Consider the following 144,179-nt stretch of genomic DNA (forward strand, 5'->3'; position numbering starts at 1 on the left):
CATGTGGGAAGAAAGGAAGGAATGAGTGGTGTGAGCAGTGATTCTGGATTCTGGGAGTTTCACCAGAAGGGGGTTGATGTTGGACTATGTGCACCCTGCAGAAACCTGGGGGACAAAGCATGGAAAGAGCATATGGCGCAAGACCAGAAAGGAGGCGGTAGAAGACAGAGACCACCGACCTGTCTGCAATGGGAAAATGATTCACTCGGATTCATCATGGGAGATTCCAATAATCTTAAGGCCTTGGTTTCCACACCATCAAGCTGAGCATGGTGTAAGGCATGAGTTCCAGCCCAGAGGGGAGAGCAGTACTGAATCAAGCTGTGGGTGAAGGCCTTGGAGCAGGACAAGGGTTCAGATGTGCCAAGGAAGGACTTGGTCCGACGCAGGATGCCCAGTCGGCAACTGGCTTTGGAGGCCAGCTTGGAAATGTGGTTTCCCCAGGAAAGACGATGAAGCCAAGAAAGTGAGACCCAATAGTTTGAGTGACAACTTCCTCAAGAGGATTGTTAAGTAGGTAGATGGGAGGGTTTGCCAGATGGTCCTTTCGGAGAGGGAGAGTGTGAGATTCGTCTGGATTTGAAATATTCCAAGTGTTTGACCAGCCTGTGATTTTTTTCATGGTCTGAAGAAAAGGAAGTGACTGCTGCCTGTCTATCTGAAGGATGAGGGATCATGTCACAGCAGATGTTGGAATCATCAGCAAATGGATAAACGTGATTTAAATATATTGCTACGGTTTTGAGGTTTGCACAGTGAGTTCAATAAAGGTTAAAGTTTGCCCCCCATAGACAGTCACACAAGCAACATGTAGCCCCATTTGTAGTATAGTTATCTCTTAGTATGTGTGAGAATAGGCCATTTCCTATGTTAGTTCTGCGTTGTGTAAAGCCAGGAAAATAGGCCCTACTGCCACCGATCATCCTACGTCCGTAACCTCAATACAGTTTGTTAATGTTGGTTCATTTTGGGCGAGTTAACACGAGGGAGGCGGAGGAGGATCGGGGCAGAGTCGAGGCAGAGCGGCAGAAGCGATGACGGTAAGCATGAGCCGCCAATCAGAGCTCAGAGGTGGTGGCGTCAGAGGGCGTGGTGAGAAGAGTCTGGTGAGTTCCAGAAGGTTCGCGGGGTGTGCCTATAAAAACCCGATGCACAAAGCCCTCGAGAGGACTAGCGCTGGAGAACCCAAAGGACTTGCATCGGAGGGCTAAAGGACTTGCTGGGGGAGAAAAAGAGATTAAACGGGACTCGCAGAGGAACGCCGGATAAGCGTTATAAAGGACTAGTGCTGGAGAACCCAAAGGACTTGCTGGGAGGGAGGAAGACATTAAAGAGAACTTACAGCCAGAACGCGCGGTGCTTGATGAGCTTGATGCGCCTTGCCGCACTTGCATGAGAATGGCTGAGTAACTGCCCTTTTGCTGTAAAAGTCCGTCCTTTGCCGTAAAAGTCCGCCCCTTGCCGTTCCGCCCGATATATCGCCTTCGTTCAAGAGACGCGCTACGAGTCCCTGTCTTTGCCGATCGCCATCTTCGCGGGACGCACGTGGACCAAAGAGAGCCGGACGGGGCCGATCCTGGATGACCACATCGGCGTGTTAGTGAACATCGACATCTGCAATCCCCTGTGTGAGTGTGTGAGACGGGTCCGTTGTCCCAGGGATAAGTAAGACTGTTTAAGCTTGCTCTGTGTCCCTGCGTCCTTGAACTGTACATACGTGTAGGAATCATCAAACCCATCTGTTCTTCCTTTCTTCTTGATTCAATCGTTCCCGTGATTTCTCCAATTGAATAAGCGTGGCACGAATAGAACCACTTAAATCTGGGTCCATTAATTGAAACTGCGCGGATCACGTGTACGCAAACCGCTCGGCGTACTCCAACCTCACATGGTTCGTGCAAGGCTTGCTACCTCATTTCCGTGGCGGCGCGAGTACTTAGGTACGAACGAGAATTTGGTCCCGAAACCCTATTTTGTGCTCGCCCGGAAAGGACGTAATAAGTCTCGGTTCCGCCAGACCAGTAAAGACAAGGGGATTAATCCCCCCTTGATAAGGGGAGAAGGCCGGCGAGAGAACCGTAACTATTGGTAGTCAGGAGTTGGGATTTGGAACCTGGGACAAAAAATTTTAGACAAAATTTTGGACACCAATTGTACATATTGGGCGTAACAATTGGTGTCGGGGAGTGGGATTTGGAACCCAACTAAATTTTTTTGGACGAATTCGGTCCGAAATCACGAGCGACCGAAATTTAGTTTTAAAATCCAAAATTAAATTCTTGCCATGGCTAGCCAAAGCGGTCGAATGCCGGTGGGGGTAGAAAATGAGGTAGATGAGGTAGAATCAATAACCCAGGACCCCCGGGAAGAATTGAAAGAAGAGGAGGACATTGATGAGGGGCCGGCAGTAGGGGTAGAAAATGGCGGTACCTCGCACGTGGCGGTGGCAGCCGGGCCCACTGTGCAGACCGGGCTCGACATTGGGTCATACCTAGACCAAATTATGAGGGACATGAAAGAAATGAGGGACGAAGCAAGGTGTAATCAGGGCGAGCTGAAGAATGGCATAAATAAAATACATGGGAAAATGGACATCCAAGAGGAAAAGATGGATGCTCAAAAGAAGCATCTACATCCGTGCCCTTTTGTGGTTTGTTTTCAACGTATCCAATCACGTGACTTGTCACGAAGGGTGCACTAACCGGAAGTTACGTAGTTCCGCGGGCGGCTGTACAAACATTTCGTATTATTTTTCATAAAACTTTATATTGTTAGAAAGATAATTACTTCTAGCTTGTCGGAAAGTTAAAATCTTAAAGATCAGACAAGAATTAAGCGAGTTATGATCAAATAACCTACATCGTTTCCATAATTTCCGGCTGTAGCACGTGCCCTTTTGTGGTTTGTTTTCAACGTATCCAATCACGTGACTGTTGTCGCGAAGGGTGCACTAACCGGAAGTTACGTGGTTCCGCGGGCGGCGTTGGTTTATCTTTTCGTCCATCATAACAATAGGCATATGAGAATGATTTGAGAGGGTTGACGAAGTCATTATCTGCCGAAGCAGTTTCAGGGTTGCAATACTGGACGGACAGGAAGTCAAGGCTGGAATTTGTTCAGGGTGCCGGCGATAGTTCACCTCCTATTCACGAAGGACACCGTGGGATCTTTATTATAAAATCCACCAAACAGCACGCCCATTTTAACGTTCATCCGAGGGATGGCACACGCATCAATGAATGTGAAACACCAGGATGACAGTTTATAGCTGGGTCGGGATTCGAATTCAGGTGAGCCACCTCACGGTGTGCAGTAACGGTCATGACATTAGATTAACAGGGCCGGTCTCGACGATACCTGCCAGCCCGTTTTATGAAGTTGAAGCAGTTAAAAGTTATTTTATCACCTGATTTAATTGAGGGAATTAAAGACACGAGGGCAGGGGTTTTCCCAGTTGTCTGCCAGCTGAGGTGTTGGAGGGAGAATGAATGGAAACTTTGGTGTGGGGAACGTTTGGTGTATCCAAGCAATGGTGATTGGTGAATGAATAAAAAATTTAGGGGACGAAGAAAGGAGAGGTGTAGCAGAAAAATGCACACACGGTGGTATATAAACTAGCTCGTTAATCAGTAGGAATGAATGAAGTTCTTAATATATAACTTTCATTAAGAACATCTTTAAAAACGACAAAGTAAAATAAATTAGCGTGACGTTATGATAGATATTCAAGTTGCACTCTTTTAATAGCGTATCAAACGCAATATCCAAGGAACAACTTCTGCAAACTAACGCGTTGACGTCACGTCGAGCTTTTGCATGAGCACTTCTTCACGTGACAGGAGGTCGACGTCGTTGCAACTCTGAAGAAACATGGCGGCCACACTACGTCTTTCAAAGGTACAAGCACCGAATCGGACGCTTCGGCCAATCTCGTCTACTTTGTTTTCCATTTTCGATTCGTGTCTGTGAAAAAGCGAAATGAAAAATTTCGACCTTATTGTGTTTTTGTTGTCGCGGCGACCTTATTGAGAATACGCTGATACTTTCTATATTTCGTACTAGTTCGGCTGGGCCTCATGAACAGGGCTAGGTATATCCGGCTCGTTTTTTACGATGAAGTACCCATTTTATCGGCATTATCCTTCATGAATCTCAGTTATATGATTGCTGTTGAATTTAAATGCGGAATTATCTTAAAATTACCACACGATGTGTATGACGTAATTGTTTTGTCCGGTTGGATTTCCATGTCTGCGCGAGTTTATTTCGACTTCGACGTCTTCTTGTCTTCGCATGATTCTAAAGCTTCAGATATGTGTCCCTTTGGAGTTTGGTTTAAAAAAAACATGAAGCTGAAACTCGTTTGGTACCACGTGGGAGGTTATGTTTTCACCCCTGTCTGTCTCTGTGTCTGTCTGTCTGTCTGTCTGTCTGTGTCTCTCTCTCTCTCTCTCTCTGTCTGTCTGTCTGTCTGTCTGTCTGTCTGTCTGTCTGTCCATTTGTTTGTGAACAAGATATCAAAAAGTTGTGGACGGATTCTGACGAAATTTGGCAGAGATGTAGCGTATGTGACACTGACAAGGACGAAATGATTAGATTTTGGTGAAGATCCGGATTCGGATCCGGCTACTACAATTTTTTCATTGATTCTTCACCATCTGTAGATAGGGCCAAATGCTATGCATTGCAGGATATCTCAAAAAGTTATGGATGGATTTGGACGAAACTTGGTGGACAGGTTGTGTTCAATGTTGGTGAAGAACCAGATCCGAATCCAGCTCGTAGAATTTTAAAAAGTAATTCTTCACCATTGAGTGATATCTCCAACCAGGTAGAGGTATGCTCTCTACTACCGTTATCTACCTTTGGTAGGTGCCGGTGTACCTACGACAGCAGAGAACAGGGACAACGGAAGATCTTTGGGAGGGAGAGGGCTTGGGGGGAGGAGGCATGGGAAGTATAAAACACATGGACACTGCTGCAACTTCCAGGAAAGAAAAAAGACGGTATTTCAAAAAAAAAAAGTGGATTTTTGGTGAATTTACGGGGGTAGAAAAGATCAAGGTTTTGGATGAGGGAAGATAAGAGATGGTGGTGAACAGCTGTTTTAAAGACCTCGAGGGAGGAGTGGGATTGAAGAGAGTGAGGGAGTTTGTTCCAGAGGCGGGAGTAAAGAGGAATGCCATTCTAGTTCTTGTTTGTGTTGTTACCTCTGCCACAAAAGGTGGATGGAGGTTATGTTTTCACCCCTGTCTGTCTGTCAGTCTTTTTGTTTGTGAACAAGACATCTCACAAAGTTGTGCACGGATTCGGACGAAATTTGGCCGAGAGGTAACGAGGATGAAATGTTTAGATTTTGGTGAAGATCCGAATCCGGCCAGTAGAATTTCTTAATTATTCTTCACCATTGGGAGATAGGGACAAAAACGATACATAGCAGGATATCTAATAAAGTTGTGGATGGATGATTTTTTTTTTTTTTTTTTTTTTTTTTTTTTTTTTTTTTTAAAATAAGCATTCGGAGTAGTTTAATACAAAACTGTTCTGAAGTTTATCAGGGTAAACATATGAGAATATCTACAAAATACAGACTTTAATACATTTTTGATTCTCTGACAATTGAGTTACTGATGAAGTCGCATGCACAACGGTTTCCATTTTAAAATTCAAATCAAACCAGAACCGGAAACCTCAATGTCTTCTGTCTATGAGATGCAACTGTAAAGTAACCCTTCCCCTCGCGTCATTTTTCATGGTTAAGTGTTGATGAAAGTGACGTTTCATGACGTTAACCTTTCGTGACGTTGTGATTCATTTAATTACTTGCTATCGTCAATGTTTGTACGACACTGCAAGATTTTATTTATGACTAGAGCATTGACATGGATCTTGCGAGTTGCTTACGATGCTAAAGGCAAAGCTTAAAAACAGCCTTCCCTGTAGTGCGACAGGAGGGGAAGAGAGGGATCTCAAAGGGGCGATAACCTGGACCACCACAAGGGGCAGTGTGCAAACAAGTCACTTGGATCTTCCCGAGTTCACATGAACACGGGTCGTGGACGGTTGTTTTTGCCTCTGGCTTCAGCAGGACAGAACGATCCAGATTCTGACACCCCTAAGCTATTTTAGTTTCAACCACAAAGGCTGCTCCAATGAGGGTTTTTATGGGCGTAGCCCATCGGGCAGAGCCGTCGAGAACAGTGTTTGTCCGTATGTATGTATGTATGTATGTCCCCTCAAACTTATACCAATCAGAGCTGAGAATCTGGTCACATGACAGGTGATGTGATTACGTCTGATGTCATTACAGCGGTGCTGCAGCTGACTTCATGCACTGCCATTTTGATTTATAGGCCGTTCAGGCCGAACATATCGTCGAACCTGTCATGTATCACAATCGCCATGCTCTACCTTTACGTTTTTCATTCAGTGTGAAACGCAAACAAACTGATTGTTAAAAAGATCATCAAATATCGAAAGCATTTTTTTTTTTTTTCCATTTTTAAACATTTTCATTTTCATTTTTGTTGTCAGCTCACTTCGAGAGCGGCAGGAAAGGTCATTCCTCTTTGGGGTATATAGATTAGTCTCAAGAACATTGGGTGTGTGTTCTACCAAGTTTCTTGTGGAGAGATCGCCAAATGGTTAAAATTAAAGCATTCGAGCAAGCACTCCATTCAAAACCCTTAAGGAACGGCTTTCTTGGCAAGCGCTAGCTAGCTGCTTGGCAAATGAGCACACCTCCAACCCTTGTGGTGTATATAGATTACAGTAAATCTTCGCTCAGTTCTGTAAGTAAAACTTACCTCACGGATGTCGGGATTCCTCCAAATTTCTTTGTTTAATGTTACAAACAGCATTAGCGACTGTTTAAGAAGCTAATCATGTGTGTTTGTGGTTTATAATATTTTACAAGCCTGGCTACGCCACTGTTAGACTTTTGGTCTTGTTTTATTATAGGTCTACTACCTTTGACCTTGGAACTTTGGACTGAAATTGAAACGCCCACATTTTTTGCTCCAGTGTAGTTGTATAACACGATTTATTTTGATATCGTCCTCACCTGTGTTTTTGGTTCTTTCATATTTTCTCCCTCTGTGTTTCAGTGGACGGAGGTTATGTTTTCACCATGGTCTGTTTGTTTATGTGCAGGATATCTCAAAGTTGTGGACAGATTTGGATGGAATTTGGTGGACAAGTTGTGTGTGAGACATGGAGGAAATGATTAGATTTTGATGACTATCTGGATTCAAGTCTGTATACTAGAATTTTAAAGTGATTCGTCACTATTGAGAGATGGGGCTAATAAAGCATATATATTGTTGCGGATCTCAAACGTTGGCCTCCCCCTTATCAAGGGGGGATTAATCCCCTTGTCTTTTATCTAGACGACGCGATCCGGGGCTATGACGGGACGGCGTTAAATAGGGTTGTAAGCCGAATTCTTATTACCTAATTACTAACCGGCCATGAAGCAAGGAAATAACCCCGCCCGAACCACGGTTTTAATGGACACGCTGAGCGATAGCGAGCCCAGATTCGGGCCGTTAACAGGAACTAACCCGATTGGAGCGGTTCCTAATCGTGCCACGTTTACCCAATGGAGAAATCACTAAAACGGTCGAATCAAGAGGAAAAGGAAGAACAATTGATTTATTAATTATTTACACAGGAAGAAGGAGAAGTACAGAATACACAGTGCAGCCTTAATGACAGTCTTAACATATTCCTGGACATGGGCCCGTTCGCACTCAGACTCAGACTCACACGGGGGTTGTAGATGGTCAGGTTGAGGGCCCAACGATGGCGTCCACAGCTCGCTCCGGTCCCCGACTCGTACCACGAAGAAGATGGTAGACGGCAGGCAAGCTCTCCGCGTGTCGTTGGCGCGAATCGGACAATTATATGTGGGGATCGGTAAGCTGGGCTAGCGGTTACTTCGCGGCTCACGGCCGCGTACGTAATAGAATACTGGCGCTTTATATGCGCTCCCAGCCAGCCCAAGCCAAATTCTCAGAGTCCTTGCAATCAATCAGGATAACAGTGCCTCTGTCATGCGCCAATCAATCGTGCGAGTCCTCCTTGCAATGCAATGCGCTCCTAACAAGTCCTTGTACAACTCGTAACGCCAGCCAGTCCTTTACAGCAAAGCGCCTCTCCCAATAGTCCTTCACCATCCTTATCACGCGAGTCCTCCTGAAGGGCTTTGCGTGCGCCGTTATATAGCGCCGCCCAGCGAACCCTCTCAAATGTGCCAGACGTGCACTTACCACGCCCCTTAGGCCATGCCCACTGAGCCCTGGTTGTTTGTTGGGGTCTTACCAGCTCTGCCCTTGATGTCTGCTTGACGTGGCCACACCCCCACCCTTGCGCTCCGCCCCTTTTCCAGGCCCTACCTCGTGGCATTTGGCTGGTTTCAGCATCCTAATGCGAGGGGCAATGGGGCGCGCACCATCCAGTCTGCAACGAGGTCGATTGGAGGGTGGGCCGCAAAATGAACGGGGCCTACTCTTATTTCTTCCTTTACACAACACAGGTATCACTATTGGAAATGGCCTTATCTCACATATACTATGAAATAACTAACGTTCTAAGGTGACCTACGTGTTGCATGTGGACTAACTATGGGGGCAAAACCTTTAACCTTTTAAAATCAAATATGTACACTTCTCAGATCCGCAACACTGCACCCCTCCTTCGCCAGGCTCGTCCCCAAGCCGGACCCACACACCAGTGAGCCCGACCGGTTCTGATGCAAGGGTCAGGACTACTTTTTAATTAGTGTGACACTTAGGTGTAGTTTCCCCTCTACATTTAACCTAACACCCTGAGTGCGACAGTTTTAAACACTAGATATGTCCCACCTACTGCGTTGTGTACTGACTAACTGACCCCCCCCCCCCCCCCCCCCCCACATTTAACCGAATTCCCGAAAGAATTCCCAAACTATACATGAAGCCGGTGGGGAGCATGTTATTTACAAGTCTACTACTCATTTACAATGCTACAAACCAAGGACCTGTTATTTTTGTGGGAGAGAAAAGGAATTTTGAGAAGAGGAAACACAAATGCAATGCACTGCACCAATACACCATACCACCCATATGCACAAAACTAAAAAAAATGCACAAAAAGCACCAAAATGCACAATCATCAAAATGCACAATCATCACATTTCAAAATAATTAATGATGTCTTGTGCTTGCTTGGCTGCTGGGCCGCAACGTCTTCCTGCTTCGTCTTCGGTGTGCTATCGTCAAAACCTAGTCTTCTTGTCCTGACACCAAATATTAATAAAAAGGCGCAACCCGTGTCCGTTTTTATTTTGGCCAGCAGGGCCAACTTAGGTGGTCCGACTGCATGGCATCGAGGCCACTTAAAAACACAGTGGTCCACAGGAGCAAGATAACGCTTGCAGCGATTGTCTGCCCAAGCAAAGGTGCCAGGCCACAGAACGTGTGGTCCATATGGTGTACCGGTGCAGGCAACAGGCAGTAGGGTGCAGCGCAAGAGTGCAGCCGCACGGCTCAGGGCACCTGTACACTCCCCTCAACAAAAGGTATGGGTCCATGGGTGGGGAAGAAAGACAAAGCAGAGGTTAGTGGGGGCAAGGGCGCAAGGGTACACGTAATCACAAGGTAATACAACATGAGGGGCACGGGAGAGCGAGCGGAGAAAGCTCGTCCCTAGCCGTACGTGACCCCCCATGTCAACCTACTCTACCCTTGCCCCTCCCCGTATTTAAAATTTATAAATTCCGTCTCTACCGTCTTGTCTCCCATATCTCACCCTAAACCAAATTCGGCATCCAATCCCTCCCAAGAAGGAAGGGATGGAATAAACACAATGTCTCACCCATGTCATGATGCGTCTTTCATTCCAAACATTTGCAAAAACCCGGTGTGGCGTCATGTCACCTCGGTGAGTGGATGTGTATGGTGCGAAGAGACTTCATCCTAACTATCCTTCTAATTGACATTAACTCTTTAAACTACCCGGGGTCTTGACCTGCCAATCCAATTGGCCTCTTTAAACTATGTGGTTCTAAAAACAATTCCCATTGACCATCCTGTGGTGCCTCCCAAATTTGTGGTCTCACTCCCCCAATTTTTCCTCCTGTGCCCTCGCACAATTTCGGGGCTGGGTCGTGTGGCTCTACCAGCAGGTCCTACTTACCTGCGCACCTCCGCCACTGAAGTCGCCACCCGAGCTTGCCTAGCTCCTGCGACTACCCTAACCTGGGGAAGGCCCTCCTGGCTCTCTCACCCCACTAATGCCCTCTCTGGCATTGGGCTACCCGGGTCCTCTCCTCGGATCCTCGGGCCCCACTGAACACTACACAACTGGCTCGACCTGGCTCCCAGAGCCTACCTGCAGCCTCACCTGGCCGACAGACTACCAGTGGCGGAGTGCCCCAATAACTATACTTACCAATTAAGCCCACACGCCCAGCTATTCCACTCACTCATGCACCCCTCAAAGCAACAACTTGCTACTCCCTGCACCACAGATGTCAATATCCAACAAATTTACCTACTCACTCTACCTAACTTTAAACTACCCTCCCCAGGTATTCGTGAAGGGGTCCATCTTCCTCCATCCACTCCTTCACACCATGCACTCCACCCCACTCATTCCACAATACTCACTCCACACCATTTATTCCACACCGTTCAAGTCATTCGCTCAACACCATTACACACATCCTCTACACCATTCATACACTTTCTCCGTTCTTCCCAGACCATTGCCTCATTTGCTCACTCTCACCACAAAGATTCTCATTCTCAATTCCTCATTTGCGCCTAAAGCGCATCCTCATACTCACACACACAGCATCATCTAACTAACTACTTCCCTCTAATACTGATGCTTTCCCCGTCTTCCCTTATACTCAGCACATCCCTCGTCATTATCATCCATCTAATAGCTCTACGGCCCCTCTACCGGTACAAAAGTCACTACTTACATCTCGGTCTCCTAAAGTCACTTCTAAGTCCCTAACAATTATCCTAGCCCGCCCTCGGCGAGCTTTCACTGCCAAACCCCATAAACTACTGCTCCTTTGCCCCATAAAAACGATGTGAGGGATGGTAGAGCTACCATCCCTCTACACCGGATACCATTTGCCATCACCATTCCCATCAGTCCACTATACTCGAGCCTCTCGGTGCGCCGTAATACATTTTCGTCACAGCTCGGCTTCAAAAAGCCGAGCAATGCATACCGGTGGTCTGTCTCCTGTTGGTTGGGTCCGTCCAGCATTTTCGATTCTGGGAAGGAGGCATACTCGGGCCGAGGTTCCAGGCGCCATCCCGACACGGAGCCTTCCGGTCTCCGGCACGATGACCCAACCTCCCCCGGTCGGAGCACCGCGCTCGCCAGGGGGCGAAGGTCCGACCTGGCCTTCCTCCCCCGGAATCGTGCCGTCCGCCACTTGCGCCACGGCACGGCACCGACCATACAGGGCGGGGCCCGGCCCGGATCGTGCACGGCGCTCCTTGCGAGACCGCCGCGGCAACAATCCCCGCCGGCCCCCGCAGCACACAAAGCGCATCACGCCCCGAGAGCTCGCGTCGGCTGTACGTCGCCCTAAACGCTGCCCCGGTCTGCGTCGATGGTCGAATTGCATTCCCACACCACGCGACCCTTCCCATATTCACACATCCCATACATTCCGTGCATTCAATTACTGCACTCTCTCTCTCCGTGCACTCTTTTCTTACACACTCAGGCGCATACCACTCAGGCGCACTCACGCCGCTCACACACTCCTAGTACACATCCTCACGCACATTCTTGCGCACACTCCTCCGTTACGTACTCCGTAACACTCACAGGTGTGCACTCTATTGCACACCCAATCACCCGCTCTGGTGTGCATGCCCGCACATGCTCTACAACACGCTCCGATGTGCATCCTCACACACTCTCTCCGGCCAACTCACACTGTCGCACTCTTCACACATACACTCCGTTGTGCACTCAGTCACTCTCTGTTTCACAATCTGTTTCACACTCGCGCTTCGGCGCACACCTTTCCCTCACACGCGCGCCATTTACTTCCACACAGCTCACCACGGACCTTCCACAAGCACCCGGGTGACGTCGGGATCCCAAGCGTGCGAAAAATCCTTTCGCGCCAAACACTTTCGCGCCAAACCTTTTCGTGCCATACACAGCCCTACTCACCTTCGGGATTCTTTTCTCCTCTAACCGCATCTGCAAACTTTCATTTTGGTTAGGAAGCACGACATCACAATGTGAATGCAGACTTTGAGTACATTCCATCTTTTCCTCCCGCGATTGATTTTCTAAGTCTGCCGTCTCTTCAGCCCCAATTTCCACTATTTCTTTTATTTCAATTTCTTTTTCCTCGATGAACGCCGGTGCTAATAAAATAAAAATTTCTAATTCGGTGGCCGTCGGCTTTTCCACACCCCGTATCGCGATTTCTACCCCGGTCCACCCGGCTGTGCTTGGCTCAACCTCGCTTTCCCCGCGTTCCTCAAGCCGCGCTGCCTCGTCGCGTACCAATGTGCCCTCTTCGCTCAACTCGCGCCCAATGTCTTCCCCCAATTTTTCCATATCACACCTGGATTCCTCCCTAATTTTTTTCTATGTTCTTTTCTGACTCTGCTATCCGGGCATCCATTTTTTCCTCTTGGATGTCCATTTTTCCAAGTAATTTATTTATTTCATTCTTTTGGGCGTCAATTATTTCCCTGGTGGATTCGTCCCTGTAGGCCCTCATCTCAGCCATAAATTGTGCCTTGAAGGATTGCATATCTATCACCCCCATTTGCGCAGCGGGCACGGCCCTCGTCGCCATGTGCGAGGTGCCGCCATTTTGTTCTTCTGCTACCTGCCCCTCATCAATGTCCTCCATTGCCAACTGTTCCAATTCTTCCCGGGGGTCCTGGGTTGACTCTAATTCCTCCTCTATCTCCTCATTTACCCCCCACGGCATCCGACCGCCTTGGTTATCCATGGCACGATTTTAATTTGGATGTTAATACAATTTTGGCCGCTCATAATTTTGAGTGCGTTAGGCGCACTTCGGGTCAAATCTCACTCCCCGACACCAATTGTTGCGGCCAATATGCACAATTGGTGTCCAAAATTTGGTCTAAAAAATTTAGTCCCAGGTTCCAAATCCCCACTCCTGACTACCAGTTGTTGCGGATCTCAAACGTCGGCCTCCCCCTTATCAAGGGGGGATTAATCCCCTTGTCTTTTATCTAGCCGACGCGATCCGGGGCTATGACGTTACTTCCGGACGGCGTTAAATAGGGTTGTAAGCCGAATTCTTATTACCTAATAATTACTAACACCGGCCATGAAGCAAGGAAATAACCCCGCCCGAACCACGGTTTTAGTGGACACGCCGAGCGATAGCGAGTCGCGATTCGGGCCGTTAATAGGAACTAACCCGATTGGAGCGGTTCCTAATCGTGCCACGTTTACCCAATGGAGAAATCGCTAAAACGGTCGAATCAAGAGCAAAAGGAAGAACAATTGATTTATTAATTATTTACACAGGAAGAAGGAGAAGTACAGAATACACAGCGCAGCCTTAATGACAGTCTTAACTTATCCCTGGACACGGGTCGGTTCGCACTCAGATTCAGACTCACACGGGGGTTGGAGATGGTCGGGTTGAGGGTCCAACGATGGCGTCCACAGCTCGCTCCGGTCCCCGACTCGTACCACGAAGAAGATGGTAGACGGCAGGCAAGCTCTCCGCGTGTCGTTGGCGCGGATCGGACAATTATATGTGGGGATCGGTAAGCTGGGCTAGTGGTTACTTCGCGGCTCACGGCCGCGTACGTAATAGAATACTGGCGCTTTATATGCGCTCCCAGCCAGCCCAAGCCAAATTCTCAATGAGTCCTTGCAATCAATCAGGATAACAGCACCTCTGTCATGCGCCAATCATGCGAGTCCTCCTCGCAATGCAATGCGCTCCCAACAAGTCCTTGTTCAACTCGTAACGCCAGCCAGTCCTTTACAGCAAAGCGCCTCTCCCAATAGTCCTTCACCGTCCTTATCACGTGAGTCCTCCCAAAGGGATTTGCGTGCGCCGTTATATAGCGCCGCCCAGCGAACCCTCTCGAATGTGCCAGACGTGCAGATACCACGCCCCTTAGGCCATGCCCACTGAGCCCTGGTTGGTTGTTGGGGTCTTACCAGCTCTGCCCTTGATGTCTGTTTGATGTGGCCACACCCCCACCCTTGCGCTCCGCCCCTTTTCCAGGCCTTACCTCGTGGCATTTGGCTGGTTTCAGCATCCTAATGCGAGGGGCAATGGGGCGCAGACTGTATGGTGCGCAACGAGGTCGATTGGAGGGTGGGCCGCAAAATGAACGGGGCCTACTCTTATTTCTTCCTTTACACAACGCAGGTATTACTATTGGAAATGGCCTTTTCTCACATACACTATGAAATAACTAACGTTCTAAGGTTACCTACGTGTTGCATGTGGACTAACTATGGGGGCAAAACCTTTAACCTTTATTAATCAAATATGTGCACTTCTCAGAACTGCAACAATATGTATAGCACGATATCTCAAAACTATATCGATGGATTTGGACGAAATTTGCTGGACAGGTTTGGTGTTTGACGATGCCAAATTTATTAGATTTTGGTGAAGATCCAGATCTGGATACGAGATATTTTCAATTTGTAACGTGATTCGTCACCATTCAGAAATACTGACAAAAACGATACATAGCACAATATCTCAAAGTTGTGGACAAGTTATGACAACTTGATGGATGAGTTGGTTAGGTGACAAGAACAAGTTTAATTACATTTTGGTTGAGGAACAAGTTGATGGATAAGATTGTCATGGGGCCCGCAAGGCTAACCCCCGCTCGAGCAGGGAAAATGGCCTTAAAATGCCTGTTGCTGCTGCTGTTGTTGTTGTTGTTGTTGTTGTTGTTGTTGTAGTAGTAGTAGTTGTTGTAGTAGTAGTAGTCCAGATCCAGCCTATCGTTGGGATACAAAACGTAAACTAATCAGCCTGGCAGAGGCCAGAGGGATGCACTCTACCGACTGCTCTTCTAGTCTTTCCCTTTTTCTGCCATCTCCATTGCTGTGAACGTAGCTCGTCGCTCTTTACGAGAGTGTTTCCTCATTTGGGTTCCAATTATAATCTAATTTGAGGAATTATTGGTGTATAACTTCACGAGTTTTGACATCCATGTTTGAGGTTAATCCGATCGACAATACATCTCTGCGAGTTTGATTGTGTTACCTGTTCTAATGTTTTCTATCAGTGACATTTGCCTTCCTTTTCATTTCTTGCTCGCTGTTGGAATCTCATACAATATTTGGCTCTTCCGTCAAACAAAAATCATTTGCTACCAGCACTTGATGCTTTGAAGTGACTGAAAGTATACTTGGCTGACTGCTTTTGCAACTTGTTTTTGTATAATGCAAAGTTGCTGCAAAATGGCATTCCATATACTGCACTTGAACATTCATTTGATTTGAATAGAATATTTTATCAGAAGTCTAAATAATCTGCTTTTTTGTGATGCTGTGTGCCAGATGCTAAATCTTACAAAAGATGCAAATTGATGAATTTTTTTTTTTTTTTTTTGTATACCGAGTCGAGGCTCGTGAAAGAGCTAACATTTATCAAACAAACAAATCAAACAAACAAGCAAACGAAGTATATAAAAAGGGGAGCGGTCGACAAGATTGGGAGAGAAGGGGAGGAAGCACAAAAACACAACATTTGGGAGCAGGGACATCAGGAGATGTGTGGTAGGGAGAGGGCCTGGGGGGAGGCAGGATAGGTATAAAACGCCAGGACACCAAGGACTTCCAGGAAAGAAGTCAAAAGTCACCTCAAAAAAGTGGATTTGGGGTGAAATTAATGGGGGTAGAAAATATCAAGGTTTTGGATTGGGGAAGATAAGAGATGGTGGTGAACAGCCGTTTTAAAGACCTTTTTTTTTGTTTTTTTTGTTTTGTATACTGAATCGAGGCTCGTGAAAGAGCTAACATTTACTTCACAAACAAATCAACCAGACAAACAAAACACACAAAAAGAGGGAGCGGAAAACAAGATGGGGAGAGAAGAGGAAGCAAACAAACACAACATTTGAGAGCAGGGAGATGTGTGGGAAGGGGGGGGGGGGGGTGGAGGGAGAAGTATAAAACCCAAGGACTTCCAGGACAGAAGTTGGTATTTCAAAAAAGTGGAATTGGGGTGAAATTAGCGGGGGTAGAAAAGATCAAGGTTTTGGATGGGGAAGATAAGAGATGGTGGTGAACAGCTGTTTTAAAGACCTGGAGGGTGGAGTGGGATTGAAGAGAGTGAGGGAGTTTGTTCCAGAGGCGGGAGAAAAGAGGAATGAAGGAGTGAAGGTGAGCAGAGAGTCTTGATTTTGGCAGTTTGATCATAAGAGGGTTGCAGGCAGATCTTGTGCGACCTGTAGGAATATTTGCGGGACAGAGCCCAGAGAGAGCGTTTTTTGTTGTTTTTGTTGTTTTTGTTGTTTTTGTTGTTGTTGTTTTTGTTGTTGTTGTTGTTGTTTACTGAATCGAGGCTCGTGAAAGAGCTAACATTTATTTCACAAACAAATCAAACAAAATATACAAAAAGAGGGAGCGGAAGACAAGATGGGGAGAGAAGGGGAAGTGCACAACCACAACATTTGAGAGCAGGGAGAAGTGTGGGAGGGAGAGGGCTTGGGGGCAGGAGGCGTGGGAAGGGGAGGGGGGGGGTGGGGGGGGAGAGGTATAAAACACAAGGGGACCGAAATTAGCGGGGGTAGAAAAGATCAAGGTTTTGGATGGGGGAGGCTAAGAGATGGTGGTGAACAGCTGTTTTAAAGACCTGGAGGGTGGAGTAGGATTGAAGAGAGTGAGGGAGTTTGTTCCAGAGGTGGGAGAAAAGAGGAATGAAGGAGTGAAGGTGAGCAGAAAGTCTTGATTTTGGCAGTTTAACCATAAGAGGGTTGCAGGCAGATCTTGTGCGACCTGTAGGAATATTTGGGGGACAGAGCCCAGAGAGGGCTGGGGGGGCAAGGCCAGAGAGGAGTCTGTAGAAGATGGAAAGACCACCAACCTGCCTGCGGTGAGTGAGTGAGAGGCCCTTGGAGTTAGCCTCATCGCGGGAGATTCCAATGATTCTGAATGCTTTGGTTTCAACAGCGTGAAGACGAGCTAGGTGTGAGGCAGGAGCACCAGCCCAGAGGGGAGAGCAGTATTCCATTGAGCTGCGGATGAAAGCCTTGTATGTGGTGAGGAGCTCAAGTGTGCCAAGGAAGGACTTCGCACGACGGAGGATGCCCAGTCGGCGACTGGCTTTGGAGGCCAGATTTGAAATGTGGTTTTCCCAGGAAAGATCATGGCAGATAGTGAGACCCAAAAGCTTGAGTGACAGAACTTCTTGGAGAGGATTATTCAGAAAGTGGATGGGAGGGTTGTCCAGTCGGTCTTTTCGGAGAGACATCGTAAGAGTGTGAGATTTGTCAGGATTGAAAGACATGTTCCACTTGTTTGCCCGGTCTGTGATTTTGTCCAGGTCTGCAGAGAGTGAGGAGGCAGCAGACTGCCGATCTGAGGGATGAAGAATGGAGCGACAGAGAGTAGAGTCATCAGCAAAGAGATACAGAGGATTTTCAAGAGAGTCAGAGAGATCATTGATGAAGACCAGAAAAAGCACAGGGCCCAGAACACTGCCTTGTGGAACTCCAGCCTGAACAGGAAGAGGAGATGAGAGAAACCCATTCAGGGCCACACGTTGACTACGACTAGAGAGGAAGTCCGCCAGCCATGTGTGGAGATTTCCATGGATACCAAAAGAGGAGAGTTTGGTGAGCAGAGCGAGGTGCCAGACCGTATCGAAGGCACGTGATATGTCAAGGGAGACTGCTCTAATTTCCTGTTTGGCATTGAGGACCTCCATCCATTGTTGAGAAAGCAGAAGCAGCATGTCCAGAGTAGAGTGTCCAGGTCTGAAACCAAATTGATGATCAGAGATCAAGCCATTGGAGAAGAGGAAAGATTTCATATCTGAAGCAATGATGGATTCCATGACTTTGCTGATAATTGGGAGAAGGCTGATTGGTCTGTAGTTGCTGGGATCTGTTTTTGCACCTTTTTTGTGCAAAGTGGTGATGTTGGCAGATTTCCAAGCAGATGGAAGATGACCTTGAGCAAAAGAGAGGGTGAAGAGAGCAGAGAGAGGGAGTGAAAGAGCGGAAGAACAGGATTTTAGGACCCGTGGGCTGATGCCGTCAGGTCCAGTTGCAGAATCCGTGTCGAGGGTTGACAGAAACCTTTCCACCTTGTCAGGAGGAAAGGACACAGAGTCCAGGAGCAGCTGGGTACGACTGGGTACGGTGGGTACAGAGAGGGATGGGTTTGGGACACGAGATTTAGAGGCAAACACAGAGTTGAGGCATTCAGCTTTTTCACGTGCGGAGTCAGCCGTGTGGCCATTTGAGGTGAGGGAGGGAATGGAGGGGGAACAAACACCAGAAACAGATTTGACCAGACGCCACCAGGATTTGGAAGAGGGAGACAGATAAGAGAGTTCGGTCCTGAGAACGGAGAGATATTGTTTCCTGGCTCTCCTGAGGGTAGACACACACTTGTTTCGGGCTTTGTGAAAGGAAATGAGATTTCCTTCCGTTGGATTTGCTTTCCAGGAGACGAAAGCAAGTTGTTTCTCGGCAATAGCCTCACCACAAGATGCCGTGTACCATGGACGGGACGAAGGGTATGACAACAGAAGACGAGATGGGATAAATCTGTGCATGAGAGAGAGCAGTTTGCTTTGGAAGAATTCCCAGGAAGAATTGATGTCAGAGGCAGTAAAAATGGGAGACCAGTCCAGATGATTGATGGCTTCTTGAAGACCGTGCCAGTTGGCCTGAGTGAAATGCCAGACTCGTCGACGCTGAGGAGGCTCTCTGAGAATGGTCAGAGAATGAATGAATGAATTATAGTTTTAAGGCCATTTTCCCTGCTAGAGCGGGGGTTAGCCTTGCGGGCCCCATGACAATCATGGTTCCCTGTTTGAGGCAATGTTTTTATGGCCGGATGCCCTTCCTGACGCCAAAGATGTCCACTTTAACAAGTACATGATCAGAAGAGCCGATTGGAGCAGAAGAAGAGCAGCAGACATTTTCAGGGAAGTTAGTCATAACCAAGTCTAGAAGAGAAGATGCTCTGTTGACTGAAATCCGGGTTGGGAAATTGACAGATTGTGTCAGTCCCAGTGAGTCACAGAAGTCCTTTGCTGAAGAGCCATGGCTGGTGAGAGAGGTACCCACACCCAGCCAACTGGCATGGTGACAGTTGAAATCACCACATATGAGGAAGAGAGAGTTGGGATGGGTAGATATAAGTTGGTCCATATTCTCAGACAGCGAGATGTAGATGGAGTCATCACTGTTTGGTGGACGGTACAACACACATATGAACAAAAGGTGGGAGCGAAGGGGAAGCCGTAGCCAAAGGTATTCCTGGGGGTGAGGTGGAGAGAGGGCAGCGCAGCGCGAGTGAGGAAGAGTTTTTTTTATAAAGATAGCAACCCCACCTCCAGGACGAGGCTCAGGTCTATCATACCGGAGGAGGGAGTAACCTGGGAGAGATACCAAGGAATCGGAGACATCATGAAGGAGGAAAGTTTCTGTTAAGCAGATCACGTCTGGTTTGTCAGAAGCAACCTGTATGGAGAGATCAGACAAGTTTGAGCGAAGGCCCCGGATGTTTGAGGTCCATACTGTTAAGGAAGAGGAAGGGGGAGCATCGGATACAGAACAGGGGGGGGGAGCGGTAGGGTAAGATGTGGAAGAGGAGGAAGAGGTAGGGAGAGCTGTTGAAGGTGTGTCGGAGAATTACAGAATAGCTTGGAGAAAGGGAAGAATGGGGCAGACAAAAGATTTGATGGTGATTGGGAGAGGCGCAGTGAGGTGTTATTTGACGAGGGGGAAGAGCGAGGCAGAAGGTTGAGGGAGATGAAGGTGAAAGTTGGAAGGGGGAAGAAGCGCGGAGGACGCTTTGAGGGGGAGGGGTGAGAGGGGAGTCTAGGAGGGGAGCAGCGAGGGAGAGTCTCGGAGGGGAGGGGTGTGGGGGGAGATTTGAAAGGAATGGGTGATTGGGAAGATTTGGAGGGGTGGGGCAAGGGGGAAGATTTGAAAGAGATGGGTGATGGGGATGATTTGGAGGGGATGGGCAAGGGGGTAGATTTAGAGGGGAGGGGTGATGGGAAATGGGATTTTGGGGTGATGGGATTTTGAAAAATGTACGATTAATGGGAAACGAACATTTATTGCAAAATGAGTTTCTTGAGACATTCGAGTCAAAAATACGTTTGAGGACGCTGGAGGGAGGATGGAGTGCTGGAGAGTTTAGGGAAAGAATGAAAGCTGCACTATAAGAGATGGAATTATTTTTTGGAATGAATGGTTTTTTTTTTTGTTTGTTTTTTTTTTTGTATACAAGATCGAGGCTCGTGAAAGAGCGAACATTAATCACACAGAAAGACAAACAGACACACAAAACAAATAACATCGGGAGCGGTAGACAAGATGGGGAGAGAGAGGGGGAAGGACACAAACACAACATTTGAGAGCAGGGACCGAGAAACATGGAGACATCGAGAGAACTGTGGGAGGGAGAGGGCTTTGGAGGGAAGGCATGGGAAGGGGGGTGGGGGGGTGGGAGAGGTATAAAACGTATGGACACTGCCAAGACTTCCAGGAAAGAAGTTGGAATTTCAAACAAGGTGGATCTGGGGTGAATTAGTGGGGGTAGAAAAGATCAAGGTTTTGGATGGGGGAAGATAAGAGATGGTGGTGAACAGCTGTTTTGAAGACCTGGAGGGAGGAGTGTGATTGAAGTGAGTATGGGAGTTTGTTCCAGAGGCGGGAGAAAAGAGGAATGAAAGAGTGAAGGTGAGCAGAGAGCCGAGATTTCGGCAGTTTAACCATCAGAGGGTGGCTGGCAGATCTTGTGTGACCTGTAGGAATATTTGTGGGGACAGAGCACAGAGAGAGCTGGGGGAGCAAGGCCGGAGAGGAGTCGGTAGAAGACAGAAAGACCACCTACCTGCCTGCGGTGAGTGAGTGAAAGGCCCTCAGAGATAGCTTCATCGCGGGAGATTCCAATGATTCTGAAAGCTTTGGATTCAACAGCGTGACGCCGAGCCAGGTGTGAGGCAGGAGCACCAGCCCATAGGGGAGAACAGTATTCCATTGAGCTGCGGATGAAAGCCTTGTATGTGGTGAGGAGCTCAGGTGTGCCTAGGAAGGACTTCGCACGACGGAGGATGCCCATTCGGCGACTGGCTTTGGAGGCCAGCTTGGAAATGTGGTTTTCCCAAGAAAGATCATGGCAGATGGTGAGACCCAAAAGCTTGAGCGACAGAACTTCTTGGAGAGGATTGTTGAGAAAGTAGATGGGAGGGTTGTCCAGTCGATCTTTTCGGAGAGACATAGTAAGAGTGTGAGATTTGTCAGGATTGAAAGACATGTTCCACATGTTTGACCAGTCTGTGATTTTGTCCAGGTCTTCAGAGAGTGAGGAGGCTGCAGACTGCCGATCTGAGGGAAGAGGAATGGAGCGGCAGAGAGTGGAGTCATCAGCAAAGAGATACAGAGGATTTTCCAGAGAGTCGGAGAGATCATTGATAAAGACCAGAAAAAGCACAGGGCCCAGCACACTGCCTTGGGGAACTCCAGCCTGAACGGGAAGGGGAGATGAGAGAAATCCATTCAGGGCCACACGTTGACTACGACCAGAGAGGAAGTCCGCAAGCCATGCATGGAGATTTCCATGGATACCATAGTAGGAGAGTTTGGTGAGCAGAGCTGGGTGCCAGACCGTATCGAAGGCACGTGATATGTCAAGGGAGACAGCTCTGATTTCCTGTTTGGCATTGAGGACCTCCATCCATTGTTGAGACAGCAGAAGCAGCATGTCCAGAGTAGAGTGACCTGGTCTGAAACCAAATTGATGATCAGAGATCAAGCCATTGGAGAAGAGGAAAGATTTCATATCCGAAGCAATGATGGATTCCATGACTTTGCTGATAATTGGGAGCAGGCTGATTGGTCTGTAGTTGCAAGGATCTGTTTTTGCACCTTTTTTGTGTAAAGCGGTAATGTTTGCTGATTTCCAGGATGCTGGCAGATGACCTTGAGCAAAAGATAGGGTGAAAAGAACAGAGAGAGGGTGAGATAGAGCGGCAGAGCAGGATTTTAGGACCCGTGGGCTGATGCCATCTGGTCCAATTGCAGAATCAGAGTCGAGGTTTGACAAAAACTCCTCCACCTTGTCAGGAGAGAAGGTCACAGAGTCCAGGAGCAGTTTGGTTCGACTGGGAAAGGTGGGAACAGAGAGAGATGGGTTTGGGACTAAGGATTTTGAGGCAAACACAGAGTTGAGGCATTCGGCTTTGTCACGTGCGATGTCAACTGTGTGGCCATTTGAGGTAAGGGAGGGGATGGAGGGGGAACAAACACCAGAAACGGATTTGACCAGACGCCACCAGGATTTGGAGGAAGGAGACAGGTTTGAGAGTTCATTCTTGAGTGAGGAGAGATAGTGCTTCCTGGCACTCCTGAGGGTAGACACACACTTGTTCCGAGCTTGGTGGAAGGAACTGAGATTTCCTTCAGTTGGATTAGCCTTCCAAGAGGCAAAGGCAAGTTGTTTCAGGGCAACTGCCTCACCACAAGATTCAGTGTACCATGGACGGGAGGAAGGGTAAGACAACTGAAGGCGAGATGGGATAAATCTGTGCATGAGAGAGATCAGTTTGCTTTGGAAGAATTCCCAGGAAGAATTGATGTCAGAGGCAGTGGAGATGGGAGACCAATCCAGACGATTGATGGCTGCTTGAAGACCGTCCCAGTCGGCCTGAGTGAAATGCCAGACTCGTCGACGCTGAGGAGGCTCTCTGAGAATGGCCAGAGAGATGTCCACTTTGACAAGCACATGATCAGAAGAACCGATTGGAGCAGAAGAAGAGCAGCAGACATTAGCAGGGAAGTTAGTCATAACCAAGTCTAGAGGAGAAGATACTCCATTGGCTGAGATCCGGGTCGGGAAATTGACAGATTGTGTCAATCCCAGTGAGTCACAGAAGTCCTTTGCTGAGGTGCCATGACTGGTGAGAGAGGAACCCACACCCAACCAGGTGGCATGATGACAATTGAAGTCACCACATATGAGGAAGAGAGAGTTGGGATGAGTGGATAGAAGTTGGTCCATGTTGTCAGACAGTGAAATGTAGATGGAGTCATCACTGTTTGGGGGACGGTACAGAACACATATGAACAAAAGGTGGGAGCGGAGAGGAAGCCGTAGCCAGAGGTACTCCTGGGGGTGAGGAGGAGAGAGGGCAGTGCAAGGAGAGTGAGGAAGAGTTTTTGATAAAGATAGCCACCCCACCACCAGGCCGAGGCTCAGGTCTATCATACCGGAGGAGGGAGTAACCAGGAAGAGATATTAAGGAATCAGAGACATCTTGAAGGAGGAAAGTCTCTGTTAAGCAGATCAAGTCTGGATTGTCAGAAGCAACCTGTATGGAGAGATCAGTCAGGTTTGAGCGAAGGCCCCGGATGTTTGAGGTCCATACCGTTAATGAAGAGAGAGGGGGAGCATCGGGTACAGGACAGGGGAGGGGAGGAGTAGGGGAAGATGAAGGATGAGAGGGGGAGGTAGGGAGAGCAGTTGTTAGTGTGTCAGCGATTGCAGAAGAGTTCCAAGAAAGGGAAGGATGAGGAGGATGAAAGGTTTGAAGGTGAAGGGATGAGGCACAGTGAGGGGTTGTTTGAGGGGGGGGCAGAGGAAAGAAGAAGGTTGGGGGGGTGGAGGTATGAGATAGAAGGGAGACGAAGTGGGGAGGAGGCAGCTTTGAGGAGGAGGGGAGAGGAGGGAGAATTGGAGAGGAATGGTATGGGGGGAGATTTGAATGGGAGGGGTTGGGGGGGAGTTTTGAAGGGGAGGAGTGAGGGGGGAGTTTAGGAGGGGAAGGGCAAGGGGGGAGTTCAGGAGTGGAAGGGCAAGGGGGGAGTTTAGGAGTGTAGGTGCAAGGGGAGGAATTTGGATGGGAGGGGCAAGAGGGGAGTTTAGAAAGTGGATGATTAATGAAAGACGAACATTGAAAACAAATTGGGTTTGTTGTGATTTTCAAGTTAGCAATCCGGTTCAGAATGATGGAGGAGGGATGGAATGAATGTGAATTTAGACCATGTAGTGAGGGAGACGTATAAGATATTGAATTTCTTTTTTTTGAGGTGGAATGAGTTGGAGAGGAAATTGAGAAAAGCCTTTTAAATAGGAAGAAAAACAGCGTGTTGTAAAATACCACTGAGTAAAACACTGAAGGGGAAAGGTTATACATATTTAAATAATATTTAAACAGAACCGTTCGGGGAGAGCCGAGAGGGACCACCACGAGTCACGTGAAGGGCAAACGGTGGATGGCAAGGAGTTAATGGGGGCGGGGCGAACAGCACACCTGGACAGAAAATACAGGATGAGTCAACAGTACACGTGGAGAAAGGAAAATAAATGTTTTTGGTTTTTTTTTTGTTTGTTTGGTTTTTGGGGGTGGGGGGGGGGGGGAGGTGGGGATTTAGAACGTTAGACAGAGTATTATGTTCGGGGTAGAAGGGACAAAAACTAAGAGCAAAGCAAAACACGATTAAGATAACAAACACCGACGGGGGTACAACTACAAGGCCGCACACGAGGAGCAGAACACGATTAAATAATTACAAGTTACAGGAAATTCAAACCAAAACTAACTATAATCAAACAATATCGCATGGACGATAAAATAACGAGTTGAAATTTGACAATCTATCTGGGGAAATGGGGGAGAAACACGTGGTCGAAGAACGAACGCACGAATATGAATGAATAAACGAATGAGCACAGAGAAGGTAGTCTTTTTTTTTTCTTTTTCTTTTCTCTTACACGAACTTCTTTTTCTTTTTCTTTTCTTTTACATGATAAACATCCGTTTTATTTTGTTTTGTTATCCCCACGTTTTTCCAGAAAGTGTGGGGGGTGAGGAGGTGTCACCATCTGTCAGCTCCTTGTGTATCAGCTTAATCTGCTCTATTGTAATCGGCTCCATCTGTCCGTCTGGCTCTCTCCTCCCAAACAGTCATGTGCAGAAGTTCACCAAATTTTGTATGTATGATCACTACATGGCAAGTAGGTGCAAGGGAAGTATCATTTGTGCCCCACCCCCTGGGGCCCTGGAACGTGATCAAAATATCAAATACCAAAAATGCAATTATGGGCATATTTTAAAACATTTTTTAAATGAAATTTTGTATATATGCAATCACCATTGGGGGACAGACACATTAAATATGGAATATTTATTTGGATTTGACCAAATTTGCTTTGACTTTATTGTATATCGTTATTATTGATTTCATTCTCCGTTTATTTGTTCAGGATTAAACCCGTTTGGTTTTATTCAAAGCTTTATCCCGGTATGTACCCTCGTTAGAATAGGTACACCGTATCCCTGCGTGTTGTAAGAGGCGACTAAGTAGTAAGTAACATCTAATGCAAAGCAATTCGTACTGTTGTTGTTTATGATGTCGGCATATAATGCGATATTACATTGTTTGATGTTTTGGCAATTGCTTTGAAGGAGATAATAACTTGGGGGAAAAATGCCAGAGGCATAGAAAAGGCCCCTTTGTATGAGGGTATGTGCCATGTGGCAAAGTATACAAAAGAAGGGACATTCCATAGCTTGTAGAAAATGCCAAACAATACAAAATAAGAGGCATTCAAAAAAAATCTCATGTGCATGCTGGACTACCCTTGTGTTCTTAGGAGGAACCAAGCAATGCTCCAGAAAAGTTAATATAAAAGGGCGCCCTACATATATAGGTTAAAACCCGTCAGTATGTAAAGTTTTCTTTGGGGGGGGAGGGAGGGGCAGAGGTGGTTTGGGAGGGAGGGAAGGGGAGGAGGGGGCAAATTGTCCGAATAAAAACATTGTGTGACATATTATGTGGACTCGTTCAAAGTATGGAATGCCTGCTTAGTTTACACAAGTGGGTCAAACGCTACCGGTAAGTCAACTACCTCTTGTGTGATCGAGGTAACGGTTTCTTCTGTGTGCCAAGCCTCCAAAACACATCTTCTGTTTCTGTTGGGTGTGGAACCCAAAATATTAAACCTATCCCATAAAGGTGTGTGGCCTTCCTTAAGGCCGTGTTTGGCAATAGCAGATCTGCTGGGGTAATTACATTCAAATGCTTTTTGGTGTTCAGCAATACGTTGACCTAAGGTCCTCCCGGTTTCACCCACATACTCAGCTCCACAACCACAGGGCACTACGTCTCCCACCCCCTGACCTATCCTTCCTCAGAAGCTTGTCGTTGACCCTCATAAGAGCTTGGCGAATGGTGAAAACCGGTGTGAAACTAACCCTCACTCCTGCCGATTTCAAAATTCTGCCGACCCTCTGTGAAACCCCTGGTACAAAAGGCAGAACACACAAACCCTTTGGTTGTTCTCTCGGTCTCAGCCTGTTGTGTGGGGAAGCCCTTATCGTTTTCCTTTTGGGTAGCAAGCTATCAGGATAACCATTTGCCCTCAACACATTTTGAAGATGGTCCACCTCACTCATCTTGTCTTCAAAGGTAGATGGTAACTCATGTGCTCTTTTTTAGAGGGTGTGCACCACCGATCTTTTGTGTTCCATTGGATGGCAAGAATTGAAATCAAGGTAGCGATCAGTGTGTGTTGGTTTTCTGTACACCGTTACCTTTAAGGCTCCTTTGGGATCCCTTGTTACGAGTGTATCCAGGAAAGGAAGGGCTCCATTTTTCTCCTCTTCAGTGGTGAAATTAATGGAGGAAAAAGTTTTATATATGGCCTCATGTATGATGCCCACCTCATCAGAGTGACAGATGACAAATGTGTCATCCATGTACCGGAACCAAACACGTGGTTGCACTAACATGGCTGAAATTGTGCGTTCCTTCAAATCCTCCATCACCATGTTAGCAATCACAGCCGATACCAGGGAACCCATAGCGGTGCCATAAACCTGCTTGTAATATACCTCATTAAATACAAAGTCGGTGGAAGAGAGGCAAGTAGAAAGCATGTCACACACGTCCATCGGGCTTAAAGCTTCCGCAGTCTCTTTCCATCGATCATCATCCATCAAACGCCGGTTTGCCACCTCAATCGCCAGGGCTATGGGCACGTTGGTAAGTAAAGACACAACATCAAACGAAACCATGGTCTCGTGTGCTTCGATGGTGAGCTGTTTCACTCTTTCAGCAAATGCTGTGCTATTGTGCACGGTTCGCTCTGTTGTCCCCACCAAATGCTTCAAAATGTTTGCCAAAAACTTGGATAGAGCATATGATGGACCATTAATACAGGAAACGATTAACCGTAACGGAAATCCCTCTTTGTGCACTTTCGGTAGCCCATAGGCCCTGGGAGCCACTCCCTTACTGCTGTACAAACGTTTGTACGCCGCAGCTGATAGTCTTCCAGTCGCTTTTAATCTGGCAAGCATTGAGTTTATCCTTTGTTCCTCCTTCTTAGTTGGATCTGCGGTTAACCGTTCATAAGTACTTTGGTCCGCCAACATATCCTGCATTTTGTTCGTGTATACAAGACGATCCATGAGCACCGTTGCCCGTCCTTTGTCCGCTGGTAAGAACACCACATCATCCATGTTGCGTAACTCTCGTAAAGCTTGTTGTTCTTTCGGGTCCAAATTGAAATTGTCGCGTGAAAATTGCGGAGGGCAAAGTAAAACAGCAGCCACACGTGATCTGATTTCGTTCTTGGTGGTGTTATCAAGATTCATCATAGCAGATTCCACCCGTGATACAATGGTGTCTTTCGGAACAAATCGGGGAGTGATGGCAAAATTAAGGCCCTTCTGCAATAAGCTGGTTTGTGCCTCCGAGAGCTGCGTACTCGACCGGTTAACCACCCACCGGATCCGAAGAATGTTCACGTCAACGATGGGAGTCATGCGATGTGTGGTTTCATCAACCAATGCTGTGAACTTTCGTTGATGCCGTTTCCCCACCGATGTCCTTGTGTGCTCTGCGAAAGTGTGAGCTCTCCGTTGTACTCGATCCCATAACTCGCCAGGTAGTCTTGGCGCAATAGTACGAGCCAACCGTTGCACATGGTCATACCGTTTAGCGAGGCGATGGTGGCAGTTTGAAATGCGCAAACGAAGAAACCTCCGTCCTGTTGCCTGCATAATCTGCTTAGCTTTCAAACCCGGCATGGGAGGTCTGAAACGTAGAGGCTTCGGAAGAATGTTCTGTTCCAAACAGAGATGGTTAAACCGAAGATGCGCCTTCGTTACTTCGGTCCGCTCCACAAGGTTGGTGTAATGACGGTATCTCTTGGCAATGTCCTGCCCATGGCTTTCGCCAATAATTATAAGCAAAGATTTGCGGTTGGAATAAATCCAAATGACTCCATGGTAAGATCTCCAACCTTTAATTGAACAAACAATGACAACGTTTCGGTTAACAACATGTGACAAAGCCACACGCCTTCGTTAATGTTCCTCGAGAGTGATAAAATCATCTCGAAATCCCCTTATATGCAAAGTGGGTGGGGTATATACAAAGTGGGGTGGACAAAGCTGGACAGCCAATTAAACCGTATCACACCGCTCTCGTGAACTGAGACGTTACTGACCAAATTCAAAAATCAACCCATATTAACGGCTCAAAATAATCCTGCAAGCAATGCTTATAGTCTATATTATCTATACTAGGGCATGCCCGTACTATATCTATATCTAAAATTATATCCCCCCCCTCTATTTACATGAAATGGTTTGGTCCAAAGCGAACGGCTTGCGAGTGGTGACAATCCCCCCCCTCTATTTACATGCAATGGTTTGGTCCAAAGCGAACGGCTTCCGGAGTTTGGTAAAGAAATCGCCATCGCGTGCACAAACGCGCAGGAAAGCGAATGAATCGCAAATTCGTTTTTATTAGTTGTAAAACATAGTTTAACGCCAACATAGTTTGCAAACGTGAAATAAATGAATACGCTCTCAAATGTGCCATCCGAGGCAGAGTGTGCCCGCCACGTTCGGCACACGCGATCGTTCGCTGCTCTCTGATTGGTTGAATCGTTTTTTGGACATAGCTCGGTAAGTAATTGTCCGATTAATATGAAACCTTGAAAAGGCACATCCTCGGGTCCCCAGCAATATACCTGGCAAGTTAAAAGTATATCGGACCCGTGGTTGTCGAGAAACAGCGGTCACAGACAAACGTACAGACAGACAGAGATTACTGGAATTATAGATAGATATATATAAAACACAGTTTGTGTGTGTGTGTGTGTAATGTTACCGATAGACTCCGAAACGGAGAGGCTCACGTGCTTGATATTTGGCATAGACATGGCCATTGAGCCTGGGACGAACATGGCCGAGACCATATTTGACGAGATCCATATTTTTTATTCATATTTACCTCGGCGCATTTCAGCGAAGTACCCGCTAATCTCAGCCAGTGCCAGAGCAGCTCGCTGATTCGCTCAGAGCGATCACGTGATGTTCCATCCCGTCACACGTCACACGTTTGCATGTAATTCAGGGCGAAAAGCGATTGCGTTTTTTCACCTTTATGCGATAGTGTTTTGTGTCGATTTTGTGCGATATGAATTAAATTTTAATTCATATTTCGTGTTTACGAATTCGAATACGAAGGATTTCCCCTTTCTCCTTTCGATTTCGAATACGAATCGAATACGAGCTTGAGTCGAGAGGGCGAATGTACGGGTTGGGAATGTACGGGTCTCCCTTCCCCCCGCCCGGCAACGCCACGTGGGTCACAGGATCGGTGAGTCTCCAAATCCGCTTCGTGCTCTTGCGAAGATGCAGGACGATTTCGCGATTGTTGTGCTGCTCTCCGACCATGAGAACTGCAACGTCATTGTTGACTGGCCCTCCCCTTCCCTCCCCCTTCCCCCTCCCCCATCCGTCCTCCCCCTCCCTTCCCCCCCTCCCTTCCCCCCCCTCCCTTCCCCCTCCGTCCTCCCCCTCCCTCCCCCCTCCACCCTACCCCTTCCCCTTCTCCCCTCCTCCCTCCCCCTCCCCCTCCCCTCCCTTCTCCCCCTCCCCCTCCCTTCTCCCCCTCCCCCTCCCTTTCCCCTCCCCCTTCCCCTCCCCCTCCCCCTCCCCCTCCCTTTTCCCCTCCCCCCTCCCCTCCCCTTTCCCCCTCCCCCCTCCCCCTCCCCCTTCGCCTTGCCCCTCCCCCCTTCCCCCCTCCCTCCTCCCCCATCCCCCCTCCCTCCTCCCCCCGCCCCTCCACCCTACCCCTTCCCCTTCTCCCCTCCTCCCTCCCCCTCCCCCTCCCCTCCCCCTCCCCCTCCCTTTTCCCCCTCCCCCTCCCTTTTCCCCCTCCCCCTCCCTCATCCCCCTCCCCCTCACCCTCCCATCCCTCACTCCTCCCATACCTCACCCTCCCCCTCCCCTCCCCCCTTCCCCCCATCCCCCTCCCATCCCTCCCCCTCCCCCTCCCACCCCCCTTCCCTCCCCCCTCCCCCTCCCACCCCCCTTCCCTCCCCCCTCCCATCCCTCCCACCCCCCTCCCATCCCTCCCACCCCCTCCCCCTCCCCTCCCCCTCCCCATCCCCCCTCCCCCCTCTTCTCCCCTCTCCCCCACTTCTCCACCCCTCCCCCCCCATATTCTCCCCTCCCCCCTCTTCTCCCCTCTCCCCCACTTCTCCACCCCTCCCCCCCCATATTCTCCCCTCCCCCCATATTCTCCCCTCCCCCCCTCTTCTCCCCTCCCCCCCTCTTCTCCCCTCCCCCCCTCTTCTCCCCTCCCCCCCCCTCTTCTCCCCTCCCCCCCTCTTCCCCCCTCCCCCCCTCTTCCCCCCTCCCCCCCTCTTCCCCCCTCCCCCCCCCCCTCTTCTCCCCTCCCCCGCCCGGCAATGCCGGGTACTTCTGCTAGTAGTCTATATTATAGTCTATATTATTATCTATAGTCTATGCTATTATCTATACTATAGACCAGGGGTCGGCAATCTTTTTGACATGAAGTGCCAGTTTAAAATGTTCTTGTTAATTAGTGTGCCATATCAACATTAAGTTTAACATTAAGTTTAATTATGACACCACATCAAAAAAATGTTTACAACAGACATGGAATTTTATTCCATCCATATAGGCTGCATGCATAGCAACAACATTTTAAAGAAACATTTAGCTCTCATAATCAGGACATTGTAATGATCATTTTATCATTGTAAAATTTGTCCCCCATGAGGTTACAAATTATATGCATGGACCCCATTTCAAAACACTGCTTTCAGTAACTCATTTACAAAGTATTGCATTGGAAACAAATGTCAAAAATCTTTGATTTCATCTTTCGTCAATCATCGTTGATTATTATTCCAGTAAAATAATTTGGAATTGGAATGGTGACTCTGCTCTGATCCATCCACCTCATCACCCTGCACCATCACACCGGAATACTGTTATAGTGCAACACGCACAACAGCCAATGGCTGTTCAAGAGGTGATTTGGCATGCAGCGGAGAGGGCACTGCTTTCGCCAGTGTGCCAATGATTACGCTGCCGCGTGCAAATGGTGGCACGCGTGCCTAAGGTTGCCGACCCCTGCTATAGACTATATATATATATATATATATTGTTACAGATACGACTTTGATGGTATGGTGGGCCGAGCGGGATGGCCGCCGTATCCGTACAAGTTACCCGATTGTACTCGAACGTCGACGAAGCCGCGCTATGCTGGCTCAATAGGAAAGAGAAGACACCCGGCTGGGTTATAATGACACAATACGACACCAGGGGTTCAGTTCTCAAGTATATTCGTACGGAAAAAGGTTGGATTACAGGGACAAGAGGGAAACATAGGAAGGTGGGCACTTAGACACAACCTTATATTAACCCTAGACAGACCACAGATAAACGGGACAAGGCTCACTCACACGGGGTTTGATGGCCAGGAAAGCGGCAGTCGATGGCTCAGGTGCACCTGGCTCAGGGACAGAATCGCGTACGTTGGTGTCCAGCAGATGCGGGGAGGTCGCTCAGCGCTCGTGGGTCGCGACTTTGGTGGAGATGCCGGGGAGGTCGCTCAGCGCTCGGGAGGGTGGCGTCTTGTCCTTCCAAGCTCGGGGCGCATCTGACGTCACGTCCGGCGCGGGGCCGCGTATATCCGGCCGGGAGTCACGCCCTCGCTCGTTAGCTCCGCCCCATATGGCATCGGCCCATGGCTTCTCATTGGGTGCGGGGGTTACCGGCTCCGCCCTTGACGAGGGGCCGACAGGGAGCCCCCTTCTGGGTAACCCCGTCGAGCACATGTTCAATGGCGGCCAACCGAGCCGGAGTGAGGACGCAAAGCCGCTGTTGTTGTGGTTGTTGTTGGAGCTTGAGATGATGGGAAGAGATGCGGGGAAGTATGGGAAGGTCCTAAACTCCTACTGGTGCCATATCATCACATTCTGGTGCAACGAAGAGTCATAATTAATGGAAACAAGTCCTTAACTGACATAGATTAAGAATAACTAGCAAGATGTCCTATAATTGTCTACGTGTGGTGCGGGGGACCTGGGCACGACATTTAATGGGGGAATGAAGGGGAAGATCGGCTCTAATGGGTGTTGTTTACAGACAATGGGACTAGGGAATGGGGTAAGGGGAGAGTTGGGGAGTATCGGAGAAGATAGGGGAATATTTACAAGCGGATATGGAGGTCAAATTCCATATTCGCAACATTGCACCCTTCTCTACCCTCGGGGCGTCCCGACCCGATAAATTTTTACCTACTTTAGTGTGGCACGCAATGTAGTTCCCTCTACTATTAACTCTACCCTGAGTGCGACAGTTTTATAGATATTCACAAATGAGTAAATATGTCCCCCTGCGACGTTGCACCCTTCTCCTCTCAGAAACACACCCACAGGATAACCGAATCCGGAAAGAATCCTCAAACTAAACATACAGCCGGTAGGGAGCATTATTTACAAGACTACGCTGCTATTTACACTACGATCCAGGACCTGTTTTTGGAGGAACACATGCAGATGTTATGCATAGAGAGAGCGCGCTTGCCAACATCGATACACCAACCCACGAGTGCTCTGTGGCCGACGGCCTTTAATAACGTGCAGAGCACCCTTTCCCGAGCATCAACAGCACCACCCCACCACCAATCGGTGCAGTCACCATTGTTCAATGAAATAAAAATAACTTCAACAACCCCTAACCCTGCAGGTGTCTCTTGCTCTTCTTGTGGTGCACTTGGTGTTAATTATTAGTGGTTCACCTGTATGGCATAGGTGCCACGTTGACCCATAGGTCCATCCCCGGGTGGTGCTTGGCCGCAAAAGAGCTGCGGTCCATTGTGGGTGGCCACAAACATTGCGGTCCATATGGTGTATCGATCCAGGCAGCGAACAGCGAAAGTGCAGGCCCACAACTGCGTCGCCAGCACCTCTCTCTCCTCTCTCTCTACCCCAAAGCCAGATCCTCGGAGGTGGGAGACAACAGAAGAAACAAGTGAGTAAGGTGGTAAGGGCGCAAAAGTGCACGCAATGTAAGGTGATGCACACTGGGGGCACATGGGAACCAGGTGAGACAGGTACGTTCCTATCGTACGCCCCCCCCACCAGGTAACCTACATGGCCCCTCCCTTACCCCTTACTGTATCCACAAAACTCAACACTACCCATAAACATCTATTTTACAAATCAACAAACATCCCTACTGTCTTCCCCGTTCCTCCCATAAACCAAATTTGTCTTCTCTCCCTCCTAACCAATCAAATTTGCCATTTTCAACTCTCATCAAAATTTGCCATTTTCAACTCAACATCAAAATTTGCCATTACCAATTCATCATCAGTCCCTCCTAGGGAGGGAGAGATGGAATCACCCCAATGTCTCATCCACGTCGTGATGCGTCTCACAAATCCTCACAGCAATCTCATTTCCTGCAACAAACAAAGAAAACACAGGTGTGGAGTCATCATCATCACCACAGGCAAGTGGCTGCGTATGGTGCGACAGGTTCATCAATCCTAACTATCTCCTAAATGACTTTAACAACTTTACACTACCCGGGGTCTTTCTCCGGCCAAACCATTGGCCCTCTTACACTATGGGTTCTAAAAACCAATTCCCATTGGCCAAACTGTGGTGCTCTTCAATTTGGGGTCTCACTCCCCCGATTCATCTCCCGGTGCCCTCGTACAATTTCTGGGCTGCGACGTGCACCTCTCCCAGTGGGTCTACCCACCTGCACACCTCCACCACTGCAGTTGCCTCCGAGCTTACCTGCTCCTTACCCTAACCTAACTACCAGGGGAAGGCCCTCTGGCTCTCTCCCCACTCCGTGCCCTCTCTGGCACTGGGCTGCCCGATCCACACCCGGGATCCTCAGGCACCCACTCACAACTACCGGCTCCCAGAGCCCACCTGCGGCCTCACCTGGCCGACATCCTCACAGTGGTGGAGTGCCCAACCAACTACACACACTAACAGGCTACACGCCCAGCCATTTCCACAACACTAATGCACCCATTCACAACACCATTCTGCAACCGCACCACAAATGCCAATATCCAACCACAATTTACCTGTACCCTCTACCTAACACTTACACTACCCGCCCCGGGTACTCGTGAAAGGGGTCCACTCTTCCCCCATCCACACCTTCGCACCATGCACACCACTCCGTACCACTTACTCCAACTCTCTCCACACACCTGTACCTGCACACCTGTGCTCTCACACCTGGTGCCACCTGCACCCTTCTCTCCCCAAGCGCATTCGCGCTGATCCACAACACTCACTACTCATACACTGCTCCACACACCTGTCCAGTTGCACACCTGTGCAATCACACTTGTTCAATCCTCACACACACAGCATCATCTCAGCTAACTACTCCCTTCTGAAACTTGCGCTTCCCAGTCGTCCCTTTAACTATTGCGCTCCCACGTCATTATCATCCACACTAATCTACCTGCGTCCCCACTACAGGTATCAGTCACTAACTAAACTTAACGTTACCTAATGTCAATCTTCGCTAGATCCCTACACACCATATCCTAACCCACCCGGGCTAGTTTTCACTGCCATACACCCCATAATCTAGTGCTCCTTTGCCCCCCCATGGGAAGGATGGTGGATTTGCCATCCCACCACATCGGGGGTCTCTCACTACCAATTTTGCACATCGAATTTCAACAAATTAAAAATTTGCCAATCACTGCCCATCATCTGCCAATCACTACTGCCAATCCTTTGCCAATCATCAAATTTTGTTTTTCTCTAATTTGGGGTCCAAAACACTAACCTCATCACCCCGTCTACTCACTAATACCTCTCGGTGCGCCAATCCCTGTCCAAAGCCCGGCTTCGTAAAGCCAAGCAATGGATGCTGGTTGTTTTGTGCCGGCGGCTGGATGCGTCCGGCACTCGGTGCAGGGACGGGGGCTTACCCGTGCCGAGATCCCACACACCACCTCGGCGTGGAGCCATCCAATGTCCCGATCTCGACCTGCCGGCACGTCTCAACAAAACGTGGTCGCCATAACGACCCCTTCTATCGGGCTGCCAGCTCCGCCTAGTGGAGCCTGGACGCGGCCGTTCAAAGCGAGGCCCGGCACGCACCGAGGGCCTGCTTCGGCTAAAAGTCGCTCTAACCTCTAACCCGTGTAACGTCGATGCTTCACCTGGACGCTTACACCCCGCAGCCCGTTCCTTGCTCACACATCCAGCTGTGCCCATGCTCCCCGTACCCTTCCTTACACACCCAGGTACACCCATTCCACTCACAGCCTTGGTCACACACCTGACCACCGAACACTTTGGCACACATTCGTTGGTCGCACACCTCACCAATACACCGCTTCGCACCCCCTCCTCGGTCACCTCCTCTGTGACAATCACAGGTGTGCCCTCATTCGCACACCCAACCACGTGCCTCACCACCAACTCCAGCGTGCATTCCCACTCACGCTCTACCATTCCAGGTGTGCATCCTTCCATCCCAGGTGTACATCCTCGCTCACCTGTCACAACTAACTCACGCTCCATGTCACTCTCACTACTTCCACCTCCATTCCTGACAGCGCACTCACCCTTCCTCTTGACAGCACACTCTTTCCCCATGCACCTGTCCGTCACACACCTTTCTCGCGCACACTCTCCCGTTACACCCTCTGTAACACTCACCACAGGTGGACACTCTTCCTTACTTCTGACAGCGCACTCTTTCCTCATGCACCTGTCCGTCACACACCTTTCTCGCGCACACTCTCCCGTTACACCCTCTGTAACACTCACCACAGGTGTGCATTCTTCCTTACTTCTGACAGCGCACTCTTTCCTCATGCACCTGTCCGTCACACACCTTTCTCGCGCACACTCTCCCGTTACACCCTCTGTAACACTCACCACACCGCGCTTCCACGTGCTCCCTCGCACACGCGCTACGACCGACTCACTCTCGCCAGCACACTCACTCCTTGGCACGCACTTTTTCCTCACACACCCCAGAGTCGGATTTTCTCGCACACCTCCTTTTTCGCACACCAGACCTGTCGCACACTTCACCAACGGCCTCTCACGAACACCCGGGTCCATCTCGACCCCCAAGCTCCTTAAATCCCCTGGCGCATCATACGCACGACCATATTGGTCACCACTTACACCGGGTCCTCTTCCTCTTCGCTTCTCCTCCATCACCTGCGAATCCCTCATCCGGTTAATGAGCACATCATCACGATCCAAACACAGACTTTGGACCAATTCTTTTACTTCCTCCTTTATCTCTTTGTTATCCTCTCTCCGTCGCTTCTTAATTTCGCTCACCCCTTCTTCCACTTCTTCTAATTTCTGCTTCACCTCTTTTATTCCCCGGTACGTCTCCTCAAGCTCGTCCTCCAAGGCTACCTTGACCGTTTCCATGTGCGTCCTCACCTGCCGGTCCTTCGTCTCCATTACCTCTATCACCTCGTCCAACCTCGTTGTCAGTCCCTCACGTACCATCTGACATTCCCTCTTCGTCGCTACCAAGTCATCTTTGAGTTCTTTCTGTGTCGCCTTTAAACCTCCTAATACCGCAGTGTTCCTTTGAACCTGCTCCACTAACTCCGTTTGTCCCACCGTCAGCTGCTCCACCTCCTGCGTCAGGTCCTCTATGCCCCCTTGTAACTTTACAGTCCCCTTTCTCACCTCCTTCTCCATGTGCTCCTTACAGTGCCTCACCTCCTCGCGCACTCCTCCGACCTCCTCACTCACTCCTCTTCTGATCTCCTCTCCCATCTCTTGCATCTCCTGCCCAGATGCCACCCTCATCTGCTCCATTTCCTCCCTGTGAGCATCCAGTTTGGTTTCTACCCCCATTCTGACCCCCTCTATCTGCTGCTCCATTTGTTTAACTTCCCTTTCCGCTTGGTCCCTCATGTCCCTCAATTTGCCTTCCATACTGTTTTCTAACCCCTCTAACCCATTTTTCACTCCCTCTATTTGATTCTCTTGAGCGGCCATTCTGTTTTCTACCCCCGTTAACCCAGTTTTCACTCCCTCTATCTGATTCTCCTGGGCAGCCATTCTATTTTCTACCCCCATTAACCCATTTTTCACTTCTTTTATCCCGTTGTCTAACCCCTCAAAATTATTGTCTAACTTCCCAATTTTCTTGTCTAACTCCTCAAAATTATTGTCTAACTTCTCACCGGTACCCCTCGCTTCGTCCCTCATTACCCCCATTTGGTTTCCCATTACCCCCATTTGGCCCTCCAATCGCTCACCCTGAGCATCCATCCGGTTCCCCAATTGGTTACTCTGCAGTTTGAGGGACGCCTGCATTTGCGCCATAAATTGCTCCATGAGGACCTGCATCTGGGCCATCCCTCCCACTTGTGCAGCGGGTGCGGCCGCCGTAGCTATGTGCGAGGCGCCGTTTCGCGCGTCTGCTACCCCCGCTGTTTCGCTCTCCTCACGTGTCTCAATTTGGTCCTGGACCGACCCTGCTTCACTCTCCCCTACCGGACCCCAGCCGTCTTGATCCGCCATAGCGCGACTTGCAAAATTCGAGTTTCGTAAAACAAAACAAATTTCGGCCGCTCCAAATTTTGACCAAATTTTTTTTTTCCTCTATTCGTTTTTTTTTTCCCAAAATTTGGTCGGGCCTCGAATCTCACTCCCGACACCAATTGTTACAGATACGACTTTGATGGTATGGTGGGCCGAGCGGGATGGCCGCCGTATCCGTACAAGTTACCCGATTGTACTCGAACGTCGACGAAGCCGCGCTATGCTGGCTCAATAGGAAAGAGAAGACACCCGGCTGGGTTATAATGACACAATACGACACCAGGGGTTCAGTTCTCAAGTATATTCGTACGGAAAAAGGTTGGATTACAGGGACAAGAGGGAAACATAGGAAGGTGGGCACTTAGACACAACCTTATATTAACCCTAGACAGACCACAGATAAACGGGACAAGGCTCACTCACACGGGGTTTGATGGCCAGGAAAGCGGCAGTCGATGGCTCAGGTGCACCTGGCTCAGGGACAGAATCGCGTACGTTGGTGTCCAGCAGATGCGGGGAGGTCGCTCAGCGCTCGTGGGTCGCGACTTTGGTGGAGATGCCGGGGAGGTCGCTCAGCGCTCGGGAGGGTGGCGTCTTGTCCTTCCAAGCTCGGGGCGCATCTGACGTCACGTCCGGCGCGGGGCCGCGTATATCCGGCCGGGAGTCACGCCCTCGCTCGTTAGCTCCGCCCCATATGGCATCGGCCCATGGCTTCTCATTGGGTGCGGGGGTTACCGGCTCCGCCCTTGACGAGGGGCCGACAGGGAGCCCCCTTCTGGGTAACCCCGTCGAGCACATGTTCAATGGCGGCCAACCGAGCCGGAGTGAGGACGCAAAGCCGCTGTTGTTGTGGTTGTTGTTGGAGCTTGAGATGATGGGAAGAGATGCGGGGAAGTATGGGAAGGTCCTAAACTCCTACTGGTGCCATATCATCACATTCTGGTGCAACGAAGAGTCATAATTAATGGAAACAAGTCCTTAACTGACATAGATTAAGAATAACTAGCAAGATGTCCTATAATTGTCTACGTGTGGTGCGGGGGACCTGGGCACGACATTTAATGGGGGAATGAAGGGGAAGATCGGCTCTAATGGGTGTTGTTTACAGACAATGGGACTAGGGAATGGGGTAAGGGGAGAGTTGGGGAGTATCGGAGAAGATAGGGGAATATTTACAAGCGGATATGGAGGTCAAATTCCATATTCGCAACAATATATATATATATATATATATATATATATATATATATATATAGTCTATACCAGGGGTCGGCAACCTTTTTGACATGAAGTGCCAGTTTGAAATGTTCTTGTTAATTAGTGTGCCATATCAACATTAAGTTTAACATTAAGTTTAATTATGACACCACATCAAAAAAATACTTCCAACAGACATGGAATTTTATTCCATCCATACAGGCTACATGCATAGCAACAACATCCATACAGGCTACATGCATAGCAACAACATCCATACAGGCTACATGCATAGCAACAACATCCATACAGGCTACATGCATAGCAACAACATCCATACAGGCTACATGCATAGCAACAACATCCATACAGGCTACATGCATAGCAACAACATCCATACAGGCTACATGCATAGCAACAACATCCATACAGGCTACATGCATAGCAACAACATCCATACAGGCTACATGCATAGCAACAACATCCATACAGGCTACATGCATAGCAACAACATCCATACAGGCTACATGCATAGCAACAACATCCATACAGGCTACATGCATAGCAACAACATCCATACAGGCTACATGCATAGCAACAACATCCATACAGGCTACATGCATAGCAACAACATCCATACAGGCTACATGCATAGCAACAACATCCATACAGGCTACATGCATAGCAACAACATCCATACAGGCTACATGCATAGCAACAACATCCATACAGGCTACATGCACAGCAACAACATCCATACAGGCTACATGCATAGCAACAACATCCATACAGGCTACATGCATAGCAACAACATCCATACAGGCTACATGCATAGCAACAACATCCATACAGGCTACATGCATAGCAACAACATCCATACAGGCTACATGCATAGCAACAACATCCATACAGGCTACATGCATAGCAACAACATCCATACAGGCTACATGCATAGCAACAACATCCATACAGGCTACATGCATAGCAACAACATCCATACAGGCTACATGCATAGCAACAACATCCATACAGGCTACATGCACAGCAACAACATCCATACAGGCTACATGCATAGCAACAACATCCATACAGGCTACATGCATAGCAACAACATCCATACAGGCTACATGCATAGCAACAACATTTTAAAGAAACATTTATCTCTCATAATTAGGACATTGTAATGATCATTTTATCATTGTAAAATTTGTCCCCAATGAGGTTACAAATTATATGCACGGACCCCATTTCAAAACACTGCTTTCAGTAACTCATTTACAAAGTATTGCATTGGAAACAAATGTCAAAAAGTGAGAATAAACTGTATCAAATAGAAATACCAGTACTATACAAGAATGCTGCCATCCTCATGAAAACATCCACATCAGAGTTGGAAAAAAAGAGATGGACAAACAGCTACATATGCAAACCCATGTGTACTACAAATAAACAGATGCCTACCAGTCAGTGTGATCCCTGGCCCTGCTTTCCTTTGCTGAGCTCAATTATCTGGGGGTTGTCGTTAGTCACTTTAAGTTGCAAACATGCTTCGGAGTGGTCGGTTGTCAAACGACTACGGGAGGCGATTTCTTCAATGCGTCGCTCAACACTTCTAGCTGACATGGGAATATCTTTTATTCTTGATTTGATTGTCTCTTTGATGGTAAGCCTTCAAACAGAACCTCTGAGCTACAGAGAAAAGCCTCCTTAATATATTCGCCATCAGTGAATGGCTTTCCACGTTTCGCAATGCAATGAGCAATGCGATAGCTTGCTCCAGTCGCTTGGTTTTTAGCAGTGGCAAAGATTTTGAGGGTGTTGGCTTGCTTCCCATACCTGGACACGGCACGTTTGATGGATTCTGCCTCGTCTGCCTGATCTTTGAAAGTTTTCTCGTGCTTTGTCTCAAAATGGCGCTTAACACTCAACGTTCGACAAACAACATTTTCAAAACATAAAGTACACACAGCACGGTCCTTCTGAAAAACAAAACCCCACTCTTCTGTCCATGAGGGCTGGAATGCTCGAACCTTTACTTCAGCTTTCTTAGCTAGCGGGGTTGCCATCATCTACCGAACCTGAACCGCTTCACTGCACTGTGGGAAATGTGAGCGGGAGGCCGTACCGTCAATCAAACTAAATAAGACAGGCCGCGCAACAGCCAATGGCTGTTCAAGAAGTGATTTGTCATGCAACTGAGAGGGCACTGCTTTCGCCAGTGTGCCAATGATTACGCTGCCGCGTGCCAATGGTGGCACGCGTGCCTAAGGTTGCCGACCCCTGGTCTATACTATAGTCTATACCAGGGGTCGGCAACCTTAGGCACGCGTGCCATCATTGGCACGCGGCAGCGTAGTCATTGCCACACTGGCGAAACCAGTGCCCTCTCCGCTGCATGCCAAATCACCTATTGAACAGCCATTGGCTGTTGCACGTGTTGCACTATAACAGTATTCCGGTGTGATTGTGCAGGGTGATGAGGTAGATGGATCAGAGCAGAGTCACCATTCCAATTCCAAATTCTATTACTGGAATAATAATCAAAGATGCACAACATGCGATGCCGGCCTGGCGCATTCAAACACAATATTCGCGGCAACCGGATGTCCTGTAAGAACAGTGGTGTTGTTCACAGCAGATGGTCCGACGCTGCATCTCCACTCATTATTATTATTTGGACTGGTTTCTGAGTTTTAATATTACTAGGGCATGCCCGTACTATATATAAGCTAGGACGTGCCCGTACGTGGGTGCCCGTTCCTTGCCAAAAAAAAAAAAAAAAAAAAATTTGTGTAGGGGTGTGTGTGTGTAAACATCCTAGGGCGTGCCCGTACGTGGGTGCAAAAAAACATGCGTGCAAACAACAACAACAAAAAAAAACTTTGAAACCACGTGGCAGTAACGACCACAGAACCCCCCCCCCCTCTATTTACATGAATGGTTTGGTCCATTCGCAACGACCACAGAACCCCCCCCCTCTATTTACATGCAATGGTTTGGTCCATTCGCAACGCCAAAGCGAACGGCGAACGGCTAAATCGCCATAGCTCGGTAAGTACTTGTCCGATTAATTTCAAACCTTGAAAAGGCACATCCTCGGGTCCCCAGCAATATACCTGGCAAGTTTAAAGTATATCGGACCCGTGGTTGTCGAGAAACAGCGGTCACAGACAAACAAACAAACGTACAAACGTACAAACGTACAAACAAACACACAGAGATTACTGGAATTATAGATAGATTAATCATCATTATTCTGAATTGTATAATAATCGCAGATATAAAACAGGAGATGCAGGCTTGGTGCCTTCCGATATGCCGTCGCGGCAACCTGAGGTGCTGTAACTGGCTGTGCTGTTAACATCCGGTGGTCAGCGGTTGCATCTCCACTCTTTGTTATCATTCAGGCTGCCTTCTGCGTTTTAATATTGATCTCGTCATTATTTTGAGTTTTTATGGGGTGGTAGTAAGGAAAATGGGGGTAGTAGTTTTTCTCGTAACATGCGGCCTGTCTTATTAGTCCCCTACCGATGTACACCGTAGGGGACTATAGGTTTCTCCGTCCCTCCGTCTGTCAGTCTGTCGATCCGTCAGTCCGTCACGCAAAGAACAGCTTTCCAGACTTTTTTTTCCTAAACGCTTAACGCTAATGATTTCAAACTTGGTACATGGTTTCGTCATGACAAGTTACAGATCAAGTTCCGACTTCACGACGTTTCGATCATTTTTGACAAAGTTATGGCACTTTGAACTTTGGGAATTTCCCCAACAGTTTTCCGGACTATAATTTAGACCGGGGGGTGCAGGGGGACCTAGTCTACCTACTAGACTACTAGATGTTTTGTTTGATTGACGGTACGGCCTCCCGCTCACATTTCCCACAGGAATTGCAGTGAAGCGGTTCAGGTTCGGTAGATGTTCGGTAAATGTTTCTTTAAAATGTTGTTGCTATGCATGTAGCCGATATGGATGGAATAAAATTCCATGTCTGTTGGAAACATTTTTTTGATGTGGTGTCAAAATTAAACTTAATGTTAAACTTAATGTTGATATGGCACACTAATTAACAAGAACATTTCAAACTGGCACTTCATGTCAAAAAGGTTGCCGACCCCTGGTCTATACTATAGACTATAGACTCTATAGTCTATATTATATAGACGCGCGCTGTTGTTGGTACCGTTGGAAATTGGGAAAAAAATAATAATTGTTGACTCGCAGGGTCAAAATCGATGCGCGCGCTGACCAGAGACCGGAAATATATTTTTCTCGGCCTTATCGTGGCTGTGGTTGTTGTTGTTTCTTGCCTCCTGTGTAATTTTATATATTTTTCTATTGCTTCGCAAAATATCACCGCTGTATATATAATTTTGTTTGCTTGTTCCGTGTCCTTCGAAAAGGTTTCTACTGTCGTAGAATAATAATGTTTCGTTCAAACTGCTGTGTGAATAAAAACCATACATTAGCGCTTCTTCCTCTTCAAACTCGCAAAGAGGCTTTTATAACTGGCAAATACGTGATTAGGCCGAGAAAAATATATTTCCGGTCTCTGGTCAGCACGCGCATCGATTTTGACCCTGCGCGTCAACAATTTTTAATTTTTTTTCCCCAACGGTACCAACAACAGCACGTGCCGTCTATATAATATAGAGCACATCATAAATTATAGAGCACATTATAAATTATAGAGCACATTAAACATAAACAATGCCGCGCGCGCTTAAAAAATCGCGTTTACTTGAGGCGGCGCCGAGACGAGATAATTGCAATTAAGTGAGCCATGACGTCACGTTCTCACCGAAAACGTGATTTCGAGCGTGAGGAGCCATATAATGTATGCATGTTGCCGGGCCGGCGCGCTATCTCGGGTAATACGGGTCTGTGAGGGTCGCCATTGGTATCGACGTTCGCGCACAGTTCTCTCCGCCAAAACTATGTTTAGTTTGTCCAAATCCAACCAGCCGTTCCAAAGATATGAGTAGTTTTGTGTGCCGTGCCGTCGTGAATCCATTCGGCTGGATATTGCCATTTATTGAAACGAAGACTTTCTTTGTCGGGTTCGTGTGAAGCAACCAGAAGGCATAGAGAGCTGCGGGCTACACGATGACGTTTACAGCGTCAAAATCGATTCAGTGGTTCGGCAGATAAATGAATAAATGTGATCCGTTTATGCCGTGACGTCACCACGTGATTCTGAAATACGTGTCCTGCGTAAATACGAATCCATTTTTTTGAAAATAAACATCGTTTCGCGGTTCGTCCAGGATATCTCTACAACCACAAGGCCCACAAAGTCAAGAGTGTTCTTAAAATTTGTGCCTTTATTCACACGACACAAAGACCTTGAACGGCGTCAAAATCCGACCGGTGGTTCGGGAGATAAATGAAGAAATGTGATCCGTTTACGTTATGACGTCACCACGTGCATCGTGTCGTCCTGTGCACGAACAGCTTTCCAGCGGGTGTAGTCATTTGCGCATGCGTGGTTTTTTTTCAGCGTTGAAGTCATCCAGACCACTTGCGCATGCGCAGTGTTGACGCGATCGATGCATTGGAATGTTTGACCATCGATATATATGTCGATGTGTTTGATGGTACGGCGAGGCGATCCCGAGAACGAAATGGCAGTCTATCATATGCTTGAAGAACTTGACGATTTTCAGAATAAATACATTTTAAAATAAGTTAAGCTTGTGTTCATTATTTCCAAAAAGTTCGACCTGTCCCATTGGCTGTCTTTAATTTCTCTCTGGACGGTGCCACGGCAGATGAGGAGGACCGCAAGGAATAAGGACACAAAAAACAACACCTTTATATGTGCAATCCATGCTTTTCAAAAAAACAAAAAAAAAATGCATCGCTGCATCAATTTTGGAACTTTGGTCTGACCAGAGACCAGCAATATATATTTTTTGGCTTTAAACAAACTATTTTTTTTTTTTTGATGTTTGGTTCCTGTGCTTACTGCGTTTGTCTCTCGTATGTCTGCAAGTATGTCCCTCACATATTTATCTTACATTTTGGGTGAGTTTTTTATAGCCGACAATTGCGCTTCTGAAAGGTAGAATGTAATGCCATTTGGCTTTGCCAGTTATGTTTCTTTCAACACCCTTTAGGGAACGTTCAAATATCAAGTCATATACCTGGTTGGGGCAAATTCTCACACTTGATGATTGTGGGAACTGCAATTATGACAACAGTGTGATATATGACCGGGGAGGGGGTGGGAGGTGCATGCCCCCCAGATCATATGCAATTAAAACTTTGATTAAGGGCTCTTCAAACATTGAAGCATTTCTTATGAATTTCCATAAATCGATAGGAATTTTTCCATATACTCCCTTTATATACAGTGCATTCAGAAAGTATTGTTACAGACGCGGTTGTGGATGTTGGTTTACCGAGCGGTTTGGTATGACCGCGTCTGCACAGTTTACCCGATTATACTCGAACGTTGGCCGAGTCGCGCTACGCTAAATCAATTGAGGAAAGGACACAACGGCTGGGTTAAAATGACACGACACCAGGGGTACAGTTCTCAAGACCTCCGGAGGAGGTTATAATATTTCGGAACGTTAGATTACAAGGACAAGAGAGACAGCATAGGAAGGTAGGCACTTAATCACGGTCTTATAGTAACCCCGACAGACCACAGATAAACAGGACAAGACTGACTCACACGGGGATTGATGGCAAGGAAGGGCAGGTAGTCGAGGCTCAAGGTGCACCTTGGCTCAGGGGCAGAATCGACCCGGTCCGGTCCAGAGATGCGGGAGGTCTCTCAGCGCTCGGAGGTGGCGACTTCTCTTTCCAAGCTGGGGGCGCATCTGACGTCACGTCCGGTAAGTGGCTGCGTATATCCGGCGGGGAGTGACACGCCCTCGGCTCGTTAGCTCCGCCCCAGATGGAATCGGCCCGCCGCTTCTTATTGGGTGCTGGGGGTTACCGGGCTCCGCCCTTGACGAGGGGCCGACAGTCAGCCCCTTCGTGGTAACCCCGCCGGAGCACCTGGGCAATGGCGGCTAACCAAGCCGGAGTGAGGACGCACACTCCCCGCGTGCTGTTGTTGTAGTTGTTGTTGTTGTTGTTGTTGTTGTTGTTGTTGTTTCATGAGGAAGATGGGAGGAGGTATGGGGAGGTCCTAAACTCACTACTGGTGCCATACAATCACATTCTGGTGCAACGAAGAGTCAGAATTAATGGAAACGAGTCCTTAACTGACATAGACTAAGAATAACTAGCAAGATGTCCGAAAGTTGTCTACGTGAGATGCGGTGGACCTGGGCACGACATTTAATGGGGGAAAAAGGGGAAGGTCGGTTCTACAGAGTGTTGTTTACAGACAATGGGACTAGGGAATGGGGGATTGGGGATAGTTGGGGAGTATTGGGGGAAATAGGGGAATATTTACAAGCGGATATGGATGGAGGCCAAATCCCATATCCGCAACAGTATTCAGACCCCTTCACTTTTTTCACATTTTGTTATGTTGCAGCCTTTTGCTGAAATCGTTTAAATTCATTTTTTCCCTCATCAATCTACACTCGATACCCTGTAATGACAAAGCAAAAACAGGATTTTAGAAAGTTTTGCAAATTTATTAAAAAGAAAAAACTGAAATATCACTGACATACAGTCACGTGAGAAAGTAAGTAAGTACACCCCATGTAAAGTTTTGACTTTTTCAACATACAGCTATTTGATCTTCATTTCAACAATATTGATAGCTAAAGGTGATATAATATAACAAATATCATGAAACATTTACATTTTGTAGTCAATTGTATAATTTAAATAAACATAAATGCAAATTTCGCATGTGGAAAAAGTAAGTACACCCTTGGCTCTAATCGGTGGTATTTCCCCCTTTGGCAGAAACAACCTCAGGTAGGCGTTTCTTATAACTGTCTACCAGTCTTTCACATCGACTGGGAGAAATTTTTGCCCACTCCATGCAGAATTATTTCAGCTGTGTGATGTTTGAGGGGTTTCTTGCATGCACAGCTCGTTTCAAATCCCCCCACAACATCTCAATGGGATTTAGATCCGGGCTTTGACTTGGCCATTCCAGAACCCTCCATTTCTTTCTTTTCAACCATTCCTTGGTGAATTTACTGGTATGTTTAGGGTCATTGTCATGTTGCAAGGTCCACCTTCGGTTGAGTTTCAACTTTCTGACAGATGGCCTCACATTATCCTCAAGCACCCTCTGGTACAATGAAGAATTCATAGTGCATTCTATGATGGTGAGCTGCCCAGGCCCTGATGCAGCAAAGCTGCCCCAAACCATCATATTTCCACCACCATGCTTTACAGTTGGTATCAGGTTCTTGTGGTCAAATGCTGTCTTTTGATTTTGCCAAACGTGTCTTCTGGTACTGTGGCCAAATAGCTCTACCTTTGACTCATCTGTCCAGATCACATTGTTCCAAAAGTGCTTGTCTTTGCCTTGGTGTTCATTGGCAAACTTTATTCTTGCCCTGATGTTCTTTCTGGACATCAAAGGTTTCCTCCTGGCACACCTCCCATGTAGATCAAATTTGTGCAGCCTCTTTCTAATGGTAGACTCATGCACTTTGACATCAACAGTGGCAAGAGCTACCTGTAGGTCCCGTGATGACATTCTGGGGTTCTTGGAGACTTCTTTCAGCATATTGCGATCTGCTTTCGGGCTGAATTTGCTGGGGCGGCCTGGCCTGAACAAGTTGGCAGTTGTTTGGAATCTTCTCCACTTGTAGATGATCTTCTGGACAGTCGAATGATTGATTTCAAATTGTTTGGAGATCTTTTTAAATGCCTTCCCAGACTCGTAGGCATCTATAACCTTCTTTCTGAAGGCCTCAGAGAGCTCTTTTGATCTTGGCATCGTGACGCCACACACTTCAACAACAAAGAGCAAACCAAACGAAATGTCTGAGGTTTAAAAAAGACAGGTTCCTCCAAGATCCTCTCTAACAATGTTCTTATCATTTGCACCTGAGCTGGTGCACCTGATTCTAATTTTAGGTATTTTCAGTAGTGATAAATGCAGGGGTGTACTTACTTTTTCCACATGCAAAATTTGCATATTTATGTTTTTTGAAATTGTACAATGGACTACAAAATGTAAATGGTTCATGGTATTTGTTATATTATATCACCTTTATCTATCAATTGTGTTGAAATGAAAGTCAAATAGCTGCATGTTGAAATATGTTGAAAAAGTCAAAACTTTACATGGGGTGTACTTACTTTTACATGTGACTGTAAGTATTCAGACCCTTTGCTGTGACACTTGAAATTTAGGTCAGGTGCCTCCCGTTTCTCTTGATCCTCTTTGAGATGTTTCTACACCTTGATTGGAGTATGTAAATTGGTGTGGTGTGGTAAATTCAATTGATTGGACATGATTTGGAAAGGCCACACACCTGTCTGCATAAGGTCTCACAGCTGACAATGCATATCAGAGCAAAAACCAAGCCATGAGGTCGAAGGAACTGCCTGCAGAGCTCAGACAGGATTGTGTCGAGGCACAGATATGGGGAAGCCTACAAAATAAATTCTGCTACATTGAAGATTCCCAAGAGCACAGTGGCCTCCATAATTCTTAAATTGAAGAGGTTTGGAACAACCAGGACTCTTCCTAGAGCTGGCCGCCCGGCCAAACTGAGCAATTGGGGGAGACGGGCCTTGGTAAGAGAGGTGACCAAGACCCCGATGACAACTCTGGCTGAGTTCCAGAGATCCTGTGTGCAGATGGGAGAAACTTCCAGAAGGACAACCATCACTGCAACACTCCACCGATCTGGGCTTTATGGCAGAGTGGCCAGACAGAAGCCTCTCCTCAGTGAAAGACACATGAAGCCTGCTTGGAGTTTGCATAAAAACACCAAAAGGACTCTCAGACTGTGATAAACAAGATTCTGTGGTCTGATGAAACCAAGATTGAACTGCTTGGCCTCAATTCTAAGCGTCATGTCTGGAGGAAACCAGCCACCGCTCATCACCTGCCCAATACCATCCCAACGGTGAAGCATGGTGGTGGCAGCATCATGCTGTGGGGGTGTTTTTCAGCAGCAGGGACTGGGGGACTGGTCAGGGTTGAGGGAACATGAATGGAGCAAAGTACAGAGATACCCTTAATGAAAACCTGAAACATAGCGCTCAGGACCTCAGACGGCCGAAGGTTCACCTTCCAACAGGACAATGACCCGAAGGACACAGCCAAGACAATCCAGGAGTGGCTTTGGGACAACTCTGTGAAGGTCCATGAGTGGCCCAGCCAGAGCCCTGACTTGAATCCAATCGAACATCTCTGGAGAGACCTGAAAATGGCTGTCTACCAACGGTCCCCATCCAACCTGACAGAGCTTGAGAGGATCTGCAGAGAAGAATGGCAGAAAATCCCCAAATCCAGGTGTGCAAAGCTTGTCGCGTCATACCCAAGAAGACTTGAGGCTGTAATCGTTGCCAAAGGTGCTTCAACTAAGTACTGAGTTAAGGGTCTGAATACTTATGTCAATGTGATATTTCAGTTTTTTCTTTTTAATAAATTTGCAAAACTTTCTAAAATCCTGTTTTCTCTTTGTCATTATGGGGTATTGAGTGCACATTGATGAGGGAAAAAATGAATTTAAACGATTTCAGCATAAGGCTGCATCATAACAAAATGTGAAAAAAGTGAAGGGGTCTGAATACTTCCTGAATGCACTAAGTGGAGATAGGTTTCTGCAGACCAAAATCCTGACTCTCTGATATAACAAATGCACTTAATAAGGCAACAAACTTTATTACAATACTCTGTGCATTACTTTAAACTCTTAACTATCACTGTAATACTGTGTATGTATACTAAAATGGAGATCAGTACTGTACACTAATCTTATTGAGCTTGAGTTGTGCGAGTGTGAGAGCTTTGATTTGGCTTGCATTGTGCCACGTTGTGCTAGTGTGAGAGCTTTAATTGTGCCAGGATGAGCGCTGGGTGAGTGGTAATGCTGGGATTGAGCCATGGAAGTGTCGATGCTTCGATTGCACTGAGCGAGTGCGAGTTCTTCGGTTTTGCTGAGCGAATGTGATTTATTTACTCAGTGTATGGGCTCTCTTTGCACTCCCACTGCACTTGCCACTTTAAGATGGCTTTCCAGACATCTTGGGCAGTTGAAGGAGCAAGCAGAGCCAACCATGAAATGTCATGAAAACCGCAGTGAAATCCCAACCATGGAAGTTTCCTCCGGCAGCGAGCGGAAGGGGATGCGGGGTCTGACGATAGTGAGCAGGGGTGGTGAGGATCGTTATTACTTCAAAAATTCTCCAATATGGACCCAGATGGTGACAATTTGTTTAAGCATGAGTTCCAATAGTCGAATATTGTATCAAATGTCGAAAATCTGTATGGTAATATGAATATCGTACATACGAATGTACATCTTGCCTCCAAAGGTTTACACACAGTACTAACTTGTTGTAAAATATGACTTGTGGGCACCTATAACAAGCAAGTTCACATATACTTTTGCCCTAAGTTCGTGTGGTGCAAGTAAAACTTATGAAGAGAGGAAAGAAAAAAAGAAAAACGTTTTTTTTTTTTTCGACTTTCATTTCCATTGTGAATTTTGCTTTCCGTTGTTTTAATTATAGTCACCACTTCTTCATTTCCGTTATAGCAAATTTCCATAAGGTATGAATTTCCGTTATGTGGGGGATTCCCATAGTTATTTACATTCCTTTGCTATATTGGTTCACTGCGTGTGTATGGAGTCTGTAGATCACGATAAACTCGATCAGCATATGGGAATATTTCATCAGTTTATGAAGTGCCCTCAGGTCGATTATTGTTTGGTGGGTCATGGTGGCTTCTTTTGTCATATGCCCCAAGGGCAGTTTGCATTCTCGTACCGATCATCTCGCAGGAGCGAGCCAGAGATCCTTCACCGCATAGTCTTCCATATAAATGTTTTTGTTTTGCACAAACTGGCTAAATGTTCTGCTAAATAATTTAGCCTTTGAGAAAGTCTCTCGTAATTCTTTCACTCCAATGAAGCACACCAGAGCACATTCTGCCCATTATGAACATGACTCCTGCAACTGAAATGTTGAATATCTGGCAAGAATTGGCTATTACGGAGGAATAAACTGACGGAAGCAAGATGCCACTCCAATAACATTCAACGTAGGTGAGGCATCACACCACCAAATATCAAGAAGAAATTGATGTGGAAAACACAGCATCGCTGATGTGGTCATCCATGACATTGCAGGTCACCAACCTACCACCACAAAAATTGAAGGTTTATCCAAAATGGGTTATGCTGTATGTCACGTCCCACAGCATGCAGTGTGTCTTGCAGTTAGTGTTACCAAGTCGATCACTCTTTCTGCCTCCTTTCCAAATATTCAAATTATGAACAATTTTCAGAACTGTCGTATGGTGATCCTTCAAGAGAAATTTCTTCCAAGGCTCAAATTGATATGGTTATTTGCCAAATTCCAGTTTCTCTAGATTGGTGAATGTCGTCACAAAATTTGTTCGTGTTCCAACCTTAAGTTTTTGAATGTTGAAGTTTATGAATGCCCGCCGATCGATAGCTGGAGCCACAGCTTATAGGTTCTTGGGAAATGGGAACGCCACATCTTGCACGCAAACTCATTAACTTTTCAAGCCGAGTCAGAAAATCCTTTATTTCTCTATTTACCAACCTAGAGGGCACAGTTTAAAAAAAATTTTTTGTGTGTGATTATGTGATCTAATCTCCCCATGACGCTCCATTTCTGCAAAAAAAAATTCTTTATATATGCACTTGTATTTTGAGGATTTCTGATTGTATTGTTCCTCGTCTTTGTGCTTAGTTATTCGCTTCTTGTTTCATTTTCAGTCAGATTTGTATTGCATTTATCACTGCTGATTTGTTTTTGTAGAGGTGATGAACACAATTTTAACTTGCCTCCACCTACTCTTTGTGTATGCTTTGATATCTAAATTGTAACACCCGATACCCCTCCCTCCAACTCATTTAGCAATTTCTCTCTCAAGCTGTGAGTGGGTGAAATTTCTCATAAGCCTGGAATTTCCTGTGGCTTCTGATCTTAAACGCCATCACCACCAACATTCCGCTGGTATCCAGCAGTAAAGCAATGACTCTTCATCTGACTTGAGGGATTTGAATACCCTTTTTATGTTATGCTAGAGTGGGTAGTAAGAGTGAGCTGGTACATTATTATTTTTAACTTGTTAAAGTCTATCCATTTTAACAATGTCCTGACATCAAATAGTGGGGATTTTCCATGCTGTTCTTTATATATTTAATTTGCTGCCAAAGGTTTGATTCTGAAGTTAAGTTTTCACTTTAAGAAGCTTTGTGAAGATTTGTATAAGAAGTTGTGGCTCGTGGTAGAGGTAGAACACAGAACATAACCACTAGAATACAGTGCAAAATGGGGAAACACACCAAAAATGGAGTGTGGGGATGGGGAGCTCTTTGAGGAAGAATGAGAGATAAGGAGAGAGACTTTTAATACCCTCTGGTATCTGGTACCCAAGTCACAGTACCTTCTGGTACCCAAGTCACAGGGAGTGAATAAGTTGAATACAAGCTCAAGCACAAATAAGAGGCTGAAATAACACAAAGGGAAAACCAGGTATAAGAGAGCAATGGACCAAATCGACTGGGGTGGTAGGAGATAGAAGATGATAGTAACCTGAGAATGAAAGATAGGGGTGGATTTGGGGGGAGGGCTAATGATTGTAGAAAACATGTATGGATGGGGGGTGACTTAGGTAGGTGTGAACTGGCAACTTGAAGCCCTGGGGGAAGGATGAGATTGAACAGACTAAAGATGTTGATTCTTCAATGAAGAGAACAAAGAAACAAATGAGTGGAGGTGAGCAGTGAGCCTGGATTTTGAGAGTTTCACAAGATGTGGTTTTTTGGTAGAATTCATGCTGTTTGGGGAGGGAGGTTGGGGCACAAAGGGCATAGGGTAGGTATAATATCAGAAAGTATGTGTAGAAGACAAAGTCGACCAACGTGCCTGCAATGCAGGAGCAACAGGCCCAGAGATTTAGCTTGATTGTGGGAGATTCCAATGATTTTGAGTGCCTTGGACTCTACATCAAGACATGAAAGATGTGTGGCAAGGGCTCCAGCTCACAGGGGAAACCATTACTCAATCAATGAAGATGAAGGCCTTGCAGGTTGTTTGAGGTTCGGATTTTTACAGGAAAGGCAGTATGACGGAGGATGAACAGTCGGTAGCTAGTTTTGGAGGCCAACATAGATATGTATTTTGCTCAAGAGCGTGGCTGATGGTGATTTCCAAATGTATGAAGGACTGACCAGCTTTTAGAGCTTTGTCAAGAATGTAGATTAGGGTGTTCGCCGATTAGGGTGGACAGTCCTATTGGAGAGACGGAGAGAGAAACAGATTTTGAATGCCATAAGATGAGAGTTTGGAAAGTAAGGAGTGATCAGGTTGGAAAGCGGGCAAGTTTGACACAGTGCCAGATTGTGTGAAGCACTCAAGATATGTCCAGAGAGTTGTTAGCCCAGATGTCGTGTCTGAGATTGAGGTCCTCTATCCATCATGGTGCCACCATATCCAAGGTAGAGTGACCGTATCGACAATCAAACTGATAGTATGCAATCAGGCCCTTGGAGAAAAAGAGGGAGGATTTGATGGATTTTATGAATTTGGTTTAATTGGAAGTAAGCTACTATCCTGGGATTAAGAGGATATGTCTTTGCACTCTTTTTGTGTAATGCAGTTGCTTGCTGACTTTCAAGTAGATGGAAGGGGACCTAGCACAAAAAAAAAAGTTTGAGCAGAGCAGAAAGAGGATGTGCAAGAGTGGCCGAACAGGTGTGCAAGCACACAGGTGGTGATGCCACCATTTCCAGAAAAACTATCCTGAAGCAGTTGCATGTGAGTGATTGGATTGGGTAAGGAACAGGGAGTGACGGTTTGGGTATATGTGAAATGTGGAAGCAAACTAAGTTGAGATGTTAAACCTTCTCATGAGCAGAGACATTAAACATTAGATGCACATATTCAATGAATCACAAAAAGGCGTTCATGGGTCATATTGACCTGGGTTTGGTTCGGCAGGTTATTTTTCTAAAAAAACAAATGCTATTATCTCTATTGTTGTATTCTTTGAGGTTTTTTTTATTTTTTTATTTTTTTAAGTAAAAAAACCCCCAAAAACAACATTTCACCCCCCATAAATGCATAATCCGGGTCATTTAGACCCGGCCTGGGTTACGCATTCATGGTTGTATTACATTTTAAAATATTTTTTCCTGCGATCCTGAACACAAAAAAAAAACCACAGAAACATATATTTCCCTTTATTCGAAGCATATGTGAAAGGTCATGCATGAAACGGTTTTATAACAATGTTATCGTGAAACAAACAATCATGCCGGGTCAAATTGACCCATGAATGCGTTAATGTGACTTTTTTGTTAAAAAAGAAAGAAATTGAATTACCAAATATCCTGAAATATCCAGAAAAAACATACACAAAACAATTTCGTACACTTCATTTCAAAGTATTCATGAAAGATATGCATATAGACCTTGCATAGCAAAGTAATCTCAAAACAAAAATCATTCTGTGTCGATATGACCCATGAACACATAAGGGTTAAACATTTCAGTACCATTTCAGGTGAGTAGGAATGAAAGTGGCACGTACAGCAGACAGATTTGACCAGGTACCGCCAGAACATTGAGGAAGGAGGAAGGTTGGTTGGTTCAGCCTTGAGTTTGCCTGATGTTTGATGGTGGACACACATTTGTGGTGGAATAATACGGGATTGCCTCAGGTTGGATTGGCCTTCCATGAAGTGAAGGCAAGTTGTTTGAAGGCAAATGCTCAGGCATTTGCCTGAGCTACAGGATTTGGTAAACTTTTGGTAATCTGGCAGGATTTGGCAGGATTTGGCAGGATCTGGTAATCTGGCACTGTTTGGTAAATTTTTGGTAAAATAGGTAAACTACAGGATTTGGTGTACCAACTAAGAGATGCTCAGAGAGACGACCTGGGTGTATTTGTATTTGGGCTTTTGGTTCAGTTATCCTCAGTTATCCAATGAAGGCAACTTTTGGTCTGACGTCTTGCATAAATTTGTTTGGACAGTTTTAAACCATGATCACCAACTTAAAATTGCCACCAAGAAGAACAGATTTGTCATAAATTGGCAAGATTGGACCCCATGAACTTTACTTATTGGAAAAACGGAAAAAAAACACCAGCACACTCATCTCGTTTTTTCATTTCTGTTCCTCACAATTCTATCCCTCTTATACACACACACACACACACACACACACACACACACACACACACACACACACACACACACACACACACACACACACACACACACACTTGTACAGTATCTGTTGTTCCGAAACTTAAATATAAATAATTTAAAGGATTGTTGTAAATGATGTTAATTTCACAAACATCCCATATTCAACTTTATTTAAATTGTAAACCTCAAACATAGTTTCTCCACCTAAAGCAAGAACGTTAACCCGTAAGCAATTGACTCGTTTCCCGACTGCATGGATCATCAGCTGGGTACCGTTCTTCCTCGAGGTTTCAATCCTTTCAGCCCAGGACCTCCAAACGGCGGATCCACAACCTCGATCAAGGATCCACATCAATAGATGGTACATCAGTACATCCACAACCTCAGTTGCGTCCAGGCAGTCAGTCAACCCATCAATGCACCAACATATTGCATCGCACATTTGCTACAGGTCAATAGGTAAACTATATTTGAGGTTTTACATGTAATTAATTCTTTCGTTTCTTTTAACTTGTAACATCTAGCCGTTACTGTACAATTAATTATATTGTTTGTGGTTTTCATGCTTTGAAATGTAGTTGAACAAACATAAAATATCATATAAATGTAGTTTAACAAACACATTAAAATCACATCAACAAAGAATAAACATATAAATATATGAGAAACAGTATAGTGGATTTTCCACCAAAAGATAATGACAAATCAGCAGGAGAAGCCTCGCCAAAAGAAATGTCAATCACACACACACACACACACACACAGCACACACACGCACACGCACACGCACACACACACACACACACACACACACCTCTAGAGGTAGACTAAGGATCACCCAGAAAGTGAGACCATCTTCTATTAGTTTGAATCATGGTTTTCCTCTCGCACATTAAATTTACGAACGTCACTTTTTTCTGCCATCTTCGTTTTTGTCTTCTCTCTGTCCATCATGTTTGTTTTGGGGCACTGTCACTGTCCACACGCATTTCCATTATTCAGTTAGAAAATAGTCATCTGGACAAAAGCAAAATCAAAGGCAATATAAAATATATGTCCACACACTTTCAGCAGCACTGACAGATTTACTTGTGAATTAAATTTGGCTTGAATAGCTATATACATTCACATAATAAATGGGGGGGGGGGGGGGGGGGAGGGGGGGGGGAGGGCATGGGGAAGGGCAGGGTGAGGTGACTGCATGAAATCAGATTTTGTAATCAGTGACTTTCTGCGTTACCTTGTCTGAAGGTAGTTGCTAAAACTAAAAAAAAAAAAAACTACAGTTCATAGAGCACGATACCTCATGCAGTGTTCAACTGTATACTTCAATTTTAATAGAACTAGGGCATGCCCGTACTATATATATATCGAAAATTATATCCCCCCCCTCTATTTACATGAAATGGTTTGGTCCATTCGCAAAGCCAAAGCGAACGGCTTGCGAGTACGGTGACAATCCCCCCCTCTATTTACATGAAATGGTTTGGTCCATTCGCAAAGCCAAAGCGAACGGCTTGCGAGTACGGTGACAATCCCCCCCCCCTCTATTTACATGAAATGGTTTGGTCCATTCGCAAAGCCAAAGCGAACGGCTTGCGAGTACGGTGACAATCCCCCCCCCCTCTATTTACATGAAATGGTTTGGTCCAAAACGAACGGCTTGCGAGTACGGTGACAATCCCCCCCCCCCCCCCCCCCCTCTATTTACATGAAATGGTTTGGTCCAAAGCGAACGGCTTGCGGAGTTTGGTAAAGAAATCGCCATAGCTCGGTAACTACTTCTCCGATTAATATGAAACCTTGAAAAGGCACATCCTCGGGTCCCCAGCAATATACCTGGCAAGTTTCAAGTATATCGGACCCGTGGTTGTCGAGAAACAGCGGTCACAGACACACACACACACACACACACACACACACACACACACACACACACACACACACACACACACACACACACACACACACACACACATTACTGGAATTATAGATAGATGTTGATTTTAAAGATCGTTAAATAAAATCTTTAGGTTTAGCGCTACCGAAGCAGTCTTATACAACACAATAAGACAACGTTGAGTCTCAGTTTTGGAGATGGAGGCTTTATTGATCACCATAGAATGCAGTGTCAGTCGGAATCGTACATATCCATATCGGCGGCCTCTTCTTCAACCCAATACTGCACCCTCTCACATGCCATGCCTGCTCATGCTATATATCAATATATAGCATGGTTCTTGGAAGTATTATTTATGAAGGCGATTTGAGGTACTACAGTGTTCCAGTACACAATTCAATTTAAATAAAGGTTTGAAGACGTTTAAAGGCATATAAATCAATAAATTATGGGTTTTACCCAGTGTCTATTACATCACCCTATCTAACATGTTCCATTAATTGTTCATGCCTGTGGTTTGTCCTTTATAACGTCCTTAAAAACGGTGTTTCCTGGTTGGAATGATTTTTAGGTCAACTTTTCTCGATTCTAGAAGAGATGATCTTACAAAATGGGTTGTGATGTCTGGATGGGTAAAAAAAAGACAAGTATTGTTGGTAACAAATTAAAGTTACAGAAAAAATAAAAGATCAAATCGATATCACCTGTCAGGCGAACTATAATACAGAAAATGTATGTATGTATGTATGTATGTATGCATTCATGCATGTACGTACACACTTTATAGAATCAAACTGCTTGGCCAATTTCCCTCAAATTATGCATGTGTGCTCGGAGTCCCCAGGGTCGGGCCAAGTCATGGGCGAGAAATTAATAAAAAATACTCTCTCCTCCTTTCCCCCACTCCCCCTCTCAAGAGGGTGGAGAGACTACTTGCGATTGCCATCGAAACACATGGAATAGTGCAAGTGGCTTAACCACTGATAGTGGGGCAGATATGTAACAAAAATTGCACGAGATGTTCACATCCGGCAGAAAGTTAGAAATTTTGCATACAGGGGTATTTTGACATGCTGAGTTCAAAAATTGGCGGATCCAAGAGGTCTGACCAATGGACAGGCCGCCATCTTGAATTCCAATATGGCTGCCAAGACGAAATGTTGATAATCCCTATCTTGGGTTCTAAATGACCTGTGGTGCTCAAATTTTGTACACAAGGGTATGTTGACATGCTGAGTTCAATAAGGCAATAATTTGAAATGTCTGACAAATGGTATGGCCGCCATTTTGAATTCCAATATGGCCGCCAAGACAAAATGTTGAAAATCCCGGGTTCTTTGCAAAAGCAATACCAATTCAATGGATCCCTAGTTGACAAATCATATAACAAGTCAAAAAGCTCATTTCAAAGTATATTTCGTACCAGTTGGCAGCCGTAACGTGCTGCAAGCTTTTTTCCATCCGTTTTACTTCTCCTACTGCTCATCTCGGAAGCATTGTCCAGAGCAGAAACATAGTTCTGTGCATGGTAGATTAGCAGCAGCACATTTGCAATTTCCAGCACACCGTTTTTTACACTTGCACTTGATCAGCTCTCGGCACCCTTTTGACGCCTCTGGCATTACTGTCCAAAATGGATGCCAGACATCATCTGCATTTTTAGCCCATCCCCAATCTGCAGGTGAAGGCAGCTCTGGGTTAGCAATTTGGGACTGTCCCCAGATGTGACCGGCCTGAAAGACTGCCCTCTTCACATGTTGACGCAGTGCCTCTTTTGTCGGTGGAATATTTTCCGATTGCCGATTTCCCTGAGCAAACAGCTGCTTGCGTGCTTCGTTCACTTTCTTCAGAGGGGAAGTTCTACTGTACAGAACAACGAAGAACCTCTCTATGTTGTCCATGTCATCATCTGTTACTTCCGCTGGTGCATGTGAGAGATGATTGAAGACCTCCCCCAAGTTTGGCATGGAATTCCATATGCTCCACACAGTCTTTTTGCCAATCCCACATATGGCAGAAACAGTATCGCATCCGGAAACAGTATGCAGGAATAGAAGCCCCCATGAGCGTTCAGGGCCAATGTGAGTCGCAATAGTGTGAGCAGCAATGTGCCTGAAATAGTTTCCATGTCCAAATGCCAACCACATTGCACAACCGTCCATAATGCTTGCCATTGCGATAGCCAACACAACCACATCCGTGTCTGTTGCATGAATGACGATACTTCTGTACCCCTGCTGATATGCATGCCAAGCATGTAGCATCATTCGTGAATCAGCCTCTTCATGCGTACATGGTTGAATTTGAGAAACATCAGAAGGGGGCTTTGATTTAACCTCTTCTTCTAAGGTTGTAAGAAGTGTTTTTCCCTCTGGAATAGGCATCGTTTGCAGGGAATCAGCAAGGAAACTGAATAATGTCTTTTTGTTGGAATCTTCACGAAGGAAGCTGCTCCAGTTTCGTGGCACGGATGTCTGTTCAGTCACATGGAGTGGTATGCCAGTGCCACGACCAAGCCTGGTGCCTTCTTTGAGACTGTCCGTTCTGTAGGTGTCCCACACCACATCAACACGCATCACAGTCCCCTCATTTAACTTTCGGGCAATGTACGGAAGGACCTGTTTCTGTGCATGGTCACCAAATGTCCTGATCACACTGTTGCACTTCTTAGGCTCCAAATGATGGACTAAGGCAGCCCCATCGAAAATACGAACTTCTCCTTTGGGCGCATCATGAGGACGTTGTGCTAAAGCTTCCAAACAGGGCAAAAGATCAGCCTTGCCGGTTGGTGGCCGCATTGTATTGATACCTTCAGCCAATGCAGGTGGCCACCCATGACACTCATATTCATAAAATGTGTTAAGATCACCATCTCTAGTTTGGCAAGAAATGTACATTCGTGAGAAGAGCTCCACATTACTTTTCATACGTGTAATCTTCGCCTCAGACTTTCCAGGTGTTTTCTTGGGCTTCGATTTCAACAGTGGCAGATTTTTCTTTGAAATGCTATCATAGAAATTGTCAGAAGGATCCTTGATTCGCTGCCCCACAAATCCGTCAAATTGTGTTTTGCCAGTGTCCTCCATGGATCGCACTGCGGCTATCACTTCATCAGGCATGATGACCTTTGTGTCAAGCACATACAAGTCATTACTGTCTTCCGCAAACGGGTTTCCAAGTTTTTCAAAGGAACTGATTGCATTATTGAGATCTGATGCAAAGGATTTCTGGACACCAGGCAATTGTTCGTGGTGGCGGACATCAGTTTGCCTCTGTCTTTGAAACTGGTCCTCAAACTCATTCAGGATTCTGGCTATTTCTGCACCAGCTACCATCCACCGGCGAAGAGCCCCTTCATTCTCAGTAATTCCAATGACTCCACCATCACCTTTCACATAAGCGTTCTGCTGTTCGTGTATCTGATCGTGTGCCATAGCAGAGAACTTGTGTGATGACTTCTGAGTGACAAAGTTCCCCTTGACAAATTCACGATGGATATCCATGGAATCGTTTGAAAGTTCCTGAAGGTCTGTTACATGCACTGTCAACCATCTGGCGTAATGGTAATGGTCCATGGCAAACATCCACAGAATGATCGCCGTGAGAGTCTCCACATAGAGCGTGTAGTTGGCTTCCCGTTGTGATCTTATGAATGCCAAGAGAAGACACTCCAACTGCAGGACTTTATTCCAGTAGCAAAACTGGGGGTACTTTGTAGCCATCTTCTTGCTCCAAAGATCAAATGATTGTAAATCTTCAGTTTCACATGTTTTCCGGTAGTCATCGTATGCCTTTCGCTGTAGAGCGTACAACGCCGCTACTGTGACTTGGTGTGCCCATTGTGACCTCGATATTTGCGAACCTTTGTGAAGACTATCTGCTCTTCCCTCTGTTGTTACACCAGCACTGGTCATTACACTTGCCCAGCCACTCCCCTCCAGGAAGCTGCCGATCGCTTTCAACAAGGCCATCTCTACATGAAGTCCTCCCATCATCACAACAAACTTGTCTTCACCATATATACCTGGCCAAGTCCATTGAATCTTCTTTGCAATTGCATAGAGTGGTTGATCAACGGTCAGAACTGGAACTTGTCCGGGGTTTACTAGTTCTGTCGCCTGCTTGATTAAATTCATTCCATGCTTCACCATTGCCAATGTGTGAGCACTCTCGCGGAACAGAGGTAGCAGTCCTGTAATTGCAGGAGGCCGAGGAACTTCAACCTGCAGATTTGCCATGTATGCTGACCAGGAGATATTATCTTCACTCTCAAGACCTTCCTTCTCCTGCAGACTTTGTACAAACGAAAGCCACTGACTTTCTTTGTCCTGTATTCCGGAGGACACACTTGGAGTGGATGGACCTTTTGGTTTTCTTGGAATGGGATTATTAGTTGGAAATGTTTCAGGAGGCACATCACTGTAAGATGCAGGAAGGGCGGCTATGGTTTTGGAGCGCTGTTTGTTCTCATTCTCAGTGACATTCTCATGATTTCGAATGCTGCCACTTTTGTCATGTGAAACATGTTGTGTCAGTGATAACGCGGTTCCATGAAATGAACTTTGTGCTGATGCTGATGATGGGTTGTGATCTATGTTGTCTAGGTTGCCTGTTGTGAATATTCCACTTCGCAATTTTGTTGGACACACAACGCCGTCATGTTTGTATATTTCTATGACTCTGTTGGCCTCATCTGTGGATACCTCCAGTATGCGATCATAGGAAACACACAAACCATGTTGAAAAAGAACGTCAACGAGATCCCGTTTCCTTGTTTGTTTTGCTATGAATGAGAAGACCCAGGTAAAGTGGCAGTGATGTTTCACGTTTCAAATTGTGACGTACTGCTGTAGTTTCCAACCTTCCTCGTTTCATAGTGTTGAATGTTACAAGTTGAGTTAAGGATTGCACAGAGACGCCTCCCTTGTTGTTTGCGTTTTGTTTTTGTATGTTTGTACCAGCAAGAATCATTTCCATCAACGCTGCCAATGATGGTGGTGAGTTGTTATATGATTCGTTAACTAGGGATCCATTGAATTGGTATTGCTTTTGCAAAATATCTTTGCGCACAATCTGGGCAGCTCTCATGAGAATGACCGCGTCGTTGTCAGAGCTTTGTCTACAACAGGGGTCGGCAACCTTAGGCACGCGTGCCACCATTTGCACGCGGCAGCGTAATCATTGGCACACTGGCGAAAGCAGTGCCCTCTCCGCTGCATGCCAAATCACCTCTTGAACAGCCATTGGCTGTTGTGCATGTTGCACTATAACAGTATTCCGGTGTGATGGTGCAGGGTGATGAGGTGGATGGATCAGAGCAGAGTCACCATTCCAATTCCAAATTATTTTACTGGAATAATAATCAATGATGATTGATGAAAGATGAAATCAAAGATTTTTGACATTTGTTTCCAATGCAATACTTTGTAAATGAGTTACTGAAAGCAGTGTTTTGAAATGGGGTCCATGCATATAATTTGTAACCTCATGGGGGACAAATTTTACAATGATAAAATGATCATTACAATGTCCTGATTATGAGAGATAAATGTTTCTTTAAAATGTTGTTGCTATGCATGCAGCCTATATGGATGGAATAAAATTCCATGTCTGTTGGAAATATTTTTTTGATGTGGTGTCATAATTAAACTTAATGTTAAACTTAATGTTGATATGGCACACTAATTAACAAGAACATTTTAAACTGGCACTTCATGTCAAAAAGATTGCCGACCCCTGGTCTACAAGCATGCAATAAAGCTTCACCAATGTCCTCTTTGAATGACAGTGCCACTTCATGGTTGCTCTTATGTGCCTCAAGTTGCGGAAGGTGTCTGAGAAGCTTGTCCTTAAGGTGAGTTGAATTAATCCTCTTTGAGATATCACCTCCCAGTTGTGCCAGACGTTCTGTATAAAGCTTTGTGAGATCGGCTAACTTGAAAGTGTAACTGTCATCTGTACACTTCATTTCTTCCAAATAGGCTATCAATTCGGCCAAAGCTACTGATTCTGGTGGCATATTTTCACTTGAACTGGCTTCCTCATTCTTTCTTACAAATGATCTGTATCGAGTGTGGAGAACAGTCATGCACTTCTTGTGATAAACAGCATCTGATGCCGTCATATCACCTACAGACAATCTAGCCAGGAGTTTTGTATCCCTCAATTCTGTTGCCATCAATCGAACATTGGAATCTACATTTTTTGTTGCCGCTCTGTGGACTATTTCTTCATTACTGATAATGCTATCACAAAAGAAACATGTGCTAGCAGTACTCTGTTCAACGGATGGAGATTTGAAACTTGTTCTGAGTCTTTTCTTAACAGGCGAGTAAGTTTCTTCACCAAGTTTAAGGTCTGAACTTTGCTTTCTTTCCCTTGATTCAGCCCTGGCCACACGAGAGCTGCTGCACTGCACATAACAGTTTTTGTGCCATTTGGCAGCATGCGCAGCTAGGGTTTCTGCAATACCGCAACCATCATCTAGTCGGGAAATGTTTATCCCGCAAGGCAAGGCACCTAAATCATTCAATGCCTTGAGATTTTGAGCAAGATTCTCGTAGACGTCTAGACACGACTGATTGCTGCCCTTACGTGCATCTCTTAGTGGTTCATTTTCAGAACGTTTCTGGCAAAGAGCGCAAATGTTCCAGTCTGTTGGCATTGGAATTGTTGACGATGTTTTCTTTGATTTCGACATTGGATCTGAAAGAGAAAAAACATAAAAAAAATAAATTATTGGAATGTCATGTGAATGTTCAGTTCCGGCAGAAAGTGTTAAATTTCACATACAGGGGTATTTTGGGGCGCTGAATTTCCCAAATTTCTACTGCCTTCGACAAAATTACAAACCCATCAGTAGATTTGAGATACAACAATTTTCCAGTTATCATAATAATGCTCAAATGATTTAACATTATGACATTACCGTACACTGTGCTATTAAAGCAATGAAAACATCGATGTTTGTCTTGGTGGCCATATTGGAATTTAAAATGGCGGCCATACAGTTTGTCAGACATTTCAAATTATTGCATTATTGAACTCAGCATGTCAACATACCCTTGTGTACCAAATTTCAGCGCCACAGGTCATTTAGAACCCAAGATAGGGAATTTCAACATTTCGTCTTGGTGGCCATATTGGAATTCAAGATGGCGGCCGGTCCATTGGTTAGATCTCTTGGATCCGCCAATTTTTGAAATCAGCGCCCCAAAATACCCCTGTATGCGAAATTTCACACTTTCTGCCGGAAATGAACATCTTTTTCACATATCTGCCCCACTATGACCTCTGCTCTCAGGTGGGGAAATGATGATGCATGCTCATTCTGAAAAAAGATCCTCTAAGTTAGGTTTACTCTGCACTTGGAGAAAAATTATCTTGTGCCGTGATAATGGCACACACACACACACACACGCACACACATCATACAGATGCACTTGATGCCCATGGAGGTGCAGTATTGTGTAAATTGTTGTATTACTGTAATATGTTATTATTTCTCCTGTTATGTATTGATGTTATAACTGTAATATGATATTACTCCTGGGGCTTATGGCTCACCCTGGTAGTCAGGATAAACAAATTTTGTATAAGCAGCTGAAATTGTGACTGAAGACTTATGACTCGCCCTGTGTAGTTTCTCCGTAACGCTTTCCAATTTTCAAGAATAATAATTTTATCAGTGGCTGAGTTTCTCTGTAATGCTTTCTCATTTTAAAGAAGAAGATTAATTATTAGAAGTAGAGTTTCTTTGTAATGTTTTCCGAGTTTGAATAAAAAGTTCCTCGTCGAGTTTGAAGATCTGGGCATTGGAATTTGCCAAAAGGCAGGGAATAATAAAATGTTTTTTTGTTTTTTTTGCAACATGAAAAAACCCCCTATGGAGGTGTGAATTAAGACAACATTGCAGAAGGAGGCGAACAGCCTTGCGGGCATAAATACACCTACTTATAAGAATCGCTAATGTTAAATTTTTCAGATTTCGATACTTATTTAGTCTACATGATCCAATCCTCAAATCCGTATCCAGATTTTGATTATATGCTTTAATTAGTCCGTAAGAGCAGATAGTGTTTCCAAGCCAAAGCACGTTTCAATAGGCCAAAACAAAATGGCGGCTTAAGTACCAAGCAATGTCAGAGGGCGGACCACCATTTTGGTAAGGCTTATTTTGGTTTTTACGGCATAGCCCATAGGGCAAAGCCGTCTAGAACAGTGTACATGTATGTATGTATGTCCCCTCAAACGTACACCAATCAGAACTGAGGATATGGTCACATGACAGGGGGTGATGTGATCGCATTACGGCGGTACGACAGCTGACTCCACACACCACCAATTTGATTTCGCCACCCGTTGTTGCGGGTCTCGATGAGGCGGGATGGGAGGCGGAACAATCGTACAATGAGGCAAAATACATCGTTTCCGCCCTACGAGTGACAAACAATTTGGCGGAGAGAGGAGTTGCCCTCATGCAGTTCTTCAACTGAGCTCTGGTCCGAAATGAGGAGCAGAAGCAATTTGTTCTGCAAAATGTTCGAGTACCACTGAAAAAATTCCCAAAAGCAGTGAAGGGAATTGATCATTGAATGTTCTTCTTTTGCTTTTATGTCATTTTAAAAATGTTTTAGCGTTGTATTTGTTTGGATCGTTTGTTATTTGTACTCTCTGCTTTGAAAATTACAATATATCTCATTTTGCTCTATGTGGTAAAGCTCCCTGGGCTTTGCGCAAGTTCTAAATCGACTCCAATTTTCATCTAAGTTGGCAAATATCATTGTTTCTCCAAGTGGAACGCAATTACCTGGTCAATATTCATTTGGAAATTTAGACACACCCGAGCGTAGATGTTTGGTTCCTGTTTTTACAGCGTTTGTCTCCGTATGTATGCATGTCCCTCATATTTATCCTATATATTGGGTGAGTTTTATAGCCAACAATTACGCTTCTGAAAGGTAGAATGTAATGCCATTTGTCTTTGCCAGTTATGTTTCTTTCAACACCCTTTCGGGAACGTTCAAATATTACGTCATATACTACGTCATATACCTGGTGTGGGGCAAATTATCACACTTTATGATTGGGGGGAACAAACTATGACAACAGTGTGATGATATATGACTGGGGCTGAGGGGGCATGCCCCCCCGATCATATATAATTAAAACCTCAATTTAGGGCTCTTCAAACGTTGAAGCATTTCTTATGACTGCCTCCAACCACCCTAAGCGTGGTGTTGGCTTAACGGTTAGGATGTGGGGTCTTTGAATCCTAGGGTCCTAAGTTTGAATCCCAGTCAGCTGTTGAATTAACACCAGGTGGGTTGACTCAGCCTGTCATCATTCTGAGGTCGGCAAAATGAGTACCAACTCACTGGATCCACTCTCAAGGAGATTGGTGGCAGGATTTTTACTCCGGTCGCCGTAAAACACCTCATTCTGTAACACACACAGTGGAATGTCAGGATGGTGCTTAGGTTACTTTGATAGTGTTGACTAACTGACCAACATATAGAATGAAAAATCACTCATTGAGTGACACTTGGCAAAACAGAACAAAGTAGAATGGCACCCGGTAGAGCATCCTTTTTACCTCAAAAATAGTTAGTGATTGAATTCAGTGACCTGATGTGTAAATAGTCTTCAAAGTTTAAGTTAATCGGATGAAAATTGGCAAATTTACAAATTCGGTCTATGTTGACCTTTTGGCCTATGTTGACCTCAAAAATAGTTGGTGGTTGGTTTCATTAACCTGATATGAAAATCCTTTTCAAATTCCAAGTCAATCAGATGAAAATTGAGGATTTTAGAAATTGGAAAAAAGTGGTTTGACCTTTGGCCTATGCTGATCTCAAAAATAGTCGGTGGTTGAATTCAGTTAGCTGAAATGAAAATCCTTTTCAAATGTCAAGTCAATCGGATGAAAATTGAGGATTTTAGAATATGAGAAAAAAGTGGTTGACTTTGGGCCTACGTTGACCTTTTGGCCTCCGCTGATCTTAAAATAGTTGGTGGTTGAATTCAGTTAGCCGATATGTCAATCCTTTTCAAATTTCAAGTCAATCGGATGAAAATTGAGGATTTTAGAATATGAGAAAAAAGTGGTTGACTTTGGGCCTACGTTGACCTTTTGGCCTACGCTGATCTTAAAATAGTTGGTGGTTGAATTCAGTTAGCTGATGTGTAAATCATCTTCAAATTTTAAGTCAATCAGATGAAAATTGAGGATTTTAGAAATTTGAAAAAAGTGGTTCACCATTGGCCTATGTTGACCTTTTGACCTCAAAATATATAGGATTTTGTCGGACCACGAACTCTACCATTTGGTGAAGTTTCGTGAAGATCGGTTTAAAATTGTGACCTGTAGGCAAGTATAAGTGAGCAGACAGACAAACAAACGCACACAAACACACAAACCGGAGTGATCAACATACTTGCAAAAAAAAAAATAATGAACATTGTTGCCAAGTAATAAACCAGTGTCTCAATGCAATCTCTTCACTTCTATGGTGACAGACAGCTTAGAGACTTGGAGTACCTCAAAATAATTTAATACTTACATTATTACCTCCGCCACCAAAGGTGGATGGAGGTTATGTTTTCATCCCCGTCTGCCGTTTGTGAACAAAATATCTCAAAGTTATGGATGAATTCGGACGAAATTTGGCAGAGATGTAGTGTATGTGACAAGGACGAAATTATTAGATTTTGGTGAAGATCCGGATTCGGATCCGGCTACTAAAAATTTTTAAGTGATTCTTCACTATTGGAGATAGGGCCAAAAACGATACAGAGCAGGATATCTTAAAAAGTTGTGGACGGATTTAGACGAAACTTGGTGGACCGGTTGCGGGTCTGACAAGGGCGATTGGATTCGATTTTGGTGAAGATATGAATATGGATTCAGATATGAGTAATTATTTAATTTTTTAAGTGATTCTTCAACATTCGGAGATAGGGCCAAGAACGATACATCTAGCAGGATATCTCAAGAAGTTGTGGATGGATTTGGACGAAAAGTGTGTGTGTGTGTGTGTGTGTGTGTGTGTGTGTGTGTGTGTGTGTGTGTGTGTGTGTGTGTGTGTGTGTGTGTGTGTGTGTGTGTGATAGATAGATAGATAGATAGATAGATAGATAGATAGATAGATAGATAGATATATGAGGAAGAATCGATTCAATTTTGGTGAAGATCCAAATCTAGCTAGTAGAATTTTTATTGTGATTCTTCACCATTGAGTGATATGGCCAACCAGGCGGAGGTATGCTCTCTACTGAGTGCCATTCTAGTTTGCTAACTGGTATCTCCACCCAGGTCATACTATCCTCTTCAACTAAAGTATCAAACAAGCCCGGCTATTCCGCTGTTAGACTTTCGGCCTTGTTTGTTATGAGCACCGCGTTAATGATCTTCCAAAAGGTTGTCTTAACAAAACACTCAGTTTTCATTCATGCACTCCCTTGGAGTTCGAGAAGTATGCATGCAAAGATTGGGGCCACGAAGTTTCATGGTTTTTGAATTATGGAGGAGACACACATGCATGTGCATACACATGTTCGTGCACACTGCCTTCTTTTTACATGTGTATATATATATGCATACATACATACATGCATACATACATGCATACATACATACATGTTATTTGTATGCAGTCAGTGTCTGCTTGGCTGCATCATTGTCTAGTGGTGTGGCTGTGCTGCTGATTCAATGCCCCCTTGCCAGCTAGCTGCTAAGTTTGTGGTTCCCTGTTTAAATGGATAATGTCGATCTCGAGCAAAAAATAATGGCACGTGCATGCATACAGGGCTATGCACAGTGTTAAATTAAGATGCATATGCATATATCTGCGTTTTTTATGATCCCATGTTTTAATTTGTGTTGTACCAGGAGCTGATCAGTCTGAAAGCTTCATCGATCAAGAACTTTCGCATCCTCTTTGTAGACGAATCCAATGTTCTGCTCTGGCAAGGTCTTATTGTTCCGGTAAGATCTCTTCTTTTAACAGTCTCAATTATTCCCAACATTCTGGGTTTGGCCATGGTGGATGGTTCTCGCCCAGCTATTTCTGGACCCGGCTGGTCATGCCTGTTATTTGACTGAAAGGAACTCTAATTAGTCATTTGTTAAGGGTGCCTGCACCAACTCGCCAACTCTTCACAAAGGACACCATGAACGTCCAAAAAGCTCCTGTGCTGGCAGGCGGTTTATTCAGCTTAACGTCCTTCTGATGGACGGAGCACATATTGATGCCTCCTCTTGCCTGCGAAACACCAGTCATGTGAGTTAATAGCTGTTGTATTTTGAACCCAGACAAGCCTGCTCATAGGCAAGTGCACCTCCCTGTTATGCTGTCAGACCTGTGTTCCTAGTTTTTGTATTCCCTACCTTTCCAGTCTTGTTTGTGCTGGGTTTTTTAAGAATTATTCAGAACTTAGAGCTAAATTTCCAGATATCAGAAAAGCAATGAGGTGGCATTGGGATGTTGCTTGTCTGTTTTATTGACTCAGGTTAATTGGGTGAGGATGAGGGTTGGTGTGCCAATTTGGCCACAAGCAGATCATTATGGATCAAAATGATACACCAATGCATGCTTTTCGGTCTCTACAGATTCATGCACTTGTACCTTCGCAATAATCCCTCAAATGCATGCGGCTGTGCTGCAATTTTGGTGCATTAACTTTGAATTTCATTCATTTGCTGTTTTAATCAGTTCCTCACACACCTTCCTTTCTGAATGTCGTTCATTCATCCTTGTTGGCCGTAAGTGTCCTTGTTACCTCCGCCACTGAGGATGGGTGGAGGTGAAATATTTTCGCCCCTGTATGGTTGTCTGTAAACAAGATATATCAAAGAAGTTGTGGATGGATTTGGACAAAAATTGGTGGATGAATTCATTTGGTGACGTAAGCCAATTGGATTTTGGTCCACATCCCTCAAGGATTGATACAGACTGATTAGATTTGTCACCACCTCAAGCCAATATGTAAGGTATCACACTGGTTTCCAGTTTTTCATTGTTTGTCTATTTTAGTTTTCAGTTTTTCATTATTTTCGTTAATTTGTTCTCCTAATACCCCCAAATTATTTGGGAGTATTCGGACAATATGCAAGGCTGTGTGACATCGAGGTTTCCCTCACCGAAGGCCATGTTCACAACCATCCAGCATTCAGCACACAATATTACTTAATTTTACATCACACCTAATACATTAAAAAAATAAAAACCCACGTTTGTTTCCTACCAACCTGTTATTCGTCACCACCAACCTACCACATATGCATTAGTAAGGAGTCAGGTTTAGTTTGAAGGAGAATTTATTCATTTCCAAAAGAATGAAGTTTTTTCGATGAAATTAATGGACGAAAAAAAAGTTGTTAATCTTTTGTTTTGTTTTTTTTGCTATGATTTGCCTCGAACAGCATAATATTAATTAACTGTTAAGACTGCTTAGGTTTCTCGGTAAAGTAAATCGTTGGAAAGATAATTATCCATTGACAGAATTGACTGAAACGTTTGTGTTATATTATTTTTTATCCCTCCGCCGACGAAATTCCCGGAGGCATGTTTTCGGTTGTCCGTCCGTCCATCCGTGATAGGTTTTCGTTACCGCTATAACTTGAAAACGGTTCTTAGTCAAGGATCTTGGTCAAACTTGGTGCAGGTATGTATAATGAGGTAAAGATGAACTGATTCGATTTTGGGGTCATGAGGTCAACGGTCAGAGGCCATGTTAGGTAAAACTACTGTTACTGCGATAACTTGTGAACCAGGGATGGGATTCTGACCAAATTTGGTACACTTATGTAGAATGATGTAAAGATGAACTGATTAGATTTTGGGGTCAAGAGGTTAAAGGTCAAAGTCTGTAATAGGTATATAACTTGAGAATGGCTGAAGTGATCTAATTCAAACTTGGTACAGGTATGTATAATGCTGTAAAGATTAGGTGATTAGATTTTGGGGTTATAGGTCAAAGTCTGTAATCGGAGTAGGACAGTGGGGGTTCTCGGACTCATAAAATTTTACATTGAAGTCAATAGGGAAAATTATGGAAACTTATTGACTCACACCCCCCCCTCTTGAAAAATTACACTCTTCTCCCTCTTTTAACTTATTAACTCTCCCCATTTTTCATGATACTCGTACAGAGACCCAACAAATATCTGATCACGTTTTATCTCTGATAAGATCCATCCTTTTAGCCCAGGAATCACCATCTAGAACATTAGCAAATATTACATTAGAATTTGCCTTGAGATATCGCTGTTGAGCTAATATGAAATGATCAGCCTCTCATAATGACCTGGTCTGAAATCTTCCAGAGCCACATATCATTTTGAGATTGTAGAAAATTATTTTTCCATTGATTTCTTGACAAACGTCAAAGTTCTCACTCCATTCAAGGACATTACCTCCTCGAGCAGTGGTTCCCAACCTTTTTAACTCAACTGGACTATGTCCAGCTGAGTTTTTGTCGACACCCAGTGCCCGTCGTCTGTCTGTCTGTAAACAATTCGACGTCTACGCTGTAAAAGTCACAAATATTGATGAAATTTGATGAAACTTGTTATGCATCATCTTTAAGACATAAACTAGTTTGGGATTGCATTTGGGCGTTGTACGCCCAAAAATGGGCGCAGCAGGGCGGCCATATTGAAAAATCAATTTTTGTCATATATTTTTAGCACATACAAACTACATAGTTTGTGGTTCTATTATGCATATTCTAACCATATTGATATAGACCAGTTGAGTTCAGGTTCCCTGGAACCTCTAGTTGTACTCGCGACCCCTTTCTCAAAACCCCGAAACACACGCGACCCCCCTGCCATCAGCCGATTCAGTTTTACAATTTTTTCTGAGAAGGAAAAGGGAAGAAAGAGAAAACAATCATTAATTCATCAATTTTTACAAATTTTACTGCAATATTCCTTGCACATTATAAAATTCGGGTAATTTTAGTTAGTGAGTCAAACCAAGCTCATCATTTTTTCTCACTGTCATCCATCGTCACACAATCCATGATCGTCATCACTAACATGTCATCATCTCTCCAACCTAGCTAGTGGGATGGTTGGGGTTGCATCTGAGCAGCAAGTCTTGGAATTCTTGGCGGGGTGTTTGTAAGAGCCAATCTCATGTCATTCTCGACATCCAATCTGTTCCTGGTTTTCGTTTTGATGTGGACGAGGGTAGAAAATCCGGCCTCGCAGAGGTAGGTGGGGGAAAATGGAAGAAGAACACGTAAGGTCAGCATGCTGACTTTGGAATATGATTGATGCATAGCGCACCAGAATTGAGTCACCGATTTCTCCTGGAACAGGTCACGCGGCGGAGAGTCGTTCCATAGATCCAAGAAGTCATCTTGGACTTCGTCGGGGAGGCTGGATACGTCAAGTGTAGCAGAGAAAGGGTTTCTTACCAGTGCCACCTCTTCTCCTGTGAGCTCAGGGAAGTATCGCTGGAATTCCTTTTCTAGGGACTCAAGGTGTCCGGTAATCTCATCCTTCAGGAACTGATCTCATTCGCCCTCAGACTCATCCATCACTCCACAGAGTTTTTCAAACATGGCGATGTTTCCAAGATTGACTTTCCGACGATTGACAAGAATTTTGATCACAGAATCGAGCACTTCCCGCAGAGTGGCAGGAAGCGTCTTACTGGCGAGAGCATATCGGTGGATCATGCAGTGGATGCCCTTAGCTTGGGGAGCCAGCTCCTTCACTCTTGTCTGGAATCCTGACTTCGATCCTAGCATAGCTGGTATTCTGTCCGTACAAACCCCGCACACGCTTCCCCATTGCAGACCTTCGGTATGAAAAAAGGTAGAGACCTTTTCCATGACGTCAACAGCTTTTGTAGTGGTTTCAAGTGCACTACAGAAGAGGAATTCTTCTTTGATGTCGTCTGAATGAATGTACCTCACGAAGATAAGCAACTGAGAACATGAACTCTCATCCGTTGATTCATCGAGTTGAAAGGAGAACAACGGAGAATCTTTGATTTCATCCAAAACCTGGTCTTTCACATCCATAGACATATGAGAAATACACCTCTGAAGAGTATTATTCGACAAAGATACTTGCTGCATCTTTTTCGCGCTGGCTTCCCCCAGAACGAGCTTCACCATCTTCAACATGCAGGGTTTGATAAGTGTCTCTCCAATGGTGTGAGGCTTTTTGTGTTTGGCAATTTCCAACGCAACTTCATATGAGGCCTACACTGCTGTTGCACTATGTTGCTGAAAAGACCCACTAGCATCGAGCTTTTGACGTTTGAGAAGAAGCTCATTGCGTTTGAAGAACTCCAAATCCTTCTCTGCGTGTTCCGGATGCTTCGTCTCTAGGTGACGCTTGAGTTTCGAAGGTTTCATCGACTCCACATTCAGGACAACATGGCACAAGACGCATTGTGGTTTCTCGACGCCGTTGTTGGTGAGTACTGTGGCGAAGCCAATGTTGAGGTAGTCTTCTGAGTATTTGCGCCTTTTAGCCATTGTTTCAGATCTGTAAATACAAAAACCCGGAAATAGACTATGTTCATCTCATATTGGCAACACATCGAAAAGAGCGAGCGAAAACTATAGCCAACCACCGGCACAACATTATGTTGTGTGTTCTAGGTATCAGCAAAATGAAAGTTTTGGTTTTGGTAATGTTCCCTTCTCCCAAGGCTTCTCGACCCCCCCCCCCCCCCCCAGCCCCAGCCCACCCTCCGCGACCCCCTGGGGGGTTGCGACCCACAAGTTGGGAACCCCTGTCCTAGAGCCTCTAACTAGCTCGTATTTAAATTTATTCGCTTATTTGTTTTATTTACCTTTACCCCTGTTATTTCTTCAATAAGACTTATTTGATATTTTTCACATTCATGATGTTTTCCATTTAAATACCAAGGTTGTTGTTTTCTCCACTCTTTGGTTTGGTTATTGCTTGGTTCTATCATTTATATATTGGTAAAAAGGGTGGTGGTAGCCCGTTAAAATCCCTAACCCCCCTTTTTATCTTGTCACTTATACTTATCACTTATTAGGTTTACTCTCCATGAAATGGAGAGAAACCGATTATTACTGCTAGAGTTTTTCTTATTAGGTTTACTCTCCATGAAATGGAGAGAAACCTATTATTACTGCTAGAGTTTTTCTTATTAGGTTTACTCTCCATGAAATGGAGAGAAACCTATTATTACTGCTAGAGTTTTTCTTATTATTATTCTTCCACCCTATTTTGCACCTCCGAAAACTTCATAATTAAGTTTCTCAGCAACCGCTGGTCGGATTGACAGGAACTTTTCATCAAATGATCGGCTAGGCTCGTAGAATTTTTTAATGCTAATGATGACGTCATAGGTCATCTTATGTATGGGCGCCATCTTGTAAAACACCTTCAACTTTGCCCCTCTGTATCTCCGAAACGGCTCAATGGAAAAATTTGAGGAATGGCTCATTCTAAAGAACTCTGCAATGGGAACAAAAAACATGTGTATTGAGTATATCAAAAATGCTAACGTTAAGAGATTAGAATTCGTCAAACACAGTTTTTCTCCCCCGAAAATGAGATTTTTTCCCCAGATGCTTAGTTAAAAAAAACTCAGAATGCGAAAATTTTCGAAGTCATACGTCACATGGTTCGGCCGCCATCTTGTTTTCCGTGAAAAAACACAAAAAACCCTTTTTCTCCGCAACGGCTGAACGGATCGAGCCCAAACTTGGCATGCATATTCGGATACGCATGACGAACAAAAAAGTCAGCGAGCACGACGTCATCCGACACGTGGTTTCAGAGTTATGACGTTTTAAAATTTCAAACTAGAAATGGAATCGCCTCCATAATTTGTGGAGATATCGAGTGGAAACTTTACACAAATGTTCCACATGGGGGGGATGTTTCATCGTTACTTGAGACGTTTTGATAAGTCACATGGTTTGGCCGCAATAAATAATGGAAGTTAAATTTTAAAAAGCTTGTAACTCTTGAACCACTGCATGGATCGACTTGAATTTTTAATGCAATGTAGCTCTCATCGGGTGGAACAAGTGTGCAAAATTTCAAGATGATTGGATGTACGGTCGCGAAGCTATAAGTCTTTATTGTTGAAAGAAGAAGAAACACACCATTTTGTCCTGCCAGGCCACGTCTCACAGTGAGTGCTATTGCCATTTTAAGTTTTAATTTCCTTTAAAAAACATTTTCTCTGCAATAATAGGGCCGATTGAGATAAAATTTTCACCATAGGAGGGACTCGGTCTGTAGAATATTTTAATGGTAAATATGACATTGTAGGTCACGTGGTTCGGCAGCCATATTGTTTTTCGTGAAAACACGAAAACCGCTTTTTCTCTGCAACGGCTGAACAGATCGAGGCCAAACTTTGCAAGCGGCATCGCATACTCATGACGAACAAAAAAGTCAGCGAGCACGACATCATCCGACACATGGTTTCAGAGTTATGACGTTTTTAAGCATGAACCTTTAAAACCTAGCTCCTCCCTCATTTTTGATCCAATCGAGGAGAAAATTCACAGATCTGTTCAGCATGTCAGTCTACTAAAATGTCATTTTAGAATTTGCGATAGGTCACGTGGTTTGGCAGATATCGTTAATTAAACGAAAAAAAAATTTTTTAAATGGATATCTCTTGAATCGCTTTATTGATGGACGTGAAATTTCATACTCTATTAGAAGTCATGAAGAGTAACAGGTGTGCAAAATCTCAAGATGATTGGATGTACGGTCTGGAAACTAGAAGTTGTTATTGCCTGAAGAAGAAGAACAACACTTTTTTTTTGACCAGGCCATGTGACATAACCACCTCACGAGCTAAGGGTAGCTCGAAATTAAATTGTCTTCGGATTTGACAGTCGCTAGAGGGTGTTAACATTCGAATGCAACAAATCTGGGCAAATTCTGATGAATTTTCGTAAAACTACACGATATTGTCATTTACATTGGAAAATAACATTGTAAAACTCTCCGCCGCCTCGGCTTATTTCTCGCTCTGAAGTTCATCCTGTCTTCAATTTTAAGGAGAAAGAGAGGTATCTGCAAGCAATGGTGACCTTTATTTTGTGGAAATCCGATTTACAATGACGAAGTTATCCAAAATCTAACATTTTAAATGGGTCGTATTTCCAAAGTGAATCTTCCACAGGTAAAATATCCACACGTGCAGGCACACCTTACGGCGTCAATTTGGCTCCGATTTCAAATCGGATTTCGATTGTCGTATTGCCTCGGATGAGTTAACAAAATACCACAACAAATTTGGTGACAATCATGAAAAATTTGACCAAGTTCGATCGACGGGATACTTCGTTCTCCGCTGACATACGGCACGGGCCACGGATGACGTCATGCCACGGCAGGACGTTCTTCCACGGGTGGCAGATATCGTTAATTAAACGAAAATATTTTTTTAAATGGATGGGGGGGGGGGGGGGATGTGTGTGTGTTTGTGTGTGTGTGTGTGTATGGATGTGCGTGTGTGTGGATGTCTGTGTGTGTGTTGGGAGGGGGGGATATGTGTGTATGTGGGGGGGCGGGGGGGGGGGAGGTTGGGGTGTGCGTGTGGAGGAGGGGGGTTGGATGTGTGTGTGTGTGTGTGTGTGTGTGTGTGTGTGTGTGTGTGTGTGTGTGTGTGTGTGTGTGTGTGTGTGTGTGTGTGTGTGTGTGTGTGTGTGTGTGTGTGTGTGTGTGTCGGGGTTGTGTCAAAGCATGTCCAATGAAAGTGGGGTTGTATCAACAGTTGGGTTGCATCAAAAGTGGGTGCGAGTAAACCGGTCATCACTGCCAGCAGTTTTAAAGTGGCAGTTCTCGTGTTTATCTTAATATATCTTAACACTTATGCTTATCACTTGTATTTATCTTAACACTTATAACCAGAAGGGAGACTATCAATTCCATTTTCTAAAATAAATGTCTTATCAAAAGCTCCAAGAGCTTTCTTATTTACCTCTTCTGAATATAATTTATGTTTATAACTTATCGTATTCATTTTTTTCAAAACTCTTCTTTCTTTAAAGTTAAACAATTATAATAATTTTCAAAGTTTATTGTTTCTTTAATAACATTTTTCTTTATTCCTTTTAACTTTTTATCACTTTTCAATATTATTATCAATATATTTGTAAGCATAAGCCTTATATCTCAATTCTATAAATTCACTCATTACCTTACCCCCCAATTCATCATTAAACTTTCCAATAACCTTTTTATTCTTTGAAGAAAACAACTTATCGCCTGACATAATTACTTGTATCATATATATCAATATCGTCAATCATATCTGAATAAACATCTTCTGTATTAATTTTCAAAATAAATCTATCTGTATCCAAAAAGTAGATTAACATAATCTTGATATTTCTTCCTTAAGTTATTATAATAATAGTTATACATTAGTCAGGTTCACTATGTCAATAAATTATATTTCATTCAAAATCATGGTAGACTAGCAAACCTATACATTTTTGGAAAGGTTATAGCATAAGGAAACTAAAAATCTATGTTTACATTTGGAGAGATACCTGTATGGCGGCCATTTTGGATTTTCAAAATGGCCACTGTAAAATACATATTTTGTTCTATTTCTGCCTCTAATTACCCTAAAAACTTTTTAAAATATACTAAACCTATATTTTCAGGGACAAGGAATCCAATGAAAGAATCAAATTAGTGCTATGGGGAATGGTAAGACACGAATCAAAGGTTTTGAATTGCAAAATACTGTCTTTATTTTCACGATAAGTTGCATAATCAAATACATGTTATCATTTTGTACAGGCAGTTAATAACATCAAAATGTGTCACAATAATTCATATCACCAAACATACACAGGCAGTCAGCAAAATCATATATACACATGCAGTCAGTATAACTTCACATCTACACAGGCAGTCAATGACAAAATATACACAGGCAGTCAATGGCATCAAACATACACGATTACAGAATATGCCATTTAGAGTTCGTCATCACTGTCCTGTGTGTCGTATCCGACAATATAGTCCGCATCGTTTTCACAGTTCGTTCCACACAAGCAAAGGTCGGTGCAAGTTAAGTCATTTCTTCTGCATGAGCACCGCTGGGTTGAGCAATTGGCTTTACATTGACATCTGACTAACTCGACAATGGCCTGTGGAGCTGGTAGAACCTTGGTGGTGATAGGGAGTATATGGCCTTTCTCGTCCTGATGGTAGCCATGTTTGAGTGGGTCAAACAGCTGTTGCCACATGACAGTGGCTTGGCACTAAACTCTACTCTGTACTCGCACACGTTCAATGTGCTCCTCAAGTGCACCAGTTGTTGGAGGCAACTTGTTACTTTCTGCCAGATGTTTGCAAAACAGATGCCATCTTAGGTCAGGAATACTTGCAATCTGAATACCTTTTGGGCAATACGCTAAGCATACAAAGCTGGCCAATGTTTCTAATACCTCATGCGTTAGGTCACCATCCTCCGGTAGTTTCATCAGTGCTCTGACTACGTCCCTTTCAGCCTTGATGTAGTGTTGAAACCACTTCGTTTTACCCACTCCTGAGAATCGACCAACATTGTCTGCTCCAGTAAATGTGTGGAATATAGGTAATGCTGTTGCCTTTTCTCTTCCTAGCGCTCTCCACATTGGCCCTACCTCCACGGTTCCTGATACCATCGTCATCGATGTGTTTTTGCAGAGCTTGTCATCGGCTGCAATAGCTAGAACCAGGACGTCTGTATCCGGGGTGAAGAAGACTAACTGTGCTTCGGGACAACGTTATGATGCTGCCGCTGCTAAGCTGATCATCAGTGTGTCAGCTTCCTCATGGTTGTTTGGGTCAAACTGCATGCTCCGGTTGCTTCTAGTGTGGCCTGCTGCTGACGTGATGATTAACTTTGGAGTGTTTGCGTTATACTTGAGTGTTGCCTCAGCAAGGTACACTGTTAGATCAGCTTTTGTCTTTTCATGAGATAGGAAGCGGCCCATTGGTATATGTTTGATGTTTGTATCATCCGCAATCTGGTATTGAACAGGGTCTTTGCCTTGTCGTCGTTTTTCTCTGGTTTTCTGTTTTAAGGAGTCTGCCTTGTACGTGTCGAAGACCAGGATAATCTCATCGGATCCTGCTGCCAAGGTCATGAGGCGGTCATTGAAATGCTGGCCGAGATCTTTGACTGTGGTGATTGTCGCTGGTTTCGTTGTCATCTTCTGGACGAGCACCATTCCATCAACAACAGCGAATCTCTGACTCGTCGATGGTCCTGGAAATGGAGTTACTGCATCGGCAATATCATCAGTCTTCTGTTGATTCTGCTGCTTGTGCATCAGTATGATTTTCATTCGTTTTACTGAAGTTCTCGAGGCTATGGATCAGCTTTGACTTATCACTGCATGGAAGGATCGAGCCATCAGGTGCAAACAGTGCTCTTGGGGTAAGAGTGAACTCATAGTTCCCAATCGCATTCTTCTGATCGATGTCACGGCTTGATGTGGCTAGTACCATAAAACCGACCATACAGGTCTTTCGTTTCTTTCAGATCGACTGACTGGTCACGGATCTTGACTGTTTTCTTTTTGTTTCCTGACATGTACATTTTGTTGTTCTGCTTCTTGACTGTTGCCCACAAACTGACATCTCCATTGATGCGTTCTGCAACGTAATCCACATAGAGCTTCTGGCCGGTGTCGTCGATATTCAGAATCTGTGGGACATACTCTTGTGGAACATATGCCTGTGTGATGAAGTTGTAGAGCTGGTCACCTTCAGCAGTATCGTTGTATCGCTTGCCTAAGTGCATTCCCAGAGTTTCCGGTTCGGACAGTGAAGAGACGCTGGCCGTCATCCACTTGACAGAAGAAACATTGATCTTTCGACAAAGGTTCTGTTGCAGATCGTGTGAATGTCGTTGATGTGGTTGGTGTGTTTGCTTCCATTTCTGAGCTTGTTCTCTTATGGCCACGTTTTTTGACAGCATACCTTCCTGTGGACATGGAATGTTCAAAGCGTTCCCTGGCATGCTGCAAGGATATCTGATTAGTGGCGTCAGAATAGCAGCTTCGATGCCACGTTCTATTTTCGCTTCGAGCATCGTTTGTTTTGTGCAGTCCTGGAGACGTCTTTGGATAGCAACATATTCTCCATCATGTAGGCTGGCTCTGTCGGCCACTATGTCCAGTAACTTCTGGTAGGATTCTGTCCTGGAATTTAGAACAACTGTCCCTTTGTTAGTGTTTTTCTCCTGGCAAATGATGCACAGTTTCCAGTCTACAGACTCCTTGGACGTGCCCAAAGACAACTTGCTTCCATCAGGATCTTCACTCATGATGAGTTATGCACTTAAAATACACAAGAAGAACAACCACCATAAACACCTCCACCAAGATAGTTAATATGTAAAATAAATATATTAACGGAATTTTTTTTGTATCAATGGCTGCTCCCTGGATGCATATTTCCTGAAAAAAGAAAGAACTGTTAGTCAGAAGTCTGATTATGTCACCAATGGATTCCTTGTACCTGAAAACATAGGCTTAGTATATTTTAAAAAGTTTTTAGGGTAATTAGAGGCAGAAATAGAGCAAAATTTCGCTCTTTCACGAGCCTCGAAACTCCTCGAAAAAAAAGAAAAAATTTTTTTTTTTATGGCGGCCATTTTGAAAATCCAAAATGGCGGCCATACAGGTATCACCGCAAATGTAAACATTGATTTTCAGATTTTCGATGTAATAACGTTTCCAAAAATGTATAGGTTTGCTAATCTACCATGATTTTGAACGAAAAAACATCGTGAACCTGACTACATCAATGACTTTGATAATTCAAGAATTGATGTTCAAATATATATCGGTTTATTCATTTCAATACTCTTTAACCAAATGGATAGCACAAAGGTTCTCTGAAAACACCTCTGCTCTTTGAAAACTGGGTCTATTAATTAATTGCTCGTTTCCAAGATGTAGCAAGTCTTGTGTTTTGTCTGTTCCTAACATTTTCCATCGTCTTTCCAAATACAGCGTTATTCATTAATTTATAAAACACCTTTTCAAAATCGGTTTTAGCTTCTATCCTCCTTTGTGTGTTAAAATCAGTGTTTTCAACCAATGACTATGACTAAACTGTAAAACTCGATGAATCTTCTTTCTTCTCAACCCTGCTGATAAACATTGCCTCAAGTTCCTTTGGTGAAAAACATAATTTCCTTTATTATATAATGTAATAAGTAATTTCTCTGTAGGTTTACCTTCGGTATTAAATGATTGTTGATGATCACTTCACCATTCTTTTCTTGGACTTTATCAGGAGCATAAGGTAGATCTTTATGTTTATTAATATTATGAAGTTATTCAGGCTATTTCAAATCAACCTCAAAATAATATCCAATTTGAGCTTTATCCAATACTTTTTGTGTAGTGATAATGATATCCTGTAAAACCTTTTCATAATCTTTCTCTTTAACCCACTTCAGTTTACCATAAAGTAGGGCTTGAGACATAGCCCATCCATACAAATTGTTAGCATCATAATACATCAAATAAGAACTATATTTTTTTAGTATCATAATTAGAAAGATATTTGTTGTTAGCTTTAGCATATCTACTTGAACATACTTGAGATATTCCTCCTCATTTAACCTTTTCTATCATCAAAAGCAGATCTACATCACTGACAAATCCAAATCCTGTTTTGTCATTTTTAACATAGCACTCCAAGCCAAACCAGGCGCAGTGTAATCGTGAGTGGGGTCTAATCCATAGGAATTTTTATTATGGCATACGGTTCTAAAAGCCTCGTATATCAGTCAATAGTAGGACATCGGTTTTAAGATACAAATCGTGATACTCTCCAAGGTTCTTTATATTAAACTTTTTCCAAACATTTTGTGCTTGAGTATAATCTTTATCAGTTGTATGACTTTTATTTTTCTCGTTATAGAAATTTTCTTTTGAGGGAAGTTGTGTTTCTTTAAATCTCTGAAATGAATCCATATAATCATATGAATATATCCCCTTTTGTGATAAGAGTTCAATCTCTTCTTGATTTATGAAATACTCTGAAAGACTTGGAAAGTTTTTAATATTTGATACCAATTTCGATAATGGACTTGCCATAAATTTAAATGTATCAAGAAACCTAATGAGTTATAGGAGATGTTTGAATTGTTTTAGTGAATGAAATGTATTTCTGATCTGTGTTAGGAATTGCTGAAATATCTCCAGATGTCTTTGAAAGTTCATTAATAAATAGATGAGTATCATAATGAGCGTTGTTGGCTTAGCCTGGTGTTGGCTTAGCGGTTAGGGCGCTGGTTTGGGATCCTAGGATCCTGGGTTCAAATCCCGGTTGATCGCCGAATTAACGCCAGGTGGGGTTGACTCAGCCTGTCATCCTTCCGAGGTCGGCAAATTGAGTACCAGTTCACTGGTAATTCCCTGTGTGTCGCAAGAGGCGACGAACAGGGTTGGCGGCAGGAAGGGCATCCGGCCATAAAACATTGCTTCAAAAAGGGGACCACTGTGCCCGAAAAAGGCCAACCCCTGCTCTGCGGGGAAAAATAGCATCGGAAGGTGGTTCTTCTTCTTCTTCATAATGAGCGTTGTTGTGAAGAAAGCCAGGAATGAAAGAGGGGAGTTTAAAATTAAGATTACAACTTTGATGAGCTGGACCTCTATATTTACCTGTAAGATGGCAATGGTCTCTAACCTTTAATCCTTTATCAATTTTCTCCTCACAAATAGCGATGTTCACTGTTTATAAACAAACCCACCATATCCGTGCATGCGCAGCAGCCTGATTAGCAAAAGCGCAGTGTTTTCGTTTTGCTCAATGGCGTCGCTCGACACACATGTGATCGTTTCGGAGTATTTTAATAGTCTTGTCACTGTTGCAAAATCTCGGTACAAATCGAAGTTGAGTTGTAGGAATGGTGAGGATATTCTTCCGGATCCATTTGCATTGAAAGGATGGCAAAACAATCCATCTTGCTGGCCAGATTTGAACTACGGCGACGTGTACACGTACTTGATCGACACACCGGGTATCTACACAAGGGAGTTACTGAAGGCATTCAGGTCACGAGAGGCATACAATTTTTTTTAAGTGGTCATGTGAAGCCACTGTGGTATCATGCGATCGGGAATGATGTACCATTCTGCTTTATCAAAGGCAAAGTCATACCATCACAGCGTCTCAACAACAAACCTCATGAGGCCTGTGTGTGTGTGGGGAAGAAGGAAGAACTGCCACTGCCACATGTCCACTAGAACTGCCACTTTAAAACTGCTGGCAGTGATGACCGGTTTACTCTCACCCACTTTTGATACAACCCCACTTTTGATACAACCCCACTTTTGATACAACCCCACTTTTGATACAACCCCACTTTTGATACAACCCCACTTTTGATACAACCCCACTTTTGATACAACCCCACTTTTGATACAACCCCACTTTTGATACAACCCCACTTTTGATACAACCCCACTTTTGATACAACCCCACTTTTGATACAACCCCACTTTTGATACAACCCCACTTTTGATACAACCCCACTTTTGATACAACCCCACTTTTGATACAACCCCACTTTTGATACAACCCCACTTTTGATACAACCCCACTTTTGATACAATCCCACTTTTGATACAACCCAAGTTTTGATACAACCCCACTTTTGATACAACCCCACTTTTGATACAACCCCACTTTTGATACAACCCCACTTTTGATACAACCCCACTTTTGATACAACCCCACTTTTGATACAACCCCACTTTTGATACAACCCCACTTTCATTGGACATGCTTTGACACAACCCCCTTGGATACAACCCCAATACACACACACACACACACACACACACACACACACACACACACACACACACACACACACACACACACACACACACACACACACACACACACACACACTCACATACACATCCCCCTACCCCCACACACACACCCCCACACCCCTCCCCCCACACACATCCCCCCTACCCCCACACGCACACCCCTCCACACATAGACACACACACACACACACATCCAACCCCCCCTCCTCCACACGCACACCCCAACCCCCCCCCCCCAACATACACACATATCCACCCCCCCCACCCCCCACACACACACCCACACACACATGCACATCCCCACGTCCACACACATGCACATCCACACACACACAAACGCATCCCCACATGCATACACACACAAACACACACACACACATACACACATCCCCAGACCCCTCCCCCCCCCCCCCCCACACACCAAACCCCCCCCCCCCCACACACACACACACACACACATCCCTCCCCCCCCCCTCCCATACCCACACCCACACACACATCCACACATGTCAATCCATCCACACTGATTGCAGAAAAAGCCATTTTAAAAAGAAAATTAACCTGAAATTGCAGAGACAGAATTATTTATTTTATCTGAGAAGCCAAACGATTCTTCTTCTTTAGTTTCTCACAACTTTGTGTGAAATGCGATCTAGTTAAAAAAAGTCAGAATTTGACCAAATCTGTTTCATTCGTTTGTTAATATACCTCACCTATTGACAAATCTTCAATTGGAATTTCATTTGAGGTTGAAATGACCGCGGGAGATCTTGTGATAGTGATCATGTCCTGGAAGGACAAAATGGTGCGTTTCTTCTTCTTTAGTTGCTCACAACTTTGTGTCGAATGCGATCAAGTTTTAAAAAAAAGTCAGAATTTGACCAAATCTGTTTCATTCATTTGTTAATATACCTCTTCTATTGACAAATCTGCAATTGGAATTTTATTTGAGGTTCAAATGACCGCGGGAGATCGCGTTATCGTGATCACGTCCTGGAAGGACAAAATAGTGCGTTGCTTCTTCTTTCAACAATAAAGACTTATAGCTTTGAGACCGTACATGGAGAGTGGCTCTGGAATTCTATAGAAACTTATTCCCGAGTTATTTTCAAATCTATTTGTGCAATTAACAACACAGCAGCTCACAGGCATTGTCCTTGAAATGGTGTCACGTCAATGATCGTAAAACTTCACCACTTAGAGACGGCCAGCATGGTTGTTGTTTTGCCAACCAAAACAAAGAGCGCGGTCACGTGATCGGGAACGTGACGTCACGGTAAACATCGCTATATGACAGACAGCCTTTGGCTGCCCAAATTCTGTTTCTTCTTCTTTTGTTAAGCACATTGGTTTTTTGGTTTATCTCATTATTTTAGATAATTTTATGCAATCCCTTTCCAGTCGCCTCACAAAAACACCTGAAGCATATTTCCTCCATAAAGTTCTCCCTTGTATTTATCACCTACGGTTGATTTGATGCAATAACAGAAACCACAAGGATTATGTTTTTGATATTAATTTGTGTATGATTTCTTTGGATTTGGAGAAGCAGTATCTATCTTTTCAAGGATACTTTCAAAGTCGGCATATATCACGAATGGATGTTTTATAGTTTTGTTGAAATATTTGAATGATGCATTTGAACCTTCCCCAGGCATATTAATTTTGGTTGATTTATGATTACCACAGTATTTTGAATGCTGGTTTAATCTTTCTTTAGTATGAAAGTAGTTAAGACATTGCTTACAAAGATATGTTTCACTTTTTCTATTGACTACTTGTGAGGTGATTAATCTTGATAAATTTTTAATGTAAGCATAGTGTGAATTTTCTTTGGAGTTAAAACAAAGAAGGTCAATGTGTGTTTTGTCCTCTTTATAGTTATGATAAATTTTTAAAATCTGAACTTTGTTTGTATGTTAATCCATATACATTAACAGATAGATTTATTCATTTTATCAAATTTAGGAATATCTATTATAGTCAGGCAGATAGGTGTAACAATTGTGGGTTTATACGTACAAGCATGAAATTTGGCACAGTCATAGATAATAGTCTAATGAATAATTCCAGATATGGACCCACCGCGAAAACGTCCTATGGTAGCCGTGGCGGCCATTTTACAAAATGGCCGCTTTTAGTCTAGTGGCTAGATAGGGGTCTCGTGCACCCCCCCAAAATATACTTCTCATTGGTGTCTATAGATAAGAAAAAATGTGTAGAAAATGATTTGCTATGTTAAATCGTTGGAAAAATGTCCCACGTATCATTTTTATGCAAATTAGTGCAAATTAGCAAATTAAATAAAGTGCGAATTAGCAAATTAAATAAAGTTTTTATTTATTTATTGCAACTTGTTATCGTATCTTATCTTTTTTTTCAGTTGGTGTTTCGAACAGCGAAATGTCTAAGAGTTATCAGCTAGTGGATCCACTGCAACCTGGACAATCAAAGGCGCAGGTACAGACGGATTGGAACAAGTGCGGTTTGTGCCAAAAAATCACACGAGAAAGTTTGCAATGCCCAGCAGAATCAAAACGGCACGATGTTGGAGTTGGTTATTCTACCATTGCCTTCAACATCAGACGTTTCAATGAACTTCACGAATTACCGATGCCACTAGAATTAGGACGCCTTGATGACGGGAATGGCATTGAAGCTACGTTTCTGGAGAACAATGCCAAGTGGCACAAATCTTGCCATACAAAATTCAATAATATAAAACTACAACGAGCAGAAAAAAAGGAAATGCACACAGGGTTGCGCAGAGGTCAGAGGTGATGCTCCAAAACCAGATACTGACGTCACTATCCTTGACGGGGCAGTGTTGGTGAACGTTCTGAAACCAGTTGCTGCCAAAACCTTTGATGATTATGCGCTGAAAGTATTCTTGCCACACATACAAGGTCACTTGCAAAGAGCCTGTCGTGTGGATATAGTCTGGGACCACGGATGGTTCATGCGCAGATAGTCAGCAGATAGTCACCACGATGGTTCAGATGTGATGTGCATTCCCGCATGCGACACCAGTCATCTTGCCCCATGTGACCATGAGGAGGCTGATACACGAATGATGATACATCTCGCGGATGTGTTGTCCAACATTTATGTTGGACATACATTTGTGTTGGACATACAAGAACATAAAGAAGCATTTGTGTTGTCCGGTAAAAAATAATCGCGGTCAAAACGGCCATTTTGTAAAATGGCCGCCATGGCTACCATAGGACGTTTTCGCGGTGGGTCCATATCTGGAATTATTCATTAGATTATTATCTACGACTGTGCCAAATTTCATGCTTGTACGTCTAAACCCACAATTCTTATGATGGATACACCTATCTGCCTGACTATTAATGACATTGGAAACTAAATCTTTAACATGTAGTGTATTCTCATATTTCTTATAATGAGATACTCTCTCAGGGTTCCAATGTGGGGGATGAAGGTGACTGAGAACAGACCACAGGAAACATTTATTATCTTTATTTTTAACAACTGCTTTTTAATGTTTTACAACCCTTGGTAAATCAATGTAATATATTGAATCATTAATCAATCATATTGAATCATTAATCTAATATTGAATGAATTAATATTGAATTATATATATATATATATATTGTTGCGGATCTCTCGAGCCCGTCGACGTACAGAGGGGGATTAAACCCTTTTCCCTCTTCGAGCTTCGAGTCCACGAGGCCGAGTCGCCACTCCAGTTGCGAGCGTGCGGAAGGGTATCTGGTCGAGTCCCTACGTACCTTCGATACACACGCCACCACGTGAACGGGGACTGGACCTCACACAAGCCACACTAATCGGATACGCCGAGCGGTTTGCGTGTCACGTGACTTGTACCTTTACTTTTATTGAACCCGATTGAGTGGTCTTATTCGTACAGTGCGAAGCCAATGGATGGAAATGACGGGAAAGATCAAATGGAAGGAAGAACATAGGTTTATTATTATTTACACAGTGATCAGGGTAAAGAGAAGAGACCCAGAGCAGATACTTAGTCAATCTTACTTAATCCCCGGACAAGGGCCCACTCACTCACACAGGGAAAAGGAGGAAGGAAAAGTACGCGCTCCAAACGCATCCTGGCGCCGTTCGCTCCGGACAGCTCGCCGGGTGTGGCCCTCGAAGTGTTCGCGGCACGTGTGCTGGGAGCGCAGGCAGGGAGATCGTGCGTCTGTGGCCCCGGGATGAATCGTCTTCGCAAGCGCATTATTCACAGGCAGCAGGGCACAGGGAGAGTTCGTGCACAGAGAGGGCTATAACAAGCAACCGACTGACTTCACTCGTGACTTCTCTCTCTCACTCTCTCTCACTCTCTCTCTCACTCTCTCTCACTCTCTCTCTCTCTCTCTCTCTCTGTCTGTCTGTCTGTCTCTGTCTCTGTCTGTCTCTGTCTCTGTCTCTGTCTCTGTCTCTCTCTCTCTCTCTCTCTCTCTCTCTCTCTCTCTCTCTCTCTCTCTCTGTGTGTGTGTGTCACTGCTGCACTCACTCTCAACGCTGGGTCGCTGGGGCACTCTCTCTCTCTCTCTCTCTCTCTCTCTCTCTCTCTCTCTCTCTCTCTCTCTCTCTCTCGTACTCTCTCTCGTACTCTCTCTCTCGTACTCTCTCTCTCGTACTCTCTCTCTCGTACTCTCTCGTACTCTCTCTCTCGTACTCTCTCTCTCGTACTCTCTCTCTCGTACTCTCTCTCTCGTACTCTCTCTCGTACTCTCTCTCTCGTACTCTCTCTCTCGTACTCTCTCTCTCGTACTCTCTCTCTCGTACTCTCTCTCTCGTATTCTCTCTCTCTCGTACTCTCTCTCTCGTACTCTCTCTCTCGTACTCCCTCTCTCTCGTACTCTCTCTCTCTCGTACTCTCTCTCTCTCTCTCGTACTCTCTCTCTCTCTCGTACTCTCTCTCTCGTACTCTCTCTCTCTCTCTCTCTCTCGTACTCTCTCACTCTCTCTCTCTCGTACTCCCTCTCTCTCTCTCGCACTCTCTCTCTCTCTCTCTCTCTCTCGTACTCTCTTTCTCTCTCTCTCTCTCTCTCTCTCGTACTCCCTCTCTCTCGTACTCTCTCTCTCTTGTACTCTCTCTCTCTCTCTCTCTCTCTCTCTCTTGTACTCTCTCTCGCTCTCTCTCGTACTCTCTCTCTCTCTCTCTCTCTCGTACTCTCTCTCTCTCTCTCTCGTACTCTCTCTCTCTCGTACTCTCTCTCTCTCTCTCTCTCTCTCTCTTACTCTCTCTCTCTCTCTCTCTCTCGTACTCTCTCTCTCTCTCGTACTCTCTCTCTCTCTCTCTCTCTCTCGTACTCTCTCTCTCTCTCTCTCTCTCTCTCTCTCATACTCTCTCTCTCTCTCTCTCGTACTCTCTCTCTCTCTCGTACTCTGACTGGGGCGGGGGGCCCGGGCAGGGTTTTATATCCCCGCCCCCGAGTCTTACCAGAATGTTCCAAGCCCCTCCTCTGGCTGCTGTTGTTAGCCACTCCCCTCGAGCTCCGATTGGCTGCTCGCCGCTTACCGGCCACTCCCCTTGCAGCTCCTCCTTCGGGCCTGCCCGACTTGTTCCAGGCCTAGCACGTGGCATTCTAGCCCAATCGAGGCCTACACTTACTGGCCTGCTCAACGCATACCAACACAGGAAAGGAGACTACGCTTACATTTAAAAAGAAATAACTGAACTAAAGCGAGGCTACATGTTGTGGTGCAACTACCTACGAGGGGGGTTATCCTCTATTCGCAAAACCGCAACAATATATAATTTAATTTATTTTCAATCAACTGAACTTACCTTAAATAAAGCACCATTAAACAAAGAACAATGTTCATTGGTTTCGGATCCAAAGAGTGTTCTTTGCAGTTCTTTCCAGTTCTTTCCATGAGCAGAGTCTCCAAGATAGACCCCACAGGCAAAGTCCCCAAAATGAAACCAGTTTTCAAAGTCTCCAAGGCAAAACTCTTTTCCTGTTTTTTTAAATTTTTTAAATTTATTTATTAAATTTAGTGAGTCTCCAAGGTAGGCTCCACATTTAGAACCATCCAGGCAGAACTCATAACATGTTTTACCCAAATTTAGTGAGTCTCCAAGGTATAACTCTGGTTGGATTATCAAGGTGGAGCTCGTTCTGTTGGTCATGGTTGTTCAAAAGGTCTTCAAACAAATCAATAACTTCACCCCAGTTTGTGGTAAAAGCAGTATTTTCATTTTGTATGTCAGATACAAAAAGTAAAAAGTTGTTTAAATTTAGCTTGTTCAACCCTTTATATAAGAATGGTGGGTGTGGTTTCCTTTGGAAATTCCCTGATAGTAGAGGAAATGAACCTGAAAAATTCGTTTTGAAAATCATTTCATGTAGCAGGCATCCACTGGAAACAGGTAGGGAATGGGGTGGTGCATCGGGGGAGGGTGGATGCCAGCTGAGATTTTTTCGAAAAGCGTCATTTTTAACCCTTTTTTTGCTAAATCAGTATTTCCGAAGTGTTGAAAAAGAGAAGAGATGTTTGTAACAATATCCCATTTATTTGCCCAGCCATTTTACTCTACATGGGGTTTTTATACATCATTTTGTTGCTGATGATATTGCCTACAAAATGCATCTCAGTATTTAAATATATATATATATAATTAAGGGGTTACCATGGTTACAGTGGGGGTCAAAGGTCAACCTATGGCAAAAATATATAATTTTCTCACTTTCTAATAGATAGGCAAAATGCCATATAAAACTAAATTTACTGGTTCCAATTGCTTTTATGTATCAATCCTCACATAGAAGAGCAGTTTTTAGTGAGGGAAGATTGATGTAATAGCCCTCTGTGGGCAATTAGTGAAGGGTGAAAATTAACCTTTTCTTCAAAAATACATAGAAATTGTGAAAGAAACCTCTGTTTTGTATTTACCGGTACATGGAATTGTTAAGTGTGATGTTATAGCATACAGTATGCATTGGAAAATGTCTCCAAACCACCATGGTCAAGATTCCTAGTATTGTTTGAGACTTTATTCTGTTTGCCAACAACCTACGGATAACATAGTTTGAACCGGAGCTCCGACTCCCTCCACATCTTCATCATCATCCTGTGAATTGGTGCATGATCCCCTACAAGTGCAAGCACTATTGCAGGTCTTTTGTCCTGCACGGAAACAGCCGCATCTTTTTCCACAACCAGATGTGCAAAAGCAGCTCACAAGCTCCTTGCAAGCTTTTGGAAGAGGGCTCAGGGTCATCAAATTGGGAACGAGGTTTCCACTACTATCATTCTTCCATCCACTGGTTGTTGGATCAGGCAGATCTTTCACTGGGCTTAGTGACTCCTTCCAGACAAGGCATTGGTAGTTTGCTCGGCGAATATGCATTTCCAGTGCATCCTTGGAGGGGGGAAGAGCATCAAGCGAACGCTTTCCTTGAAGGAACATTTCTTGGCGAACCTGATCAATTGCCGTAAGAGGGGTGGTTTTTAGGTACAGTTTGCACACAAACTTCTCAGCATCTTGGATGAATTGGTCACTGATGTTTTTAGACCCCATCTTCTGGAGGCATGCTGACTCTTCAGTGAACACTTTCAACGCAGTCTTCTTCCCTATACCGGCGACCTGGCTGACTGTGTCACAACCTGTTAGTGCATGGAATGCAATAATTGTCTGAATTTGGTCTTCTGGTAGTGAGATCTGATGGATGGGGATGAAGGGACGTTTGGATTTCAATCCTGAACTGAACCACACCTCTGGAGATAGGTGATCTCGCAGGCCCAGTGCCCCAACCAGGACATCTGTGTCTCGGCATTGAAGGACACATCTCTGGTAGCCCTGTAGTGTCGCATCCCTGGCATGCAGGATGATCCTGGTGTCAGCCTCTTCATGGTTTGCGTTCATGGAGTTGGTGCTCCTGCCGGTAGAAATCAATACCCTCATCAAATCCTCAAACCCGCTGGCAACAACTAATTCATATGTTGGCTGTGGCTCCTTCTCCGCCATCTCTATGAGAGATCCGGAAAGAAATGCTGCCAAGTCAGCCTTGTTGGCAGAGAGGCTGAGGAATGAGTTGAAGTTGGAGGGTAGCTTCACGTCCTTTGAACTGATGACACGTCTGATTGGGCGGGTTTTGCCGGCTCTTTTTTCCCTTGTGCCAGACTTAATGGAGACCTCCTGATACCGATCGAACACAACATCAACCCTGGAGTACATGGGACCAAAGCGGTTTAAGACACTGGTACAGAATACATTGCTCAGATCTCCAAAAGTCTCTGATTTCTCAGGCTTGCCAATTGCTTGTATCAGTGCAGGGCCGTCAATGATCAAGCAGGTTTTTGCTGTACTCTTGGGAAGGTTTTTTGACACTTCTATGTCCTTGGTCAGCATTTCTTGAAGCTGGGACTTGTCGGTAGAATGGAGTTTCCCACTGGTGTCTGCTAGTGCACGTGGGACTGATGAAAGCTCATGCCTCAGGATGTTATTCAGGTCTACATCTCTCCCTCCCTGTGCTGCCACAAACAGTCTTTGGATTAGATTCCTGTCAGCTTTGATCTCTTTCTGTTTGCCAGTTCCACTTGGTTGAATGCTTACTTTGTACATCCTGCTTATTGATGGTGTTTTGTTCCTAGATAATGTAGCAAAATTGTAGCATGAAAGTCTGTTGACTTCTCAATAAGGCGAGTGGAGACAAATGTTTCAACTCGGGATGCTCCTGTTTCACCAGCCTTGAGGACTTCTTCTTTGATGGAGTCTCAAACAATACTAGGAATCTTGACCATGGTGGTTTGGAGACATTTTCCAATGCATACTGCATGCTATAACATCACACTTAACAATTCCATGTACTGGTAAATACAAAACAGGTTTTTTTTCACAATTTCTATGTATTTTTGAAGAAAAGGTTAATTTTCGCCCTTCACTAATTGCCCACAGAGGGGTATTACATCAATCTTCCCTTATTAAAAACTGCTCTTCTATGTGAGGATTGATAAATAAAAGCAATTAGAACCAGTAAATTTAGTTTTATATGGCATTTTGCCTATCTATTAGAAAGTGAGGAAATTCTATATTTTTGCCATAGGTTGACCTTTGACCCCCACTGTAACCATGGCAACCCCTTAATTATATATATATATTTAAAATACTGAGATGAATTTTGTAGGCAATATCATCAGCAACAAAATGATGTATAAAAACCCCATGTATAGTAAAATGGCTGGGCAAATAAATGGGATATTGTTGCAAACATCTCTTCTCTTTTTCAACACTTCGGAAATACTGATTTAGCAAAAAAGGGATTAAAATGACCCTTTTTGGGAAAATCTCAGCTGGCATCCACCCTTTCCCAATGCACCACCCCATGCCCTAACTCTTCCCACTGGATGCCTGTCTCTAACATGAAATGATTTTCAAATCAATTTCTAAGCCACTTTTTCACTTTCGTTTCCTCTGCTATGAGGCAATCTCTGGGCAAGCCTGGGCAAAGCTTGGCTGAAGATTATGTAATATTGGCTCAATGGCGATACCGAAACCCATTGCCGTATATTAACAGAGTCTGGCCAACCTTTGATCTGCTCAACTACCGCCGTGAACCGTGATTGGTCGAGCCCACGTCACGTGGTTTACAGGCGCCATTTTGCATACCACCTCAGCCGAGCAGCTTTCCCGCTGCACCCATTCCGTGCCATTGCTTCGTATCGTTGCATATTTAACTTGAGTAATATTTCAATAAAATCAACCAATATGGTGTGTTGTGCCGCTTGGGGATGTTCTGTTAGACCAGGACAAGGTCGTATAAATGCACAGATTTCCTCGAGACAAGGAACGAAGTGCTATTTGGGCGGTTAAAATACGCCGAGTTGGATGGAATCCATCACCTTACTCATATTTATGTTCGGTAAGTGAAATCGCTTAATATATATTGGTTTCAAATCAAAAGTGACATGACACGTGTGTGTTAGGTCTCTGGTGAGCTTAACATTTATTTAGTCAACCATATATATATTATACATATTCCCTGTAAATTGTTGCGGATCTCACCGTCGGCCCTTTTTCCCCTTACCAAGGGGGGATTAATCCCCTTGTCTGTGACTGACCGACGTGAGTCCTGAAGCTGCCCAGCTCCCTCCAGAGAGGCAGGTGAGCAACCTCGTTCGAGACCGCCGACGAGATGTTATTTTGCCGAGCGGATGGCAGCCCGCGGCGCGAACCGTTAGCAAGTACTAGACCCGATTCTTATGCGTTGGCCAAATCGTGCCACAGGTATTCAATGATGGAAAAGACAAGGATGAACGGATGTGAAGGAAAGAAGGCAAGGTCGGAAGAACAGGATTTATTACAAACTATTATGTACACAATCAAAGAAACCAAAGAAGATGGAAAGATACGAAAATAAAGACAGAAGGAGAAGACACAGTGCAAATATTAACTTATCTATACAGGCTTAACTTATACCCAGGACAACACGGACAAACAGACGACAGTCAGACTTACACGGGGATGATGACAGGAATGGCAGGAGGTGGATGGCTGGACGGATGCGAAGGTGGGATCACAGGGCGAGAAGGATGCGGGTCCGGTTGGTGTGATCGCCGGCTCGAGTTGAGCAGCCGCCGACCCTCCTCAATCGTATCCGCACGGCGGCGTTGCTTCGTAGCTGCGGCCGAAACCGCTGTCAAAGGTCAAAGCTGCGGTGGTCTCAAAGCTGCGGTGGTCTCAAAGCTGCGGATGGTTCAGCTGCGGTGGACTCCTTCAGGTGAACTCTTACGCGCATCTCTCTAAAAGGCTGGCGCGGGCGCTTTTATAACGCGCTTTGAGATCAATCCGCGCCACGCCTGTGATGGTATCTCACCAGCCCTGATTGGCTGGTGGGGGCTCGCTGGCTCCACCTTCCGATGACTGGGGGGCAGGCAACGCCCTTGTTCGTGGGCTTGACCGCGTGTGTAATGGAGTCTTGGGGTAAAGGTGGTGCCAATAACCCCACCCAAAGTTACTGGCACTTCGAAGATGCCATGGGGGTGTCGGAGGGATCCTATCTTATTTCAATTCGGTGCAATGCAGTGTCAATTAATGGGAGACAGAGCCTTATACTGACATAGAATAAAGAAATAACTATAGAAAGGTTCTATGGTGGCCTACGTGCTTGTACATGGACTAGCTACGGTGCACTCATTTCAATTAACAGCCAATTAAAGGGGAAATGTACATAGGAAATTTTAATACTAAATTTACAAAGTGAAGGTTCTAAAAACCGTAACAATATATTATACATATTCCCTGTAACATTTTTCGTGTACATATGCAGTGTATAGGGTATATATATATATATAAGGGATTATGTATAATAACTGAAAATCAGGTATTATACATAATCCCTTATTATACATATACCCTGTAACATGCACTGTTTATATATGCTTATATACTGAAACGCAAAAGAAACTTACCACCTTTGAAACCTTTAAATATCAACAATAACACTGCGTGTAGTAAATGTGTGAATTTATTTGTGGACAATAGTGTCCTCACTGTCAGACAAAACGGTCACGGATGGTCACTTAAACCTTCAATGGTCACTTCATAGCACAGCTGTTGAACAGCCGTTTTGACTGTCAGTGATTAGCCAAGGGGTACGGGATGATTTTAATGAGCTGCACGTGATGTCTTGATATTGGCTTTAAAAAGGCCAGTGCAAAATGGGCATTTCAATCAACATGCCACGATTGTCAAGGGATCAACGGCAGCGTGCCCTGGGCATGCTGCAAGGCGGACTGAGCTACCGTGAGGTGGCACGTCGCCTTGGCTGTTCACACCAGACGATATCGGCCCTGGTGGACAGAGACACCCTCCACAACTCTGCAGATGACAGACCTCGATCAGGGAGGCCAAGAGTCACCACTGCAAGGCAGGACAGGCAGATGGTCCGAAGTCACCTGCGGGATCGATTCCGTCCAGCATCCCACACTGCGGCAGAAACTTACCACTTGTTTGAAATGTAATAAAATTGTAACGGTTCAAAATAAAACAAACCAACAATTGCTAATTGAAACATTGGCATTTTATTGATGACATGTCAAGTTTTTGACCAAGATACACCATCTCATCAGTTTGTTCTACAGTACAGAACAGCACAGGGTGCAATGTCAGTCCCCTTTCAATAGCGTGTGTGGCCACCATTGTTTTGGATACAGGCAGTGCATTGTCGGCGTATACTGCCTACCAGTCTTTGGATGGATTGCTGCTGGATTCTGTCCCACTCAGTCCTCAATGTCTGAAGCAGCTCTGCCCGTGTCCTGGCCCTGCCAACTCCGCGTCTCCCAAGCTCATCCCACAGGTGCTCTATGGGATTCAGGTCAGGGGAGAGCGCAGGCCACTGCATGGTGTTGATGTTCTCGCCTTGGAGAAATGCAGTGGTAAAGCGAGCAGCATGGGGACGAGCGTTGTCATGCTGAAAGGTTCTCAGTTCTGGGTGGTCTAGCAGGAATGGCAGCAGATGAGGTCGCAGGATGTTATCCACATACCGCTGGGCGTTAAGATTCCCATCCACAACCACCAGTGGCGTCCTGTACCTGATATGGCGGCCCACACCATCACACTTGGGCCACCCCACCTGTTGGCTTGACGCACGCAACAATCGGCATATCGCTCGCCAGTTCTTCTCCAGACACACTCACGTCCATCAGGAATGTCCACACAGAACCTTGACTCATCGCTGAAAGCGACCTCGTTCCACTGCGCCAAGGTCCACTGCTGATGCTGCTGGCACCATCGCTGTCGGTTGCGGCGATGGGCAGCCGTCATCACGGGGCCTCTGTATGCGTCACGGGGCATCACAGAGAAGTATAAAACACAAGGACTTCCAGGACAGAAGTTGGTATTTCAAAAAAGTGGATTTGGGGTGAAATTAGTGGGGATAGAAAATATCAAGGTTTTGGATGGGGGAAGATAAGAGATGGTGGTGAACAGCTGTTTTGGAGGGTGGAGTGGGATTGCAGAGAGTAAGGGAGTTTGTTCCAGAGGCGGGAGAAAAGAGGAATGAAGGAGTGAAGGTGAGCAGAGAGTCTTGATTTTCGCAGTTTAACCATAAGAGGGTTGCAGGCAGATCTTGTGCGACCTGTAGGAATATTTGGGGGACAGAGCCCAGAGAGAGCTGGGGGGGCAAGGCCAGAGAGGAGTCGGTAGAAGACAGAAAGACCACCAACCTGCCTGCGGTGAGTGAGTGAAAGGCCCTTGGAGTTGGCTTCATCGTGGGAGATTCCAATGATTCTGAACGCTTTGGTTTCAACAGCTTGAAGACGAGCTCGGTGTGAGGCAGGAGCGCCAGCCCAGAGGGGAGAGCAGTATTCCATTGAGCTGCGGATGAAAGCCTTGTATGTGGTGAGGAGCTCAGGTGTGCCAAGGAAGGACTTCGCACGACGGAGGATGCCCAGTCGGCGACTGACTTTGGAGGCCAGATTTGAAATGTGGTTTTCCCAGGAAACATAATGGCAGATAGTGAGACCCAAAAGCTTGAGTGACAGAACTTATTGGAGAGGATTATTCAGAACGTGGATGGGAGGGTTGTCCAGTCGGTCTTTTCGGAGAGACATCGTAAGAGAGTGAGATTCTTCAGGATTGAAAGACATGTTCCACTTGTTTGCCCAGTCTGTGATTTTGTCCAGGTCTGCAGAGAGTGAGGAGGCTGCAGACTGCCGATCTGAGGGATGAGGAATGGAGCGACAGAGAGTAGAGTCATCAGCAAAGAGATAGAGAGGATTTTCAAGAGAGTCAGAGAGATCATTGATGAAGACCAGAAAAAGCACAGGGCCCAGAACACTGCCTTGGGGAACTCCAGCCTGAACAGGAAGAGGAGATGAGAGAAACCCATTCAGGGCCACATGTTGACCGACTAGAGAGGAAGTGGAGATTTCCATGGATACCAAAGGAGGAGAGTTTGGTGAGCAGAGCGGGGTGCCAGACCGTTTTGAAGGCACATGATATGTCAAGGGAGACAGCTCTAATTTCCTGCTTGGCATTGAGGACCTCCATCCATTGTTGAGAAAGCAGAAGCAGCATGTCCAGAGTAGAGTGACCAGGTCTGAAACCAAATTGATGATCAGAGATCAAGCCATTGGAGAAGAGGAAAGATTTAATATCTGAAGCAATGATGGATTCCATGACTTTGCTGATAATTGGGAGAAGGCTGATTGGTCTGTAGTTGCTAGGATCTGTTTTTGCACCTTTTTTGTGCAAAGCGGTGATGTTGGCTGATTTCCAAGCAGATGGCAGATGACCTTGAGCAAAATAGAGGGTGAAGAGAACAGAGAGAGGGAGTGAAAGAGCGGAAGAACAGGATTTTAGGACCCGTGGGCTGATGCCGTCAGGTCCAGTTGCAGAATCAGAGTCGAGGGTTGACAGAAACTTTTACACCTTGTCAGGAGGAAAGGACACAGAGTCCAGGAGCAGCTGGGTACGACTGGGTACGATGGGTACAGAGAGGGATGGGTTTGGGACACAAGATTTAGAGGCAAACACAGAGTTGAGGCATTCAGCTTTTTCACGTGCGGAGTCATCCGTGTAGCCGTTTGAGGTGAGGGAGGGGATGGAGGGGGAACAAACACCAGAAACAGATTTGACCAGACGCCACCAGGATTTGGAAGAGGGAGACAGATAAGAGAGTTCGGTCTTGAGAACGGAGAGATATTGTTTCCTGGCTCTCCTGAGGGTGGACACACACTTGTTTCGGGCTTTGTGAAAGGAAATGAGAGTTCCTTCCGTTGGATTTGCTTTCCAGGAGACGAAAGCAAGTTATTTCTGGGCAACAGCCTCACCACAAGATTCCGTGTACCATGGACGGGAGGAAGGGTATGACAACTGAAGACGCAATGGGATAAATCTGTGCATGAGAGAGAGCAATTTACTTTGGAAGAATTCCCAGGATGAGTTGATGTCAGAGGCGGTGGAGATGGGAGACCAGTCCAGATGATTGATGGCTGTTTGAAGACCGTGCCAGTTGGCCTGAGTGAAATGCCAGACTCGTCGACGCTGAGGAGGCTCTCTGAGAATGGTCAGAGAGATGTCCACTTTAACAAGCACATTATCAGATGAGCCGATTGGAGCAGACGAAGAGCAGCAGACATTTTCAGGGAAGCTAGTCATAACCATTTGTCGTCATATTGTAGCAGTCAAACAAGTTTTCATTGGAATGGATTAACATATACAACCTTGGTATATAAATGGAAAACATCATGAATGTGAGAAATATCAAATAAGTATTATTGAAGAAATGACAGGGGTAAAGGTAAATTAAATATGCGAATACATTTAAATACGAATAAGTTGGAGGCTCTAAGAAGCAACATCCTTGAGTGGACTGAAAACTTTGATGGTTGTCAAGAAATCAATGGGAAAGTAATTTACGATAATCTCAAAATGATGTGTGGCTCTGGAGGATTTCAGACAAGGTCATTGAGAGGTTTATCATTTAATATTAGCTCAACAAGGATATCTAGAGCCAAATTCTCATATAATATTTGCTAATATTCTTGACTAGCAGAAGTACCCGGCATTGCCGGGCGGGGGAGGGGAGGGGAACGGGGGGGGGGGGGGGGGAGCGAGCCCCTTGGCAAAGCGAGCGATTTTTTTTTTTTCATAGCGTTTCATAGCGTCATAGCGATTTTTTTTTTCATAGCTTTCATAGCGTCATATCGTTCATAGCGTTTCATAGCGTCATAGCGATTTTTTTTTTCATATTGTCATAGAGGTCATAGTTTCATAGCGTCATAGCGATTTTTTTTTTCATAGCGTCATAGCGTTCATAGCGTCATATCGTTCATAGCATCAGAGCGTCATAGCGTTCATAGCATCATCACGTGATCGCTCTGAGCGAATCAGCGCCCACCTGCTCTGATTCCGTTGATTCCGTGCGCTGAAATGCGCTGAGGTAAATATGAATAAAAAATATGGATCGTCAAATATTTTGAGTTCGGCCACGTTCAATGGCCATGTCTATGTCAAATATCAAGCACGGAAGCCTCTCCGTTTCGGAGTCTATCGGTAACATTACACACACACACACGCACACGCACACACACACACACACACACACACAGTGTTTTATATATATAGATGGTGATTCCTGTACTAAAAGGATGGATCTTATCAGAGAGATAAAACACAAAACAACAACAGGCATTTTAAAAGGTCATTTTCCCTGCAAGAGTGGGGGTTAGCCTTGCGGTCCCCATGACAATGTTCTCCATTTTGCCCTATTTTCTGCATCTCCCCTTGTTAACCTCTTGGCCCGCATTTCTTCTTCGACCATCTTTAGCCAAGTCTTTCTCGGTCTTCCCCGTCCTCTACTTCCTTCCACATTCATTTCCATCGCTCTTCTCAACCAGTCACTTTCATCCTTCCTCAACACATGACCAAACCATCTCAAACTGTTTCTCTTCACAGCATCCATCACAGGCTCTATTCCCATCATCTTTCGCAATTCATCATTTGGCTTCCTCTCTCTCAATGATACTCCACACATCCACCGAACCATTCGCATTTCCACCCTTTCCAGCCTTCGTTGCTGCTCTACGTTCATTACCCATGTCTCGCTCCCATAAATCATAACACTTCTTACACATGCAGCATACACCTTTCCGTTCAGCTTCAACGACACTCCCCTCCTCGTCAGCACGCCACTCAGTTCCCGAAACTTCTTCCATGCACATCTCACTCTAGCAACCGTTGCCAAGTCTTGATCCACCTTCTCCATTCAGCATGTCTCCTAGGTAACAAAATGTTTTCACACCTTCCAGCTTCACACCGTCTCCAAGATCCAACTCAACATTTCCTCCATCTGCAGCTCCCTTTGTGCACACCTTACACTTGAATGTAGCTTGCCACACTGGTTAATGACCCTCTCAAACCACGACATTTTTGATGAACCCACTCAGCGCACATTGTACATTGAATTGAGTTCACTCCGACACCCTTCCTGCACATAGCACATGGCCGCTTCCCAGTTCTTTCCACCTCACCACATGCTTTACCACTTGCCATCACCTTTGTTTTTCCGATATTCACCTTCAGACCTTTCGTCTCCATATATTCCTTCCACTTGTTCATCTTCTCCTTCAGTCCATCCATACTTTCTGCAATCAACACCAGATCATCTGCATAAAACAACTCCCACGGTAAACCCTCCTTTACGTTCCGAGCCAGCACCTCCATCACAGCTACAAATAGTAGTGGACTTAGTAGTTGTAGTAGTAGAGAGATAAAACATGATCAGATATTCTTTGGGTCTCTGTACGAGTATAATGAAAAATGGGGAGAGTTGGGTTAAAAGAGGGAGAAAAAGGGTGTAATTTTTCAAGAGAGGGGGTGTGAGTAAATACGTTTCCATAATTTTCCCCATCGACTTCAATGTTAAATTTTATGTGTCCGAGAACCCCCATTGTCCTTCTACTAATAGGTCTATAACTTGAGAATGGCTGGAGTGATCTCATTCAAACTTGGTACAGGTATGTATAATGTTGTAAAGATTAAGTGATTGGATTTTGGGGTCAAAGGTCAAATCTTTAATAGGTCGATAACTTGAGAACGGCTGTTGTGATCTAACTCAAACTTCGTGCAGGTATGTATAATATCGTAAATATTAAGTGATTGGATTTTGGGGTAATAGGTCTATAACTCAAGAATGGCCGAAGTGATCTTATTGAAACTTGGTGCAGGTATGTATAATGATGTAAAGATCAACTGATTAGATTTTGGGTTCAAGAGGTTAAAGGTGAAAATCTGTAATAGGTCTATAACTTAAGAATGGCTAAATGGATCTACCTAAAACTTGGTACAAGAATATATAATGATGTAAACATGAACTGATTAAATTTTGTGGTCAATAGGTCAGAGGTCATGTCAGATAAAAATGTGATACCTTGGGCACAGCTGAATGGATTTAAATCAAACTTGATAAAAGTATTATAATGATGTAATGTGGACGGACGCATATCGGCTGACGTCGTGCCGTTGAAGAGTGCCGTTCCAGTTAGCTCACCTGGAATGAAGTTCAGGGGAGCTTATGCGATGGCGCTTCGTCCGTCCTTCAGTCCGTAAACACTTGAAACTTCTTCTCTGAAACCACTGATGGGATTGCAATCAAATTTGGCACCAATGATATTTGTTGTGTTGTGACTATAGTTTGTTCACAGCATTTTAAAAAATCGTGGTGTAAGGGGGTTTACCAGGGTCAAAGTGGGTCAAGGTTTGACCACCCAAAATAGGAATTTGCTTTTTCCTCTGAAACTACACACTATTTCAATGAAACTTGACCGCAACCTTCATCACCCGTGATATACCAAAGTTTGTTCACGACATTAAAATAATCTGCCCCTTTGGAGGTTTACAGGGGGGTTGCCCCACAAAATAGGTATTTGCTTTCGTCTCAGAAACTACGCACGCAATTTCGATGAAACGTCACCACAACCATAATCACCCATAATGTACCAATGTTTGTTCAAAGCATTAGAAAAATTGGGGTCTTAGGAGGTATATGGGGTTGGGGTGGGGGTGGGGAGGTTGCCCCCCAAAATAGGTATTTTTTTTTCTTTGTTTGTTTAAAGTCTTATGATTACAGTCATGTGAAAAAGGAAGTACACCCCATGTAAAGTTTTGACTTTTTCAACATATTCCAACATACAGCTATTTGATCTTCATTTCAACAATATTGATAGATAAAGGTGATATAATATAACAAATATCATGAAACATTTACATTTTGTAGTCCATTATATAATTTAAATAAACATAAATGCAAATTTAGTATGTGGAAAAAGTAAGTACACCCCTACATTTATCATTACTTCAAATACCTAAAATTAGAATCAGGTGCACCAGCTCAGGTGCAAATGATAAGAACATCGTTAGAGACGATCTTGGAGGAACTTGTCTTATTTAAACCTCAGACATTTAGTTTGGTTTGCTCTTTGTTGTTGAAGTGTGTGGCGTCACCATGCCTCGATCAAAAGAGCTCTCTGATGCATTCAGAAAGAAGGTTATAGATGCCTACGAGTCTGGGAAGGGATTTAAAAAGATCTCCAAACAATTTGAAATCGATCATTCGACTGTCCGGAAGATCATCTACAAGTGGAGAAGATTCCAAACAACTGCCAACTTGTTCAGGCCAGGCTGCCCCAGCAAGTTCAGCCCGAGAGCAGACCGCAAGATGCTGAAAGAAGTCTCTAAGAACCCCAGAATGTCATCACGGGACCTACAGGTAGTTCTTGCCACAGTTGATGTCAAACAAGGTGGAAAAGTTTCTGTCAACCCTCGACTCTGATTCTGCAACTGGACCCGACGGCATCAGCCCACGGGTCCTAAAATCCTGCTCTGCTGCTCTATCTCACCCTCTCTCTGTTCTCTTCACCCTCTCTTTTGCTCAAGGTCAACTGCCATCTGCTTGGAAATCAACCAACATCACCGCTTTGCACAAAAAAGGTGCAAAAACAGATCCTAGCAACTACAGACCAATCAGCCTTCTCCCAATTATCAGCAAAGTCATGGAATCCATCATTGCTTCGGATATGAAATCTTTCCTCTTCTCCAATGGCTTGATCTCTGATCATCAATTTGGTTTCAGACCAGGTCACTCTACTCTGGACATGCTGCTTCTGCTGTCTCAACAATGGATGGAGGTCCTCAATGCCAAACAGGAAATTAGAGCTGTCTCCCTCGACATATCACGTGCCTTCGACACGGTCTGGCACCCCGCTCTGCTCACCAAACTCTCCTCCTTTGGTATCCATGGAAATCTCCACGCATGGCTGGCGGACTTCCTCTCTAGTCGTCGTCAACGTGTGGCCCTGAATGGGTTTCTCTCATCTCCTCTTCCTGTTCAGGCTGGAGTTCCCCAAGGCAGTGTTCTGGGCCCCGTGCTTTTTCTGGTCTTCATCAATGATCTCTCTGACTCTCTCGAAAATCCTCTCTATCTCTTTGCTGATGACTCCACTCTCTTCCGCTCCATTCCTCTTCCCTCAGATCGGCAGTCTGCTGCCTCCTCACTCTCTGAAGACCTGGTCAAAATCACAGACTGGTCAAACAAGTGGAACATGTCTTTCAATCCTGACAAATCTCACACTCTTACTATGTCTCTCCGAAAAGATCGACTAGACAACCCTCCCATCTACTTTCTCAACAATCCTCTCCAAGAAGTTCTGTCGCTCAAGATTTTGGGTTTCACTATCTGCCATGATCTTTCTTGGGAAAACCACATTTCCAAGCTGGCCTCCAAAGCCAGTCGCCGACTGGGCATCCTCCGTCGTGCGAAGTCCTTCCTCGGCACACCTGAGCTCCTCACCACATACAAGGCTTTCATCCGCAGCTCAATGGAATACTGTTCTCCCCTATGGGCCGGTGCTCCTGCCTCACACCTAGCTCGGCTTCACGCTGTTGAAACCAAAGCTTTCAGAATTATTGGAATCTCCCGCGATGAAGCTATCTCTGAGGGCCTTTCACTCACTCACCGCAGGCAGGTAGGTGGTCTTTCTGTCTTCTACCGACTCCTCTCCGGCCTTGCACCCCCAGCTCTCTCTGTGCTCTGTCCCCCAAATATTCCTACAGGTCGCACAAGATCTGCCAGCAACCCTCTGATGGTTAAACTGCCGAAATCTCGGCTCTCTGCTCACCTTCACTCTTTCATTCCTCTTTTCTCCCGCCTCTGGAACAAACTCCCTCACTCCCTTCAATCCCACTCCTCCCTCCAGGTCTTTAAAACAGCTGTTCACCACCATCTCTTATCTTCCCCCATCCAAAACCTTGATCTTTTCTACCCCCGCTAATTCACCCCAGATCCACCTTGTTTGAAATTCCAACTTCTTTCCTGGAAGTCCTGGCAGTGTCCATATGTTTTATACCTCTCCCACCGCCCCCTTCCCATGCCCCCCCCCCAAAGCCCTCGCCCTCTCTCAGATCTCTCGATGTCTCCATGTCTCTCGGTCCCTGCTCTCAAATGTTGTGTTTGTGTCCTTCCCCCTCTCTCCCCATCTTTTCTACCTCTCCCGATGTTATATGTTTTATGTGTCGGTTTGTCTTTCTGTGTGATTAATGTTCGCTCTTTCACGAGCCTCGATCTTGTATACAAAAAAAAAAAAAAAAAAAAAAGTGTACGAGTCTACCATTAGAAAGAGGCTGCACAAATTTGATCTACATGGGACGTGTGCCAGGAGGAAACCTTTGCTGTCCAGAAAGAACATCAGGGCAAGACTAAAGTTTGCCAATGAACACCTAGGCAAAGACCAACACTCCTGGAACAATGTGCTCTGGACAGATGAGTCAAAGGTAGAGCTATTTGGCCACAGTACCAGAAGACATGTTTTGGCGAAAACCAAAGACAGCATTTGACCACAAGAACCTGATACCAACTGTAAAGCATGGTGGTGGAAATATTATGGTTTGGGGCAGCTATGCTGCATCAAGGCCTGGGCAGCTCTCCATCATAGAATCCACTATGAATTCTTCATTGTACCAGAGGGTGCTTGAGGATAATGTGAGGCCATCTGTCGGAAAGTTGAAGCTCAACCGAAGGTGGACCTTGCAACATGACAATGACCCTAAACATACCAGTAAATCCACCAAGGAATGGCTGAAAGAAAGAAATGGAGGGTTCTGGAATGGCCAAGTCAAAGCCCGGATCTAAATCTCATCGAAATGTTGTGGGGGGATTTGAAACGAGCTGTGCATGCAAGAAACCACACAAACATCGCACAGCTGAAAGAAATCTGCATGGAGGAGTGGGCAAAAATTTCTCCCGGTCGATGTCAGAGACTGGTAGACAGTTATAAGAAACGCCTACTTGAGGTTGTTTCTGCCAAAGGGGGCAATACCACCTATTAGAGCCAAGGGTGTACTTACTTTTTCCACATGCGAAATTTGCATTTATGTTTATTTAAATTATACAATGGACTACAAAATGTAAATGTTTCATGATATTTGTTATATTATATCACCTTTATCTATCAATATTGTTGAAATGAAGATCAAATAGCTGTATGTTGAAATATGTTGAAAAAGTCAAAACTTTACATGGGGTGCACTTACTTTTTCACGTGACTGTATGTTAGTATGATTCTATATGCTGGCCTGTCTTCAAGCAACCATTGAAATGGGTTGAACATACCCTTAGTTCGTGCAGTATACTGTTTATTCTACCAGGTGAGCGCCAGGGGTATTGCCCCTATGTTTTTTTTTTTGTTATATTATTACGGTTCTCCTGTTTTCCATTTTTTGGGGTGTCGCCACTGGATAACTCAGAGGACTGCATGTCTACTCGACCCCGGATGCCGTTTGCAACTATGAACTCTGGCTGGAGCTTCCTGCCCAAAGTCAGTTTACCATACCGGTAAAATAAGCGAGGAAAGTGGAGATCATCTCGGCGGTTACGTGGCAGAGCCTTGCCAGTCGTCTGAGCCAAACCAACCTCATGTAATCGTGCCTAAGATTAAACTTTGATAACAAATCTGAGCTGGCCACGCACCTCATCAGTCTTATGTCACCATCAATCATCAGCAGTTTTATGTCAGCTCTGTGCTGAACCTTCTGTGGCACCTACGTCCTTCCTGCTGGAGCTCCAAATCCAGACTGATTGTTCAATCTCGTTCTCATGTTTGTTGTGTTTCAGGATGCTCCTCCTTACGATAGAGGCGCTTTCAAGGTCGAGATGAACTTCCCCGCTGAATACCCTTTTAAACCACCAAAGATAACATTCAAGACTAAAATGTACCACCCTAATGTTGACGAAAAGGGCCAAGTTTGCCTCCCAATAATCAGTGCCGAGAATTGGAAACCCACCACCAGGGCAGAACATGGTAAGAACACCTCTTTCTCCACACTATGAACCTGCACTTTTGAAACTTGAACTTGCCAAAATTATTGGCATTTTTCTGGTACTTTTCTAGCTGACTACACCTGTACCTTTAGCATCAGATGTTATAATGCTCACTTGAAAATGTTTTTTTTAAATATGTGGAGTTTTGGGCACTGATTAAGAACATTGCAATCGCATGCACATAAAGATAAATGTAAAATTGGAGGAATTTTTTTTTATCCGAGTGAACCTTGGACAGTATGTCTAATTTTTGGAACTGGACGATCATTCTATGTGCATAATAATGTTCCCAAGATGCAATATTGTTACGTTTGTGGAGGTAGGTGATGAGTGATGACATACCCTAGTACAGATAGGATTGTGTAGTATTAGCATGGACCGCATGCGAGTGCGAAGCCCATCTCGATGTACATAAGTGAGCTTGAGAGTGTTTTTCAAAAAAAAAATCGCTTAGGAGGGTTTATGTGTCACCGCACAGAGGGTGGTTTTGTGTAAGTTAAATAGGGTTTAAGGATAATTCCCAGTATGTAATTGCCTCCTGAGATTTTTCTCCTATGTTTTTTTACATTCACTCGGCCAGCCATGCAGTCGGCTCCATTAACCACAACAACCGACATAGTGCCGAACATTCCCAATCGGAACATTAACCCCACCCCACCAACCGACTACGGAACGAGGCCACACCCCCAAATGGGGACAAGGGTCGTGGAAACTATCGCTTAAGACTATCGTGGCCGGCAGACCACGCCCTAAGCTTGATCATTCGTCCAGCCGACCATGGAGGGATGGGTGTAACGTGTCGATTGGTTGGGGTGACGTCGGTGTGACGTCAGAGCGAGAAGGTTTTTGTTTTGGGTGGCTCGACCAGAGCTTTTGAAGAGAGCTTTCGGAGCTCGTGTGACCTTTTGCAAAGTCTGAGGGGGAGGTGTCGTTGGCTGTGGTGCTTGTCGGAGTAGTTGGAAACCGCGTCGCGCTTGGCGGCAGGAACAAAGAAGGCCGTTTGACTGCTTGCCCACGCCTGGGCATTTTCAACGCGGGGTTTTGGCGCCATTGGCGGGGCGCTTCCCGCGCGAATGGCGTTGGGCCATCTCGTACTGCAGATGTCTTTCAACGACCTCAGGGAGCAAGCTGAGTGTCGGCCGATAATAAAAAAAGACCATTGTTTTATTTTCATTATCTTTCCCCCAGTGTGTTTTTGTGTCTGTGTGGACGGTCCCTCACAGTAGGATTTATAGTTTTACCTCACCTTTCATTTTTACCTCATTGATTTACTTCGTTAAATTTATTATAATTGCATGTCATTTGTCTTGTCTTGTTTGCATGGGGTTGGGTTTCGGATTAAACCCCGTGTGGTTCCGTCTGAGGCAAGCACCCAGGTTTTCTTAGCCCGCGCACTACGGATTGACCGCCAATTTTTGGCTTGACCGCCTCAGAGTTTAAGCAAACTGTTCGGCTATCTGCCGCCCATGATCTTAATCACCGGCGGCACGACAATATGCTTCCTCTGTTTCAACGATTTGACCACATTTCTGCTCTATGGCAAATGCCTTTTTAAGTGGTTGAAGCCATTTCAATATTTGGCTATGTCCTTTCTTCCATTCACCCATAAAAATGAAGAAGAAGAACCTCTAACCCACCGTGTTTAATTCTAAAGGGTTCTAAAGTGTAATTCCAGAGGGTAATTTTAATGGTTTCTCTAAAGGCTTTTGTTCATTTCTTGGCTTTGCCCATTTCATATTAAAAATGCCAAACTGAATAGGACACCGGTGCAATTTTTTTTTTCAACAACTTGTGACATAACCTATGTTTATATTTTAATGGAGTTTCCTTTTTTTCTTTTTTTTTCACTGTTGAACCATGGTGAATTTTTGGTTGAGGCACCACCAACTCGTATCACTGTTCAATATCCTGGTGTTAAGTATCCTCCCAAGGGGAGGGGAGACATGATGTTGTGGCATTATGCAGATGGAGAAACCCAACATTATTCAGACTTGATGCTGTTTGGTATCACCATCTGCATATTCCAGTCACATGATGCGTCTTCCCTTTTGGGAGGATGCTGTAACGTTTGTGGGGGTAGTTGATGAAATACCATAATGGAGATAGAACTGTGTAGGGTTAGCATGGACTGTGTGCAAGTAGGAAGCCAATTTCGATGTATTCAAGTAGTAAAACTGTGAGCTTAAGGTTGTCTGTGTCTTCACATGTGGGGTGGAGCTTGTGTTATCTAGATAGGGGTTAAGATTAATTTCCCCAGTGTGTGATTGCCCCCTGTGACTTTTCCTACGTTATTACCACTACCAGGCCGGCCATAGGAAAACCCTCCGTTACAACAACCGTTCCCTTACAAGACAAGGAAGAGCTGCCCGGACTAAGCCCCACCACCAAAGGGCCTAATAGGCGAAAGCCCCGCCCACGAGAGGCAGAGAAATGAGGGGGCATTCAAGAAAGGCCGCGACGTCATGCCCCTGAAGGACGTGTTTGGACGAAGAACGTGGGCGGGGCAAACTGGGAGGGAAACGGCCTGATTGGCTGACCTGAAGAAAGTAGAAGAGGTCTTCGTCTGGCTTGGGTCGAACAATAAATCTGGCCATTGTGTGCTTCTTTGGGTTTTTGTGCGAGCCTTTTGAGAGCAAGGAGCTCTTGGCTGCGTTGGTGGCTGTGGAAGGAGGGTTTTGGACTGCAGGGCTCTTGGGAGCTGAAGGCCGCACTGTTGCTCATTGTGACAGAGGTGGAGAAGCGAGGGGAATTTCCACAACTCTCCTCACGTTTGTGGGCCGTCGAGCACGGAGCCACCACCATCTTGTGCCGGGTTCCTGCCGGAGGGACATCGAGCTTTGAGCCTCGCCCCCAGCTACACACCTCACAGAGGAACTCGTGGGGCCGGAGCTAAGTGCGAGCACAATAAAAAAAACATTTATTTTATTCTTTAATTATATATTTTCCCCTGTCGTGTCGTTGTGAGTCTGCTTGTGGAGGTACCTCGGTTAGAATTATAGTTTCACCTCAACATTTATTTCACCCTGCATTTATGTATAATAAACCCATTTTTGGTTGCATTTCTGTATCGTGTCGTTTCATTGTTTGTGGGGTTCGGATTAACCTTGTGTGCTGCTCGTTCAGGTAAGGACCTCGTTACCTTTGGTCCTGCGCACGCCATAATAGGAACCGCCAATAATTCTGCTTGTACGCCTCGGGAGTAACAACGTTTCGGTCATCCGTCATCCTGGGATGTTGACTCAGGGGCTGACAGGACAATATTTAACATCAGACAGATGATGCCTGCATACCCTCAGATTTAGAAAGAGAAGTCCATTGAGGAAGAGCCAATTAACAAAGTCCATTGACATGGCACATAATTATAATTTTATTAAATCAAGTGGGAGACCACTTAACTGAAGCATGACCATGAATTAACATGCCACAACAGATATCGCATGGATCATGGCACATGGCACATTTTAGGCACATGCGCCACACACAAGACCAGGATTTGCACAGGACCTGAAATTCCTTGAATGTCATGGAATTTTTTTTACCTCAAATTCAAAGCCTTGCAAGCATGGATATTTGCCTTTTTTTTTTTTAATAACTTTGAAAAGGCATGGAAAATGTAAAGGGGGAAATAGTTGTGTTTTTCATGGTTTAAATTCTGGAGGCAATGATTTTGCACGATTGTGAAAACCAGACAATTCATAACCTGAAACGAAACACTGATTCTGACACTGGACTAATAGTGAAGTACACTGCCCAGCGGTGCTGCTAAGAAAGAGGGATGGAGACACTCAGCTGGTTGTGAGGCATGTTGAGCCCGCTTCCTTTGAATTATCTGGGGAGGAAGCTCGGGGAGAACACAAAATCAGTTTTATTTTGTGAAACGGAATTTAAAAAATTTGAAAACGGAGATTGACTCGATCAAAATGAAAAATCATGAACTCTAAAATTCATGATTGCCTCCGTTCTTGAACAAAGAATTTATAGTTGCTCAAATGTACTACACTGACATGTTCCTGTAGTACAAGAAAAATTTCAACTTTTATATTCACTTTCTCTTGGAGAATAAACGTGAATTATAGGAGAATGATATAGATTTTCCTTCAATAGTTTTGTCCCCTGGTGTTACTGTTGTATAATCTCTGGTGGAGAATCGATGAAAGGTTGGTTGTACTGTCTGGACAATTGACCAATGCATGCACATGATGGGGGTTAGGGTGCATCAAACGCCCTTAGGTTCTTGGATTTTAATGTCTATTCTCTCAAATGTTACACTTGTTGGTAGAAGTATGTATGCAAAAAATTAATGAAATCAGAGGTGGTCCTGGGTGGCCACCGGCCACTTTTATATATTTAGGGCCATTTTCGGGGCCGCACTATGTAAAAATGTTTGATTTTGTTATTTTACACCCAAACCTAGTCATGTTTGGTATCAAATTGAAGGTCTTGATGAGAGGAATACAAATATAACAATTTTATGCAAAAAACGATGGTTTGATAATTAGTTTGTATTTTTACATGAATGAAATCGGAGGTCTAATCGTGGGTCCCATACTAGTAGTCTAATAATATCCTTTATTTTCTTTCAGATGGCAGATAAGAAGACCAGATTAGCAAGTGCCATTTTTGGTCTTGGCAATGCTTTTACAGAAGCAGATGGTACATTGACAGGAGTCCGCCTCCCAACTTGCCGGCAGGTTCTTCGATGCGTGATGTGGTACATCCAGAAAGAAATATGTGAAGGCAAACAAACTCAGCCACTGAAATGGAAATCTGCCAGCATCGTCCTTATCCAGCTGAAAAAATTCTACACTAAAGCAAATATTCCTATGCTTTCAGACCATCAATGCTGCAAACTAATACTTGACCTTCTTAATGACAATAACAAATTGCGTCAAATACCTGTTTCTCGCCGAGAATCTCCAAGCACTTTGGCTAAGTTGCAAACCATGAATGAACGTCTTGATAAGACCTTTGGTGTATGGACAAAAGATGCAATGACAAACATTAAGAATGAGGAAGATAGAGTATTTTTAGAGTCAATGAAATCTGACAGAGTAGCCTCATTTGGTGGTGTTGACAAGAAGAAAGTTGATAAAGATCATAGAAAAGAAAAACGCCTCTTAGCGGAAGCTTCAAGATGAGAACGTCATGAATCATCCAGTGTACAAGAGATGACAATTAGTTCTGTATGCTCTGATGATAGTGACTCTGCAGATAGCTTGGAAGAAACTGAAGAAGAGGCGATTCCAGAGTTTCAAAGGAAGCGTAGTCACCACAGATCAACATATGCAGGTACATCTGCCTTTATTCCTCATGATATTCTGAAAAGACATTCAGTTGTGTCTGTTGCTACTCGACTAAACATAACTCCTGTTCAACAGGTTGCGCTCACCAAAGCTGTAATTCAAGAGGCAGGAGGTGATCCACGTCGTGTGGCCAAGTCGTACTCAACTGCTGATAAGGCTCGACGATCAATAACAAGTGCTATCGCCAAAGATATTCAAGAAAATTGGATCGCCCCAACAGCTGCAACACTTCACTGGGATGGCAAGCAGATACCAACGCTCACAAACAAGAATGTCAAGGAAGAAAGATTGCCAGTGTTGGTTGGGAATGCCACTGATGTAAAGCTACTGGGGGTGGCTAGATATCCTCCTGGAAGTGATAGGTCATCAGGTGACATCATTGCCGAGCACACTTACACGTATCTACATTCATGGAAGTGCAAACAATCAGTTGTCAACTTATGTTTTGACACAACAGCATCAAACACTGGACACGTTACAGCTGCCTGTGTTACCATTCAATCAAAACTGGACCGTGCTCTTCTGTGGTGTGCATGTCGCCATCATGTTGGAGAGGTAATCCTGGATCATGTGTTTGACGTTCTCAAAATTGAGGCATCAAAGTCTCCAGAAGTATCTTTGTTCCAAAAATTCCAGAAGAATTGGGAACGCATATCGCATGCAAAGAATGAAAGTTTAACCAAAATTGACATTTCCATGTACAATGACTATGCACAACAGCTGCTTTTATCCTGCAAAAACAAGGTTTTAAGCACAATCCGCACAAGCGCTTCATACTGCAGGGAAGACTACAAGGAAATGGCACAACTCTGCCAGGTAGTCCTCGATGATGATGTCACAAAACAAGGAACACTCCACAGACCAGGGGCCATGCATAAAGCAAGGTGGATGTCAAAGATTCTTTATTCCATCAAAATATGCCTACTTGAAGAGCAAATTTCTCTACTACCTCGAGGAACTGTAACAACACAACATCAACAGAAAAAACTGAAGGAGTTTGTTGTTTTTGTTGTTTATATTTATTGTGATTGGTGGCTCATATGTCAGTCTGCTTCAAATGCCCCATGGTTTGATTTGTGCTTTTACAAGACTCTGCTCAACTATAAAGCTGTCAACTCAACCATTTCAGTCAGCGCTGTGAAAGCCTTTGATAGACATTTGTGGTATTTAACCCCAGAACTGGTTGTTTTGGCACTGTTCAGCAATGCAATTCCTCAAAAGGATCGTCGTGCCCTTGCAGATGTGTGCAAGGCCGTACAACCAGATGAAATGCCAAGCACTCCAAAACACCGCTACGGTTCTGGATATGGCAAACCGTCATTTCCAAAAATTACAGAAGCGACAACCCTGGCTGATCTTGTGAACGAGGACTCGTGGTTTACAGTAAACCTTCTTCACCTAGATATGACCTTCCTAACAGAGGATGTTGACACTTGGCAGAACAATGAGCACTTCAAGGCAGCCAAGTCCATTGTGGATGGGCTTAATGTTGTGAATGACCCTGCGGAGAGAGCAGTAAAGCTCGCAACTGATTTTGTCTCAACTGCAAGAAGAGAAGACCACTTCCAAAATCTTCTTCAAGTGGTTGAATGTGACCGCAAAGCGAGGCCAAATTTGCGGAAACGAGCAAAGTTGGAGTAGTGACATTGGCGTTGTGCTTAATACATTTTCAAACTTTTAATCAATGAAAGTACAATACTACAACACTGTACTACAACTTTGTAATATGAAGAACGATTTTGGTTAATTTTACATTGACATGTAAGGTTGTTTTAACTGTTTGATATTAGGCATTTAGTAAAAGTAGGACTTTACTTTTGTATATAGGTATAATGGTTAATTTTACATTATCTTGTAGTTAATTTTACATTATCTTGTAAAGTAGTTTAGCTGTGGCCCTAAATGGCCCTAAATATATAAAAGTGGCCGGTGGCCACCCAGGACCACCTCTGATTTCATCTATTTTTTGCAGACATACTTCTACCAACAAGTGTAACATTTGAGGGAATAGACATTAAAATACAACAACTTTTTGAAAATCATGGGGCGTTTGATGCACCCTAATGGGGGTGCAGCCATTGGATATCAAATGTTCTCGGTGATACGTATGCAAAAATAGTTTGCCTGGCAGTCTTTAGATCAGGATACCCAAAGCTATTTTCTTTACAATGGATAAATCAAGTTTCCATGATTATTGGTTGCATAGAGGTGTTTACAAACAGGTTGGCTGCCAATAATAAAGATGCTCACTGAGCACACTGTCGATTGTGCGAACGTGGGTGTGACATTGGAAATATGGGTGTAGCGGCTTTAAAGGGCCACATGGCTGGAAGAACAAAACATGTGGATAACTTGCGGATTTGTAAACAGCTGATGTATAATTTAAATGTTTGGAATGTTTATTGCCTTTTTTATGCTGAAGGCTCGAGTTTTCAGTCCATCCGTCAGTGATCCATTTTAGTTACTGTGGTAACTTTTATTTTATTTTGATTTTTTTTTTGATAACTTGGGATTTTTTTTTTTTATATCAAAATTGGTACAAATGTGTATTATGATGCAAAGATGAACAGATTCAATTTTCGGTTCAAATGGTGTAAGGTCATGTGACCTTCAGCTGAAAGTAGCAGATTTTGGTTACCGTGCTAACTCGTGAACCACTAAAAATCGATTTTAACCAAATCTGGTCCAGGTATGTATTATGATGCAAAATAAACTCATAATATTTTGGGGTCAAAGGATGACATTTGGCTGAAAGTAGCAGATTTCTGTAACTGCAATAACTTATGTATCACTCAAGAAATTACAACCATACATGACACACTTATGGACTGCAATACAAAGATGAACCAACTAATTAAATTTATATTGAAAAGGTCAAAGGTCATGTGCCCTTTGAATATCATTTTGCAGCCCATAACGAGTTAGAAGCATATGATGTGGTCTCTCGTCGATTTGTCTGTTCGTTCTCTCTCTCATCTCTATCTTCATGTGACCTTTAATTGGGATAAAACGTGACAGCGGTTTGACATCCAACATGGGCGGCAGCATATCCATTGACACGTTCACGGCAAATTCTACTTTTAATATCATAACGAAACACAATTTGCGACGCTTTATGCTGATGATGGCCATCCAGCCAGAAACCCTTGTTCAGGAATGAGGCTCCCCCTGCGGAAGCTGGCTCATGAAATGGAGAACATATTGTTCCAATATAATGCTGAAGACCTATCACAATAGGGGCCTTTGTTGAGATTTGGGGATCTATTTTTTTTTCAACTGTGATGACACATCTTGCATTCCCACACAAAAATAATGAATGGCATCAAGGGATTGGCATGAATAACGGAGGATTTAGAAACGGAACCTTGGATCCTGAACATGTCTTTATCTTAGATATGTGTATGAGGGTCAGTGCCACCCCATGCTAAAATGCCTGCAGAAAAGGCCAATCTACAAGACAACATACACCAATTTGATCTATCGGGTCTCTAAAAATGTTTTTTAAAGGTTGTTTTTGGCAAGGGGTGGTGCACACCCCAGTCTACCTTATTAAACGTGTGTTTAGGGATTCATCTATGTCGGGATAAGCTAATAATAATTGTTCATACCAAGGCCAGAGTCTTTTCTCAGTATCATGACTGTCGGCATCGGTGTTTAGTTTTATTATAAATTTGTCCATTTCCGTTAAATATTCTAGGTTGTCATAACTTTTGTGAAGGTGATCATTCATTGTTGCATCTTTCCTCTATCCACACCTTTCTCTACCTTAACATCCCCTGCCCTACTTGTATATTTATATCTTCATTTACCCCTTCTCAGTTGCACCCCACCCCCATTCCTTCACTCTCCCCCTTCCCCCTTACCATCCGATTTTACTTGATGCTGTTCCAGTGAAGTAATTTTCTCCAATGTTCTATCTCTGATGCTTTAGTGATCCAAGCTCTCATTGCGCTGGTGAATGACCCTGAACCGGAGCACCCCCTACGTTCTGACCTCGCCGATGAGTATTCCAACGATCACAGGAAGTTCATGAAAAATGCAGAAGAATTCACGAGGAAATACGGAGAACAACGGCCCACTGACTGATGGCCATTTTATTCACGGCCATCTTCACTCTCACACCTTTTCCCACGCCCTGCCGGAGTCCACGTGGTCTGATGCACACTTGCACTCCACCTCCCCTCACCCAGCCTCCACTTTCACCTTCCCCTCTCTTCCTGCTTTCCCCAATGTGCTTCCTTTCGTTCTTCATGATGGTGGATAGTTAACAGGTCTGCTTTGCTGTGGATATTTGCTATCTAGCTGTATACACGTGCCCACATTTTGCCACTTTTTGCTGATAATGAGTATATATATATATATATATATATATATATTCGTCACCAGCCGTGCTCCTGTCGGATGGTGCTGTCCTGCACCCTCTCCCACCTCCTGCCCCCCCCCCCCCTTATATGTTTTTGTAATTATGTGAACTATTTAATATGGAACCATCACAAGAAACTATTTTATAAAGGGTAGAGGGGGAGGTGGCAGGGAATGGACGTTTGTTTGTTTGTTTGTTTATCAATTCTTCGGTACCGAGTTTATTGTTGGCTTTCCCCAGCTTTTTCACTCGTGCAATGAGGGATTGATCTTTGTCTCCTGCGAACAATCTGTTTATTACACTATTTGCATTGTATGCGAGTTGTCTTTTTTTTTCTCTTTTTTTTTTTGCCATCTCAAGGCAGGCCTGGGATAAAGTAATTCTTCTGTTTGCTCACCCACTCTCCCCCCCCACCCCCCACCCCCCTCTCACAGGGCACCTCCAATTGCACCCCACTTGTTTGAAACCTTCTTAAATCTTCCAGATGAGATCACTGCGGTAAAGGCTCCTTTCCCTGTAAGATGTTTAGAATTTTATCATCCGCACTGCCTTTGAGTTGTAATACATACCACGTATGCGCCCAGATTCCTTTCACCGCACCTCTCGTACCTGTGTGTTGATTAGCTGCGATGAGTCGGTGTGCAAAGGCCATCTTTCGCAAGCACACGTTTCCCTTCTGTTGTTCCATTGTCCAAGAAAGGCAAACATGTTAAATACCAGTTATTCCTCCATTTTTTATTTTTCGATTGGAGGCCATTTTATTGTACCGACTGTTGCTATCATGATTACAGTCTAAATGAGCGCGTGGGGGAGGAGGGGGGGGGGGGCAATATTTATCTTTCCTCCTTCTCCTTCACCTCCTTTCCTCCTCTTTCTTCCCTCTTCCTCTTTCTCCCTCTTCCTCTTTCTTCCCTCTTCCTCTTTCTCCCCCTCAGAACTGCAGTAAAGTGGGGGTTCTTGGGCATAATTTTTGCATTGAAAGTGTGCAGTTTTGTACCTCCTTCTTGAAGCGTGTTCTCATATAATCGGGCGATCGATGAAACGTCTTCATCCTTGCAAGAACCATCTTGAGCAGAATCTGTGGACTCCGGCTAGTGAGATTGTCCTGTTGTAACACATGAAGAGGTTGGCAGGAGGGAAGTCTGTCGATCGTGAAGTGTTCTGTTCGCCTGACCGAGCTTTTGCTTCTATTCACATGCTGTTGGTAATAAACCCTACAGAAAAAACTGCTTCTGCTTTGTTTCGGTTCCATTTTTATGAATTGCTTTCTCAAAGCCAAAGTCTCACAATCCCTTTGATTTGGAACGAGGTGGAATGTGCCAGCCTTCCAAGTTGGCCAAGTCTCGGTTTGCTTCCTCGAGATAGGAGTCAGAATGCAAACTTACCGGCACATGGGTCTCCTTTATTTATTTAATTTTTCTTGTCTGCTTCTTCTAATATAACATTTATCTCGTACGTAGGTTGAATTCTAAATTATTTCCTCAGATGTGAGGTAATAGGGTTTGGTTACCTGCTTCCTGTTATTCCATGGGATCCATGAAATGAATGATATTGGGAGAGGCCTGGCTATGTATAACGTTTGAGTAGAGTACAACAACACAACAACATGCATTTTAAGGCCATGTTCCCTGCTAGAGCGGGGGTTAGCCTTGCGGTCCCCATGACAATCTTCTCCATTTTGCCCTATTTTCTGCATCTCTCCTTGTTAACCCCCTTGCCCGCATTTCTTCTTCCACCATCTTTAGCCAAGTCTTTCTCGGTCTTCCCCGTCCTCTACTTCCTTCTACATTAACTTCCATCATTCTTCTCAACCAGTCACTTTCATCCTTCCTCAATACATGACCAAACCATCTCAACCTGTTCCTCTTCACAGCATCAATCACAGGCAATATTCCCATCATCTTTCGCAATTCATCATTTGTCTTCCTCTCTCTCAACGATACTCCGCACATCCATCGAACCATTCGCATTTCCACCCTTTCCAGCCTTCGTTGCTGCTCTACGTTCATTACCCATGTCTCGCTCCCATAAATCATAACACTTCTCACACATGCAGCATACACCTTTCCCTTCAGCTTCAGCGACACTCTCCTCCTCATCAGCACGCCACTCAGTTCCCAAAACTTCTTCCATGCACATCTCACTCGAGCAACCGTTGCCGAGTCTGATCCACCTTCTCCATTCAGCATGTCTCCGAGGTAGCAAAATGTTTTCACACCTTCCAGCTTCACGCCGTCTCCAAGATCCAACTCAACATTTCCTCCATCTGCAGCTCCCTCTGTGCACACCTTACATTTGAATGTAGCTGCCACACTGGTTAATGACCCTCTCAGACCACTACATTTTTGATGAACCCACTCAGCACACATTGTACATTGAATGGAGTTCACCCCGACACCCTTCCTACACACAGCACACGGCCACTTCCCAGTTCTTTCCACCTCACCACATGCTTTACCACTTGCCATCACCTTTGTCTTTCCGATATTCACCTTCAGACCTTTTGTCTCCATACATTCCTTCCACTTGTTCATCTTTTCCTTCAGTCCATCCATACTTTCCGCAATCAACACCAGATCATCTGCATACAACAACTCCCACGGTAAACCCTCCTTTACGGTCTGAGCCAGCACCTCCATCACAGCTACAAATAGTAGTGGACTTAGTACCGACCCCTGATGCACTCCCACCTTCACCTCAAACTCACCACTGTTCCCGTCCTTCGTCCTTACAGCTGTGCGTGCTCTTTTGTACATTGCCATCACTACTCTGATCAACCATTCCTCCACTCCTAACTTCCTCAATGCCCATGTCAATACTTTGCGTGGAACCCTATCAAATGCTTTCTCCAGATCAACAAACCCAAAAAACAACTTCTTCCTCTTATCCATGTACTTCTCCTGCAACTGCCTCACAATGAAAAGCGCATCTGTCGTTCCTCTTCCTGGCATAAATCCAAACTGCATTTCGTCGATCTTCACTTTCTTCCTTATCCTCCTCTCCAACACCCTTTCCAATACCTTCATTCCATGCTCCAATAACTTTATCGCTCGGTACGAGCCACACTCCAGAGGGTCACCTTTCCCCTTGTATAGAGGGACGAGGGTACTCAGTTCCCAATCCACTGGAATGCGGCCTTCTTTCACCACCAAATTACAGATCTCTGTCATTCTCTTCACACCCCAACTTCCTGCTGCCTTCAACATATCTCCCACAACTCCCGTCGGCCCTCCCGCTTTTCCACTCTTCATTGCTTTTATCGCTTCCTCAACTTCCTTCTCAGTTATCTTCTCTGCTGGTCCTAAAACTGGGTTACTCTCTATGTTGCCATCCCATTCATTCTCTGTATTCAACAGCATTTCCATATATCTTTTCCATCTTCCTTTAATTCCATCTGGGTCGACAACGATTTGTCCCACTTCATCCTTCAAGCAACTCACCCCCATCACATCACACCTCTCTTTCGCTATCTGCTTTGCAATCCTGAATACTGCTTTCTGACCCTCTTCCGAATCCTAGCGTTCTCCGAACATTTTCCTACATGCCTCCTGCGCCTTTGCTACCTCTTTCTTTGCAGCCTTCCTGGCTGCCTTATAACTTTCATGCTCTGCTGTTTCTGCTCCCGTACCCTTCGCCATCTGCCACTCTTTGAACTTCTTCCTCTTCTCGTCAATCCTCTTTCCAACCTCAACATCCCACCACCATGTTTCCGAGTGCCTCGGTGGTCCTTTTGTCCATCCACATACCTCACCAACGGCTCCCAACAGACTAGCTTTCATTGACATCCAACCACTTTCAAGCTCAACCACATCATCCTCTACCCTACTCAGCCTCTCTTTTAATGCCTCCCTTACTGTCACCTCTTTCAACCTCCACACCTTCATTCTCGGTTGGTACTTCACCCGCCGAGCTCTCCTCGCACCTTTCACCCTTATGTCGCAGACAACCAAGTGGTGCTGTGAAACAGCCTCCTCCCCCGGGATCACCTTTGTGTCCCGGAGGTGCCCCCTATCTCGCCGACGCACCATCAGGTAGTCAACGGTTGTCGTCGACCCACCTGACGTGTATGTAACAAGCTTATTGTCCTCTTTCTGGAACTGAGTATTACAAATCAACAAATCAGCTCCATCAGCAAACTCCAAAATCCTTTCACCTTCTCCATTTCTCACACCATATCCGTAACCCCCATGAACTCCCTCAAAACCATCCATACTCCTTCCCACATGTCCATTCAGGTCTCCTCCCACCACAACAACTTCCTCATCTTTCACGTTTTCCATCAGCTTCTCTATCGCACACCAGAACTTGTCCTTCTCTTCATCGCTTCGACCAACCTGCGGAGCATATCCCGAGATGACGTTCACCAAGAGCTTTCCAATCATCACGTTTGAGTAGAGTGAACAAGTATAAATTGGTTCATTTTTTTTATTTTGCAAGTATATATTTTATTACGATTATGAGTACTATACTCCAGTGTTGGTGCTGCCGAAGCTGTTTCTTGGCATGGGTTATTCTGAGGCCATTGCCTTCCCCAATAGTCAGTTAAAGCAGCAATTCATAATTTGTTCAGTGTCCTGGCGAAATCTCGCCCAATCTTCACAAAAAACACCGTGGGATCTTTAACATCCACCAACTAATTATTTATTGCTCTTTCTTCCATGAACCTCACTTCTGGAAAGAAAAAAAAATGGTGGCAGAGGTGGCACCAAGTGTAACGTTCATCTGAGGGACTTGATAATCTCTTGTCCTGCCTACAAAACACCAGAATTGTGGTGATGTAGTCATCCGGTGGTCCCAGTTGCCTGGTTCGAATCTGGGTGAATCATCTCGATACGCCCATAACGGTCAACTGTTTTGAAGATACCCCTTGCTGGATCTTGCGTCCAAATGCCACGCCACCATGCAGATTGGGGGCACCGAATCGGTCAAGCATTATGCCAATTAGCACCGCAGTCTCATATCCAATTAGGCCGAGCAAGGCCCAGACATGTGACGCTTTATAAATGCAGCTTCAACTGCCGCAGCCAACTAATCCCTCAACAGGATTTCCCTTTAATCACCAAAGGTGGATCCACGATAACCAAAATTCCCCCCTAGACAAGGTATTGTTATGTTTTTGGGGTAGGGATGAAATACCTTGGTCAAGATAGAATCGTGTAGGTTTTGAATGCTCCGAGTGGCGTGAAGAAGAAGAACCTACCTCAATGTAAATTGAGTTAGGTCGACTGTCCGGGTAAGATTGTATATGTTCTCCGTATGAGGGGTGGAGCTATGCTAATTAGGTAGGGCTTAAGGATTAACCCCAGTGTGTAATTACCCTGTGATTTTTTTTTTTTCCCCTTTGTTATTGCATCACAAAGAGCCTCCGCAATAACTACAACGATCGCACTGTAAACGGACTTGTGCGCTCATTGTGGCCAGGGCTAACTAACACCCAGCACATTTGTCGATTGGCACGCAAGCCGCACGCAAGCCCCACTTCGACGTCATCCAAAGATTCCCGAAGAGAGATTAGACTCTGCCTCCCTGACGTATCGTAATGGGGAGGACACGCCCCGGCCTTCGTGATCGAGTCGCACTCGGTGATTGGACAGAGAGTGTGACGTGAGCGTGGAACATTCGGGAGAAGGTAAAAGAATTGTCTCGCCATCTTTCTCTCTCTCTCGTTCGTGCTCTCGTCGCGAGTGGACGCTGTGGTTTCGGGTGCGTTGGTGAGGAGATGTCGGGGCGCAAAGCTGAGTTCAGCCGATTATAAAAGGGATTTTATTTTTACTTTAGTTTTCCCTTTGTTTGCATACGAGTGTGATGGAGACGTCTTGATTTAGGAATTTTAGTTTTACCTCTTCTTTCATTGTTACTTGCATTTATTTTCATTAAATCATTATTTGTCAAATCTTACTTTTCTTGTATTGTGGATTTTGCTGTCCCGTCTGTGTCTGTGGGGATCGGATAACCCCTACGTGTGTTCCCGATCAGGCAAGACCTCAAACCTTCCCGCGCGTGTCACCACCGCCAAGTTGGGTATACGCCTTGGAGTTAAAGCACGTTTTGGCCATTCGTCCTCTTGGGGTCTTAACCCCGGGTACACGACAGTATGTTTAATAACCAGAATGATGGTCATGGGGAGGGAATTTACAAGAAACGCAAGCAATAACAATTGTAGTGAACAACACAACCCCATAACTTTTACTGATATGTGCCCACGATGCCAACAAACAAACAGGATGTTCGTTGATAAAATCGAACTTCTCTGGGCCTGGCAGACACCACGATAGACGCAGGTTACATGACAAGAAATACCCTGGCTGCACCGGCATGGCACTGCTGGTAAAGTGCAGGGTGGGAGACTGGTGGCATCCATCCACAGGCTCGGTCAGCGCTTGTATCAAAAAACAAGACCGATAATTAATCTAACATTGGTGTAGCCAGGCTCGGATCTGCTGAGTGGAGGATCTGCTGTCCCCCTGTCATGTGACCAGATCCTCGCCTCTGATTAGTGGATGTTTGTGAGGGACATACATACACCGGAAGAACAGACAAACGCTGTTCCAGACTGCATTGCCTTACATGCTACGCTGTAAAAATATGGCTGCCTTACCACGTGATCGATGACGTCATTTATTTATTTTTCTCGACCTATTTATCCCAAGATCACGATCAAGAAATTTCCTACTGATCAGATCAAGCATTCTTCTTGTCGATTTATGACATCATCATTAACATTTGTTATTCCCCATGGGGAATACTTTACAAGGAGCCACCTTTAATTTTTTTCATGGATTGGTTTTGGAAATATAGAGGTGCAACGTTTTTCGGTTTTAACAAAATGGTGCTCATACCAGGTGACCTTTGACATCATAATTACCATTAAAAATTGTACATGAGATATATCTGAGGTGAAAATAATATTTCAACCGGACCAATGGTTGCAGAGAAAATGAATGTTAAAGGGAATAAACCCGCAAAATGCTGGTGGAAGGGACATACATACGCAAGCAATAATTAATTGGTGTCTTTTGGGTCATCGTCCCCCTGTCATACATTATTGGGTAAAATGCCAGGGGCATAGAAAAGGCCCCCCTCATATATGTATGTGCAATGTTTCAAAGTAGAGAAAAGAAGGGACATTAAAAAAAAAATCTCATGTGTATGCTGGACTACCCTTGTGTTCCTAGGAGGAACCAAGTAATGCTCGAGAAAAGTTCATATAAAGGGGCGCCCTACATCTGGCAAATCATATACTGTTGTGGATCTCAGCGCCGGCCTTCTCCCCTTACCAAGGGGGGGTTAGTCCCCTTGTCTTTGACTGGCCGACGGGACACGGGACCTATGACGTCCTTCCCGTACAGCTCGAAGTAGGGTCGTAGGACTAGAATCACTTACCTAATTACTCGCGCTGCCCAGAAACGAGGAAATAAGCCCCGCACGAATCACGCGTGCTGAGACGCCGAGTGGTGCGTACACGCGATCCGTGCTGTTTATCTGGTGAACCCGGTTCTAGCGATCTTACTCGTACCACGCTTAGCCAATGGAGAAATCACAGAAGCGGTCAAATTGGGAAGAAAGGAAGACACACAATTTATTTACACTATTTACAATGAATGACGAGACGAAGCAGAGAGACAGGGCAATCCTTAAGAACAGTCTTCACTTACTCCCAGGACAAACAGGCCCGTCTCACACACAGACACTCACACGGGGATTGCAGATGAAGGTCAGCACGTCCAGGGATGGATGGCACGTCCACGGATGGTCAGCTCCCTCTGGTCCCCAGCTCGTACTGTGAAGATGGATCCCGTAGCAGGCAGGAGCTCTCCGCGTGTCGTTGGTGCACACGGGATAATATGGGGCGAACGGTGGGGTCTGGGCTGTGGCGGCTATGGCCGCGTTCACTCGCGTGGCTGCGTACGTAATAGGCGAATACAGTTCAAAGCCTTGAAGCGCTGACAATGAAGTGCTCTCGATGCGCTCGCCGTAAAAGTCTTTCCAGCCCTCTTCTCTGCGAGTCCTTACAATGCGCAATTCCTTCAAGCAAGTCCTTTTGTAGCAAGTCCTCTTGTACAACGAAGTTCTGTGCATCAGTCCTTTTTCAGAAGTCCTCTGAGTCCTTTGCTTCAGTCCAGTGCAAGGGCTTTGTGCAAAGGCTTTTATAGGCACGCCCCGCGAACCTTCTAGCACTTGCCAGACGTGCCTTACCACGCTCTATCACGCCATGCCCTTAGAGCCCTGGTTGGCTGGTGGCCCTTACCGTCATCGCCTCTGATGCGCTGCCTTGACGCCGCCCCACCCAGACCCCGCGCGCCTCTCTCTACTCAGGCCTACCTCGTGTTACTCGACTAGCGAGCGAACAAAGGGCAGGGAATGCTGCTGGCAACCAAAGTGTAACAGAATGCTGCGGGCAGTCAAAGCGTAACAAATTGAGGGATCAGCCAAATGGGGCGCAGGATCAATTATGCCCATAGGTGGAATTGGAGGGTGGTGCAAAAATGAAAGGAACTAAACTCATGTCTTTACACAACGCAGATATTACGAGTGGAAATGGCCTATACTCACACATACTATGACATAGCTAATACTCTGAGGTGGCCTGCGGGTTGCTCGTGGCCTAACTATGGGGGGCAAACCTTTAGCCTTTAATGATGTCATATGTACAAATCTCAAAACCTGAGCACTGCCCCCCTCCTTCGCCAGGCTTGTCCCCGAGCCGAACCCACACAGGTGAGAACGACCGGTTTTGAGCAAGGTTCAGGACTACTCTTTAAATTACGTGTGACACTTAGATGTGGTTTCCCTCTACATTTAATCTAACACCCTGTATGTGACAGTTTTACAACACTAAATATGTCCCACCTACTGCGTTGTGTACTAACTAACAGACTCACACGCACAGCTAACCGAATTGCGGAATGAATTCTCAAACTATACATAAAGCCGGTGGGGAGCATGTTATTTACAAGACGAAACTAATTATTTACATCTCTATAACCCAGGATCTGTTCTTTTGTGGGAAAGAAATTTGGAGGAGAGAAACAACAATGCAATGCACCAATACACCAGAATGCACAAAAATGCACAATCACCAAAAATGCACAGTCAAACGTCAAAATAAATGTCACATTTGCTGCTTGGCTGCGTCTTCTTGCTTCCTGCTTCGTCTTCGGTGTGCAATAATAAAAACTTGAAGTCTTCTTTCCTGACACACCAAAGTATAAAATGCACAAACCGTGTCCGTTTTTATTTGCAGGGCCAATCTTAGGTGGTCCGTCTGCGTGACATTGACGGCACTTAAGGGTGTAGTACTGGTGAAAAATTGAGAAAACTACATAGGTACCTTTGAGAGGCCTTTACACAAAAACAAAGTCAAGTTAATATCTAATTTTCAGTTTTTCTTGAAAGATATAATCTTGGCTTTAACTCAGACCAGTTTCAACGCTTCTTTGTCATATTACATGCATATAATTTGCATAAATTAGACCGTCAATAAAAAACAAGGAAAAACAAAGAACACATTTCTACTTCTATCTTCTATGTCACCTATCATTCTTTTCACACAAAACTTGGTACATGTATTATACATATGTTACTCTACTACCTGATGAGAGGATTTTGTGAAATTATGTCAAATGTTCACTAATTAGCTAATTATGCCAATTACCAGATAAAACTTGGTTGTCCCTTCAATAAATCCACAATGGCTACTCCTATAAACAAAAGCCTTCATCATTTTAAAGGAACTGATATTCTGAATATCCTGTCCAAATTTCAGCCCAAAAGAATGATGCAAATTAAAGTTATAACAAATTTCATGCAAAATATTATATTTCTTGTAAATTGCGTGTAAAGATAACATTAGATATTTTAAAGGAAATACTGAATGAGTTTATACAATACGTATGAATCTAAACCGTAAAAACATAGTTTTTTTTAAAAAGAGGCATTTTGGAAAGTTCACCAGTACTACACCCTTAAAGCCAGTGGTCCGCAGGTGCAAGGTAACGTTTGCAGCAAATGTCTGCTCAGCAAAGATGCCAGGCCACAGAACGTGTGGTCCATAATGTGTATTGGTGCAGCAAAAGGTAGCAGGGGCGCCGCACAAGTGTAGCCAAGTGCCGCTGCACAGTCCAGGGTTCCTGCACACTCCCCTCCAAAAAAATGGGTCCATGGGTAGGGAGGAAGACAAAGCACAGTTAGCGGAGGAAAGGACGCAAGGGTACACACAATGCAAGGCAATGCAACATGAGGGGCGCGGGAGAGCGAGCAGAGAAAGCTCGTCCCTAACCGTTCGTACCCACCCCTCCCCCCCCCCCATGTCAGCCTACACTACCCCTGCCCCTCCCATTATGTACAATTGACAAATTCCGTCTACGTTTTGTCTCCCATATCCCCCTCTAATTCCAAATTCGTCGTCCAATCCCTCCCAAGAAGGAAGAGATGCAATCACACACAATGTCTCATCCCGTCGAGATGCGTCTCACCCACTCAAATCGTTCACAAAACCTGGTGTGGAGTTCTGTCACCCTTGGTGAGTGGATGTGGATGGTGCGAAGAGCCTTCTTCATCCCAACTATACTCTAATAACATTAACTCACTTACACTAACCCGGGGTCTTGCCCTGCCAATTCAATTGGCCATCGTTGCACTATGTGGTTCTAAAACCCAATTCCCATTGATCCACCCTGTGGTGCCCTCCAAATTTGGGTCTCACTCCCCAATTTTTCTTACTGTGCCTTTGCACAATTTTGGGGCTGGGTCGTGTGGCTCCACGAGCAGGTCGACCTACCTGCGCACCTCCGCCACTGAAGTCGCCACCCGAGCTTACCATGCTCCTTGCGACTACCCTATATCGGGGAAGGCCCCTCCTGGCTCTCTCACCCCTCTGATGCCCTCTCTGGCATTGGGCTACCCGGGTCCTTCTCCTGGATCCTCGGGCCCCATTGAACACTACTCATGACTACTCTGACTGGGGAAGGCCCTTCCTGGCGCTTACCCCCTCTGTGCCCACTGTGGCATTGGGCAACCCGGGTCCCCTCCTGGGATCCTCGGGCCCCACTCAACACGACAACTAACCGGCTCCCAGAGCCTCCCTGCGGCCTCACCTGGCCGACAGACTACCAGTGGCGGAGTGCCATAACTACAAATGGTAACGCAACTACCACAATCCCCAAGGAATTGGAGCCGCATGCAACTGAAGCTCCGAGGGAGTTGGTGACGTAATGTCATGTTCAATGCAGGGAGTGTATGGGAGGTGCTGGAGCACCTCGGTGTGCGAGTGACGAGCGGGTCGCGTGTGGGTGTGAGAATGCGACTCAAGCATCGACGCAGACCGGGGCAGCGTTTAGGCCGACGTGAGCTCTCGGGGCGTGGTGCGCTTTGTGTGCTGCGGGGGCCGGCGGGGATCGTTGCCGCAGCGGCATGCACGATTCGGGCCAGGCCCCGCCCTGTATGGTCGGTGCCGCGCCTTGGCGGGAAAGGCGGTCGGCACGGTTCGAGGGGAGGAAGGAGAGGTCGGACCTTTGCCATTGACCATAACTCCCAACTGGTATCGTTCCGAGCATAACCCCCAAGGGATTCGAACTGCATGCAATTGAAACCCCAAGGGAATTGGTTACTCCGGACACCAATTGGGACAATTATGGTCAATAACCATAACTGCAAATTGAACCACACGCCCAACCATTTCCACAGACACATGCACCCATCCAAGCACTTCTTTGCTACTACCTGCACCACAGGTGTCAATATCCAACAATTCACCTAAACCCTCCACCTAACTTTAATCTACCCTCCCCGGGTATTCGTGAAGGGGTCCATCCTCCCCCCATTCACTCCTACGCACCATGCACTCCACACCACTCATTCCACACCATTTACTCCCACCAAGCATTCCACACTACTCATTCCACACACCAAGTCCTCTTGCACACTCCTTGTGCTCACATACCTTTTTCCACTTTCACCCCATGCAAGTCAATTCACTCAACACCATTCCATTTGTCCTCAATACACCACTTGTACACTTTTACACACACACACAGCATCATCTAACTAACGACTCCCCTCTAATACTCGTGCTTCCCCGTCTTCCCTTACACTAAGCACTTCCCTCGTCATTATCGTCCATCTAATCTCTCTACGTCCCCTCTACCTGTACCAATGTCTCTACTTAAATCTCATGTCTCCTATTGTCATCTCTAAATCCCTAACAATATCCTAGCCCGCCCTCGGCTAGTTTACACTGCCACCCCATAATCTATTGCTCATTTGCCCCAATGAATGGTAAAGCTACCATTCGCCAATGCCATTACTATTAGTCCACTACTCTCGAGCCTCTCCGTGCGGTAATACATTCCATCACAGCTCGGCTTCGCAAAGCCGAGCAATGCATGCGGGTGGTTGGTCTCCTGTTGGTTGGGTCCGTCCGGCATTTTCGATTCAGGGGAGGAGGCATGCTTGGGCCAAGGTTCCAGGCGCCATCTCTGCGCGGAGCCTTTCGGTCCCCGGCACGATGGCCCAACCTCCCCCGGTCGGAGCACCGCGCCCGCCAGGGGGCAAAGGTCCGACCTCTCCTTCCTCCCCTCGAACCGTGCCGACCGCCTTTCCCGCCAAGGCGCGGCACTGACCATACAGGGCGGGGCCTGGCCCGAATCGTGCATGCCGCTGCGGCAACGATCCCCGCCGGCCCCCGCAGCACACAAAGCGCACCACGCCCCGAGAGCTCACGTCGGCTATACATCGGCCTAAACGCTGCCCGGTCTGCGTCGATGCTTGAGTCGCATTCTCACACCCACACGCGACCCGCTCGTCACTCGCACACCGAGGTGCTCCAGCACCTCCCATACACTCCCTGCATTCCGTTATTGCACTTTCTCTCCGTGCATTCTCTTTTCTTGCACACTCAGGTGCACACCACTCAGGCGCACTCACGCCGTTCACACACTCCATTATCATCACACATCCTCGCGCACACCCTGGCGCACATTCTCTTGTTACCCCCTCAGTAACACCCACGGGTGTGCATTCCTGCACACCCACAGCACACACTTACCCACGGGTGTGCAATCTCCTGTTGCACACCCAATCACGCGCTCTGGTGGGCACTCCCACACTCTCTTTGGCCATCGCACACTCTGTATCGCACTCTTCACACATACACTCGTGCTCCGGCGCACACTTTTTCCTCACACGTGCGCCATTCGCTTTCACACCGCACCACGGACCTTCCACGGGCGCCCGGGTTACGTCTGGATCCCAAGCGCGTGAAAAAACTTTTCGCGCCAAATATTTTCGCACCATACACGCTCCCACTCACCTTCGGGACCCTTTTCCGCAGCAGCACCTGCAAACTTTCATTGGGGTTAGGCAGCACGACATCACGATGTGAATCCAGACTTTGAGTACATTCCATCTCAATCTCCCGTGATACATGTACTAACACTGCCGTCTCTTCAACCCCAATTTCAACTATGATTATTTCATCTTCTTTTTCCTTGACGACCGCCGGTGCACATAAAATTTTCTCTTCCAATTCGGTGGCCGTCGGCTTTTCCATACCTCGAGTCGCGATTTCTACCCCGGTCAACTTAACTGCGCCCGGCCCAAACTCGCTTTCCACGCGTTCCTCAAATCGCGTTACCTCTTCGTGTACCAATGCGACTTTCCCGCTCGACCTGCGCCCTATGTCTTTCCCCATCTCTTTTATTAACTCCCCTCGGGTGTCCATTTTGCTTTCCAGCCCGTTTTTTACCTCTTCTAATTGATCCCCCATCTTGTTTTCCAACCCTTTTATTTCCCGGGTGGATTTGTCACTTTGGGTAACCAATTTTGCCATTATCTGGACCATAAATAATCGCATGTACTCTGGCATCGCGGGCTCGGCTGCCGCGGCCATGTGCGAGGCGCCGCCATTTTCTACCCCTACAGCCGGCCCCTCATCAATGTCCTCTTCTTCCCATTCTTCCCGGGGGTCCTCGGTCATTAATTCTTCTCCCTCAACTATCTCCTCCTCTACCCCCACCGGCATCCGACCGTCTTGTCTAGCCATGGCACGAATTTAATTTGGATGTTACAAAACTAAATTTCGGTCGCTCATAATTTTCGACTGCGTTAAGCGCACTTCGGGTCCCAATCCAAACTCCTGACACCAAATGTTGTGGATCTCAGCGCCGGCCTTCTCCCCTTAGCAAGGGGGGGGGGGGGTGGGTTAGTCCCCTTGACTTTGACTGGCCGATGGGACCCGGAACCTATGACGTCCTTCCCGGACAGCGCGAAGTAGGGTCGTAGGAATAGAATAACTATTGCCTAATTACTCGCGCTGCCCAGAAACGAGGAAATAAGCCCTGCACGAATCATGCGTGCTGAGACGCCGAGCGGTGCGTACACGCGATCCGTGCCGTTTATCTGGTGAACCCGGTTCTAGCGATCTTACTCGTACCACGCTTGGCCAATGGAGAAATCACAGAAGCGGTCGAATTGGGAAGAAAGGAAGAACACGATTTATTTACACTATTTACAATGATGAGAAGAAGCAGAGACACAGGGCAATCCTTAAGAACAGTCTTAACTTACTCCCAGGACAAACGGGCCGGTCTCACACACAGACACACTCACACGGGGATTGCAGATGAAGGTCAGCATGTCCAGGGATGGATGGCACATCCACGGATGGTCAGCTCTCTCCGGTCCCCAGCTCGTACCGCGAAGATGGATCCCGTAGCAGGCAGGGGCTCTCCGCGTGTCGTTGGTGCACACGGGATAATACGGGGCGAACGGTAGGGTCTGGGCTCTGGCGGTTAACACTGGCGGCTATGGCCGCGTTCACTCGCGTGGCTGCGTACGTAATAGGCGAATACAGTTCAAAGCCTTGAAGTGCTGACACAATGAAGTGCTCTCAATGCGCTCACCGTAAAAGTCCTTCCAGCCCTCTTCTCTGCGAGTCCTTACAATGCGCAATTCCTTCAAGCAAGTCCTTTTGTAGCAAGTCCTCTTGTACAACGAAGTTCTTTGCATCAGTCCTTTTTCATAAGTCCTCCGAGTCCTTTGCTTCAGTCCTGTGCAAGGGCTTTGTGCAAAGGCTTTTATAGGCACGCCCCGCGAACCTTCTAGCACTTGCCAGACGCGCCTTACCACGCCCTATCACGCCATGCCCTTAGAGCCCTGGTTGGCTGGTGGCCCTTACCGTCATCGCCTCTGACGCGCTGCCTTGACGCCGCCCCACCCCACCCCGACCCCGCGCTCCTCCATCTCCTCAGGCCTACCTCGTGTTACTCGACCAGCGAGCGAACAAAGGGCAGCGAATGCTGCTGGCAACCAAAGCATAACAAACTGAGGGATCAGCCAAATGGGGTGCGGGATCAATTATGCCCATAGGTGGAATTGGAGGGTGGTGCAAAAATGAAAGGACCTAAACTCATGTCTTTACACAATGCAGATATTACGAGTGGAAATGGCCTATACTCACACATACTGTGACATAACTAATACTCTGCGGTGGCCTACGTGTTGCTCGTGGCCTAACTATGGGGGGGGGGGTGGGGGGGGCAATCCTTTAGCCTTTAATGATGTCATATGTACAAATCTCAAAACCGTAGCAATACATTTACTTCTTCATGCAGCTGTATGAATCAAATTGGCGTCCCTTTATAAAACTTTTGGTGTTCTAAAACTTTTGACCGGTAGTGTATATATATAAATATATATATATATATACACTACCGATCAAAAGTTTTAGAACACCTCAATTTTTATATACATATGTGGAGATTGTGTCTTTCAATTGTGTTTTGCTTTATTCAAATTATAGTTTGCTTAACATATATGCTTTAGTTTCACTAAATAAATAAGCCAGGTCAGCTAAAGAGAAAAACAACTTGGAATGTAGTCTGGTTTCCATCTGCCAGCAGGAGATAAGAATTCAGGGAAAGTTGTGTGGGAAGTGTCCTTGAGTAAGTCTCTCATGGGCAGTTTTTGGTGATAGGATAAGAGGAGGGGCCAGTTGTTAAACTTTTCCTTTCTCGGAAATTGCCTTTAGCTGACTGAGAATAAATCTTGATAAAGCCTTTGGTTTTGCTTGTATATAAAGGCCTGCCTTTTGCTCATTTACTTAGAGTGTTTTGAGAATTGTCTTGGTTCCTATGAGCTCTGATCTTTCTCGAAGCAGTCTCCACGATTGTGTTGGTTTTTCAATAAAATTCTGTTACTGCTTCATCAGGGTGGACCTTGAATCGATTCACCAACATCTGGTACCAGGGCTGGGGTCCAACTCGGAGCCGGACTGGAAGGGACGGACTCCGGGGGAGACCGAGAGGAGAGGCCGGCTGGCACCTGATTTGATTAAGGTGAACCTTTGCGCTGAAAGTTGTCCCAAATTACGTGCTCCGCTCTTCATCCCGGGTGTGGTCCGTCCCTCCTTCGCCATCTGAGCTTGGGCCACGAACAAATTGTAAGTATGGGCGATTGATCCGGAGTGACAAATTTATTGATCTACCAAGGGTAGGGTTACGGTTAGCAAGGGGGGGGGGAAGGGGAGGGGGGTGGGGAGGGAGAGGGGGGAGGGGAGGAAGGGGAGGGCCAGTCAACAATGACGTTGCAGTTCTCATGGGAGGAGAGCAGCACAACAATCGCGACATCGTCCTGCATCTTCGCAACAACAGCACGAAGCGGATTTTGGAGACTCACCGATCCTGTGACGCCCTCCAGTACCATTGCCCGGCGGGGGAAGGGAGACCCGTACATTCTCAACCCGTATAGTCGCCCTCTCGACTCAAGCTCACTCGGACAAAAGCCTCGCACAAATTACACCGTGAAGGCCCAATGGCCATGTCTATGCCACAAATCAAGTACTTGAGCGAGTCTGGCGCACTGAATTGAAAATATATAGAACGCTCATACTCCGTGAAAAGTGTAGCCGCCGTGTCCCCATCTTGGTTAGCATGACTCGACCAACAAGTTTCGCGGATCTCGTTTGTTTTGAACGTGTCCCAGATTTTAAAAGCCAGACAACTGTTAAAATGCCATTTTGTGCAGCAATAAACTGCTCAAATCGGTTAAGGAAGGGTTGTGGAAAGACGTTTCGCAGCTGTTTCAAAGACGTTTAATTCATATCGCACAAAATCGACAAAAATCGACACAAAACACGATCGCACAAAAGGTGAAAAAACGCAATCGCTTTTCGCTCTGAATTACGTGCAAACGTGTGACGGAAATCACCATCGCCCAGCATCGAGTGCCAACCAAGATGGCGCCCGGTAGCTGCATCTCCACCTATGTGGTGTGAATGGCAATGGTCATTCTATATATTTTCCGTTCAGTGGTCTGGCAGCGAGGATGGAACATCACGTGATCGCTCTGAGCGAATCAGCGAGCTACTCTGGCACCGGCTGAGATTCCGTGTATAATGTTCCTCGCTGAAATGCGCTGAGGTAAATATGAATAAAAAATATGGATCTCGTCAAATATTTTTAGGTAGGCCATGTCCTTCCCAGGCTCAATGGTCATGTCTCTGCCAAATATCAAGCACGTGAGCCTCTCCGTTTAGGAGTCTATCGGTAACATACACACACATACACACACACACACACACACACACACACACACACACACACACACACACACACACAAACTGTGTTTTATTTATATAGATGCTCATAACATTAATTTGTCACATCAATGTATATATTTGCATTTAGCACTTTGCTAAACCAATATGTCTCATGTTATCTTCATGCTCAATTTCAATAGAGCCTAATTACAGTCTAAAGCTGATATTATTGACCGAATAGAGAGATATGTTTTTCTCTTGTATCAGCGAACATCAGCACTCAGCCATGTGAATGAAGCCAGGAAGCAGTTGTTCACCCAAAACCGTACGATGGAAAACATTCCTCCAACGTTACATGCCCTGGAACAGCATGTGAAAAGGGCTGTTTATCAGGCAGGGCACATCTGGGGACAGTCACTTATAGGAGACCCCGAAGTTCCATCGCCAGATTTATGGGGTTGGGAGAGAGTGAGAGATGATTCCCCATGGACTCCATGCTGGACCACTCTTCCAGAGGCAGCCAAAGCTTGTCAGGAACTGTTGAAATGTGGCTGCAAAAAGTCTTGTACAAAAAGATGCAAGTTTGTCAAAGCAAATCTCCAGTGTACACAGTTGTGCTTCTGTTCAGGACAGTGTAACAGAGAATAAATAAGCAAGCAAATCTGAAAATATGAGATACTGACGGAGATAAATTACTGTTTCAACAGAATGTATGATACACCATTGGATTGCTTGACCTGAAAAACAGAGGTATAGATACCATGATCAATTGTAATCAGAGCACTTACATTGATGTGACAAATTAATGTTGTTAGCATTATTTTTAAGTTTTCACAATGATATTTCACAAGTGTTCTACCGAGTTCCTTGACCTAAAAGCATATGCATAGACACCAAGATCATGGTAATCAGGGCACTTATAGCTGATTTATGGGCAAAATGTGTTTTGTGGTGGCCATTTTGAATTTTGCATTTTTTGGCGGGAAACGTTGGAGTGACATCGTGGTTCCCGCAATTTTTGAAATCGGCATACTAAAAAACCCCCATGTGCAAATTTTCATGCTTCTTTCCAGAAGTGCACACCTCAGTCACATATCCACCCTGCTACTGTATGAAGCTCCAGACAAGCTAGAGAAGAAGAGAACTTTCCCACCCGACTATTGGAAAGTGTACGGGTGGTGGAAAGAGGAAGCGATGAAGAGGCAGGCAGCAGCGAAACAGGCTAGACTAGCCGGAGTAGTATTGAAGACACTACATTACTACAAGGTCAAGTCAGATAGAGACCAGGGTCAGGATAGTGCTGAAACTCCATTGAGATAAAGCACAGGATACGAAGCAGTGAAGCGACAAATACTGCTAGTGTAGTAGGATTCCTACCACCCCCACCCTCCCGCCAACACCCTGCCCCCTATACCCACCCCATCCTCAAACCCCCATTCCTTTGAATGGTGCGAGAGGAACATGAATGAATGGATATATATACAGGTGCATGTAATGTATGTTGTCGGAGACATGTTGGAGGTTGGATAGGCGTTGTGCGCGCAGCAGGTGACGACTTAGAGGACGTGCCGCACACCTGGTGTGGATGTGTGTGCTTGGCCGACTTATGGACGCGTGTGCTTGGTCGATTTAGTCTTCCTGTTAGATGTGTGTCATGTATCATGTGTCATCATATTGTCATCATGTCTGATTGTTGGAGGTCAGAAAATGCTTCCCAGAACCCTAACTCCATTCCCAAATCAAGGACTTCTTGTATTGTCTGCATGAATTATGCAGTGGATGGGCATTGGTGTGAAGTTTTGCAAATATCATCTCGCAACACCGTGGCATGGAGTTTGGAAATGACGATGTTAGGTCACGTGGGATGTCATTGATTGCATTTTGGATGGAGAAACTAGGTTGTGGTGTGCTCCAGGATGTGGCGTGCTGTGCCGGCCGAATGATTGTGACCTCGCCTGTAAATAGGTGTGGAGGCTTTGGGGCTAGGTTTCGCCTGCTTGAAGTGCGGGGAAATCCGTGCCGGATGTTTGAGGTCTGACAGATGGTCTGGTACATGTGTATGGCGTGCACACTGTGCTGGGAGCTTGTGCTGGGTGCGTACTGAGTGGATGCTGAGTATGAGAGGACTGCATGGCGTCACCGTGCTTGGCGTTCGGGTGCGCGGGTCGGACTGTGGTTCACGGGCCTGGGCAGCGCATGTTGGTCCCGCAGAGGATCGCGGAATAAACTAGCTTTAATTCGGACCGGAAGCCGAGCAATCGTCAAATTAATCTCGAGCACTGTATTGTGATAAATAAATAAATGCTGGCACGTTAAAAGTGACTGTCGCTCCCCGCACGGAGAGCGGGCGATCGCATGATTCGCGAGTCGGGATAGCGAGCGGCAGGCTTAAGTGCCATAAAGATGGATACAATTAAACCCGGTCAAATTAAAACAAGTAATTGCGGTATTAAGCTCTGTTCGTGTCAGTTTTTTTATTAAGTGAAGTCAATTCGACCTCTCCATTGCATTGGGATAAGAACGACAAGGAAACATGATGTGGCGAGTTTGAACTGAAACCCTATCTATCGATCTTGCGTATATCGACTGGCCCAGGGAAAATAATGCGTGTTTGTTGCAGGTTCGGGAAGCATGTGCCGTGTGACGTAATGCACTGTAAAATGCGAGTCTAAGGAATTACGATCGGCTTTAAGCTTCACGTTGAATTAATGTAGAGAACGATAATTAGATATGCTCGAAGTCCTGCTAGTCCATTTCAAACGAATATATTGATCGATAGCCCTGTAATCGACTGGTCTGGTCTGACCCAGGCAAAAGGGAAGGCGTGACGTCATGCACTGTAAATGCAAATCGTGATCGTGCGTGAGCCCGCAGAGGATCGCGAAACGCGTTGGATAAAGGGATGCGAATTAATTACCGTGTATTGCGACCGGAAATGAATCGAGCGGACGGAGCGGAAATATGATTCCGTGTGATAAAATTGAAGTTCAGACAGAGTACCATGATTGTGAATTATTAAGTTTGGGAATCGAAGATTGGAGCGATTAGTGAGCAACCAGCAGTCGAGAAAATGATGCAACCAGCCTGCGGGTGGCTGAACATTCGCGAACAACCAAAATGTAGGGCTCAGAGTGGAGAGATTGAACGATGCGTGTAGCTGCCGTGCGAGGAGGAGACATGCAAGCTGGCATTGTGCCTGTGGTGGTGAGCGTGGAGAATGCCGGCAAGAACTCGCCCACTGTTCGGGGTGGATTCGTTGGGACATTCGAGAGGAGCAGAAGATTGGCAGATTGGGGAAACGCGTGTACAGGTGTGCGAAAGGTAACGCTGCACTCGGGTTGGGGTGCGGAGGATGGAAGTGAACGAGACTGGGAGAACGAGACGTCCGTTTCTCCAGACGGCGCCGTGACTCCGACCATCGTGGTCCGGGGTTGGTCGAGCCTGGAAGTGAGGAGGCACGAGCAAATACGTGCTGCGCAGAGGTTCCTCTCTACTCAATTACGTACGATTTTGAATGACCAATAAAATTTATTTGTCTGAAATGGAGTTGATCTATTTGTGGAAGAATATTGATTTCTGCCATTTGTTGTTGTTGTTCTTATGGAGCATCTCGGAGGACCCGTGAAAATCTGCTTGGGTTACAATATGTTTTGAGTGACTATGACTATGCTATGACTCCTGCGCTCTATATGGGGCGTTGACTACAGTGTGCTTTGAATTGAGTTTCAGTGTGTGGTAAACGTCCATGATGGAGCTCTGGCTTATTTATGTTAAATGGATGAGAATTGCGATGACAGTTGGGAGACGCAGGGTGCGTGGTGCATCTCGGAGGTGCGTGGTGCATCTGTTTTGATACGCCTGGCAAAGGTTTTGTGGGTGCATCTGGCGGTGGCGCTGTGAAGATTGTGGTGAGCATGCAATGGTGTGGTTGTGAATGGGAGAGCCGTGTTTTGATGCGGAAGTGTGGAGAGACGTGGGTTGCGTGGCAGCGTAGACGCCGAGTCGCCCTCCGGAGCCATTGTTCAACCGGCGTGGGTGCGTCCGTACTATGTGAATGAGGCTGCAGGAACGTACATACGAAGGTGCTTTGTGATTGAAGCATGCATGTGAGAGGACATTGCATGGACGTTGGAGATTCGCGAGTGATGGTGGTATAGTTATGAAAATGCATTTGATTCTGAAGGTAGATCATGCTTGGTAAGTTGCCCCACAGGCGGATAAGGTGAAGTATTTGAGATTTGACGATTTGAGAAGGGAGATTTGTGGGTTTAACGTCCATCCGACTGTCGGGTTTCGGTTTTCAACTGTCGGTATTGTTGTGGCTTGCACTGTATAAATGAAATGTGAATGGGGCTGCAGGAGCATGTATCATGGAGGTGCTGTTGCGGGGTGCGGTGGCTTGCGTTGTGGACAGTGTCGGAGGTTGAGGTTTTTGGTCGTGTGGCATTTGGCGGCCGAGTTGGAATGATGCGTGGGGTGTTTGGTGCAGGAGGTGCGCACCAAGTAGAGATCGGGCTGCATGGTGGAGCATGCCCCAAGAAGAGCTGTGAAGTGGTGAGATGGGGGCAAGCGTGTCGCATTTCGATTGAGATATCGGTGGGTTGTGATCTTCGCTGGAAATGTGGTTGAGAATGGAATGGCAGCGGGGGGTGGAATTGTTGTTGTAGATGGCGGTGTTATTCGTGGTGGAGGCCTTGTTTTGATAGACATATTACCAAAAAGATGAATATTTGTCAGACGGTGTCTGTCAAATCTGAGTGACTGCACTGTGTCAACATGATGGAAATGTGAGTGGCACTTTGTCAAAATTGTCAAAATGACAATGTTTATGAATTGTAGAGGGTTGCTTTGTCTGACGTCATGTGCGCCGAGTTAAATAGGATGGATGGTTATGTTTTCACCCAGTATGTTCATTTGTCTGTCTGTCTGCTCTGCTCGTTTGTCGGGTCACCTTTTTGGAACAAAAGGAGGGGTGAGGACGAGTCTGAAAGAAGATCCGGTGGTGTGAGTAGTGGATGGAATTTAACCTTAAATGGTGGTGGTGCTGATTGCGCCGGGCAGTCGTGTTGTGGTGTTGTGGTGTGCAATGTCATTGTGGAGAACGCCGGGTGGCGAGTGTGGAAATGTTGATCGGCCAGGATGTTGCAGATCTCTGTTTATGTTGTGGCTTTGTTGTTGACAATGACATCATGGGTGCCGTGGTTGTGGTTGTGGCATTGCGGTTCGATGGAGGTAAAACCACCTGATACATGCATCACATTGTCAACAGAGGGCACCTCGAGACATACCAACCCAGGAGGGAGTAAACAGGACACCTGCACTCAGACAAACAGTGAGTCTTGACGACAGTAATACATATGAGAACTATTTTAGTTTTTGATAAACGGACCAGGTTATTTTTTATTTGTTTTATTTGTAATAAATAAATAAATAAATAAAAGGGAGGTAATGGGGGTTTCAAGGAAATGATTGATGATGATGATTGATGAGAGGACCAAGTGCAAATGTTGATTGGACACAAGATAGGGCTTTTGGACGGGCTTTTGGTGGGAATGTGGCGTGTTTCGCAGGGACAGACGATTGAATTCGGATGTGGGAATTATTAATTTTTTGTTGTAGTGGCAATTTTTGGAACAACTCATTTTCTGATTGGTGAGAAACGCCATGGCTCCCTACAAAATGTAAGACAATATAGGACAGCCAGAGGCCGAAACAGGTGCAGGGAACAGGTGCATGATATGCTGAGAGCGGGACCCGGGGGTCAGGTGGATTAGAGAAAATTGGTTTGTTAAAAATAATCGTTGGAATAATGGTTTCTGTCACCATTTTAGAAAGAGAGGGTGTTAACAACGACCAGAGGTGTAATCGGCCGTTTAATTATCGACCTCCGGTGACTGCTCATGTGGCTGATAGCCCCCCCGCCCCCCCCCCCCCCCCCCCCCCCCGTCTGGGTTAATCCACAAAAAGAGGTAGTTTGCCTCCAGGGCTCTGGCCATTTACGCATGGTGGAATCGGAATGCGTATACACCCTCCGAGGGAAGATGGGAAAAGGGAAAAATGGGATTACGAGTGATGCTACAAGACAAGCACACCCACAACATAACCGCTATATCATTCTCTAGGGGGATTAGTAGGACCAATGGGGTGACGACGGGAATTCAGTGTCTATCCACCCACCTGATTCCGCCCCATGGGATGATGTTCATATGTGATGATAAAGCGTACCCCTACTTACCGGATAATTGGGGTGGCACATGCTATCTAGGATCGGTTCTTCCCGATATCGAGATACTAGACTATCTAGATTCAAGGCCTCTAAATAGGCGAAGCAAGAGAGCGATTTGGAACGAAGACGGAACGACTAAGTTACATGGGCAAGGATGGGAAAAGGTGCTAGCGTTTTTCTTCCCGGGAGCAGGCACCGTTATGAATAGCTTCCGGATAGAAAAGATGGCTTTAGCTTTGGAAAAGGTAGCTAACGACAGCTGCAGCCCATAACGAATTATTAGATACAGGAGTTCACATGCGCACGATGGTAATGCAGAACCGGGTAGTGTTGGATATGCTATTGGCAGAGAAAGGAGGGGTATGTGGGGTAGTGGAAGGGAAGTGTTGCACGTGGATACCGGATCCATCCGAGGGCGTGTCAGCTGCGATAGTACGACTAAGAAAGACTAGTCACGCGCTAACTATTGATCTCATCTCGCGTGAAAACTCTTTGATTGCTGGATGGATCACAGATTGGTTCAAAGGATGGACAGGCACGATTGTTAAATGGTTGCTGACCACACTTGCAGTGGTAATTGGGGTAGTAATCTGGGGGGCACTAATGAAAGCCTTCGTGCTTATGTGTGTGAAGAAATACTTCACAGGATGGACGTCGAAGAAAGCACCAGTGAAGGGAATGGCTCTTGTTGCTGTTCAAAATGATGCCTTGGACACTTCATCCTTATCTAATAATGATTGCTTGCCCCCATATGATTCCCAATTGTCCTTGCACACCCCTTCCCTACTGCTCCCTTCTGATGCTTTTGATGATTTTGATGATTGTGATGATTTTTTACAAAATCCCTTGCATGTGCGGGAATTGTCTGTTCCTGTTTCGTCCTATGTATTACAAGCTCTCAGTGTGAGTCTAATCCCCGTCGATTTAGCTTCGGGTCTGGCTGCCAAAGGAGAGCTGTTAAAACTACAACATGGAGACTCAGAGAAAGGAGAGGCTGGCCACGGGGGCCTGATAGGTGACAATCTCCCACCACTAAATTAAACATTGTAGGTGTAGCTTTGTCTCGGTTTTCCATAGTCTTGCGTTCTCAGTCCAAAGATTGGGGTTGACGAAGGCAAGATGCTTACGCTGGGGGAAGGGTGAGCTGGAAGCTTCCCCGGGCGTGAACGGGCGGAAGAAGATGGACCGGAGTACGAAGAAATGCCTGCATGCTAACACTAAATTGTCTCTTTGATACATTGTCTCAACAGAGACAAGAGGAGGGAATGTGGAGATTGTGTCTTTCAATTGTGTTTTGCTTTATTCAAATTATGGTTTGCTTAACATATATGCTTTAGTTTCACTAAATAATTAAATAAGCCAGGTCGGCTAAAGAGAAAAACAACTTGGAATGTAGTCTGGTTTCCATCTGCCAGCAGGAGATAAGAACTCAGGGAAAGTTGAGTGGGAAGTGTCCTTAAGTAAGTCTCTCATGGGCAGTTTTTGGTGATAGGATAAGAGGAGGGGCCAGTTGTTAAACTTTCCCTTTCTCGGAAATTGCCTTTAGCTGACTGAGAATAAATCTTGATAAAGCCTTTGGTTTTGCCTGCATATAAAGGCCTGCCTTTTGCTCATTTACTTCGAGTGTTTTGAGAATTGTCTTGGTTCCTATGAGCTCTGATCTTTCTCCAAGCCGTCTCCACGATCGTGTTGGTTTTTCAATAAAATTCTGTTACTCCTTCATCAGGGGGGACCTTGAATTGATTCACCAACACATACACTACCGGTCAAAAGTTTTAGAACGCCTCAACCATCACGCTTCTTCCTCCATGTTTGACAGTTGGTGTCACACACTGAGGAACCATCCTTTTGCCTACTCGACGGCGTACAAAAACCCTGCGTGATGAACCAAATATTTCAAATTTTGATTCATCGGTCCATAAGACCTTCTTCCAGTCTTCAGTAGTCCACTGGCAGTACTTCATGGCCCAGGCAAGCCTCTTTTTCTTATTTTGCCATCTTGGCAATGGCTTTCTCACTGCCACTCGACCTGTCAAACCTGCAGCTCGAAGTCTTCTCTTCACAGGTGAAACTGAGACTTGCTTGCTTCGACCAGTGTTAGGCTGTGCTTGAAGCTGTTGTCCTGTGAGCCGCCATCATGCAAACTGTTGACTCTCAGAAACTTGTCTTCTGATTCTGTTGTGGCTTTGCGTCTGCCAGACCTCTTCCCATCAGTTTCCCCCAGTATCAAAGTGCCTTTTGATGGTGTAGGAAACTGTACTCACTGACGCCTTGGCTTTCTTTGCAATTTCTCTAAAGGAAAGACCAACAAATTTCAGGGTTATAATGGTCTGTCTGTCTTCCTTTGTTAATTGCCTTTTTCTTGCCATTATGATAGCAATATACTACTTCCTGCAGTGCAATATTGTCCAAATAAGGCTTCAGAGGGTGTAATAAGTCTGTTCCAATCCTGCTTTTATACAGACAGGGGGTTTGTAATCAAGCAATCAGCAGTGGTTGGGACACCTGTAGGAATTGTTTGCATCAACATTCAAGGCTTCATTTACTTAGATTGCTGCAGAACAGCTGTAAGTTGTTAACCCATTACTTGTTCCCTGAATAAGGCCTTTTTTACAATATAACTGTGCAATTTACATTATTTTCCCGTTTTTCCTAACCTAAACTTTTTTTTTTAACCTCGAGCAGTTTACTGCTTACCTTTGTACCATTTCAGGTTATTCACTGGACTGAATTGCTTAAATTTCAATAAAAACTGTAAAAATTGAGGTGTTCTAAAACTCTTGACCAGTAGTGTGTATATATATATATATATATATATATATATATATATATATATATATATATATATATATACATACATACATACATACATACATACATACATACATACATACATACATACATATATATCTATCTATAATTCCACTAATCTCTGTGTGTATGTTTGTTTGTATGTTTGTCTGTGACCGCTGTTTCTCGACAACTACCGGTCCGATATACTTGAAACTTGCCAGGTATATTGCTGGGGACCCGAGGATGTGCCTTTTCAAGGTTTTAAATTAATCGCAGAAGTAGTTACCGAGCTATGTCCAAAAAACGATTCAACCAATCAGAGAGCAGCGAGCTATCATGTGTGCCGAACGTGGCGAACAGACTCTGCCTCGGATGGCACATTTGAGAGCGTATTCATTTATTTCCCGTCGGCAAACTATGTTGCCGTTAAACTATGTTTCAAAAACTAATTAAAACTAATTTGCGATCGCAGAAGTAGTTACCGAGCTATGTCCAAAAAACGATTCAACCAATCAGAGAGCAGCGAGCTATCACGTGTGCCGAACGTGGCGAACAGACTCTGCCTCGGATGGCACATTTGAGAGCGTATTCATTTATTTCCCGTCGGCAAACTATGTTGCCGTTAAACTATGTTTTAAAACTAATTAAAACTAATTTGCGTTTCATCGTAACTGCGATTTGCGACCTTCCTCCGGCAGCCAATCACCCATCAGCCAAAGACCTCACTTCCCGCAGCCAATCACGGAACACGTTGTTGCGTTGTTGTTGCGTGTTTTTCCTTTTCATTTTTTTCATTGAA

General features: G+C 45.2%; 1 protein-coding gene and 1 long non-coding RNA gene across 6 annotated transcripts; both read left to right on the forward strand.

Annotated features, from left to right (window-relative positions):
* The first annotated feature begins 3,780 nt into the window (after positions 1-3,780).
* On the forward strand, positions 3,781-118,054 carry LOC137430037 (ubiquitin-conjugating enzyme E2 L3). 5 transcript variants are annotated; one of them, XM_078780232.1, is made up of 5 exons: positions 3,840-3,897; positions 63,290-63,355; positions 69,392-69,487; positions 106,953-107,139; positions 116,394-118,054. In XM_078780232.1, exons 1-5 carry the CDS (start codon positions 3,871-3,873, stop codon positions 116,546-116,548), a joined length of 531 nt encoding a protein of 176 aa, XP_078636358.1. In that variant the 5' UTR covers positions 3,840-3,870; the 3' UTR covers positions 116,549-118,054. The 5 variants fall into 5 exon arrangements, with proteins under 5 accessions (XP_078636360.1, XP_078636361.1, XP_078636358.1 ...); XM_078780231.1 differs by lacking the exon at positions 3,840-3,897 and adding an exon at positions 14,348-14,404; XM_078780234.1 differs by lacking the exon at positions 63,290-63,355 and having other exon boundaries at positions 3,781-3,897.
* Positions 118,055-133,083: 15,029 nt separating this feature from the next.
* Positions 133,084-142,307, forward strand: LOC137415579 (uncharacterized). Its single transcript, XR_010982099.2, has 3 exons — positions 133,084-133,159; positions 139,631-139,693; positions 141,221-142,307. It is a non-coding gene; the product is annotated as an uncharacterized LOC137415579 (long non-coding RNA).
* Positions 142,308-144,179: the final 1,872 nt, after the last annotated feature.

The sequence above is a fragment of the Myxine glutinosa genome, chromosome 6 (genome assembly GCF_964187855.1).
Source record: "Myxine glutinosa chromosome 6, kmMyxGlut1.1, whole genome shotgun sequence".
Taxonomy (NCBI): domain Eukaryota; kingdom Metazoa; phylum Chordata; class Myxini; order Myxiniformes; family Myxinidae; genus Myxine; species Myxine glutinosa.

What these genes read in the sequence shown, in the direction of transcription:
- LOC137430037 (XM_078780231.1), top strand. Translation starts at nt 14,363, where the DNA reads ATGAACGGGGCCTACTCTTATTTCTTCCTTTACACAACGCAG. An exon ending in CTGAGAAGCTTGTCCTTAAG is followed by an intron (nt 63,356 to 69,391) that starts GTGAGTTGAATT and finishes GTGTTGTACCAG; the next exon opens with GAGCTGATCAGTCTGAAAGC. An exon ending in CACCACCAGGGCAGAACATG is followed by an intron (nt 107,140 to 116,393) that starts GTAAGAACACCT and finishes CTGATGCTTTAG; the next exon opens with TGATCCAAGCTCTCATTGCG.